The sequence below is a fragment of the Hippocampus bargibanti genome, linkage group LG01 (genome assembly GCF_051943395.1).
Source record: "Hippocampus bargibanti isolate YZ-2025 linkage group LG01, ASM5194339v1, whole genome shotgun sequence".
NCBI classification, from domain to species: Eukaryota; Metazoa; Chordata; class Actinopteri; order Syngnathiformes; family Syngnathidae; genus Hippocampus; species Hippocampus bargibanti.
This window is the reverse complement of record NC_142734.1, coordinates 22,450,566-22,587,695: the sequence shown is the minus strand read 5'-3', so window position 1 is coordinate 22,587,695 and position 137,130 is coordinate 22,450,566. Positions and strand designations below refer to the sequence as shown.

Genomic DNA, 137,130 nt, shown 5'->3' with positions numbered 1-137,130 from the left:
GAGAGATCAGTAGCTCAAAGATACCGAGCACTGGACCAAAGGCTCAAACAAGATCCCAGACTGGCCCCTTACCTACTCAACTGAGCGCACACACACACACACACACACACACACACACACACACACACACACACACACACACACACACACGCACACACACACACACAAACTCACGCACACACACACACGCAAACTCACACAAACCACACACACACACACAAAACACGCACACACGTACATACGCACACGCATACACGCAAACACGTGATTTCTAACAAAATGTGAGAGTATATTAGAAAAAATAACTGATAATACTAACAATGAATATGAATAGTTTTACGTTCCTCATAATTGGTAAAAAAAAAATCCATCCAAACAATCAGAATGAAAGTCAACTTGCCGGGTCCATACGCAAAGTTAACTGCTAGCTAGCCTGCACACTGCTCATTAACTTGCACACTTGATTTCTGCTGTCTCTCACATAGTATATTGATCCTAACGTGAGCATGGGGCTTGTCAAAGTGTCACTGATATTAAACTTTTTGATCTATGATATTGTTTCATTGCAAATTAAAATCACGGTAGAACTTTTTCTCCCCACAAAGGCGAATCCTCCATTTTTTTACTCGTCAGGCTTATTTAAAATAGGGTGTTTACCTGTTCCGACATCAACGGCTACCTAAGGTCAGTATTATCCAATCAAAATTGTGCTTTTAGCCAACCTAGGTCAGTATCATCGAATCAAAATTGCGCTTTCCACCAACTGCCACCCAAACAGGAAAAATGAACAGCGAAAAAGCGAGAATACAGTGATACCTCGGTTTACGAACCCCATGGCTTATGAACCTTTCGGTTTACGAACATTAAACTTATGAAAATTTTACATTAACAATAATAATTCATTTAATTTCAAGTGCCTTTCAGAACACCCAAGGACACCTTACAATAAAAACAAAGCACACAACAATAAAACCATAAGTAAAATGATAAATAATAAAATAGATGATTGAACTACACCATGAATGCAAATTTAAACAGATGGGTTTTGAGGTGGGATTTGAAAATAGGGAGGGAGTCAATATTACGGATGTTGGGTGGAAGTGAATTCCAGAGTTTGGGAGCAGAGCTCTGCATCCGATCATGGTGAGACGGGCAGACGGCACATAGAGGTGAAGGGAGGATGAGGATCTGAAGAACCGAGAGGGAACGGAGATTTGAAGCAGGTCAGACAGATATGGAGGGGCAAGGTTATGGATGGCTTTGAATGTAAACAGAAGTATTTTGAATTTGATCCAATGTTTAACAGGGAGCCAGTGGAGCTGATGGAGGACAGGGGTGATGTGGTGGGGGGTTTAGTTTTAGTTTAGCTGAAGAATTTTGGACTAGTTGGCGTTTATCTCTTATCGCTTCGGTGTCAATTTCTGATTGACACCAAAGAGAAGTGAGTTACAATAATCGATGCGGGAGGTGACGAGACTGTGGAAAATGACAGCAGTGGAGTGAGGGGTGAGAGAGGGACGGAGAGGATTGAGGCATACAAACAATTTTTTGGGATATGCGACAATGAGTGATGTATCGTTCGTGAACAAGCCCCTAACAGGAAAATGGCAGCCGACTTGTTGTCCTCTATTCCCTGCCCCTGTCATCGGTTAAAGCCACGTGATTGGTCAAGAACGCAGTGGGGGGGGGGGGGGTTTACAGAGAAAGAGAGAGGACGTTCTCCAAAAAGAAAATGGCAGCCGACTTGTTTTTGTCCTCCATTCCCCGCCCCCAGTCTTCGGTCAAGCCACATGATTGGTCAAGAACGCAGCAGTGAGTGAGGGGGGGGGGGGGGGTTACAGACGGCGAGAGAGAGAGGCCGTTCTCCAAAAAGAAAATGGCAGCCGACATGTTTTTTTCCTCTGTTCCCCGCCCCCAGTCTTTGGTTAAAGCCACATGATTGGTCAAGAACGCAGCAGTGAGGGGGGGTGGGGGGTTAAACATTAAAGAGACAGGCAGATGACAGAGAGAGAGTGAGAAGGTGGATAGAAAACAGTGACATTTGGACTTGTTTCAACTTTGCAAAGGCAGAGTGTAGACTGCAAGGTTAAAATATCCCATCAATCAGGCTCCACAAATAACCCGCACAAGCCATCTGTTCACTTGATGCAAAAAGCTATCAACCCAGCTAAACAGAACACAATTGATGATGAAGTAGGTCAAATAATCGCAGAGAAAGCACCTACAAGGATTCATTCCTCAAGATGCTGGAAGAAGTATACGTTCCTCATCAAGTGTTTACTGATGAAACCGGCCACTCCATTCCATCAAGCTATCAACGACCATCACAAAGGTCTATAAAACTACTTTATTATAAAGTACAGTTTATTTCTTTCATTACAATACCATAGCACATATATTATACATAAAATAGGGTGTATTTTGTGTCGTTTGCTGAGAAAATTATAAAGTAGCAAATTATGTTTTATGGGGACCTGGGAACAGATTATTCTCATCTTAATGGTTTCCTATGGAAAATTATTTTTTGGGATACACACTTTTCACCTTACACACTGTCTGGGAACCAATTAAGTTCGTAAGCCAATGTATCACTGCATGTTGTATTTAGTTTTATCGGTGAGGAAGATGCAATTATCAAAAGAGCCAGATGTGGCTCGCCAGCCATAGCTTCCTTAGTTAATGAATGACAAACTCCACTCTAGTGATGATAACTTTCCCACAGGTTGTCATGGAAATCTTTGGATTGGATTTGTTTCGCTTTTATTAGTCTCGCAGTGGAAAAATTGACATTCATGTAATCAAAATGTCAAGGCAGTTGTACCCCCACTGTGTAATATCAGCATATTTCCATTTTCGTACCGCTTATTCCTCATCAGGGTCACGGGGGGCGCTGGAGCCTATCCCAGCCGTTTTCAGGCACTCGGCGGGGGACACCCTGAACAGGTTGCCAGCCATCGCAGCGTACACAAAGACCAATAACTAGTCACTCTCACACTCACACCTACGGACAATTTGAAGTGTTCAATCAGCCTGCCATCCATGTTTTTTTTGAATGTGGGAGGAAACCAGAGCACCCGGAAAACCCCACGCAGGCCCAGGGAGAACATGCAAACTCCACTGGGTCTTGAACTCACGACCTCTGCAATGTGAATCCACCGTGCTAACCACTCGACGACCGGGCCGCCCATCACTACATTTCATCAGAATCAGAATCATCTTTATTGCCAAGTATGTAGAACACAAGGAATTTGTCTCCGGTAGAATACGCTGCACTAGTTTCATCAAAAAATCATGAAAAATGGAGGCACTACTAGTAATAATCAATTTCATAATACATTTCATTTCTAAGCGCCTTTCAAAACTCTCAAAGTCACTTTACAGTCACAGGATAAAGTTTTTCTGTGGGTGAACAGCAGCAGCCACACCTGCCTGCGTTCACTCAACCCAAAAGTAACTCGAATAAATAGAAAACTAGCTAGCTAGCAAATAGATAGCAAATAATTAGATACCCAGATAGCCAACAGCTAGCCAGATAGACAGCTTACAGCCAGCCAGCTTGACAGCTAACAGGTAACACACAGCTAACAGCTCGCACACAGCTAACAGTTAGCTAATGGATAGCTAATAAATAGCTAATAGATAGCCAGTAGGGGGGAACCATGCTAATCTTCTCTGTATCGTTCCAATTTTAGTTGGGGGGAACCATGCTAATCTTCTCTGTATCACACACGGAGCGCCACAATGAGTGATGTGTCCTTTGCGAACGAGCCCATTCTCCTAACGAGAAAATGCTGTTTTTGTCCCCATTTCCCCGCCCCCAGTCTTCGGTTAAAGCCATGTGATTGGTCAAGAACGGAGCAGTGAGGGGGTGTGGTTTTAAAGACAGAGAGAGTCTGTTACCCAAAAAAAGAAAATGGCAGCCGACTGTTTTTGTACTCAATTCCCCGCCCCCAGTCTTCGGTTAAAGCCACGTGATTGGTCAAGAACGCAGCATTGAAGAGGTGGGGTTTACAGACAGAGAGAGATGCCATTCTCTAAAAAAAGAAAATGGCAGCCGACTTTTTTTTGGTCCTCTATTCCCCGACCCCAGTCTTCGGTTAAAGCCACGTGAGAAAATGGATAGGAAACTGTGAAATTTGGACTCGTTTCAACTTTGATAGTTCAAAAGTAGAGTGTAGACTGCAAGTTTAAAATATCCCATCAATCAGGCTCCACAAATAACCCGCACAAGCCATCTGTACACTTGATATAAAAAGCCAGCTTAACTGAACACAATTGATGAGGGACAAGGTAAAATTATCACAGAAAAAGCACCTACAATGGATCTTTCCTCAAGATGGTGAAAGAAGCCTATGTTCCTCATCAAGTGTTTAATATTGATGAAACCAGCCACTCCATTCCAACAAGCCATCTATGACCATCACAGTTTACAGTACAGTTTATTTCTTTAATTATAATACCAAAGCACATTTATGATACATAAAATAAGGTATCTTTTGTGTAGTCTTAAGGCTTAGAAAATTAGAAAGTAGAAAATTATGTTTTATGGGGACCTGGGAACGAATTATTCTCATTTTAATGGTTTCCTGGAAATTATTTTTTGAAATACAGTGAGACCTCAACTTCCGACCACCTTATATTATTATATTGTGTTCAGCCTCAGTTCAAATGTGGTGCGTTACTATGAATAAATGAAGAAACTACCAGCCGTACATGTCTACTTTGCTCTGTTTATGTCATCCAAGACTTGGGGTGCGTTTAGGTTCGAGGATAGCGCACGACTTCTTATGACTCTAGGCTGTTTGGAAAGCATTGTCTAACTCAGACGTTGGCAACCCGCGGCTCCGGAGCCGCATGTGGCTCTTTCACCCCCCTGCTGCGGCTCTGTCAGGGCACTCGAGGCTTGAAGGCAGGACTCGAGTGACGAAGGAAGGTGGGGCGGTTTTGGATCCGAAATACACGGCGAGACAGATTTCCAAGAAAAGGTCTTTACTGAGACACGCATGCAAAATAACAAACAGTGGGAAGGTAAGTGAAGACAACTGACAAGGACCGACGTGACGGCGAGGTAGTCCCGAGGGTAGCTTCCAGAAATTCTCCGACGGAGACGGTAAGGTGCGATTGGCATTTATAGTCAGAAGGCACAGTCAGTAAATTCCAAACAGGTGCGAGAGCCCTGGTGAGTAATGATGGGAGGGGCCGTCTCCAGGGAGCAGCGTAGGAGGTGACGGGAGGGGCGGGGCGCGCCCAGGACGGCGACGAGATGTGACAGGCTCCCTGTCACATCTCGTGACAGGGAGTATTTAAAATGAGTATTTAATTCAATGTATATTATTTTAGTTCGTTCGTTTTTAAAATGTAATTCTAAATTTGAAGATTATGGTGATTATAAATAATACAAAATAAAACGTATTCAATTTTTTTGTCACTCGTAATATACGTCACAACCATCGACAGTGGACGTATATCCGGTCACAACCGCCAAATTGCGCACGATTTCTTGAATTTTTCGAACCCCAGGTAGGCCAACTATGGATAAATCTAAGAAAAGAAAAGTGTCTGAAGAAAACAACGTTTAATGATACGTGGGCAGATTTGTTTACCTTCACTGCTGACGAGATGGGTTTACCGGTATGCTTAATATGTAATGAGAAGTTAGCAAACAACAAAAAGTCAAATGTCGCAAGACATTTCCAGAACAAACACACAGCCATTGCTCAAAAATATCCGGATGGAGATGAGAGAAAAAGAGCAGTTTCGGAACTGATGCGGAAGGCTGATCAGAGCAAAAATCATTTTATGAAGTGGATGAAATCTACAAATTCAGCTACATATCCTAGTTTTGTGGCCACTCAGGAAATAGTCAGGCACGAGAAGCCATCAAATAGACATTGAGTATTATATTTGAAAGTAATCTTCAACCCAACGTCTTTTTTTCAGTTTAAAATGTTTTTGTTGCGTGCAGAAATGTAATTTCGCTTCTCTGTAACAGTTCATTGATTCGTAAATGCAACACACTATAGTTTGTTTATGCATATATAAAGGTAAAAAACTGATGAAAAGATGCAGTGTTGTCTTCATTTTAAATGTCAAAAGGATTTTGTGGCTCCCAAGGTTTTCTTTTCTGTGGGAAATGGGTCCAAATGGCTCTTTGAGTCGTAAAGGTTTACGACCCCTGGTCTTACTGAATGAGCAGGGACAAACACTTTCCAACGCTTTTGTCTTGCTACACCTGTCAAGATGCGATAGAAGTGATTGTGATTGGCTAAAGGGTAGAGTCATGTGTCATGGTAAGCCAATCAGAGCTAGTGTTTTCACACACACCGGAACATCGTGTCAATGGTCACGCTAAATTGTCCCGTGCAAGTTGATAGCTGGGGCGGGGCCGCCGCTCGCGACACTTCAATTTCATTTCATTTCAACGAGTCACTGTCACCTCACCAGTGACATGATTACGACGTAAGTGAATCGCTGTATCTTGTGCTGGCAAATCCAACAGTTTGCTTTGCACGAGGTCATTCTTAGACGCGATCGCGTAAGTTTGTTGCTTTCCGGGTTCCGATCGCGAGCGTGCCATTTTATTCGCCCCGCCCGCCTTCTTTATCGCGTTTTATTGCCGCGTCCGTGGAATCATCGGACTCGCGCCTTTTGTTGTAATAAAATCTCTGCCAGCACCGACGGGACTAGAAGTGAATGCAGATGACATCGATGAGTTTGTTGCTGACCATAATGAGGTCATCAACACAGAGAATTTTATTTGCCTTCAAGAAGATAAGCAGAAGCAGGCCATTCAGCAGTTGATGTGCAGGCTTTTATTGAACAGTTCCATCCAGAAAAGGCTATGATAATCATCAACATGATGAATGATAATGTGATGCCTCAGTTTCATATAACCTTACAAGTCAGAAAGCAACAGGTGTCAATTAAGAGCCATCAAAAATGTAAATAAAGTGACTTTATTATACAGTGCAGTGTATTTCTTTCATTACAATACAATAGCACATTTATTATCCAGATAAGGTAGGTTGTGTATAGTTCTAACCCTTTACTGCCTGAATTATTTTCTACTTCTGTTCAGTTTTTATGGTCACTGATCGATATAATAACATACTAGTAGCTTCTTTTTTTATTATTTTCCAATAATGTAGAAAATTTGATAATGTGCCTAATTTGGCACAAGTGTCATGAAAGACCTGTATTGGGTCGGTGCCTTTTTTGGAACATATGTCAAAAGCAACTTCAAAGACTAGACTTTTACCCATATGACAGCTTTTTATTAAAATAAAAAATACATAAAATATTTACATAAAATACACACATAATTTACATAAAATATTTAAATAAAATGTTTACATCAAAATACATAGTTCCTTTACATATCAAGAAAACTAGCTAATAACCATGGAATAATGCAAAGCAGTTCTTGTGATGATTCAAACAAAGATTTACATTGCATTTTTTTTGCAGTAAATATTAGTTTTCACCGAGCTTGTGCCATCCTTGCACCTGTTGTAGTTCTTTGCAACATATGGAACATGAGCTATGTTGTCAAAGTGAATACTGTATCATCGGCGGGAAAAGAACCTCAATGTCTTTTAGCTGCGGTTCAGCTGAACAATCGATTGAGCGTCACTGTGCCACAACACCAGATTTTTCTTGTTGCCAAATGTTTGAGTAAGGGGATAGATGTAAACCAATTATCAAAATACAATCGATGATTCTTTCCTGGTTGGATGTTTTGAGCCAAATGGAGCACAACATTTGAGCTCACTTTCAAATCGGGAACCTTGGAGTCACTGACTGGATCTATCGTTCCTGTATATCAGGGGTCTCAAACACAACTTACCCGGGGGCCGCTGGAGGCAGAGTCTGGGTGAGGCTGGGCCGCATCAGGATTTCCACAAGAAAATCACAGATAAAACATTCCAATGTTCTCAAAATCTTTATTTTTAACACACATAAAAATGAATTAAATGAATAAATGGAAAAATGAATAAAAAATAAATTAACCAGTAATAAATAAATAAAATAATTATAATGATCATAAGGCAGATACAGACGACTGAAAAAAACACGGGAAAACTAATTATTTTAATAAAGTTTCAAATGTCTGTATTCACAGTTCTTTAACCTTTGACTTTCTTAACAAAAAGAAAATATTGAACATGAACTAAACATGGCTTCTCTTGCCTACTTGTTCAGCTCCACACACAAGTTTCATTTATATCAATCATGCGGGCCGCAAAATATTCTTTTGGGGGCGGCATTTGGGCCGCGAGTTTCAGACCCCTGCTGTATGGAATGCATACATGTACCCATCATAACCTGCCAGCACAAACAACTTGAATCCCCAGTTAATTTGTTCATTTGGTAGACACTGCTTGAGTGTAACTCTACCTTCATAGAGTACAATTTGTTCATCAATTGACAAACACTGTGATTTGGGTAATTCTTGAAACTTTTATCATTGGCCTTACTTTGTGCAAGGGATCATAATTTGGGCTTCCCCAAGTTCCTTGTTTTGTGTTGTCTGCTATATGCAAGTTCCTTTTTTATAATTTCGAAGCGATCCCTTGACATACAGTACATTCTGCAGCATAATCAGTTAGTGGTGACAGCTTTCAAGCCCAATGCATCCAAGTGTTTGGTCATTTTGAGATTGAGAAACAATATATCAATCCCAGCCACTTCTCAAGCTCTTCTTTGGCGAGACACAGGGGCTTATTGATATAATTTTGCATTGCATAGAAGTTCGACTGTTCAACAATAATATCCATTATTTTTTCATCGAAAATATTTGAATGGTGATAGAAGTTCATCAATGCATCAGTCACGACTGTGTCCGATGCCAAAATGTCTTCATCAACATGGTCATCTATTTCGTTCTCATCAGGATCTGGAAAGATACACAGTACATGGGTATTTTAGAAGGCACAGCAACATTCAAAAAAAGAAAAAAACTATACCGACCATTTGATGTCAATGCTCTGATCTTACCGTGAAATGGGCATCTCTTTCCTTGCATTACATCACAAACAGAACTTCAGTCCTTTCAGATGCTTTATCTTCCAGTCCAGTACTGTATTTGAGAATGTGAAATGCACATCCGGTAGTGGGGACTATTTTGTCCACTAGGTGGCAACAAAACCTTACATGGCATAAATGCAAATGCAACCTATTACGTTCTTCAAAACAATCATTTCTACATTTTCTGATTACAAATTCTTTCTCTCAGATGATTTTAGTTGACATGCCAATCTAATGTCCTGAAGGCCTTCAGAAGTAATTCTGCTGTCTTTGATTTGCCCCAAATAAAATATAGACTTTTGGATTTCCCCGTCATTTTTTTTCACAGAAAAGTGTTGTATGTTGTATGTTTCACGGTCTTTTGGAAATAGGAACTGTCAAATTTGTACCAGACATTATGATGAAAATGTTTAAGTTTTCTAATTTCTGTTTAGGAGATACCAAAAAAAAAAAAAACATATGAACCTCCGTTTCAATAATCAGATTGAGAATGCAAAGCTATGAGGTACAGCTATTAGTGGAAAATGCACCATTCACTTATAATTATTCGCATCGGGTACCAAGTCAGGATCAACAATATCATCATGAAAATAGCGTTAGCACGCCGAATGTTCCAAATTCACTACTTATTTTTAATATTTCTTGGTAAATAAACAAGTTAGCGTTAGTTTATGCATTTCAGTATCAAGGTGTTTACCTTCTGATTAGCTCATAAAATCGTCACAACATATACTTACGTGATATTTGATCCATGACGAAAAATAGAAGGAGCTTTGAAGATGGAGGAGCACACGTTGTGTTGCGCAGGAAGGAGATGATGTCACTGACGCTCTTAAAGGCAAAGCTGCAAATAACCTGTTTTAAAGGGACATGTAACTTGTGCTGCATCAGTTCCAATCGGCACTTGAACTGCTACCTTTCATTTTTTCGATCTATAAGCATTTATCTTTTGTGTACCGAATTTGGCACAATCGTCCGTGAAGGGTTAAGGCTTATTTAGTTGATTGAAGGGGCGCGAAGGCTGAGTCCATGACAGGGAGAAAAAAAGTTTTATGGAAACCCAGGAACGGATTATTACCATTTTATTGGTTTCTTATGGGAACATTTTTTTGAGATACACACTTTTCGCCTTACACACTCTGTCTGGGGACCAATTAAGTTCGTAAGTTGAGGTCTCACTGTGCACACTTTTCGCCTTACACACTCTGTCTGGGAACCAATCAAGTTCGTAAACCGAGGTATCACTGTAGAATTTTATCTACCAAATACCACCAATGCCTTTCGTTATCACTAGCCATTAAGAGATTTTCCATCTGGCAAACATCGCAGAGATACTGACTTTAGCACGGTAAAGTATAGGGACACCGAAGGCTATTTGTCAAAGACGAGAGGCTCGATGGGAAATACAGTAAAGTCTCTGTCATGATCTGGTTGGCGACCAACGGGGGGCCCTGTCGGCCCCGCCTACACCTGCACAGGTGCTGGTCGTCCCGATCAGATTGGCGACCAGCGGGTAGCGACGTCAGCCCTGCCGGCAGCCTCGCAGGTGCTGGTCGTTATAATCAATAACACTTTCAAGGACACCTGGCACGATCATCCGGTGCCGATTCATTGTTCGTTTGCTGCTTGGTTGCAGCATGCATTGTGTACGTGTTTGTTTAACCTTGGCGGACTTTTACACTTGGTTTTCTTTTGCTACTTTGTATTTTTTCCATTCAGATCATTTTGATGTTTTACATTTTGTTCCTGCTGACTTTATTTTAATACAATTTGTCAAACAACCTCCTGCTCCCTCCTGCCTGCTTTTTGGGATCCGAACCCGCCATCACCACCTCGCAAACCCTGACAGAATGAATCGGCCTACCATCGGATCCCGCAGGTACATCGGACCCGTCTCATTTCTACGCTGTGCCTGGCAATGCTACGTCCACGTTCGCGCAAGCCTCGTCGAGTTTGAATTTCGTCACTCGACGAGCCGCAACGTCCACGTAAACGTCCGGCCGAGACCTCCTTCCAGGTGGCCGTCCAGGGTGAAACTGGGTGACTGGCATTGCACGCCCACGTCCAGCCACGCTGTCGTTGTGCATGACGAATTGAGTCTCATCCACTACGAGCCGTGCAACGTCCGCGTCAACGTCAGTCCGAGACCCCACTCACCGCTGGATCCCGGAGCGGCTCTGGACTGGTCTCGTTCCCCCGGAGCCGGGCAGTTCACGCCCACGTCGGCGTCCGGCCGAGACCTGGTCCCATACGGCCGTACGGGGTGCCATTCTGCGCCTGGCAGTTCGACGTCCACACAGAGCCATGCGCCGTCGCGTGAACGTGCGAGAGGGATCGCACTCACGCCCACGACGATCCGTGCCGCGTCTTCGTCCACCCCAGGCCGAGTCCCGTTCCCATCAGGCCGCCGCCCGTCGTATGCTGGAGAGGCAGTGGTTGCCCTCTCCACCGACCGTTCCCTGGCGAGTGGACCTTTTGGGAGACTGTTGGGACTTCTGGAAGCAGCCCCTTGAAGGGGGGGTACTGTCATGATCTGGTTGGCGACCAACGGGGGGCGCTGTCGGCCCCGCCTACACCTGCACAGGTGCTGGTCGTCCCGATCAGATTGGTGACCAGCGGGTAGCGACGTCAGCCCTGCCGGCAGCCTCGCAGGTGCTGGTCGTTGCCCGTCGTATGCTGGAGAGGCAGCGGTTGCCCTCTCCACCGACCGTTCCCTGGCGAGTGGACCTTTTGGGAGACTGTTGGGACTTCTGGAAGCAGCCCCTTGAAGGGGGGGTACTGTCATGATCTGGTTGGCGACCAACGGGGGGCGCTGTCGGCCCCGCCTACACCTGCACAGGTGCTGGTCGTCCCGATCAGATTGGCGACCAGCGGGTAGCGACGTCAGCCCTGCCGGCAGCCTCGCAGGTGCTGGTCGTTATAATCAATAACACTTAAAAGGACAGCTGGCACGATCATCCGGTGCCGATTCATTGTTTGTTTGCTGCTTGGTTGCAGCATGCATTGTGTACGTGTTTGTTTAACCTTGGCGGACTTTTACACTTGGTTTTCTTTTGCTACTTTGTATTTTTTCCATTCAGATCATTTTGATGTTTTACATTTTGTTCCTGCTGACTTTATTTTAATACAATTTGTCAAACAACCTCCTGCTCCCTCCTGCCTGCTTTTTGGGATCCGAACCCGCCATCACCACCTCGCAAACCCTGACAGAATGAATCGGCCTACCATCGGATCCCGCAGGTACATCGTACCCGTCTCATTTCCACCCTGTGCCTGGCAATGCTACGTCCACGTTCGCGCAAGCCTCGTCGAGTTTGAATTTCGTCACTCGACGAGCCGCAACGTCCACGTAAACGTCCGGCCGAGACCTCCTTCCAGGTGGCCGTCCAGGGTGAAACTGGGTGACTGGCATTGCACGCCCACGTCCAGCCACGCTGTCGTCGTGCATGACGAATTGAGTCTCATCCACGACGAGCCGTGCAACGTCCGCGTCAACGTCAGTCCGAGACCCCACTCACCGCTGGATCCCGGAGCGGCTCTGGACTGGTCTCGTTCCCCCGGAGCCGGGCAGTTCACGCCCACGTCGGTGTCCGGCCGAGACCTGGTCCCATACGGCCGTACGGGGTGCCATTCTGCGCCTGGCAGTTCGACGTCCACGCAGAGCCATGCGCCGTCGCGTGAACGTGCGAGAGGGATCGCACTCACGCCCACGACGATCCGTGCCGCGTCTTCGTCCACCCCAGGCCGAGTCCCGTTCCCATCAGGCCGCCGCCCGTCGTATGCTGGAGAGGCAGCGATTGCCCTCTCCACCGACCGTTCCCTGACGAGTGGACCTTTTGGGAGACTGTTGGGACTTCTGGAAGCAGCCCCTTGAAGGGGGGGTACTGTCATGATCTGGTTGGCGACCAACGGGGGGCGCTGTCGGCCCGGCCTACACCTGCACAGGTGCTGGTCGTCCTGATCAGATTGGCGACCAGCGGGTAGCGACGTCAGCCCTGCCGGCAGCCTCGCAGGTGCTGGTCGTTATAATCAATAACACTTAAAAGGACACCTGGCACGATCATCCGGTGCTGATTCATTGTTTGTTTGCTGCTTGGTTGCAGCATGCATTGTGTACGTGTTTGTTTAACCTTGGCGGACTTTTACACTTGGTTTTCTTTTGCTACTTTGTATTTTTTCCATTCAGATCATTTTGATGTTTTACATTTTGTTCCTGCTGACTTTATTTTAATACAATTTGTCAAACAACCTCCTGCTCCCTCCTGCCTGCTTTTTGGGATCCGAACCCGCCATCACCACCTCGCAAACCCTGACAGTCTCGTTATATCGATATATTTTCGGACTCCCTTGAATATCGATATAACGAGACTATCGATATATCCGACCCTGTTTGCATGTAATTTTCTCCGTGCGTGCATAGAAATAGTATCGATATAACTGGGACTATCGATATATCCGACATCGATATAACGAGACTTTACTGTATATGCAAATTAATTTACGGAAAACGGGTCCTGGTTGGCTGTCCTCGACATTACTGCGCTGTTTTGAACGCTCAAAGTGATGGATTGGGTTTAATAATAATAATAATAATCATCATAATCATCATCATCATAATAATCATAATAATAATAATAATAATATGTAATACGGGCGGCCCGGTACTCGAGTGGTTAGCACACTGGCTTCACAGTGCAGAGGTCTCCGGTTCGCGTCCCGGTCCGGCCTCCCTGTGTGGAGTTTGCATGTTCTCCCCGGACCCGCGTGGGTTTTCTCCGGGTCCTCCGGTTTCCTCCCACACTCCAAAAACATGCATGGCAGGCAGATTGACCACTCCTTCTGTAATACATTTCATTTATACGCGCCTAGCTGTCTATCTATTAGCTATCTATTGGTTATCTATTATGTAGCTAGCTTTCTGTCTATTTAAGTTACATTAAAGTCTCGTTATATCGATATTCAAGGGAGTCCGAAAAAATATCGATATAACCGGGACTATCGATATATCCGACCCTGTTTGCATGTAATTTTCTCTGTGCGTGCATAGAAATAGTATCGATATAACCGGGACTATCGATATATCCGATATCGATATAACGAGACTTTACTGTAATCTTAACAACCATAATAATATAATAATAATCAAAATACATTTCATTTCTAAGCGCCTTTCAACTCTCTCAAGGTCACTTTACAGTTACAGTATCAGTTATCCTGTGGGTGGGCGATCGGATATATCGATAGTCCCGGTTATATCGATACTATTTCTATGCACGCACGGAGAAAATTACATGCAAACAGGGTCGGATATATCGATAGTCCCGGTTATATCGATATTTTTTCGGACTCCCTTGAATATCGATATAACGAGACTTTACTGTATTAATATTACTACCTGTCTGGCAATCTAGCTAGCTACCTAGCTGGTTATCAATTTGCTATCTATTAGCTATCTGGCTCGCTAGCTATCTAGCTGGCTATCTATTAGTTATACGGCTAGCTGGCTACCTAGCTCGCTGTGTATTTATTAGATAGGCTATATATTAGCTAACTAGCAGTGACGTGCGGTGAGGTTCATGGCTGGTGAGGCACTGACGTCATCATAGTCAGATTTACAAACATATGAACTCTACAGAGTAGTTTATTCACCATTTGATTGGCAACAGTTAATGTATTTTGTTTAAAATTTCATGTCAGCATTCTTTATATATACAAACTGTAGCATAGAAAAAAATAATTAAAAAAACGTTTTTATCGTGTTACCTTTACTTGTAAATGAGGTCCATGCGCCGCTCCTTCTGAAGAAAGGCATCGATAACTTCTTTGTAGAAGCCTTCCTTATCTTTCTTCAGTTTTAAAAGTCTCTCTGTCTCAACGGAGATCACTGCCTGTGAAGAAAGTCGTCCTTGATCGGACCTGTTCCGACTGTATGTTTTCAGTCTTTTCAGTGCTGAGAATGACAATCTCGTCTACTTCTACAACAACAAATGGGGCTGCACCGAGGTCCTTTTTAATGTCATTTCTAATGACATCACCAACTGCTTCAATTAAATTGTTCTGTATTCTGTTTCACAGGCCAGAATATATAGTGGATGTCCCAAAATGACTCGCTAGCCTGTCATCTTTCTCAGCGAAAGCATGTAATAGCAGTGACGTGCGGTGAGGTTCATGGCTGGTGAGGCACTGACGTCATCATAGTCAGATTTACAAACATATGAACTCTACAGAGTAGTTTATTCACCATTTGATTGGTAAGTTAACGTATTTTGTTTAAAATTTCATGTCAGCATTCTTTATATATACAAACTGTAGAATTGAAAAAAATAATTTAAAAAACGTTTTTATCGTGTTACCTTTACTTGTAAATGAATGAATACTTGCAAACTTTTTAGCTCCGGTGTTGGTCTTCCTTTAATTATTACCTCCTGCTTCGATTGAAAGTCCAGTTTAGAAAATTCTTTGAATTTAGATATGTAATCCTCCATTCTGAAAGTGAGGCCAAGCAACACGAAAAAATGATTGCAGGGTTGCACTTTACTCGCTAACTGTTTACTGTAGCTTTCTGTCTCTAATTCTATTATTCTGCAGACGTGGAGTAAGAAGTATCTCTGGAATCACAAGAGCCCCCTGTCATGAGGCGGGAGAACTGTTTGCCTCACCTACACACAGTGATTTGATAAAAATAAAACAAAATAAACAATGTAGTACAGTGTTTATAATGTACAATGACTCTACATTATATACACCAACTAAACTGTAGAAATTTAGTTCATATACTAAACATGTTTGAACGCTTTAATAGCGATATGCAGAAGGACAGCAATGCGGTCTCACTGCAGAGCAAGCCAGCACAGTAAGCATAGTGATTGCGCAATCCATGGTGAGGCTCAGCCGGCTGCTGCCTCACCGCTCGTCTCTACTTAGTATTTGAACGGTAAATGTGAAAATTCAGCGATTTTGAAAAAAATCCTAAAACGGTGAGGTTAAATGGACAAGAAATTTAAAGTACAAATCACTAAATACATATAACTGTTTAATTTATTTTTTCATTTGATATTTCCATGACAGCTTTCCATGATGACAGGTGAGGCACTGCCTCACCTGCCTCCCCTGACTGCACGTCACTGTGTAATAGTTCAACATAGTTGTCACGATTAGCAGAGCCTTTCCTTTCGTCATTTCCACGAAATGCCAGCTGTTGTTTGGCAAGGAAGCAGGTGGCATTGATGAGTTCTTTTAAAATCTCCCGCTTCTCCTTTACCTTAGCATTGTGGATGCTGATGTTGAGTCTTCGCTCATGTTCGATGAGGCTCCGTTGTAAATTTTTTAGATCGCAATATCCCATTTGAGTCCAGACATTGTCACAAGTTGAGAACAGAAGGCAGGAAAAGCAGAAAAGGCGCTTTCTTGCTGGACATCCACACAGCCAGCCTTTTCGTGTATACCAGTCCGCCTGAAAAGAGCGAGTATTGTGTCCCGTTGTCTGAAGCAAACCCTTTAGCTGCGGTGTTGGTCTTCCTTTAATTATTACCTCCTGCTTCGATTGAAAGTCCAGTTTAGAAAATTCTTTCAATTGAGAGATGTAATCCTCTATTCTGAAAGTGAGGCCAAGCAACACGGAAAAATGACTGCAGGGTTGCACATTACTTGCTAACTGTTTACTGTAGCTTTCTGTCTCTAATTCTATTATTCTGCAGACGTGGAGTAAGAAGTATCTCTGGAATCACAAGCGCCCCCTGCCTGTCATGAGGCGGGAGAACTGTGTGCCTCACCTACGCACAGCGTTTGGATAAAAATAAAACAAAATAAACACTGTAGTGCAGTGTTTATAATGTACAATGACTCTACATTATATACACCAGCTAAACTGTAGAAATTTAGTTCATATACTAAACGTGTTTGAACGCTTTAATAGCGATATGCAGAAGGACAGCAATGCGGTCTCACTGCAGAGCAAGCCAGCACAGTAAGCATAGTGATTGCGCAATCCATGGTGAGGATCAGCCGGCTGGTGCCTCACTGCTCGTCTCCACTTAGTATTTGAACGGTAAATGTGAAAATTCAACGATTTTGAAAAAAATCCTAAAACGGTGAAGTTAAATGGACAAGAACTTTAAAGTACAAATCACTCAATACATATAACTGTTTAATTTATTTTTTCATTTGATATTTCCATGACAGCTTTCCATGATGACAGGTGAGGCACTGCCTCCCCTGCCTCCACTGACTGCACGTCACTGCTAACTAGCTTTCTGTCTATTTGGGTTACTTCTGGGTTGAGTGAACACTAGCATGTGTGGCTGCCGCTGCCTACGCGCAGAAAAAAAAAATATCCTGTGACTGTAAAGTGATCTTCAGAGTTTTGAAAGGCGAACGCTGGCGCGCGTGGGTGCCGCTTCTCACCCGCAGAAATTATCTGTGACTGTAAAGCGACCTTGAAATTTTGAAAGGTGCTTATAAATTAAAGTTATTATTATCTCATCTCATCTCATTTTCCGTACCGCTTATTCCTCATTAGGGTCGCGGGGGTTGCTGGAGCCTATCTCAGCTGTCTTCGGGCACGAGGCGGGGGACACCCTGAATTGGTTGCCAGCCAATCGCAGGGCACACAAAGACGTACAACAGTCACACTCACACTCACACCTAGGGACAATTTGGAGTGGTCATCTGTCTGCCATGCATGTTTTTGGAGTGTGGGAGGAAACCGGAGGACCCGGAGAAAACCCACGCGGGTCAGGGGAGAACATGCAAACTCCACACAGGGAGGTCGGACCGGGACACAAACCGGCAACCTCTGCACTGTGAAGCCGGTGTGCTAACCACTCGACTACCGGGCCGCCCAGTTATTACTATTATTATGATTATTATTATTATTATTATTATTATTATTATTATTATTATTATTATTATTATTATTATTATTATTATTATTATTATTATTATTATTATTATTATTTTATTTTGAAGGTGGCCAACGCGACTGGCTGGCGACAGACTACCGTAATGCACAGTGTTGGCTTGACCGCAGTCATTGAAACGCCCCTGAAAATGATGGCGTCAGAAGCACTTCAGTGTCGGTTTTGAACGACGGAGCAGTTACCAACGATTTCAGACGAAATATTTGATGTCGTTTCTCGGGTACATTTTTTTCTGCCGACTTCTTATTGGTGAAATATTAGTTCTAAATCCGCTGGACCACCATGCGCGCATTCCTCGTCTGTGTGTGGATGAGTATGGTGGCAACGCGTCAATTTACCGAGGACGAGATGGACGTTGTCAGGTAGGCGCTTATAAATGAAATGTATTATTATTATTATTAACAGACGTGCACCGAACCTTGGGTTATTGATCGATCACATTCGTTTCCTTTTGTTGAAAATCTGTCATTGAAGTTGTACGTCACCAAACGACGTGAATTTTTGCACCGCCATTGGCGCGAGCGACGTTCTCCGTATGTTGTTATCCCGAAAACTTAGTTTTCAATCATTTGCCGATCCACACATGGCGATCATTAATCAGCATTTAGTACATTAAGATAGAAGTCATTGATTGGTGGACCTCAGTCGGGTATTAATTCCCATGTCAACTAAATTGCCATTCCAGCTGAATTTGAGTGAATTCCGAGTCGAGTGATTATTAGCTAACTCTTAGCTAGCTAGCTAGCTTTCTATCTATTTGAGTTACTTCTGGGTCGAAGGATTATTAGCTAACTCTTAGCTAGCTAGCCTTCTATCTATTTGAGTTACTTCCGGGTTATGTGATTATTGACCAACTCTTAGCTAGCTAGCTAGCTTTCTATCTATTTGAGTTACTTCTGGGTTGAAGGATTAATATCTAACTCTTAGCTAGTGTTAGGTTAAAATATCACAGCCTAATATTAGCATTTTATGGTTATCTTTAAAATTGTAAATATTAAGCACGGAATTAAATATTTACCTTATTGCACAACGTTGTAACCTAACAATTGGCATGTTCGCTGTGAGAGAGATCACCAAAGAAGCCGGCAAGTTACTCACAGATGATTTATTTCTAACAATTTGATCTAATGCAGAATTCTGGGTCTCAGCTCCCTGACACAGAAAATATTCGTGTGCCCCAAATCAGTAAGAGAGACAAAAGACAAAGACTGAGACTGAGCAGCCCAGATTTAAAGGTGTCCCACATGCATATTCAAATTTGGCTCAAACAAAGAAATCAGCAGTTGATTGGATCCCTCTCCTCTGATGTCGTCATCCTTTTGGTGGGGTGTTGTGGAGACGGCTCCAGTTGCCTTTGCCAAGATAGCGTTGGTTTATGTTGTATCCCTTCACCTCCTTCCTTCAGCCTTGGTCAGGTCGTAACTTTTCCTCTCCCTTGGGTGATACGAATCAACTTGGAGACGTCTCGAGTTGCTCTTTTATCTTTTCTTGGGTGATGAGGACCAGCTGACCCCTTGACATCCTGGTTCCTGAACAGACACAACTCCACAAACAAACATGCAAACCTTCCATGCCCGCCGGCACATCCTCCTGTTGAAAGCAAAGCACTATAAATGCTGAATAACTCAATTGTTTTACCGCTTATCCTACACAGTGCCTAACAGTAAATGTATTACTTCCTTCATTGCAGACCAGCCGACCCCTTAACCCCCTGGTAGCTAAACAACCACAACTTCAAACATGCAACCATTCCACATCTGTTCCTTCACCCATCCACTGAAAACAAAGCACCATTGATACTGATTAACTCACTATTTTAATGTTCATCATACAATGTTAAAGAATGGCTGACTAAATGTATTTATTTCCTTCACTAGCTATCCTTCTATCTATTTGAGTTACTTCTGGGTTGAGTGATTATTAGCTAACTCTTGTCTAGCTAGCTAGCTTTCTATCTATTTGACTTACTTCTGGGTTGAGTGATTATTAGCCAACTCTTAGCTAGGTAGATAGCAACGCGACTGGCTGGCGACAGACTACTGTAATGCACAGTGTTGGTTTGACCGCAGTCATTGAAATGCCCCTGAAAATGAAGGCGTCAGAAGCACTTCCTTGTCGGTTTTGAACGACGGAGCAGTTACCAACGGTTTCAGACGAAATATTTGATGTCGTTTCTCGGGTACATTTGTTTCTGCCGACTTCTTATTGATGAATAATTTGTTATAAAATCGCTGGACCGCCATGCGCGCATTCCTCGTCTGTGTGTGGATGAGTATGGTGGCAACTCGTCAAGTGTAAGTCTGTGTAAGCTCTCAGTCGTACAGGAGTGGTCCATCGATGAGAAGGTTTCTTCAGCCGTCAAAAAAAGTACAGATGACGGCTGAAGAAACCTTCTCATCGGTAGGCGCTTATAAATGAAATGTCAGCTGTCTTCGTGCACGAGGCGGGGGACACCCCGAATTGGTTGCCAGCCAATCGCAGGGCACACAAAGACATACAACAGTCACTCTCACACTCACACCTAGGGACAATTTGGAGTGGTCAATCTGCCTGCCATGCATGTTTTTGGAGTGTAGGAGGAAACCGGAGGACCCGGAGAAAACCCACCCGGGTCCGGGGAAAACATGCAAACTCCACACAGGGAGGCCGGACCAGGACGCGAACCGGCGACCTCTGCACTGTGAAGCCGGTGTGCTAACCACTCGACTACCGGGCCGCCCTATTATTATTATTATTATTATTATTATTATTATTATTAGTATTATTATTATTATTAGTACGTCTGTGTAAGCTCTCAGTCGTACAGGAGTGGTCCATTGATGAGCCTATAACTCTTGGCTAGCTCGCTAGCTTTCTATCTATTTGAGTTACTTCTGGGTTGAGTGATTATTAGCCAACTCTTAGCTCGCTAGATAGCTTTCTATCTATTTGAGTTAGTCAAAGTCAAAGTCAGCTTTATTGTCAAATATGCTAATATGCATGACATACAGCACAGATGAAATTAATGTCCTCTCGGACCCAGCGTGCAAGACATGCAAGGCACTTATAACGTGGCTAAAAAAGACATACAATTGACAACAGACAATACATGTAATTTCTGTATGTAAAGTGAGGTAGTGTCGTATGGAAAGTGAGGTAGTGACGTATGTAAAGTGAGGTAGTGACATATGTAAAGTGAGGAAGTGACGTACATAAAGTGACGTAATGTCGTAATTGCAAAAACAAACAACTAGAAAGGGTTGAAGTGAGGTCTTGTCTAATGAGAAATAACAAAAAATAGAGTTCAGGATGATCGTACAGCATGTAGCGTGTACTCAGAGTTCGGTGAGTGTGGCAGTGGGAAGGGGCAGGCCGGGCAGGGCTGGGAGGGAGTTGAGTCTCCGGACTGCCTGGTGGCAGAAACTGTCCTTGAGCCTGCTGGTCTTGGCTCGGAGACTCCGCAGTCTCCGACCCGATGGCAGCAGGCTGAAGAGGCTGTGGGAGGGGTGGGTGGGATCGCCAGCGATCCGGATGGCTCTGCGGGTGAGGCGGGTGTTGTAGATGTCCTGAAGGGGGGGGAGAGAGACACCGATGATCTTCTCAAGTTACTTCTGGGTTGAGGGATTATTAGGGCTAGCTAGCTATCTAAGTAGCTATCTATTAGCTAGCTAGCTGGCTGGCTATCTAGCTAGGTATCTGTTGGCTATCGATTGACTAGCTAGTTAGTTTTCTATCTATTTGAGTTACTTCCGGGTTGAGTGAATGCTGGTGCGTGTAGCTGCCGCTGCTCACCTGCAGAAAAACTTATCCTGTGACTGTAAAGTGACCTTGAGAGTTTTGAAAGGTTCTTAGAAATCAAAATTCTTCTTCTTATTATTATTATTATTATTATTATTAAATTTGCAGTCCACAGCAGCAATTTGAAAGGGCTATCTCTCAGCTATTTATTAGCTATCCATTAGCTAGCTGGTGGCTGTCTTGCTGACTGGCTGTTACCTGTCTAGCTGTTTGCTATCTCGCTGTTGGCTGGCTGGCTATTAGCTGTCTAGCTGTTGGCTATCAGAATCAGAAAAACCTTTAATCGTCCCACAATGGTCAAATTTGCAGTCCACAGCAGCAATTTAAAAGGGCTATGTGTTAGTTATTTATTAGCTATCCATTTGCTATCTAACTAGCTTTCTATCTATATAAATGTGATAACGTATTTCTTCTGTGGGTGCCGATAAAGCGCTGGCCAGACCTCTGGCCATTTTTTTTCCCATCCACATGAGAGCAGCATTTGCCTTTTTTCCATGTTAGCACTTTCTTCCAGCTTATAAACCAGTACAATATAAACTAATATGGATGTATTCGGCCCGGTAGTCACGTGGTTAGCACACCGGCTTCACAGTGCAGAGGTTGCCAGCTCGCGTCCCGGTCCGCCCTCCCTGTGTGGAGTTTGCCTGTTCTCTCCGGGCCCACGTGGGTTTTCTCCAGGTCCTTTGGTTTCCTCCCACATTCCAAAAACATGCATGGCAGGCAGATTGAAGACTTCAAATTGTCCCATGGTGTGAGTGTGAGAGTGACTGTTTGTCCTTCTGTGCCCTGCGATTGGCTGGCAACCAATTCAGGGTGTTCCCCGCCTCGTGTCCGAAGACAGCTGGGATTGGCTCCAGCACCCCCCGCGACCCTAATGAGGAATAAGCGACACGGAAAATGGATGGATTGATGTATTGTATTGTATTTTGGTCAGCCGTCCACATTTCAAGCTCATAGAACTCCAGACCCATATTATTTAGGAATTAACTATTTTTGTTCTGATGAAAGAAGAGAGTCTTAAGGATTCTAAATATTAATAAATAACCTAGCTGGCTATCGATTTGCTATATTAGCTGTCTAGCTAGCTTGCTGGCTGTCTATAAGGCAGCTAGCTATCTAGCTGGCTATCCATTAGCTATCTGGCTATATGGCTGGCTATCTAGCTATATGGCTGTCTATTAGCTAGCTAGCTTTCTATCTACTTGAGTTAGTTCCAGGTTGAGTGAATGCTGGAGCGTGTAGCTGCCGCTGCTCACCCACATAAAAATTGATCCTGTGACTGTTAATTGACCTCTTTTGAGTTTTTAAAGGTGCTTGGAAATTAAACGTTATTATTATTATTATTATTATTATTATTATTATTATTATTATTATTATTATTATTATTATTATTATTATTAAAGGTTTCCCGACCCCTGGTAAGTACATTGCAAACATGTTTGGTGTAGACTTAAGAAGAGTCACGTGGATGTGCACTTGAATCCCTTCCAGACAACGAATCCAAAGTATGTTCTACCATGCCTACGACAGTTACTTGGACAACGCTTTCCCCTACGACGAGCTTCGTCCTCTGACCTGTGACGGTCACGACACATGGGGCAGGTGAGATTCGAGCTTTCCTTCCAAGCGGTACTTATTTCAAATCCAGTGATACCTTGGCTTACGAACTTCATTGGTTCCCAGACAGTGTGTAAGGTGAAAAGTGTACTTCCCCAAAATTAATTTCCCATAGGAAACCATTAAAATGAGAATAATCCGTTCCCAGTTCCCCATAAAACATAATTTTCCACGTTCTAATTTTCTAAGCCTTAAAACTACACAAAATATACCTTATTTTATGTATAATAAATGTGCTATAGTATTATAACTAAATAAATAAACTGTACTGTATAATAAAATGGTTTTATTGACCTTTGTGATGGTCGTTGATGGATTGATGGAATGGAGTGGCCGGTTTCATCAGCATCAAACACTTGATAAGGAACGTAGCCTTCTTCTTCCACCATCTTGAGGCATGATCGCTCGTACGTGCTTTCTCAGCGATAATTTGACCTAGTTCCTCATCAATTGTGTTCTGTTTAGCTGAGTTGATAGCTTTGTGCATCAAGTGTACAGATGGCTTGTGCGGGTTATTTGTGCAGCCTGATTGATGGGATATTATAACCTTGCAGTCGAGAGGTTATTTTCTACAAAATAAGCTCTGTGGCCATCTGCCTGTCTCTTTATTGTTTAAACACCCCACCCCCCTCACTGCTGCGTTCTTGACCAATTACGTGGCTTTCACCGAAGACTGGGGGCGGGGATTAGAGGACAAAAAAAAGTCAGCTGCCATTTTCTTGTTAGAACGGGCTAGTTCGCGAACGACACATCACTCGTTGTGGCCCTCCGTGTGTCATGATCTGGTTGGCGACCAGCGGGGGGCGCTGTCGGCCCCGCCTACACCTGCACAGGTGCTGGTCGTCCCGATCAGATTGGCGACCAGCGGGTAGCGACGTCAGCCCTGCCTGCAGCCTCGCAGGTGCTGGTCGTTTAATCATTGACACTTAAAAGGACACCCGGCACGACCATCCGGTGCCGGTTCATTGTTTGTTTGCTGCTTGTTTGCTGCATGCATTGTGTACGTGTTAGTTTAACCTTGGCGGACTTTTACTTTTGGTCTTCTTTTGCTACTTTGTATTTTTTCCATTCAGATGATTTTGATGTTTTACATTTTGTTCCTGCTGACTTTATTTTAATACAATTTGTCAAACAACCTCCTGCTCCCTCCTGCCTGCTTTTTGGGATCCGCACCCGCCATCACCACCTCGCAAAACGTGACACCGTGTGTATCCCAAAAAAATAGTTCGTATAATTTTCATAAATTTAACGTTCGTAGAAATGGAAAGTTCGTAAGCCAAGGGGTTCGCAAACCGAGGTATCCTCATCTCCCTCTTCTCGTCATTTTTTCCTTCAGTTTCTCGCTGACGCTCATCGACACGCTTGATACCTTGCTGGTGAGATTGGAAATGGCGTTCGCGTCGGGAGGAATCCCGCCACTGCGTTTGTTGACATCTGACATGTGTGTCAAGGTGCTGGGAAACCAAACGGAGTTTCAGCGGGTGGCGTCACTTCTCCAGGACACGGTTGACTTTGACACTGACATCAACGCCTCCGTCTTTGAGACCAACATCCGAGGTTTGTACAAGGCTGCGTTTACAGATACAGTAGCTAGCTAAACGTCTGTTTTAGCTCTCAGTCATACAGGAGTGTTCCATTTATGAGAATGTTTCTTCAGCCGTCATCTGTACTTCTTTGAAGGTGTCGGACGTTTCGCTTCTTATCCAAAAGGCTTCGTCGAAGTAGCTAGCTAAATCGCTAGATGGCCAGATAGATAATAAGATAACCAGCTAATGGATTTTTAAGACGTCTTGAATGAGGTCAACTGAAGATGCAAATGTAGCGCTTTGACAATTGAAGCTGGAACAGTGTTAACTTGGAAAAATGTGAAATGCTGCCCCTTCGTGGAAGGGAAAAACATAGCCAGAAGTCTGAGCAGCGCTTTATCGGCACCCCCAGCTATTAGCTATCTATTCGCTAGGTATTAGCTATCTATTTGCTAGGTATTAGCTATCTATTCGCTAGCTATTAGCTATGTATTCACTAGGTATTAGCTATCGATTCACTAGCGAGCTAACTTGCTATCTATTTGAGTTACTTGCGGGTTGAGTGAACGCTGGCACGTGTGGCTGCCGCTTCTCACCCACAGAAAAAAAGGTTATCCTGTGACTGTAAAGTGATCTTGAGAGTTTTGAAAGGCGCTTAAAAATCAAATGTATTATTATTATTATTCACTTCACTTCATCCCATGGCCTAGAAGGCCGTAGGGGTGCCATGATGGACGTCTAGGCAGTCAGAGATCTCCAGCGCTCTCGGTCTTCGTGGGTAGCGCGGTCGTTATTTTTCCGGGCCTCGGCCGATCCGGCAGCTATTATTATTATCCAATCCTATAATCATGGTGCCACATGAAGCCGTCCGTTCTTTTTGCACTTGCTTGTCGCAAAATGGACATGTTGCGTTGACGTCCTGACGCTCTCGAGTGTAATAATAATACAGTAAAGTCTCGTTATATCGATATCGGATATATCGATAGTCCCGGTTATATCGATACTATTTCTATGCACGCACGGAGTAAATTACATGCAAACAGGGTCGGATATATCGATAGTCCCGGTTATATCGATATTTTTTCGGACTCCCTTGAATATCGATATAACGAGACTTTACTGTAATACATTTCATTTAGTTAATATAGTTAATACATAGATAATAGATAGCCAGAGAGCCAACAGCTACCCAGCTAGACACCTAATAGCTAGCCAGCTAGCTAATGGAGAGCTAATAAATAGCTACTAGATAGCCAAATAGCCAACAGCTAGACAGGTTACAGCCAGTCAGCTAGACAGATAATAGTCACATAGCTTGCTAATGGATAGAAAATAATTAGCTAAAAATAATAACACAAGCACCAGCGTTCAATCAACCCAAAAGTAACTCGAAAGGATAGAAAACTAGCTAGCTAATAGAAAGTTAATATATAGCTAGCGAGCTAATAGATTGCTAATAGATAGCCAGCTAGCCACCTAATTTATAGCTAATAGATATCTAGCTAGCCGGATACATAGCTAATAGATAGCCAGCCAGCTAATAGATAGCCAGCCCATCAGCTAATAGATAGCTAATAGCTAGCTAGCCAGCCGGAGAGATAATCAATAGATAACCAGCTAGCTAGCCAGATAGCCAATAAATAGCTAAAAGATAGCAACCCAACTAGCTGGCCAGCCAATAGATAACCTTCATTAGTCTTGCAGTGGATAAATGTCCATTTCACACTAGCAAAGTGATGAAAGGAAGAGGAAGGTAAAGGAAGAAGTAGAAAACAAAATACAGTGATACATCAGCTCATGAACTTAATTGGTTCCCAGAAAGTGTGTGTAAGGCAGAAAATGTGTATTCCAAACAGTAATTTCCCATAGGAAACCATTAAAAGGAGAATAATCTGTTCCCAGGTCCCCATAAAACGTCATTTTCTACTAAATAAACAAAAAAAATATCTGTTTCAAATTGCTTTCATGGTCTACTTCAACCAGGTATTTTATTATTTATCATTTTATTTATGGTTTTATTGTTTTTTTATTGTAAAGTGCCCTTCAGTTTTCCGAAAGGCGCTTGGAAATTAAATGTATTATTATTATAAATAAACCTTACAACTACACAAAATATACCTTATTTTATGTATAATAAATGTCACAAAATCAAATGGAGGAAAAAAATATAATCCATGACACAATTCAAAAACTATATCGAGCTCCAAGTGTCCCAGTAGCGACTGTTACTAGTGCAGTTAAAGTACTTTCTGAGTAAGGTTGAATTAGGTAGACGCAACTACGTCACCGGCAGGAAAAATGGCGGAACGGACAACTTTTTTACGTATATCGAGCATTAAATTACACCATTTTGCATGGTTTGTAATTCCGTGTTCTGCATATCAGAATTTCGGTTGTAAGGAATCGATCTTTGCGATCATTTCGCGGTAAAAAAATGTATATATACGATTTTTTTTTTCCGGATTAATGAATTTCCGTTTGACAGAATTTGTTATGAGAGAAGACTTATGACAGTCTAGCTAGCTATCAAGTAGCTACCTAGCTATTGTTAGGTTAGAATATTAGAAGCTAATATTAGCGTTAAGAGTTACATTTAATCTTAACAATTTTGAACGGAATTGAATATTTACCTTATTGCACAACGTTGTAACCTAACAATTGGCGCGTTCGTTGTGAGAGGGATGACCAAAAAGCCGGCAAGCTACTCACAGATAATTTATTCCTAACAATTTGATCTAATACAGAAAATCAGTAAGAGAGACAAAAGACAGAGACTGAGACTGAGGAGCCCAGATTTAAAGGTGTACCACATGCATATTCAAATTCAGCCCACACAAACAAATCAAGCCCCCCATTTGGTCCTTCCTGTGATCTAGTTCACATCTCTGTTCCCAAGGTATTTCCCGACCTCCAGGCGGGGTGGAAGCGAGATCAAAAGTTGCGTCCTGCCGAGTCAGTGTTTGGTCACTTCCTTTCATCTCCGTTGTCCAGCGTTTGGCCATGTTGTGATATTGCAACGGCTGCAGGCAGACACACTAGAAACTTCAATAATAGCGTGTTCCCTTGCTTGTCTTTTCACTTCAAATTGTACGGATGGGTGGACTGCTATTATGTGGTTGTGTGGGTTATTTGTGGAGCCTGATTGATAGGATATTTTAACCTTGCAGTCTACATTGCCTTTGAACTATTAATAAACTTGAAATGTGTCCAAATTTCACTGTATTTTCTATGCATTTTATCACCTTCGCGTTCTCACTTTAGTTTTTTCTTTGCAGTGCTATCAGGTTCTGTCGTCTCCCCTTCCTGTTTCATGTGCTACCCACAGTGTGCTTCTGTTTCTCTAACCTCTCCTCCTTCGCCTTACTGCTGTGTGTGTCTGTAATTCTCCCTCCTCTACCACTGATCTTGACCAATCTCTTGCGGCTTCAACCGAAGACTGGGGGGGAATAGAGGACAAAAAGAATGTCGGATGCCGTTTCCACCCCATTGTTAGGAGCCGGAAGTGCCTCGTTCACTTCAGAGATCCCGCTCCAAGAACCAGCTCGTTCGCGAATGACACATCACTAATTGTGGCGCTCCGTGTGTTTCCTGAAAATTAGTTGGTATTCCAAGATTATATTCTCGCGAATTTAACGTTCGCAAAGTTGGTCAACTAAAGTGCTCGTAAGCCGAGGTATCACTGTACTCTCTGCTTTCCTACCCGAGTAGCAACGGCCGCTGGGAGGTGCTAACGGGGATCCGTCAACATGTTTTTGTCATTGTACAACCCTCAGTTGTCGGGGGTCTGCTGTCTGCCCACCTGCTCTCGGGGCGAGCCGGTATGGAGCTGGAGCCCGGATGGCCGTGTTCTGGACCGCTCCTGCGGATGGCTGAGGATGCTGCCAAAAAACTGCTACCTGGTGCTCAACACACACACGTGCATGCGATGATGATGTTTTAAAGGACAGCCGACAGCATTTTTTTGTTTCCTTACTTTGATCAGAAAAACGTTTTATAGCATCTAAAATAGCCAAAACATGCAGGCTGATATTTTGAGTCAACGGCAAAACACAAATAAAAATGACTTAAAGTTGCCCGAAACTGCCACTAATGAGCTGAAAACTGGATACATTGAGAAAGTCCCACCCCTAGTTTGCGACGTCACGTCAGGAAACTCCTTCACAAACTGCCTTTCTCCATAATCAAAACAATGGCTTCAGAAAATTCAGATTTGGAAAAAGAGCCTTTCTTCAGAATCAGAATCATCTTTATTGGCAAGTTTGTAGAACACACAAGGAATTTGTCTCCGGTAGAACACGCTGCACGAGTATCATCATCAAAAAATTGCAAAGAGGCACTATATTTGAGGAGTTATATTTGGGTTACTGGGGTTGGGTTAAAGAGTTAATGGCTTGGGGAATAAGCTGTTTAAATGTCTGCTGGATTTGGTGCGCCTGCTTGAGGGGAGTCGCTGGAAATGGTGGTGGCAGGGTGCGGAGGTTCCAGTAGGATTTTCCGCACCCTTGTTTGGATTCTTGTTACTCATCTAGTTATGAATATGATTGAAATAGTTCTGAAGAGGAAAACATCAGTGTTTGCCATCGATTAAAGAAGTCCTTCCGTATCAATTCTCGCCGTAAGCGATGAAACTGGCGAAGGACACGACATGAAGCATATATGAAGCGCCGTTAATAAGCAATATAGCATCAACTTCCGTGATATGTGGCATATAAGGACATGAATAACAAATAATGAGCTACAAGATGTCAAAATCAATACAGATTGTTAAATGGTTGGGCATGCAAAAAGTTGTTTCAACTTTCAAGGTGGATGAAAAGGTTTCTTCAGTCGTCATCTGTACTTCTTTGAAAAGGATGTCTCTCCCAAAGTTGGCAGCAATACATCTGTGTAAGCTCTCAGTCGTACACGAGTGGTCCATCGTTCTGTACTTCTTTGAAATCAAGAAATTCAAGATGAAGAGTTACAAATTTATGTATGAATGGCCTATACAAAGGAGTTCAGAATAACAACATTGTAGTGAATCACAATTCATATAAAATCGAGAATGTAATAACGGGGTCAAGAAAAACATGCGTGTTGGATTCAAAGAAAAGACTGACTGTCGGAATGATACACGTACCAGGTTTGACTGTCCTCAAGACAGTCAAACCTACTACTGAGACATAGTCTCTCCAGCGTGTCCTGGGTTGTGCCCTGGTGTCTTCTGCCAGTGCACATGCTCGGAACGCCTCACCAGGCAGGCGTCCTGGGGGCATCCTAATCAATGCCCGAGCCACCTCATCTGGCTCGTCTCGATGTGGAGGAGAAGCGGCTCGACTTTGAGCCCCTCCCGGATGACCGAGCTTCTCACCTTATCTCTAAGGGAGAGCCTGGACACCCTACGGAGAAAGCTCATTTCGGCCGCTTGCATCCGGGATCTCGTTCTTTCGGACGCAACACAGAGCTCTTGACCATAGATGAGGGTTGGGACGTAGATTGACCGGTAGATTGAGAGCTTTGCCTTTTGGCTCAGTCCTTCACCACGAGAGATCGGTACAAAGTCCGCATCACAGCAGACGCCGCACCGATCCGCCTGTCGACTTCTCGGTCCCTTACACCCCCATTCGTGAACATGACTCACAACATACTTAAACTCCTCCACTTGAGGCAAAATCTCCTCCCCGACGCGGAGAGGGCACTACACCCTTTTCTGACTGAGAACCATTGTCTCAGATTTGGAGGTGCTTATTCACATCCCAGCCGCTTTACATTCGGCTGCGAAACGCTCAAGAGAGAGTTGGAGAGCTCCACTTGAAGGCCCCAACAGTACCACATCATCTGCGAAAAGGAGAGATGCTATACTGAGGCCACCAAAACGGAAACCTTCAATGCTTCGGCTGCGCCTAGAAATTTTGTCCATAAAGGTTATGAACAAAATCGGTGACAAAGGGCAGCCTTGGCGGTGCTCAACCCTCACTGGAAACGATTCCGATTTATTGCCGGCAATGCGAATCAGACTCTGACATTGGTCGTACAGGGACCGAACGGCCCGTATCAGGCGTTCCTGCACACCATACTCCCGAAGCACCCTCTGCAGAACTCCACGAGGGTCACAGCTTTCTCGAAGTCCACAAAGCACATGTAGACTGGTTGGGTGAATTCCCATGCACCCTCGAGACCCTGCTAAGGGTGTAGAGCTGGTCCACTGTTCCGCGGCTGGGACGAACCTTTCCAGGGAGGCTGGGGAGTGTGATCCCTCTGTAGGGATCTTTTATCCTTTTTAAAAAGGGGGACCACCACCCTGGTCTGCCAATCCAGAGGCACTCTCCCCGATGACCACGCAATGTTGCAGTGGCGTGTCAGCCAGGACAGCTCCACAACATCCAGAGCCTTTAGGAACTCCGGTCGGATCTCATCCACCCCCGGGGCCTTGCCACCGAGGAGCTTTTTAACCAGCTCGGGGGCTTCAGCCACAGAGATCGGAGAGCCCACCTCGGAGTCCCCAGACACTGCTTCCTCCAAGGAAGGCGTGTTGGTGGAGTTGAGGAGGTCTTCGAAGTACTCTGCCCACCGGTTCGACGTCTCGAGTCGGGGTCAGCAGCGCCCCATCCTCACTGTACACAGTGTTAGTGGTGCACTGCTTTCCCCTCCTGAGACACCGGATAGTCAACCAGAATTTCCTCGAAGCGGTCCGTTAGTCGGCTTCCATGGCCTCACCGAACTCTTCCCATGCCTGTGTTTTTGCCTCGGCGACCACCGAGGGTGCATTCCGCTTGGCTAATCGATACCTGTCAGCTGTCTCAGGGGTCCCACAGGCCATATAGGACTGGTAGGACTCCTCCTTCAGCTTTACGGCATCCCTTACTACTGGTGTCCACCAGCGAGTACGGGGGTTGCCGCCACAACAGGCACCAACCACCTTACGGCCACAACTCCGATTTGCCGACTCAGCAAGGGAGGTACGGAACATGGTCCATTCGGACTCAATGTCCCCCACCTCCCCCGGGACATGTGTAAAGTTCTGCCGAAGGTTTGAGTTGAAACTCTTTCTGACAGTGAATTCCGCCAGACGTTCCCAACAAACCCTCACAACACGTTTGGGTCTACTAGGTCGGACTGGCATCTTCCCCCACCAACAGAGCCTACTCACCACCAGGTGGTGATCAATTGGCAGCTCCGCCCCTCTCGTCACCCGAGTGTCTAAAACATGAGGCCGCAAATCCGATGATAAAGTCAATCATCGAACTGCGACCAAAAGTGTCCTGGTGCCACGTGCACATATGGATACCCTTATGTTTGAATAAAGTGTTTGTTATAGACAATCTGTGTCGAGCACAGAAGTCCAGTAACAAAACACCACTCCTGTTCTGATTGGGGGGGCGTTCCTCCCAATCACGCCCCTCCAGGTCTCACTGTCATTGCCCACATGAGCATTGAAATCGACCAGCAGAACAAGGGAGTCCCTAGGGGGAGTGCTCTCCAGCCCACCCCCTCAGGTCTCCAAAAAGAATGTGTACACTGAACTGCTGTTTGGTGCATATGCACAGACAACAGTCAGAACCCGTCCCCCCACCCGAAGGCGGAGGGAAGCAACCCTTTCGTCTACCGGGGTTAATCCTAACGTACAGGCGGCGAGCCGGGGGGCAATAAGTATGCCGACACCTGCTCTACGCCTCTCGCCATGGGCAACTCCAGAGTGGAAGAGAGTCCAACCCCTCTTGAGAGGGCTGGTGCCGGAACCCAGGCTGTGTGTGGAGGCAAGCCCAACTATGTCTAGTCCGAACTTTTCGACCTCGTACACCAGCTCGGCCTCCTTCCTTGTAAGAGAGGTGACATTCCATGTCCCAAGAGCTAGCTTCCGCAGTCGAGGGCCGGACCGCCAGAGTCCCCACCTTTGGCTGCCGCCCAGATCACAATGCACCCGAGCCCTCTGGCCCCTCCCATGGGTGGTGAGCCCTTGAGAAGGGGGAACCACGTTTCCTCTTCGGGCTCAGCCCGACCGGGCCCCATGGGTGTAGGCCCGGCCACCAGGCGCTCGCCAACGAGTCCCATCTCCAGGCCTGGCTCCAGAGAGGGGCCCCGGTGACCCGAGTCCGGGCAAGGGATAAATCCATTTGTGGTTTTCTTCATATGGGGTCTTCTGAGTAGTACTTTGTCTGGTCCCTCACCCAGGACCTGTTTTCCATGGGTGACCCTACCAGGTGCATAAAGCCCCACACAACCTAGCTCCTAGAATCATTGGGACACACAAACCCATCCACCACGGTAAGGTGACGACTCATGGAGAGGCTATTAGCTGTCAATTAGCTTAATGTTTATGTTGTATGTATCTATTTCCTTCAATATCTATTTTATTATTACATATATTTGCTATATATGAGCTGTTTAGCTGTCTGGCTAGCTATCCTTTAGCTATCTAGCTATCTGGCTGGCTAGGTAGCTACCAGCGACTGTATCCTGTGATTGTAAAGTGACCTTGAAGAGCTTTGATAGGTGCTTTTAAATCAAATGTATTATTACTGTTGTATCTATTAGATAGCTACCTAACTTTCTATCTGTTTGTTACTTTCGGGTTGAGTGAATGCTGACGTCTGTGGCTGCCGCTGCTCACCCACAGAAAAACTTATCCTGTGACTGTAAAGTGACCTTGAGAGTTTTGAAAGCCCCTTAGAAATGAAATGTATTATATTATTGCAGCGTTTGAGACTCCCACCGGAATGCCGTACGGTACGGTCAACCTTCTGCGAGGCGTCAGTCCCACGGAAACCTCCGTCACCTGCACCGCCGGGGTGGGAACCTTCATCCTGGAATTTGCCACCCTGAGTCGACTGACGGGCAACGCCACGTACGAGAACACCGCGCGACGAGCGCTCAGGGCTCTGTGGACGACCAGGTCTGACATCGGACTGGTAAATGTAACGCAAGCATGCACAATCGGGGACCAAACCGGAGTGATTTATATTCTTCTTCTTTTCCTGTCGGCTTTTCCCTTCAATAATAATACAAATAATAATACATTTCTGTTCTAAGCTCCTTTCAAAACTCTCAAGGTCACTTCACAGAGACAGGATAAAGTTTTTCTGTGGGTTAGTAGCGGCAGCCACATGCGCCAGCATTCACTCAACCCCTAAGTAACTTAACTAGATAGTAACCTAGCTAGCTAATGGATAGCAAATAAATAGCAAATAGATAGCCAGATAGCAAACAGCTAGACAGCTTACAGCCAGCCAGACTGACAGCTAATAGCTAGCCAGCTAGCTAATGGATAGCTGATAAATAGCTAATAGTTAGCCAGATAGCCGCCAGCTAGACAGCTTACAGCCAGCCAACTAATGGCTAACCAGCTTGCTAATGGATAGCTAATAAATAGCTAATAGACAGCTTACAGCCAGTCAGCTAATAGCTAGCTAGCTAATGGATAGAACATAAATAGCTAATAGTTAGCCAGATAGCCAACGGCTACCCAGCTAGACAGCTTACAGCCAGCCAGCTTGTCAGCTAATAGCTAGCTAGCAAATAAATAGTGAATAGCCAGATAGCTAACAGTTTACAGCCAGCCAGCTAATAGCTAGCCAGCTAGCTAATGGATAACTATAATAATACATTTTATTTCAAGCGCCTTTCAAAACACCCAAGGACACTTTACAATAAAAATAAAACAAAGCACATATCAATAAAACCATCAGTAAAATGATACATAATAAAATAGCAGATAGAACTAGACATTGAAAGCAAGTGGGTTTTGAGGTGAGCCTTGAAAATAGGGAGGGAGTCAATATTATGGATGTTGGGTGGAAGTGAATTCCAAGTGAGTTTGGGAGCAGAGCGGCTGAAAGCTCTGCATCCCATCGTGGTGAGACGGGCAGAGGGCACATAGAGGTGAAGGGAGGATGAGGATCTGAGGGACCGAGAGGGAACAGAGATTTTAGCTAGTCGTGGCAAGGGTGAGAATAGAAACCTGGGCTGCCTGTCCCAACCCGTCATGGGTCACGATCGACCGGTCACCCGCATGCATCGTTGGGGAATTGCATTTAAAAAAAAAATTATATTGGATAAAGTGATACCTCAGCTTACGAACTTAATTGGTTCCCTGAAAGTGTGTGTAAGGCGAAAAGTTAATCTTCCAAAGATTTATTTCCCATAACAAAATATTGAAATGAGAATAATCCATTCCCAGGTCCCCATAAAACATAATTTTCTCCGAAATAAGCCTTAAACGACACAAAATATACCTTATTTTATAATATTAATAATAATAATAATACATTTCATTTTAAGCGCCTTTCAAAGCTCTCAAGGACACTTTACAGTTCCAGACAAGTAGGTTCTATAATAAATAAAATACAATCACAAATAGAATAAAATAAATAAAATACAATTACAAATAGAGACAAGAGAAAGAGCCAAACAGAAAATGCGATTTTAAATAGGTGGGTTTTGAGATGGGGTTTGAAGGTGGGAAGAGAATCAATGTTACGAATTTTGGTAGGAAGTGAGTTCCAGAGTTTGGGGGCAGAGCAGCTGAAAGCCCTGTCTCCCATCGTGCTGAGAAGGGCATAGGGGGCACACAGAGGTGGAGGGAGGAAGAGGATCTGAGGGAACGAGAGGCAATAGAAATTTGAAGAAGGTCAGATAGTTATAGAGCGATGAGCAAGGTTATGGATAGCGCAAAATGTATGAAGAAGAATTTTAAAGTTTATTATATATTTGACCGGAAGCCAGTGGAGCTCTTGAAAGACGTGATGTGGTGAAAGGATGAGGTTCTGCTGATGATGCAGGCTGAAGAATTCTGGACGAGTTGAAGTTGGTGGAGAAGTTTCTGAGGGACACCAAGAAGAAGTGAATTGCAATAGTCAATCCGGAAGGTGACAAGACTAAGAACGAGGATAGCAGTGGTGGGAGCGATAAGAGACGGGCGAAGACGATTGATACTGCGTAGGTGAAAGTATGCAGATCGGGTTAAGTTATTAATATGGGATTGGAAAGATAGTGTTATGTCAAGGATGACACCTAGGCTTTTGACCTTATGGGAGGGAGAAACAGTTGAATTGTCAATTGTGGGAGAGAAACTGTTAGCTTTGCTCAAGGTGGATTTAGTACCAACGAGGAGACTTTTAGTTTTCTCCCTGTTTAGTTTGAGGACGTTATGGGTAAACCAGGATTTAATTTCAGAGAGTCACAGTGAAAGGGAAGAAGGTGGAAGAGAGGTGTCGGTTTTGCTGGAGAGATAGAGTTAGGTGTCATCCGCAAAGCAATGTAATTGTATACCGAATTTACGGAGAATATTGCCAAGGGAAAGAAGGTAGGTGATAAAGAGGAGAGTCTTGGGGCACACCAGAACATACAGGAGAGGACTGTAAAGTGAAGGAGTTAATTTGGATGAACTGAGAGTGGCCAGAGAGATAAGAGTGAAACCAGCGTAGGGGCGTGTCGGTGATCCCTGTGGAGAAAAGTCTGTCAAGGAGGATGGGATGAGAAATGGTGTCAAAAGCTGCAGTGAGGTCAAGAAGGACGAGCACGGAGAGTAAACCGGCATCAGCTGCCAAAAGATCATTCGTGACTTATGAGAGCTGATTCTGTGCGCACACACAAGCGCAGCTAATGTTCATAAATTTAACGTTCGTAAACCGAAACGTTCGTAAGCCAAGAGGTTCGTAAACCGAGGTATCACTGTATTATTATTATTATTATTATTATTATTATTATTATTATTATTATTATTATCTCTCATTTTCTGTACCGCTTATTCCTCATTAGGGCCGCGGGGGTTGCTGGAGCCTATCTCAGCTGTCTTCGGGCACGAGGCGGGGGACTCCCTGAATTGGTTGCCAGCCAATCGCAGGGTACACAAAGACATACAACAGTCACTCTCACACTGACACCTAGGGACAATTTGGAGTGGTCAATCTGCCTGCCATGCATGTTTTTTGGAGTGTGGGAGGAAACCGGAGGACCCGGCACTGTGAAGCCGGTGTGCTAACCACTCGACTACCGGGCCGCCCCTATTATTATTGTTATATTTTATATTATTACAGTAAAGTCTCGTTATATCGATATCAAATATATCGATAGTCCCGGTTATATCGATACTATTTATATGCACGCACGGAGAAAATTACATGCAAACAGGGTCGGATATATCGATAATCCCGGTTATATCGATATTTTTTCGGACTCCCTTGAATATCGATATAACGAGACTTTACTGTATATTATATTATTATATTATATATTATTATTATGATTTTTATTATTATTATTATTAATATTATCATAACCATTATTATTATCAGCATTATTATCATCATCATCATCATCATCATCCTTATTATAATATATACAGTAAAGTCTCGTTATATCGATATCGGTTATATCGATAGTACCGCTTATTACGATACTATTTTCATTTCCCTTGCACATTTCTAGTCTTTTTATGTATAATTAGTACTGTTTAGTACGATACCCGGTTATTACGATAATCCGGTTATTACGGTGCTCCTTTTCATCCCCCGCCGGCCATTTTTGTTGTTTATATCGATATATCCGTCGCGCCATTGGTCAACTTGGTCACGTGTCTTGTTACGTGAGCCGCCATTGGTCGGTGAGGGGGGATAGATACAGGGAGTTGAATGATTCTGTTATAAAGAGAAAAGAGAGCCTGAATATTTCCAGTGTTTGAGTCAATGAGTCCAGAGTAGTATTGTGATTTAGCCTGAGAGATATTGCGCTTGTAGAGAGAAAGTTGAGCAGTGTACATATCTTTGCGAACAGTGAGTCTGGTTCTCCCATAAAGTCTTTCAAGCTGGCATGTTTTCGATTTCATGGAGCGGAGATGAGCGTTGAACCAGGGTGGGTGCAGAACGAGTAAATGAAACAGAGCGGGATTTGACAGGAGCATGTTGACAATGTCGTTGAGGTCCGAGTTCTAGCGGGAAACCAGTTCGTCAGGAGAGGAGCCAGGGTCCGGAGATAATGAGGCGAACATTGAAGCAAGGGAGTCCGTCCGGGTTGATGCCTTTGATGTTGATAGTATAGGGCAGGGGTCGGGAACCTTTTTGACTAAGAGAGCCATAAAAGTAAAATATTTAGAAATGTTTTTCAGCGAGAGTCACACGCACGTGCGCGCGCATATATAAACGCTCGCGTGCGCGCGCACACACAAGCGCAGCTACTTTTCAACAAAATATCAGAATGTATTATTTAAAATAACTTTGTGATAGTACTCACCGTTAACATGGATGGTTTTCCGTTCCTCGTGTTTGGTAAAAATCCAGGCAAACGATCGGAATGAAATTCAATTTGCCGGTCCAGAGGCGAAGTTACTGCGAGCTAGCCTGCACACGGCTCATAAGCTTCCACACTTGCTATCTGCAATCTACTTCTCGCAGAAGTATGTCGATGCTAACGTTAACATGGGGCTTGTTAAAATGTCACTGACATTCGACTGTTTCATCGATGGTATTGTTTCATTGCAAATTAGAATCAGAACATTTTCTCTCCTCTAATGCTCCGGTGCATTCACGCTGAAGTGCACAAGTTGGGCTCATTTAAAGGGGCGTTTACCTATTTCAACATGACGGCCACTATCATCCAATCAACATGGCGCTTTCGGCCATTCTAGGTCAGTGTCATCCAATCAAAATTGCGCTTTCCGCCAACTGCAGCCCCAACGGGAAATGAACGACGAAAAAAAACGACAATATGCATTATAATATGTAATATTTATCGGCGAGCCATATATGGCTCGCGAGCCATAGATTCCCGACCCCTGGTATAGGGTGTTTTGGTGGTGGAGAGTGTGGTGGAAACGTTACATGTACCGAGGTAATGGTCTGTTATTGGGAGTTCAACAGCTGTGCAGTTGAAGGGAGTCAATCCAGAGTAGCATATCAGGTCAAGTGTGTGACCTTTTATGTGCGTAGGGATATCCACAAGTTGGCTGAAGCCAAGGCTAACAAGTGAAGAAGTGAAGTCAATGGTGAGCGGAATAGTTGGATTGTCTGTGTCTGTTGAAGTCTCCTAGAATAATTATATTCGGTGAGAGAGAGTGGAGATTGGTCAGAATAGTAGCAAATGTGTTTAAAAAGTCACAGTTTCTGTTTATGTATAATAAATGTGCCTTGAGCGTTTTGAAAGGCACTTAGAAATCAAATGTATTATTATTATTATTATTATTTTCTTATTCTTTTTTTTAAAATACAGTAAAGTCTCGTTATATCGATATTCAAGGGAGTCCGAAAAAATATCGATATAACCGGGACTATCGATATAACCGACCATGTTTGCATGTAATTTTCTCCGTGCGTGCATAGAAATAGTATCGATATAACCGGGACTATCGATATATCCGATATCGATATAACGAGACTTTACTGTAAATAGTTCGTATGCCAAGGTAAAATGTTCATAAATTTAACGTTCGTAAACCGAAACGTTCGTAAGCCAAGAGGTTCGTAAACCGAGGTATCACTGTATTATTATTATTATTATTATTATTATTATTATTATTATTATTATTATTATTATCTCTCATTTTCTGTACCGCTTATTCCTCATTAGGGCCGCGGGGGTTGCTGGAGCCTATCTCAGCTGTCTTCGGGCACGAGGCGGGGGACTCCCTGAATTGGTTGCCAGCCAATCGCAGGGTACACAAAGACATACAACAGTCACTCTCACACTGACACCTAGGGACAATTTGGAGTGGTCAATCTGCCTGCCATGCATGTTTTTTGGAGTGTGGGAGGAAACCGGAGGACCCGGCACTGTGAAGCCGGTGTGCTAACCACTCGACTACCGGGCCGCCCCTATTATTATTGTTATATTTTATATTATTACAGTAAAGTCTCGTTATATCGATATCAAATATATCGATAGTCCCGGTTATATCGATACTATTTATATGCACGCACGGAGAAAATTACATGCAAACAGGGTCGGATATATCGATAATCCCGGTTATATCGATATTTTTTCGGACTCCCTTGAATATCGATATAACGAGACTTTACTGTATATTATATTATTATATTATATATTATTATTATGATTTTTATTATTATTATTATTATTATTATTATCATAACCATTATTATTATCAGCATTATTATCATCATCATCATCATCATCATCCTTATTATAATATATACAGTAAAGTCTCGTTATATCGATATCGGTTATATCGATAGTACCGCTTATTACGATACTATTTTCATTTCCCTTGCACATTTCTAGTCTTTTTATGTATAATTAGTACTGTTTAGTACGATACCCGGTTATTACGATAATCCGGTTATTACGGTGCTCCTTTTCATCCCCCGCCGGCCATTTTTGTTGTTTATATCGATATATCCGTCGCGCCATTGGTCAACTTGGTCACGTGTCTTGTTACGTGAGCCGCCATTGGTCGCGCCATTGGTCGACTTGGTCACATGAGCTGCCATCGGTCGCGCTATTGGTCGACTTGGCCGTGTGACTTTGTCACGTGACACGCCATCGGTCGCGCCATTGGTCAACTTGGTCACGTGTCTTGGTTACGTGTCACGCCATCAGTCGCGCCATTGGTCGACTTGGTCAGGTGACTTGGTTACGTGCCCAGCACCCGTGTAGCAGTGCCATTTTCATTTTCAGACGCTAGCTCGTGTGTAGCAGACGAGATTGAAGTGTTTGTGTTAAAAGGTAAAAATGGGAAGCAGAAGAAGATTGATGACTTTTTTAAATTGTATACATAATACAGTAAGATGTAAGCGTTGCAGTTTCCCTGTTGTGTTATGTACATGCCCACTGTACTGTATATGAATGCAATCGTTTTTTGCAATGTTTCTTGTTTTGTCTGCTGAAGCGCGATGATTTTGAAAATTATTAACATTCCATACTGTGTATTAAAGGATAGCCGATGTCACTTTTTATTCAAATGCAAATAAAAATGACTTCACGCCAAGACGTCTTGCATTGCTTGTGAATCCAAACAATGGCTTCAGATTCGGATAATATACTTTCTTGTTACACATCCAGTTATGAATATGTTTCAAATACACTGTAGTTCTGAAGATTAAAGCATACATGTTTACAATCATTAAAGAATTATATGTGCCATTTTGAGGCAACATTGGGGGAACATCTCTCACCCAAAAAAAAGGGAGCTAATGGCCAGCTCCGTTTCTTATATGGCACTTGGCTGCCCTCTTTTGGCGGCTTTTGTTTAATGCAGTTCGGCGCAGGATCGGATATATCGATAGTCCCGGTTATATCGATATTTTTTCGGACTCCCTTGAATATCGATATAACGAGACTTTACTGTATATTATTATTATATTATAAACTCGGGGGTTGGCAACTTTCAGCTGTGGAGCCACATTTCAAAGTCAAAGTCAAAGTCAGCTTTATTGTCAAATATGCTAATATGCATGACATACAGCACAGATGAAATTAATGTCCTCTCGGACCCAGCGTGCAAGACATGCAAGGCACTTATAACGTGGCTAAAAAAGACATACAATTGACAACAGACAATACATGTAATTTCTGTATGTAAAGTGAGGTAGTGTCGTATGGAAAGTGAGGTAGTGACGTATGTAAAGTGAGGTAGTGACATATGTAAAGTGAGGAAGTGATGTACATAAAGTGACGTAATGTCGTAATTGCAAAACAAACAACTAGAAAGGGTTGAAGTGAGGTCTTGTCTAATGAGAAATAACAAAAAAAATAGAGTTCAGGATGATCGTACAGCATGTAGCGTGTACTCAGAGTTCGGTGAGTGTGGCAGTGGGAAGGGGCAGGCTGGGCAGGGCTGGGAGGGAGTTGAGTCTCCGGACTGCCTGGTGGCAGAAACTGTCCTTGAGCCTGCTGGTTTTGGCTCGGAGACTCCGCAGTCTCCGACCCGATGGCAGCAGGCTGAAGAGGCTGTGGGAGGGGTGGGTGGGATCGCCAGCGATCCGGATGGCTCTGCGGGTGAGGCGGGTGTTGTAGATGTCCTGAAGGGGGGGGAGAGAGACACCGATGATCTTCTCAGCTGTCCTCACGATGCGCTGCAGAGTCTTACGGCAGGACACGGTGCAGGCGCCGTACCACACAGTGATACAGCTGGTCAGGATGCTCTCTATGGTACCGCGGTAGAAGGAGGTCGTGATGGGGGTCGGGGCTCCAACTCTTTTGAGCTTGCGGAGGAAGTACAGGCGCTGGTGGGCTCTCTTGGCCATTGATGCCGTGTTGTGGCTCCAGGACAGGTCATCGGATATGTGCACTCCCAGGAACTTGGTGCTGCTCACTCTCTCCACTGCAGCACCGTCGATGGTTAGTGGAGCATGCTGGGGGCGCACTCTCCTGAAGTCCACAACAATCTCCTTCGTCTTCTCCACATTCAGACGGAGATTGTTGTCCTTGCACCACGTGGCCAGGCGGCTGACCTCGTCCCTGTAGGCTGTCTCCTCGTCGTTGTTGATGAGGCCCACCACAGTCGTGTCATCCGCAAACTTTATGAAGAGGTTGGAGCTGGGTGATGATGGTGAGCAGTCGTGCGTGAGCAGAGTGAAGAGGAGGGGGCTCAGCACACACCCCTGGGGGGCCCCTGTGTTCAGCGTGATGGTGCTGGAAGTGTTGTCGCCAACTCTGACTGCCTGTGGTCTCCCCGTCAGGAAGTCCAGCAGCCAGTTGCACAGGGAGGTGCTGATCCCCAGTTTGCTCAGTTTATTGGTAAGCTGTTGGGGGATGATTGTGTTGAATGCTGAGCTGAAGTCGATGAACAGCATTCTGACGTAGGAGTCTCTGGTCTCCAGGTGGGTGAGCGCTGTGTGGAGAGCAGTGGAGATGGCATCATCGGTCGAGCGGTTGGGCCGATATGCAAATTGGAAGGGGTCATGGGTGGGGGGAGGGCAGCCTTGATGTGGTTCATAACTAGCCGCTCGAAGCACTTCATGAGGATGGGAGTGAGTGCGACCGGGCGGTAGTCATTGTGGCAGGTGGGGGACGACTTCTTCGGGACCGGGATAATGGTGGTGGCTTTGAGGCACGTGGGCACAACAGCCTGGCTCAGGGAGGTGTTGAAGATGTCCGTGAAGACATCTGTGAGCTCCACAGCGCAGTCTCTCAGAACACGGCCAGGAATGCCGTCGGGACCCGGGGCTTTTCGTGCGTTGGTCCCTCTGAGGGATCGCCTCACGCTGTCCTGGGACAGTGTCAGCACCTGTTCGCCGGGAGGTGGTGGGGTCTTCTGTGCTGGAGTGCTGTTGTCTGCCTCGAAGCGGGCGAAGAAGTCGTTCAGCTGGTTCAGCAGAGTGGTGGAGTTCTCGCAGGTCTGTGGAGTGGGCTTGTAGTCTGTGATGGTCTGTATCCCACGCCACAGGTTCCTGGTGTCACTGCTGTCTTTGAAGTGGTTGGCGATCCTCCTGGAGTGCTGTCTCTTGGCCATCCTGATGCCACGTGACAGGTTGGCCCTGGCTGTCCTCAGGCCCAGCTCATCGCCAGCTTTGTAGGCAGCGTTCCGAGCCCTGAGGAGCCTGTGGACTTCACCCGTCAGCCATGGCTTTTGGTTGGCCAGGATGGTGACAGATCTGGTGACAGTCACGTCATCCATGCACTTCCTCATGTAGGAGGTAACAGAGTCTGTGTACTCTTGGAGGTCGGTGTTGTTGTTGTAGGTGGCCGCTTGTCTGAACATGTTCCAGTCTGTGTTGGAGAAGCAGTCTTTGAGTGCCTCTGACGACCCATCAGGCCACACCCTTATCTGCTTCTTGACTGGTTTCATGACTTTGACAAGAGGCCTATATGCGGGCATTAACATGATAGTGGAGTGGTCCGAAGCTCCTAGGTGGGGGAGGGGGTAGGCTTTGTAGGCTCCTTTGTGTGTGGTGAAAACATTGTCCAGAATGTATTTGGATCTCTGGCGCCGCCCAGTGGCTCTCTGGAGCTTTTTTTTTAATGTTTGAAAACTGAAAAAGATGGCGAGGGAACTACTTTATATGTACATATTTCATAGGATTTGGGTAGGAGAAAAATATGACACAGACATTGGCCACATTTTTGAATGTTTTCAAAATATTTCCAATACATATCAACGCCATTCACAAATGTATTTGGGAATGTAAAATATGACATTGAGCGCCATTCTCGAATTAGTTCGGGTTTTGTTGTTTCTTGCTTGGGTGCACTTGGCCTGACCTCTGACAATGTGTGTGTCTATATATACAGTGATACCTCAGCTTACGAACTTAATTGGTACCCAAAAAGTGTAAGGCGAGAAGTTTGTCTGCCAAACATTTATTTCCCATAAGAAACAATTAAAATGAGAATAATCCATTCCTAACTCCCCATAAAACATAATTTTCTACTAAATAAACTCTAAAACTACACAAAAATATACCTTATTTTATGTATAATAGATGTGCTATGGTATTGTAACTAAAGACATAAACTGTACTACAGTAAAGTCTCGTTATATCGATACTCAAGGGAGTCCGAAAAAAATATCGATATAACAGGGACTATCGATATATCCGACCCTGTTTGCATGTAATTTTCTCCGTGCGTGCATAGAAATAGTATCGATATAACCGAGACTATCGATATATCCGATATCGATATAACGAGACTTTACTGTATATAATAAAGTGGTGTCATCCTTGATAGCACACTATCTTTTCACTCCCACATAAATAACATAACCCGGTCTGCATATTTTCACCTCCGCAATATCAATCGTCTCCGTCCCTCTCTCACCCCTCACACCACTGCTATCCTCGTCCACAGTCTCGTCACCTCCCGTATCGATTATTGTAATTCACTTCTTTTCGGGGTCAATCAAAAATGTCTCCATAAACTCCAACTAGTCCAAAATTCCTCAGCCCGGATCATCACAAAAACCCCCTCATTTCACCACATCACTCCTGTCCTCCAACAGCTCCACTGGCTCCCTGTTAAACTCCGTATTGAATTCAAGATACTTCTGTTTACATTTAAAGCCATCCATAACCTTGCCCCCCCCTATCTGTCTGACCTAATTCAAATCTCCGTTCCTACTCGGGCCCTCAGATCCTCTTCCTCCCTCCACCTCTACACGCCCTCTGCCCGTCTCACAACGATGGGGTGCAGAGCTTTCAGCCGCTCCGCTCCTAAAGTCTGGAACTCACTTCCACCCAACATCCGCAACATTGACTCCCTTCCTACTTTCAAATCTCACCTGAAAACCCACCTCTTTAAACTTGCTTACATGGTCTAATTTATTATGCTGTTTTATTATGTATTGCTTTATGCATGATTTTACTGTTTTGTGTGTTGTCTTTGTTGTAAAGTGTCCTTGAGTGTTCAGAAAGGCGCTTGTAAATTAAATGTATTATTATTATTATTATTATTATTGACCTTTGGGATGGTCGTCGATTGCTTCATGGAATGGAGTGGCCATCTTGAGGGATGATTCCTTGTAAGCTTTGGCAGCTTTATCGTCAGAACTGGCTGCCTGACCATGACGAATGACACTATGAATCCCTGTATCCCCCACTATGAATCCCTGAATCCCCGCTTAAAGTTCTCGAACCATTCGTGGCTGCAAATTTCCCCATTGTGGGACGAATAAAGGTTTTCTGAATTTCTGATTCTGATAGCCTTGATATCATCAATGGAAGACGAACTTCCAGGTTGCCTCTTGACGATATCCGAGTGAAGTTGCCGTGCTTTCTCTGCAATAATTTGACCTAGTTCCTCATCAATTGTGTTCTGTTTAGCTGGGTTGATAGCTTTTTGCATCGTGTACAGATGGCTTGTGCGGGTTATTTGTGGAGCCTCATTGATGGGATACCCCCCATGAGTCGTCACCTTACCGTGGTGGAGGGGTTTGTGTGTCCCAATGATCCAAAGAACAAGGTTGTCTGGGGCTTTACGCCCCTGGTAGGGTCACCCATGGCAAACAGGTCCTGGGTGAGGGACCAGACAAAGTACGACTCAGAAGACCCTGTATGATGAGAAAGACAAATGGACCTGGTTTTCCCTTGCCCGGACGCGGGTCACCGGGGCCCCTCTCTGGAGCCAGGCCTGGAGATGGGGCTCGTTGGCGAGCGCCTGGTGGGCGGGCCTACACCCATAGGGCCCGGTCGGGCTCAGCCCGAAGAGGAAATGTGGGTCCCCCTTCTCAAGGACTCACCACCCATGGGAGGGGCGAGAGGGGTCGGGTGCATTGTGAGCTGGGCAGCAGTCAAAGGCGGGGACCCTGGCGGTCCGGCCCTCGACTGCAGAAGCTAGCTCTTGGGATGTGGAATGTCACCTCTCTTACAGGGAAGCAGGAGCCTGAGCTGGTGCACGAGGTCGAAAAGTTCCGACTAGACATAGTTGGGCTTGCCTCCACACACAGCCTGGGTTCCGGTACCAGCCCTCTCGAAAGGGGTTGGACTCTCTTCCACTCTGGAGTTGCCCACGGTGAGAGGTGTAGAGCAGGTGTCAGCATACTTATTGCCCCCCGACTCGCCGCCTGTACGTTGGGATTCACCCCGGTAGATGAAAGGGTTGCTTCCCTCCGCCTTCGGGTGGGGGGACGGGTTCTGACTGTTGCACCAAACAGCAGTTCAGTGTACCCATCGTTTTTGGAGACCTTAGGGGGTGTGCTGGAGAGCGCTCCTGGGGACTCCCTTGTTCTGCTGGGCGATTTCAATGCTCATGTGGGCAATGACAGTGGGACCTGGAAGGTCGTGATTGGGAGGAATGGCCCCCCCGATCAGAACAGGAGTGGTGTCTTGTTATTAGACTTCTGTGCTCAACACGGATTGTCTACAACAAACACTTTATTCAAACATAAGGGTATCCATATGTGCACGTGGCACCAGGACACCCTTGGTCGCACTTCGATGATTGACTTTATAGTTGTATCATCGGATTTGCGGCCTCATGTTTTGGACACTCGAGTGAAGAGAGGGGCGGAGCTGTCAATTGATCACCACCTGGTGGTGAGTAGGCTCCGTTGGTGGGGGAAGATGCCAGTCTGACCTGGAAGACACAAACGTGTTGTGAGGGTTTGTTGGGAACATCTGGCTGAATCCCCTGTCAGAAGGAGTTTCAACTCCCACCTCCGGCAGAACTATACACATGTCCCGGGGGAGGTGGGGGACATTGAGTCCGAATGGGCCATGTTCCGTACCTCCCTTGCTGAGGCGGGAAATCAGAGTTGTGGCCGTAAGGTGGTTGGTGCCTGTCGTGGCGGCAACCCCCGTACTCGCTGGTGGACACCAGTAGTAAGGGATGCCGTAAAGCTGAAGAAGGAGTCCTACCGGGCCTATATAGCCTGTGGGACTCCTGAGACAGCTGACAGGTATCGATTAGCCAAGCGGAATGCAGACTCGGTGGTCGCCGAGGCAAAAACACGGGCATGGGAAGAGTTCGGTGAGGCCATGGAAGCCGACTTCCGGACCGCTTCAAGGAAATTCTGGTCCACCATCCGGCGTCTCAGAAGGTGAAAGCAGTTCACCACTAACACTGTGTACAGTGAGAGTGGGGCACTGCTGACCTCGACTCGAGACGTCGTGAACCGGTGGGCAGAGTACTTCGAAGACATCCTCAACTCCACCAACACGCCTTCCTTGGAGGAAGCAGTGTCTGGGGACTCCGAGGTGGGCTCTCCGATCCTTGTGACTGAAGTCACTGAGGTGGTTAAAAAGCTCCTCGGTGGCACGGCCCCGGGGGTGGATGAGATCCGACCGGAGTTCCTAGAGGCTCTGGATGTTGTGGGGCTGTCCTGGCTGACACGCCTCTGCATCATTGCGTGGTCATCGGGGAGAGTGCCTCTGGATTGGCAGACCGGGGTGGTGGTCCCCCTTTTTAAAAAGGGGGACCGGAGGGTGTGTTCCAACTACAGAGGGATCACACTCCTCAGCCTCCCTGGAAAGGTCTATTCAGGGGTCCAAGAGGGGCGGGTCTGTCGGAAAGTTGAGCCTCAGATTGAGGAGAAACAGTGTGGTTTTCGTCCCGGCCGCGGAACAGTCGACCAGCTCTACACCCTCGAGGGTGCATGGGAATTCGCCCAACCAGTCTATATGTGCTTTGTGGACTTGGAGAAAGCATTTGACCGTGTCCCTCGTGGAGTTCTGTGGGGGGTGCTTCGGGAATATGGGGTACAGGAGCGCCTGATACAGGCCGTTCGGTCCCTATACGACCAATGTCAGAGTCTGGTTCGCATTGCCGGCAATAAGTCGGAATCGTTTCCAGTGAGGGTTGGGCTCCGCCAAGGCTGCCCTTTGTCACCGATTCTGTTCATAACCTTTATGGACAGGATTTCTAGGCGCAGCCGAAGCGTCCGTGTTGTTGGCCTCAGTATAGCATCACTGCTTTTTGCAGATGATGTTGTACTGTTGGGGCCTTCAAGTGGAGCTCTCCAACTCTCGCTTGAGCGTTTCGCAGCCGAATGTGAGGCGGTTGGGATGAGAATCAGCACCTCCAAATCTGAGACAATGGTTCTCAGTCGGAAAAGGGTGCAGTGGCCTCTCCGCGTCGGGGAGGAGATTTTGCCTCAAGTGGAGGAGTTTAAGTATCTGGGTGTCTTATTCACAAATGAGGGTGTAAGGGAGCGAGAGGTCGACAGGCGGATCGGTGCGGCGTCTGCTGTGATGCGGACTTTGTACCGATCTGTCGAGGTGAAGAAGGAGCTGAGCCACAAAGCAAAGCTCTCAATCTACCGGTCGACCTATGTCCCAACCCTCCTTATCTATGGTCACGAGCTTGTGTGTCCGAAAGTACGAGATCCCGGATGCAAGCGGCCGAAATGAGCTTTCTCCGTCGGGTGTCCGGGCTCTCCCTTAGAGATAAGGTGAGAAGCTCGGTCATTCGGGAGGGGCTCAAAGTCGAGCCGCTTCTCCTCCACATCGAGAGGAGCCAGATGATGTGGCTCGGGCATCTGATTAGGATGCCCCCGGGACGCCTCCCTCGTGAGGTGTTCCGAGCATGGCCCACTGGCAGGGGACCCCGGGGACGACCCAGAACACGCTGGAGAGACTATGTTTCCCAGCTGGCATGGGAACGCCTCGGGATCCGCCAGGACGAGCTAGAAGAAGTGGCTGGGGAGAGGGAAGTCTGGGCTTCCCTACTGAAGCTACTGCCCCCGCGACCCGACCCCAGATAAGCGGCAGAAGATGGATGGATGGATTGTTGGGATATTTTAACCTTGCATTCTAGAGGTTATTTTCGACTAAATAAGCTATGCGCTGACGCTCCTTAGTTGATTCAAATGTCACCAAAAAATTGATTGCCATTGTGCCAAAGGTCAATCAAACTAAGATATCTGACTCGCGTTGAAAATATCTTGACAGGCCATTGTTGAGGCGGTCGCATTTTTGAAACAAGTTTGCCTTTGAACGCAGATTACCATGAGCTGTCATTTATTGGAAAGATGATTGATAATAATAATAATAATAACTCATATAGAAAAGCTAGATAGCTAATAGATAGCCAAATAGATAGCTAATAGATAGACAGCTAGCCAGGTTGCGGTATAACTAATAGATAGCCAACTAGATAGCTAGTGAGCCAGCCAGATAGCAAATAGATAGCTAGCTAGGTAGTGAGCTAGATAGCCAGTAGATATTTAATAGACAGCTAGCTAGGTAGCTGTATATCAAAATAGATAACCAGCTAGATACGTAGCGAGCCAGCCAGGTAGGTAGTTAGCTAGATAGCCAGCCAGGTAGTAATCATAATAATCACAATAATAATAATAAAACTTTTGTTTTGTCCTCTATTCCCCTCCCCCAGTCTTCGGTTAAAGCCACGTGATTGATCAAGAACGCAGCAGTGAGGGGGCGGGGGTTACAGACAGAAAGAGAGTGAGGCCGTTCTCCAAAAAGAAAATGGCAGCCGACTTGTTTTTGTCCTCTATTCCCCGTCCGCAGTCTTCGGTTAAAGCCACATGGTTGGTCAGGAACGCAGCAGGGAGGGGAGGTGGTTTAAACATTAAAGAGACAGGCAGACGACAGAGAGAGAGTGAGAAAATGGATTTCAACTTTGATAGTTGAAAGGCAGAGTGTAGACTGCAAGGTTAAATTCTTCCATCAATCAGCCTCCACAAATAACCCGCGCAAGCATCATCTGTACAATTTGAAGAGAACATACAAGCAAGGGAACCAGGTATTAATGAAGTTTCTCGTGTGTCTTGCCTGCATCTGTTGCTGTTACAATATCACAACTTCTAAGATGTACAACCCAGAGCTCCTTGAGACAAAAAGCTATCAACCCAGTTAAACAGAACACAATTGATGAAGAACTCGGTCAAATTATCGCAGAGAAAGCACCTACAAGGGATCAGTCCTCAACATGGTGAAAGAAGAAGGCTACGTTCCTCATCAAGTGTTTAATGCTGATGAAACCAGCCACGCCATTCCATCAAGCCATCAACGACCATCACAAAGGTCAATAAAACCACTTTATTATATAGTACAGTTTATTTCTTTCATTACAATGCTCTAGCACATTTAGTATACATAAATAAGGTATATTTTGTGTTGTTTTAAGGCTTTTTTTAGTAGTAAATTATGTTTTCTGGGGATCTTTCCTATCGGAAATACGTTTTTGGGATACACACTTTTCGCCTTATACACTCTGTCTGGGAACAAATTAAGTTTGTAAGCCAAGGTATCACTGTACTTATAATAATAATATATTATGCGCCCATAATTTTGTCTGGGTTGTCATTGTGGGCTTGCAGGTGGGCAACCACATTGACGTGGTCACACAAAAATGGGTGGCTCAGGACGCGGGTATCGGCGCCGGCGTGGACTCCTACTTTGAGTATCTGGCCAAGGGAGCCATCTTGCTGCAGGATGAGGAGTTGCTGCACATGTTTGACGGTGAGCAACGCCATCGCCCGCCCGCCCGGCCAGCGAGTGATGAGCTGCTGTCGCTTTGCCTTTCCAGCCTACCATCGGGCCCTGGAGAACTATACGCGCTTTGACGACTGGTACTTGTGGGTCCAGATGCACAAAGGGACGGTGTCCATGCCCGTTTTCCAGTCCCTCGAAGCCTTTTGGCCCGGCCTGCAGGTAGCCAAGAACCGAGAACCTCCTCCCCTCTGGGATGTCCCGACGGGACTTTCAAGCGCTTGGTCTTGATTCCAGACTCTTCTCGGCAACCTGGACGGCGCCGTCAGAACGTTTCACAACTATTACTCGGTGTGGAGGCAGTTTGGAGGTCTGCCGGAGTTCTACAGCATCTCTCAGGGCTACACCGTGGACAAGAGGGAGGGATACCCACTCAGACCTGGTTTGCTTATTTCAACAATTTCCTTTCGTCTGTGTCTTCAACTGTGTCTTTGCCATCATCATCAGCTTTCTTCTTTTGTGTACTTGAATATATGAATATACCAGTGACGTGCGGTGAGGTTCATGGCTGGTGAGGCATTGACGTCATCACAGTCAGATTTACAAACATGAACTCTACAGAGTATCTTATTTACCATTTGATTGGCCACAGTTAACGTGTTTTGTTTAAAATGGTATGTCAGCATTCTTGATATAAACTGTATCATAGAATAAAAAGAAAAAAAAACGTTATTATCGTGTTACCTTTACTTATAAATGAAGTCCATGTGCTGCTCCTTCTGAAGAAAGGCATCGATACCTTCTTTGTAGAAGCCTTCCTTATCTTTCTTCAGTTTTAAAAGTCTCTCTATTTCTTTCATTTTAAATATGTAATCCTCCATTCTGTAAATAAGGCCAAGCAACACGAAAAAATGAGTGGATGGTTGCACTTAACTTGATAACTCTTTATTGTAGCTTGCCGTCACTAATTCTATTATTCTGCAGCCGAGGAGGCGCAAGAAGAATCTCTAATCACCAGCGTCCCCTGTCATGAGGCAGGAGAACTGTCTGCCTCACCTATGCACACAGTTTTGATAAAAAATAAAATAAACACTGTAGTACAGTGTTTATAATGTAAAGTGACTCTACATTATATACACCAGCTAAACTGTAGAAATTTAGTTCATATACTAAGTGTCACCTCAGCATACTGAGTCAGTGCAATTTGGAAGCTCTTTTGCGGGGGCTTTAAAATACTGTAGTCCAAAATTGCTTGCTCTAAGGGTTTAATTAACACTTTAGTTGAAATTGACTGATGAAAAAGATTGATTTAAAAAATGCTGTGTTATAATTTCAATCGTGTAATTCATTGCCAAAACGCATTGATTTTCTCCCTTTGTTATTGCCGACTATTATCCTTGCTGTCATTGCCTTTTTATCGAGCATCTTCATCTTTATTAAGCTCATCAAATTGCGAATTGCCACAAGGGGACACGAGCCAGAGTCTTATTGTTCCGGTCCCAAGCCCGGATAAATACAGAGGGTTGTGTCAGGAAGGGCATCCAATGTAAAAGCTTGGCCAAAACAAACATGCGAATCAAACCTCTGAAGATGGAGGACTGATTCGCTGTGGCGACCCCTGACGGGAAAAGCCGAAAGGAAAAGAATAAGAAGATAATAAAAGTTTTTGAACACTTTAATAGCGATATGCAGAGGGGCAGCAATGCGGTCTCACTGCAGAGCAAACCAGCACAGTTAGCATAGTCATTGCGCAATCCATGGTGAGGCTCAGCCGGCTGCTGCCTCACCGCTCGTCTCTACTTAGTATTTGAACGATAAATGTGAAAATTCAGCAATTTTGAAAATAAATCCAACAATGGTGAAGTTAAATGGAAAAGAACTTGAAAGTAAAAATCACGAAATAAATATAACTGTTTAATTTATTTTTTTTCATTTGATATTTCCATGAAAGGTGAGGCACGGCCTCACCTGCCTCCCCTGACTGCACGTCACTGGAATATACCTATCTATTTGCTATCTATTAGCTCGCTACCTAGCTGGATAGCTATTTGCTATCTGTTAGCTAGCTAGCCAGCTTTCTATCTATTTGAGTTACTTCCGGGTTGAGTAAATGCTCGCGCGTGTGGCTGCCGCTGCTCACCCGCAGAAAAAATGATTTTGTGACTATAAAGTGAATTAATTGTTTTAAAATTAAATGTTCTAAAATTAAATTTATTATTATTATATACAGTGATACCTCGGCTTACGAACGCTTTAGCTCACCAACTTTTCGCCTTAAGAACATTAAATTCATGAGAATGTAATCTTGGCATACGAACTAGTTCTTGGCGGACAAACCAAACCACACGGATCGCCACGGTGGCTGGCGGACTAGTTTTTGGCGGATGAACACCAAACCACACAGTCCAACAGCGCCACGGTGGCTGTCGGACTAGTTTTTGGGGGATGAACACCAAACCACACGGTCCAACAGCCCCATGGTGGCTAGCGGACTAGTTTTCGGCGGATGAACACCAAACCACATCGTGGAACAGTGCCACGGTGGCTAGCGGACTAGTTTTAGAGTCACCCTCCTCCTTTGACGGCAGATGTGGTTTGTTATCAAGTGGACTTTTGCAATTATGGGATCGAAAAAGACCCCATCACAGGCTCGTATTCAGCCGAAGAGGACACAAAAAGGGATATAAATGTTTGGCAGACAAACTTTTCGCCTTACACACACTTTTTGGGAACCAATTAAGTTTGTAAGCTGAGGTATCACTTAATACATACACACACATTGTCAGAGGTCTGGCCAAGCGCACCCAAGCAAGAAAACCTAAACCCGAACTAATTTGGGAATGGCGCTAGACGTCATATTTTTGATTCCCGAATACATTTGTGAAAGGCAGTGAATGAGTTAATATGTATTGGAAATATATTGAAAGCATTCTAAAATGTTAAATCCTATGAAATATGTACATATAAAGTCGCCATCTTTTTCCATTTTCAAACATTTTTTGAAAAAGCTCCAGAGAGCCACTGGGCGGCGCCATAGATTCAAATGTGGCTCCAGAGCCCCAAGTTGCCAACCCCCTAGTTTATATAATAATAATAATAATAATAATAATGGTTATGATAATAATAATAATAATACAGTGATACCTCGGTTTACGAACCTCTTGGCATACGAACGTTTCGGTTTATGAACATTAAATTTATGAAAATTTTACCTTGGCATACGAACTATTTTTCGGCATATACAATGAGTGATGTGTCGTTCACGAACGAGCCCGTTCTCGTAAAAGAAAATGGCAGCTGGCTTGTTTTGGTTCTCTATTCCCCGCCCCCAGTCGTCTGTTAAAGCCACGTGATTGGTCAAGACCACAGCAATGAGGGGAGGTGGTTTAAAGGACAACCGACGTCATTTTTTTGTTTCCTAACTGACATCAGAAAAACGTTTTATAGCATCTAAAATACCCAAAACACGCAGTATATTTTTAGTCAAATGCACAACACCAATAAAAATGACTTAAAATGTCTAAAAAGTACTTCAATAAGAAACCGGACGTGGCCAGTTTCAGGAGGCCCCCATGTTTGTGGTGTCACGGCAAGACGTCTTGCCTTGCTCAAGACTCAAAACAATGGCTTCAGATTCGGAGAATATGCTTTCTTGTTAACTCATCCAGTTATGAATTTGATTCAAATAGTTCTGAACAAGAAAGCATACATGTTTTCAATCGATTAAAGAATTGATTCCGTGTCATTTTGAGGCATCAGGGATGGGAAATGTCGCACCCAAAAAAGGCAGAAAATGGCGACAAAGCCGTGTAAGGAATTAATCTACCCGTTTACACAGGCTGATTAATTCCTTATATGGAGCTTTGTCGCCCTCTTCTGCCTCTTTTTGGTCCTACATGACGTTTTCAGACCAAAGTACAGCAAAATGCATTGACGTGATGGAAGGACTGCTACAATGTGTCCTTTTTTCGGTCAGGGGCGTTCCTTCAGTGACATAGGGTGAGGACTCGTCACCAACTCAAAAACAAGACTTCCGGAATACTCAGCGCGAGTCTTAAAACGTAAAATATAGCTATATGCGGTGGAATCTTTGTAAAATACGCTCAGTATAAGTCATTTGAAGCCATTTTGCAAATTATGGACACAACTTGTCCGGAGACATAGGTTGTCCTTTAAACATTAAAGGGACCGGTAGACGACAGAGAGTGACAAAATAGATAGAAAACAGTGAAATTTGGACTCGTTTCAACTTTGATAGTTCAAAGGCAGAGTGTAGACTGCAAGGTTGAAATTCCCGTCAATCAGGCTCCACAAATAACTCGCACTAGCCATCATTTCAATTTGAAATGAAAAGACAAACAAGGGAACCAGATATTAATGATGTTTCTAGTGTGCCTGCTTGCATCTGTTGCAATATCACAACTTCCAAGATGTACAACCCAGAGATCCTTGAGGCACTTTATGCAAAAAAACTATCCATTCCATCAAGCCATCAATGACCATGACAAAGGTAAATAAAACAACTTTATTATATAGTGCAGTTTATTTCTTTAATTATAATACCATAGCACATTTATTATACATAAAATAAGGTATATTTTGTGTAGTTTTAAAGCTTAGAAAATTAGAAAGTAGAAAAGTATGTTTTATATGCCCTGGGAACGGATTATTCTCATTTTAATCGTTTCCTATGGGAAATAAAATTTTGGGATACACACTTTTCGCCTTAGGCACTCTGGAAACCAATTAAGTTCGTAAGCTAAGGTATCACTGTAATACATTTGATTTCTAAGCGCCTTTCAAAACTCAGGGTCACTTTACAGTCACAGGTTCATTTTTTTTCTGTGGCTGAGCAGCAACAGCCACACGCGCCAGCATTCACTCCACCTACAACAAATCAAATAAATAAAAAGCTAGCTAGCTAGCTATTAGATGGCTTATAGATAGCCAGCTAGCTAGCTAATAGATAGCCAGCTAACTAGCTTGTCAGCCAATAGATAGCCTGCCAGCCAACTAGCTAGCTAATAGATATCCAATAGATAGCTAGCTAGCTGCCAGCTAGCTAATAGATAGCCAGCTAGCTAGCTAGACAGCCAATAGATACCTAGCCAATAATGATAAAAATACATTTTTATTTCAAGCGCCTTTCAAAGCTCTCAAGGACCCTTTACAGTAGACCTCTTCAAAATTGATCTTTTTCTTCAAACATACGGAAACTGATATTATTCCCATTATCCAAGGTCTAAATTAGCTACATATACCAGTTATTGTGATCTTGGACCTTGGCTATGCCTGCCTCAAGAGCCATGTAATTTTATTGTTGACATTTTTCAAAAACGCTGCAAAATTTGGGATATTATGTTCTTATTTTCATTGTAGCTTTCCAGAGGTTGATGCTATAGCATTGAAAGTGGTACCAAATGAAGGCTAATAAAATTTTCTTGAATATGGTGGTAAGCAATGTAGCCACAAGGGGGCACAAGCCAGTGTCTTATTGTGCCGGTCCTAAGCCCGGATAAATACAGAGGGTTGTGTCAGGAAGGGCAATCGACGTAAGTTTTTGCCAAAACAAATATGCGAATCAAACCTATGAATCCCATACCGGATCGGTCGAGGCCCAGGTTAACAACGGCCGCCATTGGTACTGTTGACCAGACAACAGCAAGGAAGGTGAGACTCAACTTTACAGGCTGGCAAGACAGAGACAAAGATGGTAAGGATCTGCAGCAGGTTCGGGTGATTAAGGATAAAGATGGCAATGTATTAACAGGTGCCAGTAGTGTGATGGCAAGATGGAAAGAGTACTTTGAAGAATTGATGAATGAGGAAAATGAGAAGGAACAAAGAGTAGAAGACGTGACTGTTGTGGACCAAGACGTAGCAAGCATTTGCAAGGATGAAGTGAGGAGGGCGCTGAAGAGGATGAAGGGGGGAAAGGCACTCGGGCCTGATGATTTACCAATCGAGGTATGGAAGTGTCTTGGAGAGGTGGCGGTGATGTTCCTGACTGGGTTATTCAACAAGATCTTAGATGGTGAACAGATGCCTGAAGAATGGAGACAAAGTGTACTCATGCCCATTTTTTAGAACAAAGGAGATGTGTAGAGTTGTACTAACTACAGAGGAATAAAGTTGATGAGCCATACAATGAAACTATGGGAAAGAGTAGTTGAAGCTGGACTAAGAGCAGAAGTGAACATTTGTGAGCAGCAGTATGGCTTCATTCCAAAAAAAGAGTACGACAGATGCAGTGTTTGCTTTAAGAATGCTGATAGAGAAGTACAGAGAAGTTCAGAAGGAATTGCATTGTGTCTTTGTAGATCTGGAGAAAGCGTACGACAGGGTGCCCAGAGAAGAGCTGTGGCATTGCATGAGGACAGATGCACACAGATTTTCATTTTTTAACTGCAATTACAGCCAGAAACTCCTCTCATATTTCGAAAATTAAACATTCCATTATTTCCTTATTATTTGTCATAGAATAATAATCTATACATCATTTGAAAGCTATTTAAATGCACTGCAAGCCATTCTACTCGCCACGTGGGTTCGCTTCCTTTATCTGGTCTCCGTGTACATGGCGCCACAAGCTAATGCTAACGTGTGTATACAAACGCTAGCGGACCATGTAAACTAACTCAAATTAAAATATCCAGAGTCGCCCCTGTTCATTTTGGGTGATTTTAATCGAACGCATCTCAACCGTGAACTTCCCAAATATAAGCAGCATATTGCCTGCTTCACCAGAGAAGAAAACATTCTAGATCACTGTTACACAGCACTTAAAGGGGCATATCGATCGGTTGCGCATGCAGCATTGGGTCTTTTTGACCACTAATTAATACACTTAATTCCCACATACAGACAGAAACTCAAATGTGTAAAACCACTAGTCAAGACTGTGAAGAAATGGACAGATGAAGCAAAGTTTGCTCTACAAGAATGCTTAGACTGCACTGATTCGAGTGTCTTTGAAACTTCAACGGGCACATTGAATTACACGAATCTTCAACAGATCCCTGGAGCAGTGTGAAGTCCCATCTTGCTTCAAACAGTCTACCATCGTCCCAGTTCCAAAGAAACCAGCACCATTCTAACTCATACGAGCGGACAGAAATGAAGGCAGCGGTAAGCAGAAAGGAGGGGGGATTGCGGTGTTTGTGAATGAAAAATGGTGCAACCCTGGGCACATTACGGTCAAGTAAAAACTCTGCACTCGCGACATCGAGCTGCTAGCCGTTAGCCTCCGGCCGCATTACCTGCCACGGGAATTCTCACACGTCATAGCCGTGACGACGTACATTCCCCCTACGGCAAATGGCGGCGCTGCCTCCGATGCCCTCATGACTGTTGTAAACAAGCTGCAAACCCAGTCCCCCAACGCCTTGTTCATCATCTCAGGGGACTTAAATCACGTTTCCCTGAAATCCTCCCTCCCAACATTCACACAGTATGTAACTTGTGCCACCAGAGACAATAACATATTGGACCTATTGTATTCAAATGCCAAGGATGCATACAAACCCTCCCCCCTCCCCCCTCTCGGAAGAGCAGACCACAATATGGTTTATCTCCAGCCTGTGTACAAACCCCTTGTCCAGAGGCAACCAGCTGTGACCCGCACGGTCAGAAGATGGTCCACAGAAGCTGAAGAAGCTCTGCGGGACTGTTTTGACTCAACCAGGTGGGAGCTCTTCACTGAGGTTCATGGGGAGGACATTGACTCACTCACCAACACCATCACAGACTACATGAACATTTGTGAACAAAACACCGTACCCACCAGGACTGTGTGGTGTTTTTCCAACAACAAACCATGGATTAATCCCGACATAAAAGTCCTCCTGAAGGAAAAGAAAAGGGCTTTTGTGTTGGGCAACAGAGAGGAACTGAAGGCCGGGCAGATCCAACTGAGGAGGACGATAAGAGAGGGGAAGAAGGCCTGCAGGATGAAAATGGAGGAGCAGCTGCAAGCCAGCAATGTCGCCGGTGTCTGGAAGGGACTGAAAAACATCTCAGGCCACCAAAGCCCAGTGACATTGAACGAAAAAGAGAAGGATTGGGCAGATGAACTCAACTGCTTTTTCAATCGGTTTGACAAGACGCCTGCCGCCCCCGGCCCACCATCAACTTCACCTGTAGCTGCACCTGCACCAACTCTCACTGTGGCCTTACCCTCCCTGCCCTCTCTCACGACCAGCTTCCCGCAACCAACAACTGCCCTCCCAACCGTTGCCACACCCTCAGCCACCACTCTGCCTCCTGGTTCCTGCCTGTCTGTCACAGCTGCGCAGGTGAGGAACCAACTGAGGAGGATGCAGGTGAGGAAGGCAGCAGGTCCGGATGACATCAGTTCCCGACTCCTCAAGACCTGCTCCGACCAGCTGTGTGTCATTGTCCAGCACTTGTTCAACCTAAGCCTGAAGCTGGGCAGAGTTCCACAGCTGTGGAAAACGTCATGCCTGGTCCCAGTGCCCAAGATAGCCAACCCAAAGGAGCTCAACAGCTACAGACCGGTGGCGCTGACGTCTCACCTGATGAAGACGCTGGACAGACTTGTCCTCGCCCACCTGCGACCGCTTGCAAGCTCATCGCTGGACTCGCTACAGTTTGCCTACCATCCCTGCATCGGTGTGGAGGATGCCATCATCTACGTCCTCCATACGGCGTTGCTGCACCTGGAGAATGCTGGGAGCACGGTGAGGATCACATTCTTCGATTTCTCCAGTGCCTTCAACACCATCCAGCCAAGTCTACTGGGGGACAAGCTGCAGCATGCCGGAGTCGACCATCACCTCACATCTAGGATTACAGATTACCTCACAAACAGGCCACAGTACATGAGGGTAAAGAACTGTGAGTCGGACAGGCTTCTCTGCAGCACTGGAGCGCCGCAGGGGTGAGTCCTGGCTCCATTCCTGTTCACCCTCTACACCTCGGACTTCAACTACAACACCCCAACCTGCCACATTCAGAAGTTCTCTGACGACTCAGCTATTGTCGGCCTCATTACAGAAGGAGACGATAGGGAGTACAGGGGACTGACAAAGGACTTTGTGGACTGGTGCCAGCAGAATCACCTCTAGATCAAAAGAGGACAGAGACTTCTGCCTCCTCACCTGCACCATTGAACATCCAGGGTTCGGACTCAGGGTGACCTCCTACAAACTGAGTGTTACTCTTTTGGAGTTCAGGGACAGGGTCCTACTCCGAAAGGTCTTTTGGAGTTCAGGGGTTACTCCGAAAGACTTTCTATGACTCTATGGTGGCTACAGCCATCCACTATGGCATTGTCTGCTGGTCAGGCAGCATCACCACCCGGGACAGGAAAAGACTGGCGCGCCTTGTCAAGAGGGCCAGTTCTGTCCTGGGCTGCTCGCTGGACTCTCTGGAGGAGGTGGGCAACAGACGGACGCTAGCTAAACTAAAAGCTATGATGGACAGCCCCCCCCGCCCACCCTGACAGCACTGGGTAGCTCCTTTAGCCAAAGACTATTACACCCGCGCTGCAAGAAGGAGAGGTACCGCCGCTCGTTCCTACCGACTGCTGTCAGGCTTCGCAATTCTCAATGATCACATGTGAAAAAAAAACTGGACACTTGTATATATGGGTTGATGCAAAATATCAATATGCCTTTCTTGAAAATTTTACTTGCACGATGTACAGTTTTTTTATTAAAACGGTTTTGCACATTTACATTTGCACAGTATACAGTTGACATTTTTATTTTGTTATGCTTAGAATATCTTGTTTTCTTACCTGGAGGAGGAGGATGTGACATCAGGAGAAATCCATCACCACAGCTGCCCCTCACACTATCCAACTGCCTCGTGTCAGCCGTCGAGACCTTCAACTTCCTGGGAATCACAGTCTCCCAGGACATGAAGTGGGAGGTCAACACCAATTCCATCCCCAGAAGGGCCCAACAGAGGATGTACTGAGGCTGCTAAAGAGGCATGGCCTGCCACAGGAGGTGCTACAGGTCTGTCATCGAATCCATCCTGTGTTCTTCCATCACCGTTTGGTTCGAGCCCGCCACAAAAATGGACAAAACCCAACTTCAACGGACAGTTAGGACGGCGGAAAAAATCTTTGGCACCACCCTACCCACTCTCTAGGATTTACACACTGAAGATTCCAAACAAGGGCGCAGAAAAAGCCTACTTGACCCTCCGCACCCTGCCTACCACCTTTTCCCTTAGGCAGTCACTACCGATCCATGCGCACCAAATCCAGCTTGTTCCCCCAAGCCATTAACTCTTTAAACAGTAACCCAAATAGAACTGTATAGTGCCTCTTTGCAATTTTTTGATGATGATACTAGTGCAGCGTGTTCTACAAACACACAAACACAACTGTTCGGTTTAAATTCTTGTTTCTTTCCTGGTTCGGTGTTCAAAGAAGTTCAGTGATAAAAATATCAGTAACGACGATAGATGGTGAACAAAAAACTACTTTATTCTAGTGAGACAGAAAAAGCACACTCTCGTCTAGGTAGGAGCGAAGACATGAGCACACGGGCAAAGATAGGAAAACAAAGAGAGCGAGCTCCCGCTCTGACAAGTTTTTGAATGTCCACAGCAGCGATCTGTTGTCCAATCAGCTACGGACAATCAGAATCAGAATACCTTTATTCGTCCCGCAATGGGGAAATTTGCAGTCCACAGCAGCAATTGAAGAGGGATGGGGTTGGGGTGGGAGTGAAAGGATAGAAAACAAGATATTCTAAGCATAACAAAATAAAAATGTCAACTGTATACTGTGCAAATGTAGATGTGCAAAAACCGTTCTATAAACAAGACTGTACATAGTGCAGAATCAAAAAATGCATTTAGATATATTGCAACAACCCATATTTACAAGTGTCCAGTTTTTTTTTTTTTTTTTTTTTTTTTTTTTTTTTTTTTCACATGTGATCATTGGGAATTGTGAAGCCTGACAGCAGTCGGTAGGAACGAGCGGCGGTACCTCTCCTTCTTGCAGCGCGGGTGTAATAGTCTCTGGCTAAAGGAGCTACCCAGAGCTGTCAGGATGGGCAGGAGGGAGTGGGAGGGGCTGTCCGTCATAGCTTTTAGTTTAGCTAGCGTCCGTCTGTTGCCCACCTCCTTTAGAGAGTCCAGCGAGCAGCCCACGACAGAACTGGCCCGCTTGACAAAGCGCTCCAGTCTTTTTCTGTCCCGGGTGGTGATGCTGCCTGACCAGCAGACAATGCCATAGTGGATGGCTGATGCCACCACAGAGTCATAGAAAGTCTTTAGGAGTGACCCCTGAACTCCAAAAGACCTCAGTTTCCTGAGGAGGAAGAGGCGACTCTGTCCCTTTTTGATTAGGGCATCCGTGTTTGTTGTCCAGTCCAGTTTATTGTTGAGAGTAACACCCAGGTACTTGTAGGAGGTCACCCTCTCAATGTCCGAACCCTGGATGTTCAATGGTGCAGGTGACGATTGTTTCCTGCAGAAATCCACCACCAGCTCCTTGGTTTTGCCGGTGTTGATCTGGAGGTGATTCTGCTGGCACCAGTCCACAAAGTCCTTTGTCAGTCCCCTGTACTCCCTATCGTCTCCCTCTGTAATGAGGCCGACAATAGCTGAGTCGTCAGAGAACTTCTGAAGGTGGCAGGTTGGGGTGTTGTAGTTGAAGTCCGAGGTGTAGAGGGTGAAGAGGAATGGAGCCAGGACTGTTCCCTGCGGCGCTCCGGTGCTGCAGAGAAGCCTGCCCGACTCACAGTTCTTTACTCTCACGTACTGTGGCCTGTTTGTGAGGTAATCTGTAATCCAGGATGTGAGGTGATGGTCGACTCCGGCATGCTGCAGCTTGTCCCCCAGTAGACTTGGCTGGATGGTGTTGAAGGCACTGGAGAAATCGAAGAATGTGATCCTCACCGTGCTCCCAGCATTCTCCAGGTGCAGCAACGCCGTATGGAGGAGGTAGATGATGGCATCCTCCACACCGATGCTGGGCTGGTAGGCAAACTGCAGCGGGTCCAGCGATGAGCTTGCCAGCGGTCGCAGGTGGGCGAGGACGAGTCTCTCCAGCGTCTTAATCAGGTGAGACGTCAGCGCCACCGGTCTGTAGCTGTTGAGCTCTTTGGGGTTGGCAATCTTGGGCACCGGGACCAGGCATGACATTTTCCACAGCTGTGGAACTCTGCCCAGCTTCATGCTCAGGTTGAACAAGTGCTGGACAATGTCACACAGCTGGTCGGAGCAGGTCTTGAGGAGTCGGGAACTGATGTCATCCGGACCTGCTGCCTTCCTCACCTGCATCCTCCTCAGTTGGTTCCTCTCCTGCGCAGTTGTGACAGACAGGCAGGAACCAGGAGGCAGAGTGGCGGCTGAGGGTGTGGCAACGGTTGGGAAGGCAGATGTTGTTTGTGGAAAGCTGGTCGTGAGAGGGGCAGGGAGGGTAAGGCCACAGTGAGAGTTGGTGCAGGTGCAGCTACAGGTGAAGTTGACGGTGGGCCGGGGGCGGCTGGCGTCTTGTCAAACCGATTGAAAAAGCGGTTGAGTTCATCTGCCCAGTCCTTGTCTTTTTCGTTCAATGTCACTGGGCTTTTGTGGCCTGAGATGTTTTTCAGGCCCTTCCAGACACCAGCGACATTGCTGGCTTGCAGCTGCTCCTCCATTTTCATCCTGTAGGCCTTCTTCCCCTCTCTGATCTTCCTCCTCAGTTGGATCTGCACGGCCTTCAGTTCCTCTCTGTTGCCCGACACAAAAGCCATTTTCTTCTCCTTCAGGAGGACTTTTATGTCGGGATTAATCCATGGTTTGTTGTTGGCAAAACACCGCACAGTCCTGGTGGGTACGGTGTTTTGTTCACAAAAGTTAATGTAGTCTGTGATGGTGTTGGTGAGTGAGTCAATGTCTTCCCCATGAATCTCAGTAAAGAGCTCCCACCTGGTTGAATCAAAACAGTCCCGCAGAGCTTCTTCAGCTTCTGTGGACCATCTTTTGATCGTGCGGGTCACAGCTGGTTGCCTCTGCACAAGGGGTTTGTACACAGGCTGGAGATAAACCATATTGTGGTCTGCTCTTCCGAGAGGGGGGAGGGGGGAGGGTTTGTATGCATCCTTGGCGTTTGAATAAAATAGGTCCAATATGTTATTGTCTCTGGTGGCACAAGTTACATACTGTGTGAATGTTGGGAGGGAGAATTTCAGGGAAATGTGATTGAAGTCCCCTGAGATGATAAACAAGGCGTTGGGGGACTGGGTTTGCAGCTTGTTTACAACAGATATGAGGGCATCGGAGGCAGCGCCGCCATTTGCCGTAGGGGGAATGTACGTCGTCACGGCTATGACGTGTGAGAATTCCCGTGGCAGGTAATGCGGCCGGAGGCTAACGGCTAGCAGCTCGATGTCCCGAGTGCAAAGTTTTTCCTTCACCGTGATGTGCCCAGGATTGCACCATTTGTCATTCACAAATACAGCAATCCCCCGTCCTTTCTGCTTACCGCTGCCTTCATTTCTGTCCGCTCGTACGAGTTGGAAGCCCTCCAACTCTGCGTGGGCGTCCGGAGTGATTGCCGAAAGCCATGTCTCCGTGACGAGTAGCAAGCTGGCTTCCCGGTACTCCCTCTGATGTCGCGTTAGCGCCGCCAGCTCATCCATTTTATTTGGGAGCGATCTCACGTTCCCCATGATGACGGACGGGAGAACGTGTCGGTATTTCCTCGTTCTTTTGCGGCGATCTTTCCCGGCCCGACATCCTCGTTTCCTCCTCTTCAGTTCATCGGGGATGTCTGGTGCGGCGGCCGCTAGTCCGCTATTAGCCCGCCACGCTAGTAGCTGGTCTCGACTGTAAACAATGGGATTCCGCGTGCGCGTGGATTCCCCGTTCACAGGAGCGATGAAAAAGTAAAAAATAACGGCGATGAGCAAAAGAAAAGATGCCCATCTCCTCTCCGTAGGTTTATGGAACGAGATTAGGCAAAACAAAAACGGAAAAGTAAAGAAGTGAAAAAGTAGACAAGAAAGGGAAAGAGCTGCTGTGGAGGCAGCCACACAGGGGGGCGCCATCTTGAATAAAAACAACTCAGTGTTGGGAGGGTCTTAGATTGAAGTTGGAGCCGTTGCTTCTTTGCAAAGACTGTTGAACTAATAAGATTGATAATGCTATTAGACTGAAATTAAACGTGCAATAATCATAATGTGTACTAAGCTAAACATGAAATAACCTAATATGTTTACTAATGTGCATAAAACACTCTATCATTCCCTCCTGTTGTACATTTAAACATCAGTTCATACATTTCCAAAAGTTTTCATGCATGCACATCATACTAACTGCACAGGGAACCATTCTTTATTCTTGCTTTACTCATCTAATCTAATCTATCTAACATTATCTAATATTATCTAACTAATCTAACTAACACCATGGAGAAGGCGAAAAACCTCTATCACAACTTTGCTGCTGTGATATGTAACCTCTCCATTTTTGAGGGTTTTTAAATTTTAATGAGGAAAACTCCTTCTCGGCTCTCCGTTTCTTTTTTTGCTTTTGTTTGTTGGAGCAACCACACTCTGGCCATGGTGTACTATTCCTAGCTACAACACAGGGTCCCCTTCACGCATTTGTTGATACAAAACCTTTGCGTAATTCACCTGAGAATTAGTTATCATATTCATTAGCATTGCTCTTAAGCATGGAATAATACAACCAATGACTAAGAAAATAAGTACAATCACAATTGCGAATGGGATAAACACTCTGAGCAAAGTCCGATACCAAGAGCCCCCAAAGAGCCCGTCAAAGATCCACGGGTGATCAGTCCGTCGATCCTTGGCCATGGCGTCTCTGAGATTCCTGACAACAGACAAAGCATCAGTCATGTTTATGGAATTCGCTTCTTCGGGTATGTACGTACAACAAGTGTCACCCACCATAGCACAGACGGCCCCTTGTGGGGCCGTCAAAAGGTCCAAAGCCATTCTATTTTGCAGCACCATTTGTCTAATTGCTGCAATTTCAGTGTTTTGCATTTCATCTACTTCCAAACTGGCATTTACAAACACTTGAAACCTGTAGTCAATTGTTTCAATTCGTAGCATGTTTTTAGCCACTCCAATTTGTGGAAAAAGAGCTAACATTACCTTACTTCCCGTGCTATGGTGTTTGAATTGTTCTGGAACATCAGTTCCCCAGATCGAATCATGGGGCTTAAACGACACTCTTCTTTTCACATGATGGTGCGCTGGACGACTGGTAACGATGAAAGTATTGTCAGTTACAGTAACAGGTGCGCACATGCCGTAGGCTCTCGGAGGAATAAAAGAATATACTTTCCAACCACATAACCACCAAAGATGTGAAGATACGGGTAAGATGGTGACATTGGTATTTAACGGTAGCACATATAAACATCTATCCTCATCTATAAAACCTAAATTTTGACCTGTACCGTATATTGCAACGCATACTGGTAATCGCAATCCGCTCTCGGTCAAAACCTGATTTTCAGTTTCCAAAATTGTATCTAAACTTGGAACAATCTCTCCTCTCGAAGCATTGCGAAGAACTGGAAAATGTTGATCAGGTTTATGCGAAGATATTAACATATATGCAGCTCGAGCCATTTTATCTCGAAATACCTTTGAATGCACTCTCTGTTGCATCACCGAATGTGGCATTTTGGAACAAACGAAGCAATTACGTTTCCTATTTTGTTTAGCAATTAGTGTAGCATAACGATACCACATGTTTGATAACAATGGATTACAGTTGTGTTTTTCTCCTGCAAACGGTTGATGTAATGCGTCCATGACACCTGAATTTTGGGCTTTTTTGTCAGGTGTTTCCATCCAGGCTGTGAGTTTGATGTGTGGTTTGCGCTGGAAAGGCGATGTTACGACTGGTGATGTCACAGATGACATCATGCATATAGTTACGGGAAAACCAATGTGATGTTCACGAAAATCAGGACAGAGTCTCAAGTCCATGCATCCTGCAACCTTGTGGGTTACGATAACGAGTTGGATATCTGTCATTGTGCCAGTTCCAGTTCCTAACCAGTTCCCTCGAGTTATCTTTCTGACAATTTGTTTTGCTTCTTGGGCACAGCTATTTTGAACCCATTTTGTTTTGGGCTCAGAATGGACCACAACCGAATCCCAACCAGTGGTCCAAACCTTCCCTGACTTGATACGAGCGTACCAAGAACCATGAGGATAATCAATTTGTCGTGCTTCGTTCATGAGAATGTTAAGGGGAAATGAGATGATTCCTGCATCTTGTAGTGGCAAGCAGGCTACAGGATGTGCCATGCTAGGGCACTTTTCTGAATTTGTTGGATGTATTAGTGGAATTTCCCAGGCTGATGGAATGGGAGGTTCTACGTGTGTCATTTGGATTGCCTTCACGAATTCGTACAGCAAGATGATGTGGACCAAACCCATGGCTATTGAGTAGTTTGGCTCCGTCTCTCTTCCACCTGCTCAGGATCTGGTTGGTGAGCGATCTTGCAGTGGCTTTGATGCACCCAGGTGGTTCTTTCGACGATCTTGATCAGCACGGTGAATGGCCCCTCCGACTTTGGTGCAGACCTTGATCAGCGCCTTGCCACCGGGGCACAACAGCCTCTGTTCCTGTGGAGGGAACACAGGACTGCGGCAGTACACGTGCTGTGGACCTCTTTTTTGTTGTAAAATTTTTACACGATTTAGCCAACAAAACGCTTGGATCTGATTCATTCTTTTGCCCAAAGTTCACCTTCCAATAATGGGAGGAAGAATGATCTTCCATTGCAATATCTCAAAAGGCGTTAAGCCATTATTAGAGGGCATTATTTTCATATATACAGTAAAGTCTCGTTATATCGATATCGGATATATCGATAGTCCCGGTTATATCGATACTATTTCTATGCACGCACGGAGAAAATTACATGCAAACAGGGTCGGATATATCGATAGTCCCGGTTATATCGATATTTTTTCGGACTCCCTTGAATATCGATATAACGAGACTTTACTGTATATAATTTAATCAGAAATAGACGTTCAGGCCATAATTTGACTGTTGCCTCCATCGTTTTTCTGAGTCGATTTTTTATCGTACCATTCGTTCTTTCAACTAATCTTGCACTCTGTGGATGATGTGCACAGTGGTTCTTTAATTTAATACCTAAATGTTCAGAAATTTTGGTTATTACGTCATTAACAGAATGTTAATGACCATTATCACTCCAAATTATTCTTGGTATGCCATGTTCTGGAATAATATGTTTGCATAACGCTTTTGCAACGGATAATGTATCGGATTTCTTTGAAGGCACAATTTCCCCCATCTGGTGAATGAATCAATTAACACCAAACAGTATTTATAAGAATTACTTGTGCTTAGTTCAATGAAATCCATGTGGACCACTTCAAAGGGGTGTGACCCCTGTGGAAATGTTCCTCTTTTTGGTCGCATGTTACCTTGTGGATTGTGTTTACAGCAAATCAAACAACTCCGACAAAAGTTTTTTTTTTTGCGTATGAGTTGAAACCTCTGCTTAAATGGAATACTTTCCCTGCTATAAACACCATGCCTGCTGTTGATACATGTGAACTACCATGGCTCAATCGAGCCACCATAGGAAACATGTTTCTCGGTAAACATGGTTTGTTGTCTATTTTATACAGCTCATCAATGAGCTTGGCACCATCGGCAAGCCACAAATCTTTTTCGGATTTTGTAGCTAACGCTTGCATGTCCTTCAAAACTTGTGTAGGCACTAATTCACGCATTTCTTGATTTACCAAATTGAAAGTAGTCTGAGCAGCCTTCTTGGCGGCTGCATCTGCTCTAATTCTGAGCTAATTCTGTCTTTAGCCCTCGTGTGCGCTGCACATTTGCATACAGCTACACTTTTTGGAAGGAGGATAGCTTTCAATAAGCCTCTCAATAAATCTGCATGTTCAACAGATTTTCTGTTCGATGTAGTCATTCCTCTGCGGTTCCACTGAGCTGCAAAGCAGTGAAGTGTGGAAAACGCATTTTGACTGTCTGTAAAAATGGTCACTGTTTTTCCTTCCGCCCATTTACACGCTTCAAGCAATGCAACAATTTCTGCTGTTTGTGTTGAATACGTTTTTGGTAATGAACCATCAGCAATACTTTCAGTGTGGATGCTGCCAGATAAAGGTATGTCATCCAAATCAGGTTGTAGAAATGTCATCATCTTTTTTCTTTAGAGTTCAACTTCTTTTTGGAAAACTAATTTATCCAAAGAAGCTTTGTTACCTGTATTCGCTAAATATTGGAACAAAACTATTGACACAGTCTTGTTCTCATCTTCAGTCGGTGAAGCAATTAAGATGTCGTCAATGTATAATAGAATTTGAGAAGTCACCGAATTTTTTAAGGTCAGCAATACATGAAGACATTTCTTGTGAGCAAAAATTTGGTGTAACGACTGAGTGTCCCCAGTAGGGGACGTGTGTTCCAATCTATTCTCATCCTGACCCACATCTGGTCTACATAAAGCAGTAAGGGAGAGGGAGAGTGAATGTGGGGGAAAAAAGAGGGCAGCCTTCTCGAGGAAGTGGTGGAGTGGACCCCGCACGAAGATCCTCCCCACCCCTTTGACCTCTGACTCCCAAGCTCAAATTCCCCATTCCACAGCTCGCCCCGCCTACTGCATCGGTTAATTCTCTGTCTCAGCAAAGGCGATTTTAAGTTTGTCCTTCTAAGGCAGGAGGTACTTCTTCAGCGGCCATCTTTGAAGACATAGCTTTTTCATTCTTTCCAATCTGCTTGAATTGCTCAACATATATGGAATCCTCATCATGTCAGAAAATAATACAGTTGGGGTGTCAGAAAAACACACTGAAAGCGTCCTGTCACTGTCTTTACATGTATCCCATTTTTTGTTATTATGTTGAATTTCCTACTCCGGTGGATTTTTTATAATGTCCGGATGTTCTCACAAACCAATCTTTGTTGGGTTGTCACCTCCTCATACGTCATATTTGTTCCCGTCAATGTTTTCCCAGAATAACACCCTTTCACCAGATTCCAATGACGTCCCAAGCATCTCCTGAGAACCTTCAACGTTTCTTGTCCATTCGACTCATAAGAAGCACACAATTCCTCAAAATTCTCAGTCCAACTTTCCGCATTCTCAACAAAAATCACCTAATCCTTTGCATGCTTCAGCGACATCACTGTCGCACCAAGATGGTTTAGTCCTGTATGCTTGAAGAATTAGCCACTTGAACAAGTGGAAAAGCTTCACAATCACTTTCATTATTCATTTTAATTTCATTCAATTCTTCAAGCGGATACAACAGACATTTGGAGTCATCACAGGGGGGGCCACCCGCCCCACAGGGGTTGAACAGTAGAAGGAGGAGGAGGGGGGGGGGGGTCTGAGGCGCTCGCCTAGGGACAGCCCACAGCCCCTCCTCATGGTCTCCTATGGGGGTGCTCTGCAGTTTGGATCAATGACTGCATCCGATCTGCCATCTTTTTTAATTCGTTTCACTTCCAATTCATGCTCTCTGATTCTTGCTTCTGCCATCCAGGTCTCACAAGCAAGGATCTCGGCCCGAATCTTCCCAAGAGACTTGTTAACCGCGGATGCCTCCTGTAATTTTAATCGAAACATGATCTCTCTCGAAGATTGAACTTGCAAAGCACCAGAAAATTCACCATGTTCCATCCACTTCTTGCAATAAAGTTCGCTTCCTGGAATTTTTTTAGACATGAATTCGACGTCCCGATGAATTGGAGTCTTTTTAGAAAAAATAGCACCCATTTTCAATTTTCCAACAAACAAATTCCTTCAGTGACTATCACTCAGAAAAGAGGCACACTCCGTGATGTTGATTCGAACCCAAGAACAAAGAGCGTGATTCGCGCCAATTCTCAGTCACGATGCGCGTTCACGCACACACAAGGAATGCATTTACGCACGCACACACACACACACACACACACACACACACACACACACACACACACACACACACACACACACACACACTGACAGCTCAAATGACTTCGCCCCCACCCTTTTTTTTCTTTGTAAGACAAAGGAACCTATCTGTGTCACTATTCTAGCATAGAACAAACTATTTTAAATGCATTAATTTTTCAGATAACCCCGTACTTTAGCAGCTGCTCTTTAAAATAACATATAACGTCTGCATCAGAATTAAAACCTTTTGTTTTTTTCAACCGGAAGCAGCCCTCACACAAACTGAGTTCCAGATTATCACCACCTTGTGATCGATTTCTTTCGCTGGAAAACTTCCGAATCATAAGTCGGCGTCCATCCATCCATCCATCTTCTGCCGCTTATCTGGGGTCGGGTCGCGGGGGGCAGCAGCTTCAGTAGGGAAGCCCAGACTTCCCTCTCCCCAGCCACTTCTTCCAGCTCGTCCTGGCGGATCCCGAGGCGTTCCCATGCCAGCTGGGAGACATAGTCTCTCCAGCGTGTTCTGGGTCGTCCCCGGGGTCTCCTGCCAGTGGGGCATGCCCGGAACACCTCGCGAGGGAGACGTCCAGGGGGCATCCTAATCAGATGCCCGAGCCACCTCATCTGGCTCCTCTCGATGTGGAGGAGAAGCGGCTCGACTTTGAGCCCCTCCCGGATGACCGAGCTTCTCACCTTATCTCTAAGGGAGAGCCCGGACACCCGACGGAGAAAGCTCATTTCGGCCGCTTGCATCCGGGATCTCGTTCTTTCGGACACAACCCATAGCTCGTGACCATAGATGAGGGTTGGGACGTAGATCGACCGGTAGATTGAGAGCTTTGCTTTTTGGCTCAGCTCCTTCTTCACCACGATAGATCGGTACGAAGTCCACATCACGGCAGACGCCGCACCAATCCGCCTGTCGACCTCTCGATCCCTTTCACCCTCACTCGTGAACAAGACACCCAGATACTTAAACTCCTCCACTTGAGGCAAAATCTCCTCCCCGACCATCCCAGCCGCTTCACATTCGGCTGCGAAACGCTCCAGCGAGAGTTGGAGAGCTCCACTTGAAGGCCCCAACAGTACAACATCATCTGCAAAAAGCAGAGATGCTATACTGAGGCTACCAAAACGGAAACCTTCAACGCTTCGGCTGCGCCTAGAAATTCTGTCCATAAAGGTTATGAACAGAATCGGTGACAAAGGGCAGCCTTGGCGGAGCCCAACCCTCACTGGAAACGATTCCGACTTACTGCCGGCAATGCGAACCAGACTCTGACATCGGTCATATAGGGACCGAACGGCCCGTATCAGCCGCTCCTGTACCCCATACTCCCGAAGTACCCTCCACAGAACTCCACGAGGGACACGGTCAAACGCTTTCTCCAAGTCCACAAAACACATGTAGTGTAGTGTAGTGGTTGGGCGAATTCCCATGCGCCCTCGAGGACCCTGCTAAGGGTGTAGAGCTGGTCCACTGTTCCGCGGCTGGGACGAAAACCACACTGTTCCTCCTCAATCTGAGGCTCGACTTTCCGACGGACCCGCCCCTCTAGGACCCCTGAATAGACGTTTCCAGGGAGGCTGAGGAGTGTGATCCCTCTGTAGTTGGAACACACCCTCCGGTCCCCCTTTTTAAAAAGGGGGACCACCACCCCGGTCTGCCAATCCAGAGGCACTCTCCCCGATGACCACGCAATGTTGCAGAGGCGTGTCAGCCAGGACAGCCCCACAACATCCAGAGCCTTTAGGAACTCCGGTCGGATCTCATCCACCCCCGGGGCCTTGCCACCGAGGAGCTTTTTAACCACCTCGGTGACTTCAGTCACAAGGATCGGAGGGCCCACCTCGGAGTCCCCAGACACTGCTTCCTCCAAGGAAGGCATGTTGGTGGAGTTGAGGAGGTCTTCGATGTACTCTGCCCACCGGTTCACGACGTCCCGAGTCGAAGTCAGCAGCGCCCCACCCTCACTGTACACAGTGTTAGTGGTGCACTGCTTTCCCCTCCCGAGACGCCGGATGGTGGACAAGAATTTCCTCGAAGCGGTCCGGAAGTCGGCTTCCATGGCCTCACCGAACTCTTCCCATGCCCGTGTTTTTGCCTCGGCGACCACAGAGGCTGCATTCCGCTTGGCTAGTCGATACGTGTCAGCTGTCTCAGGAGTCCCACAGGCTATATAAGCCCGGTAGGACTCCTTCTTCAGCTTTACGGCATCCCTTACTACTGGTGTCCACCAGCGAGTACGGGGATTGCCTCCACGACAGGCACCAACCACCTTACGGCCGCAACTCTGATTTGCCGCCTCAGCAAGGGAGGTACGGAACATGGTCCATTCGGACTCAATGTCCCCCACCTCCCCCGGGACATGTGTATAGTTCTGCCGGAGGTGGGAGTTGAAACTCCTTCTGACAGGGGATTCTGCCAGACGTTCCCAACAAACCCTCACAACACGTTTGGGTCTGACTGGCATCTTCCCCCTCCAACGGAGCCTACTCACCACCAGGTGGTGATCAGTTGACAGCTCCGCCCCTCTCTTCACTCGAGTGTCCAAAACATGAGGCCGCAAATCCGATGATACAACTATAAAGTCAATCATCGAAGTGCGAACAAGGGTGTCCTGGTGCCACGTGCACATATGGATACCCTTATGTTTGAATAAAGTGTTTGTTGTAGACAATCCGTGTTGAGCACAGAAGTCTAATAACAAGACACCACTCCTGTTCTGATCGGGGGGGCCATTCCTCCCAATCACGACCTTCCAGGTCCCACTGTCATTGCCCACATGAGCATTGAAATCGCCCAGCAGAACAAGGGAGTCCCCAGGGGGAGCGCTCTCCAGCACACCCCCTAAGGTCTCCAAAAAGGATGGGTACACTGAACTGCTGTTTGGTGCATATGCACAGACAACAGTCAGAACCCGTCCCCCCACCTGAAGGCGGAGGGAAGCAACCCTTTCGTCTACTGGGGTGAATCCCAATGTACAGGCGGCGAGTCGGGGGGCAATAAGTATGCCGACACCTGCTCTACGCCTCTCACCGTGGGCAACTCCAGAGTGGAAGAGAGTCCAACCCCTCTCGAGAGGGCTGGTACCGGAACCCAGGCTGTGTGTGGAGGCAAGCCCAACTATGTCTAGTCGGAACTTTTCAACCTCGTGCACCAGCTCAGGCTCCTTCCCTGTAAGAGAGGTGACATTCCACGTCCCCAGAGCTAGCTTCTGCAGTCGAGGGTCGGACCGCCAGGGTCCCCGCCTTTGGCTGCTGCCCAGCTCACATTGCACTCGACCCCTCTGACCCCTCCCATGGGTGGTGAGCCCTTGAGAAGGGGGACCCACGTTTCCTCTTTGGGCTGAGCCCGACCGGCATCCATGGGTGTAGGCCCGGCCACCAGGCGCTCGCCAACAAGCCCCATCTCCAGGCCTGGCTCCAGAGAGAGGCCCCGGTGACCCGCGTCCGGGCAAGGGAAAACTAGATCCATTTGTCTTTCTCATCATACGGGGTCTTCTGAGTCGTACTTTGGCTGGTCCCTCACCCAGGACCTGTTTGCCATGGGTGACCCTACCAGGGGCATGAAGCCCCAGACAACCTAGCTCCTAGGATCATTGGGACACACAAACCCCTCCACCACGGTAAGGTGACGCATAAGTCGGCGTGTAGAACAAAAACCAGACGTCTAGTCCATAAAAGCACTAGAATGTCGCGTACACAAGTCCTTTTGTGCACCACCGGTCCCGTCTTCTTATTGGGCTCACCTTAGTCCAAAGAAAACCGCGTTACACCGGTATGTACATGGGTTAAATGAATAAGATACCTCTGGCCAGGAGGAGTCTCACAATACATTCAAATAATGGCTGCTAGCTAGCGTGTTACTCACCTAGTGAACTTTTGAACACTGCCGTGTAGTCTTCCAGCCAGACGGTCGGGAGCCCCACAGCCACCAGAAAGAAGTGATATTCTTCCCGTCTCTCGTGAGGACTCACAAGCAGGCTTCAGCGAAGAGCGAAAAAATCTTCGTTTCTTCCGTAGGTTGGCGCCAGCCAAGGAGCAGGTTCGCGGCGCGTCTCCCGTTGATTTTTTAAACGGGCAGAACCACCGGGAGCTTTTTGAGCTTTCCCGTCTCTCGTTAACCGGGGCGCACAGGTGGAACTCTTCAAACGCCCAGGGCTGGTGTGACTGGGCACGGATTTCGGCGCCAATTAATGTTCGGTTCTAATTCTTGTTTCTTTCCTGGTTCGGTGTTCAAAGAAGTTCAGTGATAAAAATATCAGTAACGACAATAGATGGTGAACAAAAAACTACTTTATTCTAGTGAGACAGAAAAAGCACACTCTCGTCTAGGTAGGAGCGAAGACACGAGCACACGGACAAAGATAGGAAAACAAAGAGAGCGAGCTCCCGCTCTGACAAGTTTTTGAATGTCCACAGCAGCGATCTGTTGTCCAATCAGCTACGGACAACTCAGTGTTGGGAGGGTCTTAGATTGAAGTTGGAGCCGTTGCTTCTTTGCAACGACTATTGAACTAATAAGATTGATAATGCTATTAGACTGAAATTAAACGTGCAATAATCATAATGTGTACTAAGCTAAACATGAAATAACCTAATATGTTTACTAATGTGCATAAAACACTCTATCAACAACAAATTCCTTGTGTGTTCTATATACTTTGCAATAGAGGTGATTCTGATGAATATGCTATTAGAAAATGTGGGATGAATTATTATTGAAAAATATTGTTACATCCCTAGATCATCCAATCAAAATGGAGTTTCCTTCAACCAGCGTCAGTATCATCCAATCAAAATGGCGCTTTTCGCCAACACAAGCCCAAACAGGAAATGAACAGCGAAAAAGCCAGAATACATATTTACTTTTATCTGTTCTGAAAAAGTTGATCAGCGGAAATTTGTCATCCCTGAAAGTAAGCAAATGAAGTTACAGTGATACCTTGGCTTACGAGCGCTTAGGCTAACGAAGTTTTCACCTTACGAATGTTAAATTCGCCAGAATATCATCTTGGCATACGAACTAGTTTTTGGGAAACACACGGAGCGCCACAATGAGTGATGTGTCGTACAGGCCGTTTGTTGGAGCTCCTGAAATTGCAGCCAGCTTTTTTTCCTCTATTCCCCGCCCCGAGTCTTCGGTTAAACCTGCACGTCATTGGTCAAGATCCATGGTAGAGGAGGGAGGGTACACACGCAGCAGGACACGCAGCAGTGAATGGGGTTAGGGGTTACAGAAACACCCACACACACACGAAAGGTAGATGAAAGAGCTTGAAACAAAAAACCGTAGTGAAAAGAAAACAAAAAACAAAAGTAAAATGGCGAGAAAACAATGAAATATGGACTCGTTTCAACTTTATTGATATTAAAATCTCCCATCAATCAGACTCCACAAATAACCCGCACAAGCCAGCTATATAATTTGAAGAGAACATACAAGCAAGGGAACCCGCTATAGTGCCACTTAGCAGTTTTTTTTTATGATACTAGTGCAGCGTGTTCTACCAGAAACAAATTCCTTGTGTGTTCTACATACTTGCCAATAAAGATGATTCTGATTCTGATTTATGAAGTTTCTGCATGCATCTGTTTCTGCAGTTTCTGCAGCTTTCCATTCCATCAAGGCATCAACGACTATCACAAAGGTCAATAAAACAATTATATTATCTTCTTTTCCTTTCGGCTTTTCCCATCAAGGGGACCACACCGCACCACAGCAAATCAGTGTCCTCCATCTTTAGAGGTTTGATCTGCATGTTTGTTTTGGCCAAGCTTTTACGTCGGATGCCCTTCCTGACACAACACTCTGTATTTATCCGGGCTTGGGACCGGCACAAGAAGACTTATGTCCCTTTGTGGCTACAGAACAAGCAACTGACTCAGTCAAAGGCTCCCAAACACAAAATGGTCATCGGCACAGCAACATTCAAAAAAGCAAAAACTATACTCACCTTTCAGCTCTAATGGTAATCATTACTATACGGTATGCCTATTTTGCTTGATGCAGTGTTTATTTGCATGTGTTTATTATACAGTACAGTTTATTTCTGTAATTACAATACCATAGCACATTTATTATACAGAGAATAAGATAGATTTTGTGAAGTTTTAAGGGTTTTATGGGGACCTTGGAACGGATTATTCTCATTTTAATTGTTTCCTATGTGAAATTAATGTTTGGAATACACACTATTCGCCTGACACACACTTCTGGGACCCAATTAAGTTCGTAAACTGAGTTATCACTGTATTGCAACTGTTGCAGAGTTAGTGGAGAGCGCCATGTACCTGTTCAAGGCGACGGGCGACCACACGTACCTCCAGCTGGGCCTGGACGCGGTGGAGTCCGTCGAGCGGATCGCCAAGACGCCATGCGGCTACGCTAGTGTGAGTGCCTCTTTGGAGGCAATACAGGTGGCATGACAGTACGGGCCCAAGCTTAATAATAATAATAATAATAATAATTATTATTATTATTATTATTATTATTATAATAAATCATTTGATTTCTAAGCGCCTTTCAAAACTCGGTCAAGGTCACTTGACAGTCACAGGATATAGTTTTTCTGTGGGTGAGCAGCATCAGCCATATGCGCCAGCGTTCATTCAATCCCAAAGTAACTCAAATAGATAGAAAGCTAGCTAGCTACTGGATAGCTCATGAATAGCTAATAGATTGCCAGATAACCAACAGCCAGCCAGCTAGACAGCTAATAGCTAGCTAGCTAGTTAATGGATAGCTAATAAATAGGTAATAGATAGCCAGATAGCCAACAGCTAGACAGCCTACAGCCACCCAACTAGACAGCTATTAGCTAGCCAGCTCGCTAATGGATAGCTAATAGATAGCCAACAGCTAGACAGCTTACAACCAGCCAACTAGACAGCTAATAGCTACCCAGCTAGCTAATGGATAGCTAATAAATAGTTAATAGATAGCCAGATCGCCAACAGCTAGCCAGCTAACAGCCAGTGAGCTAGACAGCTAACAGCTGCATAGCTAGGTAAAGGACAACAAATAAATAGCAATTAGCGTATTGTTGCTTTCTTTCAGGTAAAAGACCTACGAGACCATCAGCTGGACAACAGGATGGAGTCCTTCTTCCTGGCAGAGACCATCAAATACCTGTACTTACTCTTTGACCCCGCCCACTTCCTGCACGGCGGAGGCTCTGAGTCCTGGCTGGAGGGCGGCGAGGACGGCAGCTGCGTGCTAAGCTCGGGGGGCTACGTCTTCAACACGGAGGCCCACCCGCTGGACCCCGCCGCGCTCTACTGCTGCAGCCATCACGGCCGCGAGCAACGGGAGCTCCGCCACATCCTCGTCCGTCCGGCGCAGAAACATGGCAGCCGCTCAAACGGTTCTTTGGAGAAACCGCCTCTGAAAGCACACCAGCGCAAGATGGCCCCCCGCCTGTCCTGTCCCGTTCAACCTTTCAGCGCTCGACTGGCCGTGTCAGGACAAGTTTTCACCGATGACATCTGACCTTGCGTGTTATGTGACCGACTGGCTCAGGAGGTGTGAAATCAATAAAGACTGTTCCATTTTTTTAATTTCGGACCTGTCACATCATCTTTGTTTACTGATCATCACTAAGAGGGGGCAGCACTCACCAGGAGAATCTGTAAAGATAATAATAATAATAATTGTAATAATGATTTCTAAGCGCCTTTGAAAACTCTCAAGGTCACTTTACAGTCACTGGATCAGTTTTTCTTTGGGTGAGCAGCGGCAGCCACACGCGCCAGCGTTCACTCAACCCCTAAGTAACTCAGATAGTAAGCCAGCTTGCGAGCTGCTAGATAGCTAATAAGTAGCTATATAGCTGATATGGTTCTCAAATAGCTAGCTATCTAGATAGGTCATAGATTAGTCCCACAAGGGGGAAATTTGCATTATTAGCTAGGTAGCTAGCTAGCTCCAACCCAATCCAAAAATACTCTCTCACAATCAAGAAAGTCAAAGTCTTGCCTGGGGAAAAAGTTTGCTATCATACTACATTTCATTTATTAGCGCCTTTTAAAACAAGGTCACTTTACAGTCAGAAGAAGTTTTTCTGTGGGTGAGCAGCGGCAGCCACACGCACCAGCGTTCACTCAAATAGATAGAAAGCTAACTCGCTAGCTAATAGACAGCTTATAGATAGCTAGCTAGCCAGGTAATAGATAGCTAATAGATCGCTAATAGTTAGCTAGCTAGCTGGATAGATAGCTAGTAGATAACCAGCTCGATAGCTAACAGATAGCCAGCAAACAAGTTAGCTAATAGATATCTAATAGATAGCTAGCTAACTGGATAGATACCTAATAGATAGCTAATAGACAGCCAGATAGCTAATGTAAGCTGAAACTGCAGAAACAAAATATTTCTGACTCCAGATAGAAGGAAGCATCTATCCATCCATTTGCGAATTCACTCACAAGGGTCAGGACCGTCCTGGAGCAGGCTAGGCGGGGAACACCTTGAACTGCTTGTTGGCCAATTGACTTCAGAAGCATTGTGAGTCACAATGAAGGCAAGGTCACAATGTGTGACCTTGCCTTCATTTTGTCTTCTCATTTTCCACCGCTTCCCATTTCTCTTGGCTCAGATTCGCCTTTATTAGTCTCGCAGTAAAGACATTGACATTTCACAGCAGCAAAGTGATGAAAGGAAAGGAAAGAAGTAGAAAAACAAAATACTGGAGCAGCTGTAAAGGCAGCTACTCTCGTTGCGCCACCTTGAAGTCAGACCACAACAAAAAACAAATAATATGAGTACGAATAATACAGTGTGGCAATACAAAGACGCAGTCATTCAATCTTAAGCGCTTGCTGTACCCTCTTTGTGACATGAATCAGTTCTAGATGAAAGAAGAGAGGATCTAGACCTCCTTTTCACCAGTGGATCATGGACATCATGATGAAACGTGCACGTCTGATACAAGCTAAATGTTGAAAGCAAACATGAAGCTGTAGCATCCATTGACCAAAAGATACTGTCTCACATCTCCTGTCCCACGTCAATCCCCTTCAATTCCAAGCCGCAACAGTTCCACAAACGCATCAGTACTTTACGCTGACGCTCCTTAGTCACCAAAAATGGATTGCCATTGTATCCATTAGCTCGCTAGCTGTCTAGCTGACTGGCTGTAAGCTGCCTAGCTGTTGGATATCTGGCTATCTATTTGCTATTTATGAGCTATCCATTGGCTATTTAGCTGTTAGCTGTGTAGCTGACTGGCTGTAAGCTCTCTAGCTGTTTGCTGTCTGGCTATCTATTAGCCATTTATTTGTTATTAGTTAGCTAGCTGTCTAGCTGACTGGCTGTAAGCTGTCTAGCTTGCTAGCTGTTGGCTATCTATTACCTATGTATTTGCTATCCATTAGCTAGCTAGCTGTCTGAGCCTATTCCCAGTATCAGCATCAACTCTTGCAAAGACATCTGACTTCGTACAACATGTCTCTGGCGATACTCTGTTCTTCCTCTTCGATATGTGACAGTTCAACCAGAGGATGCCACTTGTCTTTGGTCAGAGCTGAGCAGGTTTGAACTGTGGGACCGTTTAGCGGCTTTGGACTGTTGGAGCACTCCTTAAAGGGCATGACCTCAGTAACTTCCTCAAGTGAGCCTGGTGGGTGTAAAGTGATCGTTCGTTCCTTGTTCATGGCTCTTGAGGGTGTTAGAAGTGAGATGGTAAAATCAGCAGGAAGCCAGGTGTTGAACAGAATAAGTTATTTTAATCTTGTAGACAGCAGGGACATTAACATTTGTGAGCAGCAGTATGGCTTCATGCCAAAAAAGAGTACGACAGATGTAGTGTTTGCTTTAAGAATGCTTATAGAGAAGTACAGAGAAGGTCAGAAGGAATTGCATTGTGTCTTTGTAGATCTGGAGAAAGCGTATGACAGGGTGCCCAGAGAAGAGCTGTGGTATTGCATGAGGAAGTCTGGAGTGACGGAAAAGTATGTCAGAGCGGTACAAGACATGTATCATGACTGTAAGACAGTTGTGAGGTGTGCTGTCGGCATGACTGAGGAATTCAAGGTGGAGGTGGGACTCCACCAGGGGTCAGCTCTGAGCCCCTTCTTGTTTGCTATGGTGATGGACAGGCTGACAGACGATGTTAGACAAGAATCTCCTTGCACCATGATATTTTCAGATGACATTGTGATCTGTAGCGAGAACGGGGAAGAGTTGGCGGAGAAACTAGAGATGTGGAGATATGCCCTGGAAAGGAGAGGAATGAATATCAGTCGCAGCAAGACGGAATATATGTGTGTGAATGAGAGGGATCCAAGTGCAAGAGTGATAAAGAAGGTGGAGGATTTTAAGTACTTGGGGTCAACTGTACAGAGCAATGGAGAGTGTGGAAAAGAGGTGAAGAAGCGTGTCCAGTCATGCTGGAGCGGCTGGAGAAAAATGTCAGGTGTGATGTGTGATAGAAGGGTTTCAACCAGGATGAAAGGAAAAGTGTATAAAACCGTGTTCAGACCAGCCATGATGTTTGGACTGGAGACAGTGCCACTGAAGAAAAGACAGGAAGCGGAGCTGGAGGTAGCAGAGCTGAAGATGTTGAGGTTTTCTTTGGGAGTGACCAGGTTGGATAGGATCAGGAATGAGTACATTAGAGGGACAACTCATATTAGAGGCTTTGGAGAGAAAGTCAGAGAGGCCAGACTGAGATGGTTTGGACATGTCCAGAGGAGAGAGAGTGACTATATCGGGATAAGGATGCTGAGTCTTGAACTGCCAGGCAGGAGACCGAGAGGAAGACCGAAGAGGAGGTTTATGGATGTCAAATTGGACATGAAGCTAGCTGGTGTGAGAGAAGAGGATGCACAAAACCGGGATAGATGGAGGACATTGATTCGCTGTGGCGACCCCTGAGGAGAAAAGCTGAAAGGAAAAGAAGAAGAAGAAGACAGCAGGGACATTGTGAGGTCGGTTTAGGAGGGCTAGAGAGAGGGAGATAGACGTGTTGGGAGAGCTTTATATAAGACGGACAGGATGTGACGTCATGTAAAGGTGGGCAGGATATGACGTGTTAGGAAGTCCAAGAAAAACAAAACGATGCTAAAAGATGTTACTGGTTCAACTGAATTGATTTGTACTGGAGGATTGTCATTGGCATTGATCACTGGAAGCCTCACTCCAGTGACCTTACCCCGTTTCCCGGTGCCTTTCTTTGCAGACAGCCCACAGCTCTATGTCCTTCCTGACCACAAATGAAACAGTGAGGGCAGCTCTTAATGTTCTTTCGCACACAGGCCTGAAACCTGGCCCTAGTCTCATTCGTTGGTCTGGGGTTGCGTCGAGGATCGAGTCAAGGATGGACATGGGTCTACCTGATTCGCCGATTCTGTCGGTTTCACAACCTGGGCAAAGTGTTTGGTCAGTGCGCTCACTTGTGCAGTCAGCTCGAGAATGGCAGCACGGTTAGCCTGTAATTCAGAGTTAACTTTGGTCTGTTTAATCTGGTCAGTTTGATTAATTTGAGCAGCATGTACATTCACAGGTCGAATTTTAGTCACAGTACCCTATCAGCCTCCTCACTTGTGGACTTTGTAATCTGTTCTAACAGAACATCATCACTAACCTGTAAATCGGTAAGGAATGGTTTGAGATCACATCTGACATGATAATTATTCTCACTTAGCCCTTGATAGAGTGTGTACAGAAATGTACCTCGGACAAGTTTTTGATCGTAATCAAAATCTGCACCTGGTTGTTGTGACTCAAAAATAACTCTCTGTTTCAAACCCATGAGTCTATACAAAAACTGCTGTGGAGACTCCCTGTCTTGCTGCTTCGTGGCACTGAGCTCTTGGAAGACCTCAGAGCTGTTCTTGTGTCTGATATGGGATCGTAAAAACTTTAAACTGTGACATTGTAAAACTATATTTATTACTTAGCATGTCTCTGAAATTACCAGGTTTAGTTATCTTAAACACAGTGCGGATAACCTCGGGACTCACTAAACCTTTCTTGTAGTCCCTCATCCATTTGTTTACACAGGCTACGGTATGACATTTCAGACCTGACGTCATAAATCTGACCACCATAAATTTTGAACTCCCCACGTGGAAACAGAGCAGCTACATCTGTGTACCTCACCACCTGCTCACCCATATCAGAAGATAAGCCGGCATGTCCAGGAGGAGCACCACCTGAACTGTTGGCGGTGATCCTGAATGGCGATGGAGTGGCGACGTTTTTTATTATTATTATTATTATTAATAATAATAATAATAATAATATCCCTATATCTAATAGCTAGTCAGCTAGATAGCTATCCAGTGAGCCAGACAGCAAATAGCTAGCTAGCTGGCTAAGCATTCAGCGTTCACTCAACCCGGAAGTAACTCAAATAGATAGAAAGCGAGTTAGCGCGCTAATAATAATAATACAGTAAAGTCTCGTTATATCGATATCGGTTATATCGATAGTCCCGCTTATTACGATACTATTTCTATGCACGCACGGAGAAAATTACATGTGCGCGGGGTCGGATATATCGATAGTCCCGGTTATATCGATATTTTTCGGACTCCCTAGAATATCGATATAATAATCAGAATCAGAATCATCTTTATTGCCAAGTATGTAGAACACACAAGGAATTTGTTTCCGGTAGAACACGCACTAGTATCGTTGTCAAAAAAAACTGCTAAGTGGCACTATACAGTTCCATTTTGGCTACTGTTGAAAGAGTTCAAAGAGTTAATGGCTTGGGGGAAGAAGCTGTTTAAATGTCTGCTGGATTTGGTGCGCATGGATCGGTAGCGCCTGCCTGAGGGGAGTAGCTGGAAAAGGTGGTGAGCAGGGTGCGGAGGGTCCAGTAGGATTTTCCGCGCCCTAGTTTGGATTCTTGCAGTGTGCAAGTCCTCGAGAGTGGGTAGGGCGGTGCCAATGATTTTTTCCGCCGTCCTAACTGTCCGTTGAAGTCGGATTTTGTCCATTTTTGTGGCGGCCCCGAACCAAACGGTGATGGAAGAACACAGGATGGATTCGATGACAGCCGTGTAGAAATGTTGCAGCACCTCCTGTGGCAGGCCATGCTTCTTTAGCAGCCTCAGGAAGTACATTCTCTGTTGGGCCTTTTTCAGGATAGAGTTGGTGTTGACCTCCCACTTCATGTCCTGGGAGACTGTGATTCCCAGGAACTTGAAGGTCTCAACGGTTGACACCGGGCAGTTGGATAGTGTGAGGGGTAGCTGTGGTGATGGATGTTTCCTGAAGTCCACCATCATCTCAACTGTCTTGAGCGTGTTCAGCTCCAGGTTGTGACGGCTGCACCAGAGCTCCAGCTGCTCCACTTGTTGTCGGTACGCAGACTCGTCGCCGTCTTTGATGAGACCGATGACCGTGGTGTCGTCTGCGAACTTTATGAATTTGACAGCTGGGTGCGTTGAGGTGCAGTCGTTCGTGTAGAGAGAGAAGAGCAATGGAGAGAGGACGCATCCCTGCGGGGCTCCAGTGCTCGTGGTTCGTGTTGTGGATGATATATTTCCCAGTCTGACCTGTTGTGTCCGTCCTGTCAGGAAGCTGAGGGTCCACTGGCAGATCGTGGGGGACACACCAAGCTGGAGAAGTTTGGGGATGAGGAGTTCTGGGATGATGGTATTGAACGCAGAGCTGTAGTCCACAAACAGGATCCTTGCGTAGGTTCCTGTGTTGTCAAGGTGGTCGAGGATGTGATGCAGTCCAATGTTGACTGCATCCTCCACAGACCAGTTTGCCCGGTAGGCAAACTGAAGAGGATCTAGCAGAGGTCCGGTGATGTTCTTTAGGTGGTTCAGCACGAGGCGTTCAAATGACTTCATGACCACAGACGTCAGAGCAACAGGTCTATAGTCGTTCAATCCCGAGAGTGCTGGTTTCTTTGGAACTGGGACGATAGTAGACTGTTTGAAGCAGGATGGGACTTCACACTGCTCCAGGGATCTGTTGAAGATTTGTGTGAAGACCGGAGCCAGCTGGTCAGCGCAGACTCTCAGGCAGGAGGGGGACACTCTGTCAGGTCCTGCAGCTTTCTTGATCTTTTGCTGCTTGAAGAGCCGTCTAACGAGACTTTACTGTAATTATAAAAATATTAAATTTCATTTATAAGTGCCTTTCAAAACTCTCAAGGAGCTAGCAAGATACCTAGCTGTAGCTAATAGCTGTAGCCTAGATGTAGCTAATAGATAGCTAGCCAGACAGCTAATATATAGCAAATAGATAGCAAATATAGGCCAGCAGAAAAGACAGACAAAACTGGGTTCCGCCTCGACCGCTCGGTCTGATGCCATTCTTATCGCCGATTACTTTCCGACAACTAGCAGATGAACGTGAAGGACCAGAACATATTTTGGGTCTGGGATCTGTGGGCTGAGCAGGCCTCAAGTGAAAGTCGTTCCTGAGTCGGGGTCCGCTGATACAGATGTTTGCTGAAATGTTTGACATGGTCTCTAAGGAGGTGTTGGCTTCCACGGCCATGACATCATCGTCTTCATCAGGCTTGCACCACCGCTGGATGTGAACGCCCAGTTGCACACTTTACAAGCCAGGCCAGTTCTCAACACAGGCAGCATCAGGGAAAATTGTTATTTTTTGGAACTACAGTGAAACCTCGGCTTACGAATGCTTTAGCTAACCAACTTCCGAACGCGGGGAAGGGGTTACAGAAACACACACAAAAACAAAAGTGGGGGGAAAAGTGAAATTTTGAGAAAATGGATAGAAAACATTGAAATTTGGACTTGTTTCAACTTAACTTAATAGTTCAAAGGCAGAGTGTAAACTGCAAGGTTAAAATCTCATCAATCGGGCTCCGCAAATAACCAGCACAAGCCATCTGTACAATTTGAAGAGAACATACAAGCAAAGGAACCAGCTATTAATGACGTTTCTAGTGTGTCTGCCTGCATCTGTTGCTGTTGCAATTTCACAACATCTAAGATGTACAACCCAGAGCTCCTTGAGACACGTTATGCAAAAAGCTATCTATTCCATCAAACCATCAACGACCATCACAAAGGTCAATAAAACGACTATTATACATTACAGTTCATTTCTTTAATTACAATACCATAGAACAGTTTTTATACATAGAATAAGGTATAACGTGTGTAGTTTTAAGGCTTATTTAGTTGAAAATTATGTTTTATGGGGACCTGGGAGCGGATTATTCTCATTTTAATGGTCTCCTATAGGAAATTAATGTTTGGAATACACATTCGCAAGAATATAATGCATCAAGCCATTAACAACCGTCACAATGGTAAGTACAGTTTATTTCTTTAATTACAATACCATACCACTTTTATTATACATATATAATAATATATTTCATTTATAAGCACATTTCAAAACTCTCAAGGTCACTTTACACAGAATAATTATTTTCTGTGGGTAATTAGCTTGCTAGTAGCTAGCTAACAGCTGGCCAGCTAGGTACCTAGCGTGCTCGATAGCTAATAGATAGCCAGCTAGATAGCTAATAGTCAGCAAAGCAAATAGATAGCTATCTAGGTAGCCAGCTAATTAGCTAAATAGGTAGTACATAGCTGAATCGATGAAAAGGTTTCTTCAGCCAGCATCTGTACTTTTTTGAAGGTGTCGGACGTTTCGCTTCTTATCCAAGAAAGCAAACTAAAGTCTTACTGGTAGTTTAGGCCCTATATATATATATATATCCCTACTGTCCAGCCATGGCGGTGCTCTGCTATGATGGGTCCCTGCTCTCAGGTCGGTAGGAGCAGACGACTACCCACTGCAGCTGCTCCACTGATAGTTCCTGTCATTCTGACTGGCCTGATTGCCGCATTTCGACCGGTATCAGCTCATCAGTATTACTAATCCTATGTTGCCTCAGCAGGCTATTGTATGAACGATCCAAATTGAACCTCACCCCACCAAACCGGTTTAATGAAGGATTTAGTTGTTTCATGAAAATCGCTTCTTTGACTCCCCTTTCAAACCATATATGTTTTTTTCGCTAAGATTTTAACCTCATTGTCGTCAAATGAGTGGTTGCTAGCTTTTAAGTGCATATGTACTGCCGATTGAGGCCCACTAGTATTATCCCTGCGATGTTGATAAAGTATTTTTTTGAGAATTTGTTTAGTCTCTCCAATGTACTGCTCTTTACAATTTTCATTCTTACAATGTTTCGAATAAACTACATTACTTTGTTTTTTATTTGGCAGCCTACCTTTTGGATGCACTAATTTTTGCCTTAAAGTGTTTATCGGTTTGAAATAAGTAGGAATTTTGTGTTGCCAAAGGACTCTTTGTAATTTTTCAGAAACTCCTGCAATGTAAGGTACTGCTACTCCTCTCCTTTTTGTATCTTCAGAATTTTTGGTTTCATTCCATATTTTTTCTTTCTGACATTTGTTAAATGACCACTGAGGGTACCCACAGTTTGTGAGAGCTCTCTTGATATGTTTTGACTCCTTTTCTCTACCTTCAACGTTTGTTGGTATTAGTTTAGCCCTATGCTGGAGGGTTCTGACAACTCCTAGTTTGTGTTGTAAAGGGTGGTTAGAATCGAAAAGAGAGTATTGGTCAGTGTGCGTAGCCTTCCTAAAGACTTCTGTTTTTAGCACTCTGTCCTCTTTTATAATTACTTTACAATCCAAAAAGGGTAGTCGGTTCTCTTTAATGTCCTCACGAGTAAATTTAATGTTGATGTCTACCGAGTTGAGGTGATCTGTGAAGGATAGAATTTCCTGTTTTTTAATTATGACATAAGTATCGTCCACATATCTAAACCATGTCTGGACAGTAGGGATATATATAGTGCCTAAACTACCAGTAAGACTTTAGTTTGCTGACGAAGTTTCTTGGATAAGAAGCGGAACGTCCGACACCTTCAAAAAAGTACAGATGATGGCTGAAGAAACCTTTTCATCGATGGACCACTCCTGCATGATTGAGAGATTACACAGACGTAGTTACATAGCCAGATAAATAAAAAGATGTGAAGAGAGGAAATCAAATCCTTAACTTCAGTTTGCTGTTGACGAAATCCAAAGAGTTAATCTTGAAAGTTTTTGGTAGAATTTGCAGCTCAACCTCAGTCTGCTCTTCAAGCAGTTATTTGTGAATAATCTGAAAGGTGATAAGGAATAATGTGTGTAGTTTTAAGGCTTATTTAGTTGAAAATTATGTTTTAAGGGGACCTGGGTACGGATTATTCTCATTTTAATGGTTTCCTATGGGAAATTAATGTTTGGAATACACACTTTTTGCCTTACACACTTTCTGGGAACCAATTAAATTTGTAAGCCAAGGTATAACTGTATTTCACAATTTGAGCAGAACACAACACACAGAGCACATCATAATGAAATGCATTATTATTATTATTATTATTATTATTATTATTATTATTATTATTATTATTATTATTATTATTATAACACGCGCGATTAAATCGTTACAATCATCTTTGCAACTAGTCAATGGCAACGAATTTGCAAGGGCGGGACTCGCACATCACAGCATAGTCTTCTCATGATGCGTGTGTGTGTGTGTGTGTGTGTGTGTGTGTGTGTGCGTGTGTGTGTGTGTGTGTGTGTGTGTGTGTTTTCATCATTTTCACATTGTGACTAAAGGGGAATTCCATCCGAGGTTAGCACGGTTGTTGCACACACAGAAAGGCACAGGCGCTCTGGTGACGTACGCATCCAATAAACGACTGCACATGTGGTGTGTGTGTCGGTTGGCGACTCCACCCTGCAGCTGAGGAACATTTAAAAAATCCTCGATGGGATTCAGTCATTCAATATAGATAGAAAGCTAGCTAGCTAGCTAATGGATAGCAAATAAATAGAAAATAGACAGCTTACAGCCAGTCAGTTAGACAGCTAGCCAGCTAGCTAATTGATTGATAATAAATAGCTAATAGATCGCCAGATAGTCGACAACCAGCCAGTAAATAACTAGCTAGGCATTCAGCGTTCACTCAACCCGGATGTAACTCAAATAGATAGAAAGCGAACCAGCTAGCTAATCGACATACAGTGGGGCCTTGGTTTACGAACTTAATTTGTTCCCAGACAGAGTGTGTAAGGCGAAAATTGTGTATCCCAAAAATTAATTTCCCATAGGAAACCATTAAAACGAGAATAATCCATTCCCAGGTCTCCATACAATATAATCTTCAACTAAATAAGCCTTAAAACTACACACAACATACCTTATTATGTGTATAATAAATGTGCTATTGTTTTGTAATGAAAGAAATACACTGCACTATATAATAAAGTCACTTTATTTAAATTTGGGATGGTCGTTGATGGCTTGATGGAAGGTGTCGGAGGTCAGACGGAATTGCTGTTTGGAAAGAGAGTCACATTCCATAAGGACTGTAATTAAAGAAATAAACTGTACTATAAAATAAAGTCGTTTTATTTACCTTTGATGGTCGTTGATGGCTTGAAGGAATGGCGGTCGGAGGTCAGAGGGAATTGCTGTTTGGAAAGAGAGTCACATTCCATAAGGGCTGTAATTAAAGAAATAAACTACAGTGAGACCTCAACTTACAAACACCTTATCTTACAAACTTTTCAAAGTCAAAAGTCAAAGTCAGCTTTATTGTCAAATATGCTAATATGCATGACATACGAACGACTGCACCTCAACGCACCCAGCTGTCAAATTCATAAAGTTCGCAGACGACACCACGGTCATCGGTCTGATCAAAGACGGCGACGAGTCTGCGTACCGACAACAAGTGGAGCAGCTGGAGCTCTGGTGCAGCCGTCACAACCTGGAGCTGAACACGCTCAAGACAGTTGAGATGATGGTGGACTTCAGGAAACATCCATCACCACAGCTACCCCTCACACTATCCAACTGCCCGGTGTCAACCGTTGAGACCTTCAAGTTCCTGGGAATCACAGTCTCCCAGGACATGAAGTGGGAGGTCAACACCAACTCTATCCTGAAAAAGGCCCAACAGAGAATGTACTTCCTGAGGCTGCTAAAGAAGCATGGTCTGCCACAGGAGGTGCTGCAACATTTCTACACGGCTGTCATCGAATCCATCCTGTGTTCTTCCATCACCGTTTGGTTCGGGGCCGCCACGAAAATGGACATAATCCGACTTCAACGGACAGTTAGGACGGCGGAAAAAATCATTGGCACCGCCCTACCCACTCTCGAGGACTTGTACACTGCAAGAATCCAAACTAGGGCATGGAAAATCCTACTGGAACCTCCGCACCCTGCCCACCACCTTTTCCAGCTACTCCCCTCAGGCAGGCGCTACCGATCCATGCGCACCAAATCCAGCAGACATTTAAACAGCTTCGGCGTCATTAGTCACTTGAAAGCATCTAGTAAATAAAGCTTTTGTGTAAAGCTTCTTAAAGCTTGTGATCACTTGCTGGTCCATGGGCTGCAGGAAAGGGGTTGTTTTGGGAGGGAGGAATTTCACCTTGATGAAATTAAGATCATCCTGAAGTTCCTCCTCCAAATTTGGTGGATGCGCTGGGGCATTGTCATGGAGAAGAAGACACTTGACAGAGAGTCCTTTCTCCTCAAGATATTTTCTCACTGAAGGAGCGAAAACGTCATGCATCTAGTCCATAAACAGGAGAAGAGTAACCCAAGCTTTGGTGTTGGACTACCACATTACAGGAAGCTTGGATTTAACCACCTGGTTTCTCTTGAAGGCCCTTGGGGTTTCTGAATGAGAAACCAACATTGGTTTTATCTTACAGTCACCACTGACATTAGCACAAAACAGGAGGGTTATCCTATCTTTCATTGGTTTATGCCCAGGCACAGACTTCTCTTCCTGTGTTATGAAAGTCCGGTTAGGTATCTTTTTCCAGAAAAGTCCGGTCTCATCTGCATTAAATACCTACTAAGGAACGTAGCCTTCTTCATTCACCAGTTCGAGAAATGATGCTTCAGCAGCTTTATGGTCAGAACTGGCTGCTTCACCATGACGAGTAAAGCAGTGAATCCCGGTGCGGCGCTTAAAGTTCTCCAACCATCCGTTGCTGGCTTTAAAATCCTCAATAAGCGGCGAACTTCCAGGTTGCCTCGGAGTGAATTAGCCGTGCTTGCTCGCAGATAATTGCTTTACTCACGCTGTCGCCGGATAGCTGCTTTTCGTTAATCCAAATTAATAGAAGTTTTTCAACTTCTTCGATTGCCCGAGACCGTTGCTTTGACAGCACGGAAACACCTTTAGCAACAAATGCACGTTTGATGGCTTCTCTTTTGCGGAGGATGGTAGCAATGGTTGACGTAGCATATCCGTACTGGGCCGATAAATCACACAAACGCACACCTCGTTCGTGTTTTTCAATTATCTCCTTCTTCTCATTGACTGTAATTTTGTTTTGTGTCTTCTTCGGCTGAACACGAGCCTGTGGTGGGGTCTCTTTCGGTCCCATAACAGCAAAATTATCTGTTAAATACTCCTTGGAGGCGATCAACGAGTGTATTCAGAGAAAAGGGGTGTGGAATGGTGGGCCGGCTGGGGCGCTGTTCGGTCGTGTGCTTTGGTGTTCTTCTGCCGAAGATTACTCCGACAGCAGTGGTGGGTGTGTATCCCGAAAAGTAGTGCTTAATCTAAGGTTTAATTTTCATAAATTTAACGTTTGTAAACCGAAAAGTTCGTACGGTAAGGTGTTCGTAAACCGAGGCCCCACTGTATAGCTTATAGCTAGTCAGCTAGATAGCTATCAGTGAGCCAAACAGCGAATAGCTAGCTAGATAGCCATCCAGACAGACAAACAACAGATAGCTAAAAGATAATAAATAGCAAATAGATAGCAAATAGACAGCAAATAGCTAGCTAGCAAGGCATTCTGCGTTCATTCAACCCGGAAGTAACTCAAAGAGATAGAGAGTGAGCCAGCTAGCTTATCGCCATATAGCTAATAGCTAGTCAGCTGGATAGCTATCCAGTGAGCCAGACAGCTAATAGCTAGCTCGCGAGATAGCCAGACAGACAGACAACAGATATCTAATAGATAATAAGTAATCTCAAAGTCAGCTTAATTGTCGAATACGCCTGACATACAGCACAGATGAGATTACTATCCTCTAATAAATAGCAAATATATAGCAAATAGCTAACTAGCTCAACCCGCAAGTAAGTCAAATAGATAGAAAGCGAGTTAGCTAGCTAATAAATAGCTGGCTAGATAGTTAGCCAGCTCGATAGCTATATAGCTCATAGACAGCTAGGTAGACAGCTAATAAATAGCAAATAGCTCGCTAGGCATTCAGCATTCACTCAACCTGGAAGTAACTCAAATAGATAGAAAGCGTGTGAGCTAGCTAATAGATAGCTAGCTAGATAACTAGCCAGCTAGATACCTATATAGCAAGCGAGATAGCTAGCCATCCAGCTAGACAGCTAATACAAATTTCCCCATTGTAGGACGATTGAATCCTTTCAGATTGTGGATACATAGCAAATAGATAGAAAATATAGGCCAGGAGAGAAGGCTTTGCAGGCCTTGACAGCCTGCCACCGATGTAATCATTGGAATACAGGATGCTGCATTGCTGTGAGTCATCACAGTGACTTAAAACACAACAAAAAAAGCTTTTACTGTCACGTGCTAATGTTGCTAATTGCTAGAGGTGCTACACTCTCAACTCAATTGGACTTCAAAACGTTAGTATTATTATTATTATTATTATTATTATTATTATTATTATTATTATTATTATTATTAACGTAATTAAATAAATACACAGAATTGAGTAGCATATTTCCATCTTTATACATAACAATGACACATTACAGTAAAGTCTCGTTATATCGAAATTCTCGGGAGTCGGAAAAAATATTGATATAACCGGACTATCGATATATCCGATCCTGCGGCATATAAATTTTCTCCTTGCGTTCATAGAAATAGTATCGTAATAAGCAGTACTATCGATATAACCGATATCGATATAACGAGACTTTACTGTGATATGTCATTGTTATGTATAAAGATGGAAATATGCTACTCAATTCTGTGTATTTATTTAATTAGTGATATTCAGTGTATCAGCTAACTAGCTTTCTAGCTAGCTATCTATTAGCTATATAGCAACTAGGTGACACAGCTATATCTGTCTATTAACTGGCTATTAGCTAGCGAGCTAGCTTTTCTCTCTATTTGAGTTATTCCGGGTTGCTGGCTCTCTATTATTTCTCCACGGCTGTCATCGTGTGCTCTTCCTGTGTTCTTCCATCACCGTTTGGTTTGGGGCCACCACAAAAACGGAGAAAATCCGACTTCAACGGACGGTTTGGACGGCGGAAAAAATCATTGGAACCGCTCTACCCACTCTCGAGGACTTGCACACTGCAAGAATCCAAACTAGGGCGCGGAAAATCATACTGGACCCTCCGCACCCTGCCCACCACCTTTTCCAGCTACTCTCCTCAGGCAGGCGCGACCGATCCATGCGCACCAAATCCAGCAGACATCTAAACAGCTTCTTCCCCCAAGCCATTAACTCTTTGAACAGTAGCCCAAATGGAACTGTATAGTGCCTCTTTGCAATTTTTTGATGATGATACTAGTGCAGCGTGTTCGACCGAAAACAAATTCCTTGTGTTTTCTACATACTTGGCAATAAAGATTATTCTGATTCTGATTCTGATTAGCTATCCACTAGCTGGCTAGCTAGCTTTCTGTCTATTTAGCTTTCTATTAGTGATATACTGTAGCTATCTAGGTGGCTAGCTATCGAGCTTGCTATGTATTAGATATCTACTTGCTGGCTGGCTAGCTTTCTATGTAACTTTCTATTAGCGATATACTGCAGCTATCTAGGTGGCTAGCTATCTAGCTTGCTATACATTAGCTATCTACTAGCCGGCTAGCTAGTTTTCTATCTTTTTAGCTTTCTATTAGCGATATACCCCACCCCTACCCCATCCCTTTTCAATTGCTGCTGTGGACTGCAAATTTCCCCATTGTGGGACGAATAAAGGTATTCTGATTCTGATATCTATGTGGATAGCTATCTAACTTACTATCTGTTGGCTATCAATTAGCTATCGACTAGCTAATAGATTATCATTATTATTATTATTATTATTATTATTATTATTATTATTATTATTATTATTATTATTATTATTAAAGATTTGTCAAAATAGTTTTTTGGGTGCAAAATGTGCATGAGATGTTGAGTTGATGCAAGAGGGAGGAGGAAGAGGAGGATGCAAAAAGTGCCTGTGGGAAGGACCCTCACCCTTAAAAAATGCTGTGAGGGCCATCAAGTCCCATATCTGCACCTTGAACAGGACAGAGACCCACAAAAACACCCCTGGTCGGATCCTCCCTGGACACTCCCAGGACTCCGTTTCCCAACATGCAAGCACAGCTCACGTTCCTGTTCCAGAAGAACGGTCAGAGAGGGCACGGTTCCAAGGGTTCAGGTGGTCCTCTGTGGACTCGGTTGCTGCTGCTGAGCGCGGTGCTCGGTCCCGGAGTCTGGAGCCTCCTCAGCGACGAGGAAGAACTGCTGGTGGAGCTCCACAACTACTACAGAGGACAAGTGTCCCCCAGTGCCTCCGCCATGCTGCCCCTGGTAAGCAGAAGCAATACTGGCTGGCTATCAATTAGCTATCTATTAGCTATCTAACTATCTATTAAGCTAGCTATCTATTTAGCTATCTATTAGCTATCTGTCTGGGTATCTATTAAGCTATCTATCTAGCTATCTATTTGCTGTCTATTAGCTATCTAGCTGGCTAGTTATTTATCTACCCAGCTATTTTCTGTTTATTAGCTATCTAACTAACTAGCTGGCTATCTAGCGAGTTCTCTATTTGCTGTCTATTAGCTATCTAAGTAACTAGATGGTTATATAGCTAGCTACATATTTTCTGTGTATTAGCTATCTAACGAACCAGCTGGCTATCTAGCTAGCTAGCTATTTGCTGTCTATTAGCTATCTAACTAACTAGCTGGCTATCTATCCAGTGAGCTGTCTATTTTCTGTCTATTAGCGATCTAACTAGCTAGCTATCTAGCTACAGCTATTTGCTGTCTATTAGCTATATAACTGGCTAGCTATCTAGCTAGCTATTTTCTGTCTTAACTATCCAACTAACTAGCTGGCTATCTAGCTACAGCTATTTGCTGTATATTAGCTATGTGACTAACTAACTGCATATCTAGATAGCTGTCTATTAGCTATCTATCAAACTAGCTATCTATGAGCTATCTATCTGGCTAGGTATCTATTAAATAGCTATTAGCTAGCTAGCTAGCTGTCGATATATTTGAGTTATTCCGGGTTGAGTGAACACTGGCGGGTGTGGCTTCCGCTGCTCACCCACAGAAAAAAAAAATGATTCTGTGACTGTAAAGTGACCTTGAGAGTTTTGAAAGTCGCTTAGAAATCAAATGTATTATTATTATTATTATTATTATTATTATTATTATTATTAAGTTATGCTGGTAGCTCTATTTATTTAGTTTAACTTTAGTTCGCTGACAAAGCTTTTCGGATGAGGGGCGAAATGTCCGACACCTTTTGGATTGGATTGGATTTGCCTTTATTAGTCTCGCAGTGGAGAAATTTACACTTCACAGCAGCAAAGTTATGAAAGGAATGAAAGTAGAAAAACAAAATACATGAGCTGCTGGAAAGGCAGCCACTCTCGCGGCGCCGTCTTGAAGTCAAAAGAACAAAAAGCCAAGTATTTGTTATTTAGTTTATTTGTGTAGTGGTCCTCACTCCTGATCTGGAGCTACCCGGACCTCACAAAGTCATTCAAATAGGAATGTGTGTGTGTGTGTGTGTATGTGTGTGTGTGTGTGTGTGTGTGTGTGTGTGTGTGTGTGTGTGTGTGTGTGCGTGCGTGCGTGTGTGCGTGTGTGCGTGTGTGTGTGTGTGTGCGTGTGTGTGTGTGTGTGTGTGTGTGTGTGTGTGTGTGTGTGTGTGTAAGGGTGTGTGTGTGTGTCCCAACACTAAATCAGTCCAGATGCGGAGAACCTGTAAGTAAAATGGAAAAATATGCAGCCCTGATTATTGACTAAAACTTTTTGTTAGCGTGTCGCAAACAATCAAGAACACAAATGCTCGCACACACACATGCACACATCCTGTTGTTTGTGTCCATGCTTGTGCATTGTCCACTGTGGTGCTCTTCTTTTCACCTTGGCTGCCTTTTTTATGCCTTTTTTATTGTTGGCGATAGTAAGACTAATGTTATTTATTTTTTTCATGGATGGATGTGGTTTTGCTGTGCAAGATGGTAGTTTGATTTACTCCCTGTGTATTTTTTGGTATCATGAGAGAGGATCTTTTTTTCCCGACGTCGTTGGACAGATTAAAAGGGAGGGGAGAGACATGTGGAAAAAGAACAATCGGGAACAATAACAGCTAAACAACAGTGTAAAAGTCCCGCCCCCAGTTCGTGACGTCACGCCAAGACGTCTTGCATTGCTTGTGAATCAAAACAATGGCTTCAGATTCGGAGAATATGCTTTCTTGTTACACATCCAGTTATGAATATGATTCAAATAGTTCTGAAGAGGAAAGAATACATGTTTGCAATCGATTAAAGAATTTATTTGTGCCATTTTGAGGCAACATTGGTGGAAAATCTCTCACCAGACAAAAGAGGCACAAAATGGCGATCTCCTGTGGCCACCTCCGTTTGCACAGGCTGATAAATTCCTTATATTGCGCTTGGACGCCCTCTTCTGGCCTTCTGGTGGCTTTTGGGTGCAACACAAGGTCCCCAGACAACACAAGTACAGCGAAATACATTGACGTGATGGAAGGATCGCTACAAAGCGTCTTTTTTACGGTCAAGGGTGGTCCTTTAGTGACGTCACGTACGGACTCGTCACCAACTCAAAACTAAGACTTCCTGAATATTCAGCGTGAGTCTTAAAACGTAAAATATAGCTATATGCGGTGGAATCTTTGTAAAATACGCTCAGTAGAAGTCATTTGAAGACATTTTAACAAATTATGGACACGACTTGTCCGGAGACGTTGGTTGTCCTTTAAAACCTTTCTCATTCTGATGACTCCGGTTTGAACATCATGAATGTGAAAGTTGAAATTAAGAAATACTGTAAAGTGATACCTTGGCCTACTTGGCTTTTTGTTCTTTTGACTTCAAGACGGCGCCGCGAGAGTGGCTGCCTTTCCAGCAGCTCCTGTGTTTTGCTTTTCTACTTTCATTTCTTTCATAACTTTGCTGCTGTGAAATGTAAATTTCTCCACTGCGAGACTATTAAAGGCAAATCCAATCCAATCCAATCCAAACTTAATTGGTTCCCAGAAAGTGCGTGTAAGCCGAAAAGTGTGTATCTCAAACATTATTTTCCTGTAGGAAACCATTAAAATGAGTTTCCAGGTCCCCATAATCAGAATCAGAATCAGAATCAGAATCATCTTTATTGCCAAGTATGTAGAACACACAAGGAATTTGTTTCCGGTAGAACACGCTGCACTAGTATCGTTGTCAAAAAAACTGCTAAGTGGCACTATACAGTTCCATTTTGGCTACTGTTGAAAGAGTTCAAAGAGTTAATGGCTTGGGGGAAGAAGCTGTTTAAATGTCTGCTGGATTTGGTGCGCATGGATCGGTAGCGCCTGCCTGAGGGGAGTAGCTGGAAAAGGTGGTGGGCAGGGTGCGGAGGGTCCAGTAGGATTTTCCGCATCAAACATCATTTTCTACTTTATAATTTTCTAAGCCTTAAAACTACACAAAATATACTTCATTTTACGTATAATAAATGTACTATAGTATTGTAATTAAAGAAATAAACTGTACTGTCTAATAAAGTCGATTTATTTTCCTTTGTGATGGTTGTTGATGGCTTGATGGAATTGAGTGGGCGGTTTCATCGGCATTAAACACTTGATGAGGAACGTAGCCTTCTTCCACCATCTTGAGGAATGATCCCTTGTAAGCTTTGGCAGTTTTATTGTCAAAACTGGCTGCCTCACCATGACGAATGACTATGAATCCCTGTACGACGCTTAAAGTTCTCGAACCATCCGTGGCTAGCCTTGAAATCATCAATGGATGACGAACTTCCAGGTTGCCTCTTGACGATATACGAGTGAAGTTGCCGTGCTTTCTCTGCGTTCATTTTACCTAGTTCCTCGTCAATTGTGTTCGGTTTAGCTGGGTTAATAGCTTTTTGCATCAAGTGTCTCAAGGAGCCCTGGGTTTTACATCTTGGAAATTGTGATATTGCAACAGCAACAGCTGCAGCAAGACACACTAAAAACTTCATTAATAGCTGGTTCCCTTGCTTGTCCTTTCTCTTCAAATTGTACAGATGGCTTGTGCGGGTTATTTGTGGAACCTGATTGATGATATTTTAACCTTGCAGTCTACACTCTGCCTTTGAACTATCAATAAAGTCAAAACGAGTCCAACTTTCACTGTTTTCTATCCATCTTCTCACTCCCTCTCTGTCATCTGCCTATCTATTTAATTTGCAGCTTTGTGTTTCTGTAACCCTCTCTCTCACTGCTGCGTTCTTGACCAATCACGTGTGGCTTTAACCAAAAACTGGGTGCGGGTAATAGAGGACAAAAAAAGTCGGCTGCCATGTCCTTGTTATGAGAACGGGCTCATCTTCATCTGTGCTACCTCCACCTCTGCTTCCTTTCTTTTCTTCAGCGGTACTGCCTCCATGTGGTGGGGGTTCACGTATCCTTGGAAGGGCTCCGCATGGCAGCAACCCACGACACGGCATTACGATATTTTTCTCCTTGGTCGTCGAGTAAGTGGTCATCCTAGGTGTATGATGAAGAGGAGGACTGGAGAACAAACTGGCCTTTTCACGTAGTTCCCACAGGTCTTTTGCCCCGGGCTGATAACAAACCCGTTACCGCCAGGTACTCCAACCAGCGGTCCTTCCCTGTGCAGGGTCAGGTTACATGGTTGTAAGTGCCATATTTCATGATCTCGCTGGAGCTGCAGCTGAGTAAATGACGGCCCCCTTGAAGGAATCAGTTGATATCAATGCTCCTGAGTTTTCAAGTTTAGGATTGCATGACCGTCCATTTCTTGTGTATGACTGGATTTGGTTCTTTTATGGCATCGGTTCTGGAAAGGACTTTGATCTCTGGTCTTTGGTCTATGGTCTATGGTCTTTGGGTGTTGGTCTCTGGTCTGGAAAGGTCTGCAGGTGTTGTGAAAACATAACAATGTCTTGTCTTGGTCTCTTGTCTCTGGTCTCTGGTCTTTGGTCTTTCGTCTCTGGTGTGGAAAGGTCTTTGGTCTCTGGTCTGGAAAGGTCTGCAGTCGATATGGAAAATAACGTCTGGTCTTGTCTTGTCTTATCTTGTTTTGTTCTGTATGAGTGTGAGTGACATGACATGATGAGTCTCTTTCTTCAGAAATGGGACCCGATGCTGAAGCAGGTGGCTGAAGGCTATGCCGCCAAGTGCATCTGGAACCACAACCCAGAGCTCGAGGACACTGGGGAGAACCTGTTTGCCGGCACTGGAATCTTGGACCTGAGGTTGGCGCTGGAGAAGTGGTTCCTGGGTGAGTTAGACTGCTGAAAATGTGCCTGGGACATGACAACAAATTGATCAATGATTCGTTTGAAATCAGAAATCAAGAATAATGAATGTTATTGTGGTTTACCTCCAAAAACATAACATTTTGGTTCGGATTTTAGTTTGATTTGCTTTCGGGGGCTGAAAATTATGTGGCAGGCTGGATTTGGCCCCCGGGTCTTGACTTTGACACCTGTGCTGTATGTCAATTAACATACAATAATAATAGAGTCCTAAAGTGCGGAGATCAGTGTTTGCGTAGCACTGACACTGATTTGTGTGTGTGTGTGTGTGTGTGTGTGTGTGTGTGTGTGTGTGTGTGTGTGTGTGTGTGTGTGTGTGTGTGTGTGTGTGTGTGTGTGTGTGTGTGTGTGTGTGTGTGTGTGTGCGTGTGTGTGTGTGTGTGTGTGTGTGTGTGTGTGTGTGTGTGTATTCATGCTCGTATGTGTGTGCATGTGTGTGTGTATAGAACATCTCAACTATGGCTTCCATAACAACAGCTGTGATGACGAAAAGATGTGTGGACATTACACACAGGTCAGTGATACACACGCGCACTGGTGCCACTTCTCATGGGCATCGAGCCCAATCCTTGAGCCGCAGACACGTCCGCAGATGGAACATGGGAGGCCAGATGGCAGGGGGGTACCAGCCACCTGCTGGTGCCGTTGAATGCGTCACTCTATTTGCCTGTATTGGTGGATTTGATGTATTTCAGAGACTCTCCTGGCACAAGTAGTCTGCCAGGTTTGTCGGTTGGAGGCCAAAGTTTCGAGCTGCGTGGTGTTGATGTTGGCTCGTTTGAGGAGGTCCCTGGTGTAGTCCTTGAGGCGTCGCTTTTGCCCCTCTGCAGAGCGCTTTGCGTCTTTCACTGTCCATCGAGGACTTGGCGGGGCAGGCGGTGATCGGGCATGCAGATGGTGTGTCCATTCCACCGAAGGTGTTTCTTTGCAACTGCCGCTTCCATGTAGATGGAATTTACGCGCTGAAAGATATCTGAGTGGGGAACTCGGTCTTCCCAGGACAGGCCAAGGATCTTCTGCAGGCTCCGGATGTGGAAGGCCTCAAGGGTAGTAATGTGCCGGCGGTATGTGGTCCATGTTTCTGCCCCGTAGAGGAGAGTGGACAGACATACTGCGCTGTATACGGCAATCTTGGTTCCAATTCTCAGGTTTCGGTTCATAAAGACTCTGCTGCGTAAACAACCAAACGATGATGAGGCTTTATTCATACATTTGTGTACTTCAATGTCAAGGGAGCAATTGGAGGACAAAGAGGAGCCAAGGTAGGTAAAATGATCCATTATATTTAGTGAAATGCCATTGATGTGAAGGTGTGGGAGTTAGAGACACAGGTTGGAACATGAGCTCTGTTTTTGTCACGTCACTTGAGGCTTGAGGGCAGGGCTCGAGTGACGAAAAGAAAGCGGGGAGTGTGGATCCAAAATACACGGCGAGACAGATACTCGTTAACAAAAGTCTTTACTGAGGCACGCAAGAAAAAAATGACAGCGGGATGAGGTGAGTGAGAGAGATCGGTGACAGCTGATCTGACGGCACGGAAGTAATAGGGTGGCTTTCAGAATACTCCGACGGGGACTGTATTGTGCGATCGGTAGATATTGTCAGATTGGCACAATCAAGGGAATGACAATCAGCTGTGGGAACCCAGGTGCTTGATGATGGGAGCCGCATGGAACATCCAGGGGGGGGGGGGGGCTAAGGAGCTGGTTTCCACTGGCTTGAGGAGGGAAACGTGGAAAACGGGGTGGATCCTCATGGTCGGTGGCAGCCGGAGCCTCACTGAGACCGGGCTGAGGATGGCCTCGATGGGGAAGGGACCCGTGAAGCGTGGGCCCAGTTTGGCTGAAGACCCTGCCAGCCGAAGGTCCCTCGTGGACAGCCACACCTCCTGCCCGACCTGGTAGTTGGGTGCCTGTCTCCGATGACGGTCCGCCACCCTCTGGTTCCGGGATGTGGTGCGTGTCAGGGCGCCCCTGGTCTCCTTCCAGACTCGGTGAGCCCGTCTGAGGTGATGTTCAATAGACGGGACCTCCACCTGGCCCTCCTGTGTGGGAAACAAGGGCGGCTGATAGCCACAGGCGGACATAAATGAGGACCGACCTGTGGCTGCGGAGACCAGGGAGTTGTGGGCGTACTCCACCCAGGGTAGGTGCCGGGCCCACGACGCCGGGTTGTGGAGGCACACGCACCGGAGGGCCGCCTCCAGGTCCTGGTTCTTCCTCTCCGTCTGTCCGTTGGTCTGGGGATGGTATCCAGACGACAGGCTCGCCGACGCCCCTAGGGACCGACAGAAACGTTTCCACACCTTGGACACGAACTGCGGTCCCCGGTCCGACACGATGTCCGTCGGAATCCCGTGGAGACGGACGACGTGGTTAACCAGGAGTTGAGCCGTCTCAATGGCGGACACCAACCTGGTTAACGGGACGAAGTGGGCCGACTTGGAGAATCGGTCCACAACGGTGAGGACGACCGTCTTGCCACAGGAGGGGGGGAAGCCTGTCACGAAGTCGACGGAGATGTGGGACCAGGGTCTGGACGGTACCGGTAGCGGCTGGAGGAGTCCTGCCGGGGGCTGATGGGAGGCTTTCCCACAGGCACAGGTCATGCAGGCCTTCACGAAGAGGGTGATGTCCCTCCGGAACCCCGGCCACCAGAACGTTTGGGCGATGAGTTGGATCGTCCTGTTGACCCCCGGGTGACAAGCTATCTTGGAGGTGTGCCCCCAGACGAGCACCTCCGTGCGAAGAGGGGGGGGGGGACAAACAGGCGATCCTTAGGACAGCCCCTGGGGATGGGGGTCGTCCCCTGGGCTGCTGAACTTTTCTCTCAACCTCTCACCTCAGGGCACCCAGGATGCGTTGGGCCGGCAAGATGTTGGTGGTGGTTTCCTCCCTTTCTGCCGGCTCATGGATGCGGGATAGGGCATCGGGCTTGGTGTTCTGTGACCCTCGGGCCTGTCTAGAGTTTATTCTCTTGGCCGACCGGATGGCCGCCAGGTTTTTATGGTCCGTGTAGACGGTGAAGGGGTGTTTCGCTCCCTCAAGCCAGTGTCTCCATTCCTGAAGGGCCAGGACGACCGCCAGCAGTTCCCGGTTGCCGACGTCATAGTTGGCCTCGGCGGGGCTGAGCCGGCGGGAGAAGAAGGCGCATGGGCGTAGCTTCTGGTCCATGGGAGAGCGCTGGTACAGGACGGCCCCTACTCCGGACTCGGATCGTCAACCTCGACCGTGAACGGGAGATCCGGGTCGGGATGACGCAGAACAGGGGGGTTGGTGAAGGCCAGACGGAGGCGGTCGAATGCCCCCTCAGCGTCGGGCGTCCACCTGAAGGGAATCTTGGAGGACGTGAGGTTAGTGAGGGGGAGTGCCTTCTGACTATACCCTCGAATGAAGCGGCGGTAGAAGTTGGCAAACCCCAAAAACCGCTGGAGCTGTTTGCGCGTCTTCGGGATCGGCCATTCCACCACCGCTTTCGTCTTAGTGGGGTCGGCCCTGAGCTGCCCCTGCTCCACGACGAACCCTAGGAAGGACAGAGAGCGGACATGGAACTCGCACTTCTCTGCCTTCACATAGAGCCGGTTTTGCAGGAGCCGCGCCAGGACCCGTCGGACGTGTTGCCAGTGCTCCTCTGAAGAACGAGAAAAAATAAGAATATCATCCAGATAAACGAAAACAAAAACATTGAGGAAGTCCCTGAGCACATTATTGACCAAGTTCTGGAAGACGGCGGGCGCGTTCGTGAGTCCGAACGGCATCACCAGATATTCAAAATGACCTAACGGTGTTTTAAATGCAGTTTTCCATTCATCCCCCTCCCGGATGCGGACCAAGTGGTACGCACTGCGGAGGTCTAATTTAGAAAAAATGGTTGCGAACTGAAGGGGCGTGAAGGCTGAGCGGGTATTTGTTTCGGATGGTGATGTCGTTCAGACTCCGGTAGTCGACACACGGATGCAGGGTTCCGTCCTTTTTGTCAATAAAGAAGAACCCTGCGCCCAACGGAGACCGTGATGGCCGGATGAGTCCCGCCGCAAGGGATGAGTCTATGTAAGTGCTCAGGGCTTCCCGTTCAGGTTGTGAAATGTGAAAAAGTCTGGAGTCCGGTAATGGAGCCCTTGGCTGCAAGTCGATGGCACAGTCATATCGGCGGTGGGGTGGCAGGGATTGGGCGTTGTCTTTGCTGAACACCTCCCGCAGGTCATGGTAGCATTGTGGCACGCCCTTGAGGCAGATGGCCTCGGGCGGGCCAACGCGGGAGGGGTCTTGCCCTGCCGTAGCCGACCGCAGGCAGTTGGCGTAGCAGTAGGAGCTCCAGCCCTGAATGGTGGGACCCTCCCAGGAGATGGATGGGTCGTGGGTATTGAGCCAGGGGAGACCCAATACCAACGGCGCATTCCGGGAGGGCATAACTAGAAATTGGCGGTGCTCGACGTGGTTCCCCGCTACCCAGAATTTTAGCGGGGCAGTGAGGTGGGTGACTCGGGCTAACAGTCTGCCGTACAGGTCGACGATCTCCTTAGGGGGGTGGAGATCGATCAGCTGGCAGCCCAACGAGTCCGCCAGCTGGCGGTCAATGATGCACCCGTCGGCCCCCGAGTCCACTAGGGCCCGCACGGTTTGGGAGCTGGACGGGCCGATTAATTCGCTGTCCAGCTCCAACCGCGTAACGGGGGTCGTGGCTTTGACCTCCAGAGGTCGCTGTGGTCGCCGTTTCGACGGGGACTTGCGTGGACCTTAGGTCTTTGGCTGGGGGCCTTGGGTGCGACAAGCCCCGGGGATAGTCGTTCCCTCCCCCTATGATCATGGGTTCGGGGGATTCCTCCAGGCGCCGCACGCGCTCGCTGCCGGGTGTGGGAGATCTGGACCGGCTTCGGGGCCGTCGGCCGCGCTGCTCCCTCTGTCGCTCCCGAAGGCGGTGATCCAGGTCGATGACTATGGCGACGAAGGTGGTGCCCGCGTCGTGGGTAGCCAACTCGTCCTTGAGATCGGTGTTCAATCCGCGACGAAACACCCCCCTCAACGCTCGGTCGCCGTAGCCGCTACCAGCGGCCCGGATGCGGAAGTCGACGGAGTATTCCGCAGCTGAACGGGCCCCTTGGACGCAGTCCAGTAGTCTCCCCTCAGCTTCGGACTCCATCACCGGATGATGGAAAACCCGGCGTAACTCGGCGACGAAGTCCGGGTACGAGGTGCACAGCTCCGGTCGGGACTCTCGGATGGCCAGCACCCACGTCTCGGCTTCTCCCGTGAGCAGGCTGGTGATGAAGGCTACCTTCGCCTCATCGCTAACGCAGGCGTATGGATGTTGCTCAAACACGAGCGTGCACTGCATTAAAAACTGAGCGCAGCGCCCGGTTTTGCCTGCGTAGCGTGAGGGGAGAGGTAGTTGAAGAGCGTGCCTACTCACGGGCGGGGAAGACTTGGCCGTGAGAGCGGAAATGCGTGCCTCAGCCGCCTCGAAGCGTTGAGCCAGCATGGTGGTAATTTGGCTGACTTCCGCGATGACTCGGGCCAGCTGGCTCGAACGCTCCGCTTGCACGGTCAGGGCGGCAAGGAATCTGTCTTCGCTGGCGGGATCCATAGGTGGTCTGAGTATTATGTCACGTCACTTGAGGCTTGAGTGCAGGGCTCGAGTGACGAAAGGAAAGCGGGGAGTGTGGATCCAAGATACACGGCGAGACAGATACTCGTGAACAAAAGTCTTTACTGAGGCACGCATGAAAAAATGACAGCAGGATGAGGTGAGTGAGAGAGATCGGTGACAGCTGATCTGACGGCACAGAAGTAACAGGGTGGCTTTCAGAATACTCCGACGGGGACTGTATTGCGCGATCGGTAGATATAGTCAGAAGGCACAATCAAGGGAATGACAATCAGCTGTGGGAACCCAGGTGCTTGATGATGGGAAGGGCCGTCTCCAGGGAGCAGCGGAGGAGGTGACAGGAGGGGCGGGGCGCGCCCAGGACGGCGACGAGATGTGACAGTTTTTTATGTTGATCAGGAGACCAAAAGACTGGTACAAGCTAGAAATGATGTTGAGAGCATGCTGCATAGATTCTGAGCTGTGAGCCAGTACAGCACAGTCATCAGCATACTGCAGCTGATGACTGTCATCAGCATACTGAAGTTCGCAAATGTGGCCGATATTCTTCTTTGTGTGGGCCTGGATCCGTCTGATGTTGAAGAGGTTTCCATTGAGGCGGTACTCCACCCAGATGCCATCTTCATGTCCGATGCCTTTGTGAAATAGGCACATGACGGCAGAAAGGAGGATATTAAAGAGCACTGGAGCCAAAACACAGCCCTGCTTCACCCCAGCGTTCACCCCGAAGAGCTCTGCCTGGAGCTCTCCGAAGAGTACTCTGGCTTGCATCCCGTCATGCAGCTGCTGGAGGATACAAAGAAACTTGGGTGGTACTCCATGTTTGGAGAGGTGTTTCCATCGCAACTCACGATTGACGGTGTCAAATGCCTTGTTGAGATCTATGAAGGCTATGTTCCAGGCGATGTTCTCTGCTCTTCTCCATAAGCTGCCTTAGTACAAAAATCATGTCTGTGGTAGATCTTGTCTTCTGGAAACCACACTGCGTTTCTGGAAGCACAGACTCTGAGAGATGCTTGACCGGCCGACTGGGCATTATTTTGGCCAAAAATTTCCCTGCGGTGGAGAGGAGAGAGATTCCTCGGCTATTCCCACAGGCTGTTTTGTCCCCTTTCTTTTTGTAGATTACAATGATGTTGACATCCTTCCAGTCTTGTGGGAGCTTCCCATGTTCCCAGATGTTATGTATAAGGAGGTGCAGACGGCGCGTGAGGAGATAACCTCTGTGTTTGTAAATTTCCGCAGGGATGCCATCAGGTCCAGCACTTTTGTTGTTCTTAAGGCTCATGATGGCTTGCCTGGTCTCCGAAAAAGATGGTGGGGTGTCGAGGCTCGTGATTGGCGGCAGGTCTGGAAGATTGTCCAGAATTTTTGAGTTGACGGGGTTGGTGGTGTTGAGAAGAGTCTCGACATGGTTTGCCCAGCGAACAAGGATCTCATGGCGGTCCTTAAGGAGCACAGAGCCATCAGCAGATCGCACTGGAGCAAGTTTTTGCTTTCGAGGGCAATACAGTTCTTGGATGGCATTGTAGAAACCCTGGGTGTTCTTATAGTCTGCCAGATATTGGATCTCATGTGCCTTCTGCAACCACCAGGTGTGCTCCATGACACGGAGGGCCCGCTGGGTTGCTGCCCTTGCTTCGGTAAAGACTGCTTTCCGGCCGGGTGTGAGATGTGGGACAGGACAGGAGAGCTTTTCGGGCCTCATGTTTTGCTTTTAGAATGGACTGTATTTCATCTGAGTTTGAATCGAACCAATCCTAGTGTCTTCTCCTTGACTGTCCAAGCACTTCTGAGGCTGTGCTGTAAATAGCCTGACGCAGAGCTTGCCAGTCGACCAGGTCCTCTGGGATCTTGTCGAGTTTTTCGGCATGGAGAGGTTGAAGGTTGGCTTTGATGGTGGTGTTGGTCAGTGCTGTGCAGCAGAGCTTTCCATTGGGAGCTGTCCTTGGACGACGGGGATCTATCCATATAAGGAGTTTAGATCTGACTATATGGTGGTCAGTCCAACAATCAGCTCCACGCATGGCATGGGTGTATCACATCCTGTATGTCCTTCTGACGGACAATAACATAGTCCAGGAGGTGCCAATATTTGGAGCGGGGGTGCTGCCAAGTGGTCTTGAACCGGTCTTTCATTTGGAAGATCGTGTTAGTAATGACCAGGTGATGCTCTGCACAGAGGGAGAGGAGCCAAAGGCCATTGGTGTTCATCTTTCCCACTCAATGCTGGCCAATAACTTTATTCCACACAAGGTGTTCCATGCCCACCCTAGCATTGAAATCTCCCATGATGTGGAGCTTATCCGTGGCCGGAGTTTTCTGCAGGATGGTGTCCAGAGCTCTGTTGAACTCATCCTTGACAATGTGGTTAGTATCCAGAGTTGGTGCGTAAGCACTGATGACTGTAGCGAAGCGTCCCTTTGCCAAGGGAATGCGCCAGGTCATCAGCCTTTGATTGATGCCAATAGGGGATTCCGGAATGCATTGCAGCAGTTGGGACTTCACAGCAAAGACAACTCCATGGATACGGCGGTTGCCTTCGGGGACCCCTTTCCCGAAGAAGGTATACCCTGCACTAACCTCTGTCAGGGAGTCTTCTCCATGTAGTCTAGTCTCGTTGAGGGCTGCAATGTCAATGTTGTATCTTGCTCCTGGGCTACAAGTGCTGTCCTCCGGTCGGGCCTCTCAGCGGTTTGAGCCAGGTCCAACAGCGTGCGGACATTCCACGAAGCAATGCAATGTTTCGTCGAAGGTTTTGTGTGATTCATTTTTTGAAGTTTCGACCGCAGAGGGGATGCTCCAACGATTGCGGTTTACCGTCCGGAGTGTGGAGTGCAGACAATTTTTAGACCACTTTTTCTAGGTCCTTCCCCATCACAGGGGTGAGCAGTGTGGAGCGGCTCAGACACAATGGAAGCTGCCGAGGAGATGCCTTGCTCCATCCCGCACAATCAACGACCATCACTCCATTGCCGCCTGTGTGCATGTTTTGGCTAGGCACTTCCAGCCACATCCTTGGCCTGTGCCCATTGCCATTCCACATCGCCACAGGACTTTGGGTTTTCATGGGAGGAGGGGGGGATTGGGGCAAGAAGCTTGCCTCGACCTGTTCGGCTTGGGTGACCCTGCCAGGAGTGCAAGACTCCGGCCGACATAGCTCTCTGGGTCATCGAGACGCGCAAAGTGCCTCACCACGATAAGGTGGTGCCAGTTGAGGCACGGCACACACACACACACACACACACACACACACACACACACACACACACACACACACACACACACACACACACACACACACACACACGCACACACACACACACACACACACACACACACACACACACACACACACACACACACACACACACACACACACACACACACACACACACACACACACACACACACACACACACACACGCGCGCACACACACACACACACACACACACACACACACACACACACATTCCTGTTTGAATGAATGACTGTGAGGTCCGGGTAACTCTAGACCAGGTGTGAGGACCCCTACACACAGGTCAGTGATATACACAGACACACGTTCCTGTTTGAATGACTTTGTGAGGTCCAGGTAACTCCATATCAGGAGTGGGTACCACTACACAGAGGTCAGTGATACATACACACACACATAGACACACACACACACACGTTCCTGTTCGAATGTGTTGGATTAACTGCTAATTGTTGTTCTTTCTGGTTCATTGCTTCTACGGGTGTTGATGGAAGAGGATGGTTTCATTATCAGGGAGCCAGGTGTAGAACAAAAAGTTGGTTTAATCTTGAAGAGAGCGGAGACATCGCGGGTTCGGCGAAGGAGTAAGCATGGCGAGAGAGAGAGAGAGAGAGAGAGAGAGAGAGAGAGAGAGAGAGAGAGAGAGAGAGAGAGAGAGAGAGAGAGAGAGAGAGACTGCAGGAGTATTTATGCGGCGCACAGTGTGTGACGCGATAGGATGTGACCTAGAATGCGACATCATGTAAAGGAATACGACATCATGTAAAGAAAGGCAGGATATGACGTATCAGGAAGTCCAAAATGTAAACCAAGATTACACAGCGATGTTTAGAGATATTTGTACGGCGAATTACCCCAACATCTCCCCCCTGACGAACATATTTAACATTGTGGAGGTGAACAGAAAGAAGAAAGAAAAAAAGAAAATCACAAAATAGAACAATCACAATGGAAACAATTTCAAATTAAATCATGTCATGGCTACAACAGTCAAATCTTCATGGCATCCTGGATGGTGATCACCAGGACGAGGAGGAGGAACGAAAATGTTTGTAGCATTTGTCGCAAGCAGGCCCCAGGGTGTGGTACGGATGAGCTGGTGACTGGGAAAAGGTGTGTGATCTGTCGACGCGGCTCCAGTAACGTGCATCGGGAACCTTCTTTACGAACGGTGTCCTTGCGAATCCAGGTGAAGCTTGTAGCTGCTAAGACGGCTAACAGCTCCGCAACCGGTCCATCCCACATCGGCGTGGCCCATGTCATCTTCTTCAGACCGCAGCTCCATCCTGTGGAGAGCAAAAGAAGACTTGTGCCAGGTCACATGTCGAAAGGATGGTGTCATTCTACACATCACACTTTCTTGGTGTTTCTTTCCCTATCAAAGCTATCTCATCGTTTAGGCTCTGCAATGCATTTTCTCACAGAAATGGCAGTAAGTTATTGTTAGATGTTAGTTGGTTAGTATGTTAGTGGTTAGTGAGTCTGCATTTCTGGAGGGCACCACTTTCTTGGGGAATGACGTTGCAGCCAACATCACTCATCACCAAAAGTGAAAATTTTGGCCATGATGATCTGAGCTATCGTCACTCCCCCTTGTTGAGACATGAAAAGTCTCCATTTCCCAAGTGGGAACGTGTTTGCGTGGAACACGATCCGTCTTTGACATTGCACAGATTATCAATTTGTATAAAACCATTTGTCAATCATTGGTCCAAAATTTTGGAGGCCAAATTTTGGCATGTCGGCACATTGCTTGGGTGGAGGACAGCCTTTCACAATTCCTGAGCACAAGTTGACATGGTCGGCAACATTATGGCAATCTGCGTAGATGGTCATCATACTCGCCTTTTGTCATTCAGTTGGAGGGCACGAGTTGACAGTCAGTATCGCTTCTGCATAGGACATCCAACGCAACCCAGCTTCATCTCCGGCCATCCTGGCATAGACTCCCCAGGAGCTCTCCTGAAGAATCTCCTTCTCCCAATTCTGAAAGAAGCTGGTTAGCGTGGAAACCCCTATACAAGATATCTGATTCCGCCTGAATCTCTGACTGACATCGGTGCCCACTCAACTCATTTGCCAATTTCAATCTTATCGGTGAGAAATTCCTTTAATGTGCACTGCAGTGAATTCATAATAATAATAATGGTAATTCGTAATCAAATCAATCTTGACAGGTTATCCTGCACTTTTAGTCATAACTATAAACTACTTTTGAACTGTCAAATGTCATCACTGTACGCAAAGGTAGCAGAAGATAAATTAGCATCTGCAGCTGTCTTAATAAACGTTGGATTTCCTTCATCGCATCTACAAGGTTGAATATTTTTCATACGATCAAGCCTAATTGTAACAATCCGTTGCTCGCTACATGGTTGGATGAGAAATATATGCAAATAAATGCATAAATAAATGAATAAATGCCAAACACTATACTTTTGGAAATCAAAACTATTCTCAATAGGGGCTTTGTCATCGATCCCAAATCAGTTGGGTGTGCGAACTCTAGTTGTGCAGGTGCATCGCACCAGCCGTTGCGGCCTCTCCTTTGTTGGATCTCCTGTGTCAATTGAAGCAGAGATTAAATGTTGTTTCCAAAGACACCAAGAATCAAAATGCAGTCCTGATTCAGCAGCGTCTGCGCCGAAAAATCACAGGATGGGTGGATGCAAGTGGCTTGTGCATCTCACAGTTCATTAATTCGTCCTGCAAATTGAACAATTTCTCAACCACCATATCCCAGCTGATTGCGAATTGTTGTGGTTCACCACATCATCTGCATAAAAGCATAATGAAAAAAAGGTTAGTCATCATATTTTTCAAATCAATCTTGTCCTCTTCAAAATAATTTATCCACTTAGAAACTAATAAAGGTGAATCCGATCAAATTCAATTTGTTATCATATATATGAATAAAATCATCTGTTCTTTGTCTTCAGGGGAATGACAATTGTCAGGTCAAAACGAGTGTAATAATCATGTCACAATCATTATTTCAATAAATCCATGAACTTCTCCTTGTGAAAAGTCCAATGATACCAACTGGTGAATCTCTTTTAAGTAATTAATCACCAGCGAATTTAGTTACATTTACCTTGCCAATTTCCATCCAATTCAAGATAAATGTTCCATTTCCAAATTTAGCCTAATTCACTGACTATTTTATGTAATTAACCTATTCGCGAATGAATCAATTTTCCGATCTCAGAATGCGGCTGTGAATTCACCCCCACCCCCCTCTTACGGGCAGAGAAGAGAGGAGGAAGGAGTGGGCTGTCCGCTTTCTCTGCTGGCAGACCACCCCCTTTGTCTTATCGAACGCGTACATAAACAACAATACACGAAAGCACACAATGCAACATAAAAAGACGACAGACAAAGAACACGAAAGGGGAGACAAAAAGACACACACAAAGATGGCTCCCCCAAACGCCCCTCAGTCGACCACCCTCTGTCCCCTAGAAACCCCGTGGCACTGCATCGCTAGCAAAGCTGACCACGCGCTCATGTTGGTGAATGCATTAATGTTACGGTAATCCACGATCTATTGCAGCTGTAATTAAACAAAAAAGGAGCACATAATCCCCTGGGTCAAAATTAATAAATTTTCCAATTTTTCAATGTTTTTTTCCCAGTCCTCGCACTCGAATTTCCAGAACCTCATCCCTTCTGAAGAATCCCCTTCTGGAACTTTCCCGGTCTAACAATACGGCTGCCGGAGGCGAGGAAGCAGACACTATCTCGACCCGAAATGGTGTTAATCAGTCACGTACGAACACTTCGTACATAGGCTCGAATGAGGATGCTCCGCCTTGACCCGATCGAAATTCGGATTACAAGCCTGAGTTACGCAGATTAACCGTAAACAGAATTACTTTTGGCCGAAAGAATCCCACAATACATTCACTCAACATAGCTGCATGCTAGCGGCACTCACCCGTGAAGCATTCCTGAGAGACGCACACCAGAAGGGAGGGGCTGCCCACTCGAACACGCTCAAAAAACACAGGGCCCACACCACCCCCCTCCCGAAGCCATCAGCTAGGACCCGGAGTTTTTTCGCCACCAAATGTTGGATTAACTGCTAATTGTTGTTCTTTCTGGTTCATTGCTACGGGTGTTGATGGAAGAGGATGGTTTCATCATCAGGGAGCCAAGTGTAGAACAGAAAGTTAGTTTAATCTTGAAGAGAGTGGAGACATCGCGGGGTCGGCGAAGGAGGAAGCATGGCGAGAGAGAGAGAGAGAGAGAGAGAGAGAGAGAGAGAGAGAGAGAGAGAGAGAGAGACTGCGGGGAGTATTTATGCGGCGCACAGTGTATGATGCGATAGGATGTGACGTAATGTAAATGCGACACCATGTAAAGAAAGGCAAGATATGACGTATCAAGATGTCCAAATGTAAACAAAGATTACAGAGCGATGTTTAGAGATGTTTGTATGGCGAATTACCCCAACAGAATGACTTTGTGAGGTCCGGGTAACTCCAGATAAGGAGTGAGGACCACTACACATAGGTCAGTATACAAACGCACGCACACACTCATATACGACTTGGAATTGAAGCGGATTTATGTGGGACAGGAGATGTGAGACAATCTCTCTTCGTCAATGGATGCTACAGCTGCGTGTTTGTTTTCAACATTTAACTTGTGGTCGACGTGCACATTCCACCATGATGTCCCATATCCACTGGTGAAGAGATGCTTTGATCCTCTCCTCTTTCACCTGGAACTGCCTTGTGTAACAAAGAGGGTACAGAAAGTGCTTAAGAATGAATGACTCTCTGTGTCTCTGTGTTGTCATGTTATTTGTTATGTAGTTTTTGTAGTTTTCACATTGACTTGTGTTGCCGCATTGTTGGACAGTGTGAGTATGGAACTGTGCGACTTTGCGTTGATTTTGCAGATGGTGTGGTCCGATACTCACAGGGTGGGCTGTGCCGCCCACCTGTGTGACAACATGGAGGGCCTGGCATGGGAGAAGATCTCTTTCCTGGTGTGCAACTACTACCCAGCGTCAGTGCTAACTTCTCTAGATTCCTCCAGCTAATGCTAATGCTATAAACAGCACCAAATTACTTTTTCAACATTACTCTCGCTAAGACGATTGCTAATAATGGTGATCTGGCTGGCTATCTAGCTGGCTACCTAGCTGCCTATCTATTAGGTAGCTGGCTAGCTCTGTAGCTGACTATCTATTACTGTAAAAGTATCCTAGAGAGTTTTGAAAGGCGCTCAGAACTTAAATGTATTATTATTATTATTATTATTATTATTATTATTATTATTATTAGTTATTTATTGGTTATTTATTAGTTTGCTAATCTGGCCAGCTATATAGCTGGATACCTTGCTACATATCTCTTTGATATCTATTTGCTAACTAGCTATTTAGCATGCTACCTAACTAGCTATCTATTTGCTATCTATTAGCTATTTATCTAGCTAGCTAGCTGTTAGTTATGTATTAGCTAGCTGGCTCGCTTTCTATCTATTTGAGTTATTTAGACGCTAAAGATGGAGGACACTGATTTGCTGTGGCGACCCCTTGAAGGGAAAAGCTGAAAGGAAAAGAAGAAGAAGACGCTAATGGGAACTAACACGAAATATTCAAGTCAAGTGAGTGAAGAACGCTGTTTGTATAGCACTGCCACTGATTTGCGTGTGTGTGTGTGTGTGTGTGTGTGTGTGTGTGTGTGTGTGTGTGTGTGTGTGTGTGTGTGTGTGTGTGTGTGTGTGTGTGTGTGTGTGTGTGTGTGTGTGCGCAGAGGAAACTTTGAAGACGAGCGGCCTTATGTGGAAGGAGACTCTTGCTCCCGATGTCCAGAAAAACTTCAAAAATGTGAAAATAACCTCTGTGGTATGACAAGACCAAGTGTTGCTAACTGCTAACACACGCACGCAGACTTTGTAGACGTATCCAGAATTCAACTCACACATTTCCTGATACATGTTCCTTTCATTATCTGACCACATGAACACATTGACTGGCAGACACATTGACTGGCAGACAATGTGCAAAAAAAGTTTCCACTCCAGTGTCAGGGTTTTTGTCATTGTCACTCGAATTCCAGGACCCACAGAATATTGAGTTTTAGGACGACATTTAATGCAGCGTAAGAAACCTTAGACTCACTTCTTTGAACAGAAAAAAAGAGATGAAAATGTTTCTTCAGCCGTCTGCTGGATCTCTTTCAAGGTGACCTTTTGCTTCTCGTCCGAGAAGCTTCCTCAGCAAACCCAAATTTGCTGGTAGCTCTGGCCCTATACAGTGAGACCTCAACTTACAAACACCTTATCTTACGAACTTTTCGTCTTACGAATGTCAAATTTATGAACTTCAATCTTATAATAAGCACTATTTTCATAATACACACCCACCACGGCTGGTGGAGTAATCTTCGGCGGAAGAACACCAAACTACACGACCTTCGGATCTGGCGGAGTGATCTTCGGCGGAAGCACACGACCGAACAGCGTTCCAGTCGGCGCTACTTTCCACACCCGCTCTCATTGAATGCACACGTCGGTCGCCTACTTGGAGCTTTTTTGCTAATAATTTTACTATGATGGGACCGAAAAAAACCACCACAGGCTCATGTTCAGCCCAAGAAGACACAAAATAAAATCACCGTCGCTGAGAAGGAGATAATTGAAAAAGAGGTTTTCAATCAGAAAAAAATGATGAGTCTCCAAAGAAAAAAGAAGAGAAGCCACTCCAGAGGTTAAATTACCAACAGTCCTTACGGAAGGTGACTCTCCTTCCATAAGCCATCAACGACTATCAAAAAGGTAAATAAAACTTTATTTTACAGCATGGTTTATTTCTTTAATTACAGTCCACATGTAATGTGCCTCTCTTTCCAAACAGCAATTACCTTTGACCTTCGACCTCCAACGCCATTCCATCAAGCCATCAATGACCATCACGAATGTAAATAAAGTGACTTTATGATACAATGCAGTGTATTTCTTTCATTACAATACAAAAGCACATTTATTATACATAGAATAAGGTATGTTGTGTGTAGTTTTAAGGCTTATTTAGTTGAAATGTATATTTTATGGAAACCCGGGAACTGATTATTCCCATTTTAATGGTATCCTATGGGAATTTTTTTGGGAGATACACACTTTTCGCCTTACACACTCTGTCTGGGAACCAATTAAGGTCGTAAGTTGAGGTCTGACTGTATATATATATATATATATATACAGTAAAGTCTCGTTATATCGATATCGGATATATCGATAGTCCCGGTTATATCGATACTATTTCTATGCACGCACGGAGAAAATTACATGCAAACAGGGTCGGATATATCGATAGTCCCGGTTATATCGATATTGTTTCGGACTCCCTTGAATATCGATATAACGAGACTTTACTGTATATATAGCTCATGTATTTTGTTTTTCTACTTTCATTCCTTTCATCACTTTGCTGCTGTGAAATGTACATTTCTCCACTGTGAGACTAATAAAGGCAAATCCAATCCAATCCAATCCAATCCAATCCAATCTGCGATTGGCTGGCAACCAATTCAGGGTGTCCCCCGCCTCGTGCCCGAAGACAGCTGAGATAGGCTCCAGCAACCCCCGCGACCCTAATGAGGAATAAGCGGTACGGAAAATCAGATGATATATATATATATATATATATATATATATATATATATATATATATATATATATATATATATATATATATATATATATATATATATATATATATCCGTGCAAAACTCCTCACCATGCACGGAGGGTTCCATCCCAAGTCCAGCACCCTGAGACTGTACACAAGCCGTAAGGAAGGACTAGTGAGTGTGAGAGCCACTGTCCAGGATGAAACATCCAAGCTCCATGAATACATCAAAGAGAAGGCTCCAACGGATGATGTACTCAGAGAATGTCTCAGTCAATGGGGAACAGAGGATGAGGTGCTGGAAGAGGGACAATCATGGGAGGAATAGCCCCTACACGGGATGTACCACCGAACCATAGCAGAAGTGGCTGATCTCAAGAAGTCCTATCAGTGGCTAGAGAGGGCTGGCCTAAAGGACAGCACAGAGGCACTCTTCCTGGCTGCCCAAGAGCAGGCCCTGAACACCAAAGCCATAGAGGCAGGGATATACCACACCAGACAAGACCCAAGGTGTAGGTTGTGCAAAGAGGCACCTGAGACAATCCAACACGTAACTGCAGGGTGTAAGATGCTGGCAGGGAAAGCCTACATGGAGCGCCATAACCAGGTGGCTGGCATAGTCTACCGAAACATCTGTGCGGAGTATGGACTGGAAACCCCAAGGTCAAAATGGGAAACACCTCCCAAGGTGGTGGAGAATGACCGAGCAAAAATCCTGTGGGACTTCCAGATACAGACTGACAAGATGGTAATGGCCAACCAACCAGATATCGTGGTCATAGATAAAGGGGAAAGGAAAGCCGTTGTTGTGGATGTAGCGGTCCCGAGTGATGAAAGAAGGAACATGAGAAAATCGAGAAATACCAAGGGCTCAGAGAGGAGCTGGAGAGAGCCTGGAAGGTAAAGGTGACAGTCGTGCCTGTGGTGGTCGGAGCACTTGGGGCAGTGACCCCCAAACTCGACGAGTGGTTGCAACAGATCCCGGGAACAACATCGGATATCTCGGTCCAGAAAAGCGCAGTGCTGGGAACAGCACGGATACTGCGCAGAACCCTCAAGCTTCCTGGCCTCTGGTAGAGGACCCGAGCTGAAATGGGGACAGACACCACCCATGGTGGGTGAGACGAGGAGAGAGAGAGAGAGATTTATATATATATATATATATATATATATATATATATATATATATATATATATATATATATATATATATATATATATATATATATATACAGTAAAGTCTCGTTATATCGATATTCAAGGGAGTCCGAAAAAATATCGATATAACCGGGACTATCGATATATCCGACCCTGTGTTTGCATGTAATTTTCTCCGTGCGTGCATAGAAATAGTATCGATATAACCGGGACTATCGATATATCCGATATCGATATAACGAGACTTTACTGTATATATATATATATATATATATATATATATATATATAAATCTCGTTATATCGATATTCAAGGGAGTCCGAAAAATTATCGATATAACCGGGACTATCGATATATCCGATATCGATATAACGAGACTTTACTGTATATATATATATATATATATATATATATATATATATATATATATATATATATATATATATATATATATATATATATATATATACCTTCACTCAATCGCCATGGTGGTGGTGTGAGGTTTAATTTGAATCGTGCTTACAACAGACTTCTTAGATCGTTACCATGTAGGCTTAATCATGCTGATGATACCAGGGCGAATGGGACAATCAGGGCCACTCATAGACCATAAGCAGTCAGGACAAAAGAAGTAATCAGTGTAGCCTCAGGGAATAGTCCTCTTCTCCCGCCAACCTTAGAGCAGGGACCTATCAAAGCGGAGGTCTGGCACCGCCGCCTCTGGACAGTAGAGATATTTATATTGGGCCAGAACTACCAGCGAATTTTAGTTCGCTGACGAAGCTTCTCGGATGAGAAGCGAAACGTCTTGAAAGAAGTACAGATGACGGCTGAAGAAACCTTTTCATCGATGGACCACCCCTGTACCACTCAGATCTTACACAGAAGAAAAAAAGGGTTAATTCTGAAATGATATGGGACTGGAGTTATATGAGCTTGAAATAAATAAGTGAAGCTGTACAGATGCAGACAAATGCTGCCTTCTTGTGGAAGGGAAAAACATTGCCAGAGGCTTGACCAGCGGTTTATCGGGACCCTCGCAAGGAAAAACAAAACCTGAACAGGGATCGGCGTTCCACGTCATACTTTTAATTACTGAATAAATTCGGGAATGGCAGTGAATAGGTTAAGTACAACTTGATTGGATTATATTGCACAATGAATAATGCCACGGCATTACACACTATTATCTGATTATCTGATCTGATTATCTGATATCTGATTATTATCATTATCTGATTAGAAAGCAGATTATGGTGCCTACGGTAGCACATTTTTAACTGTGGTAAATTCAATATTACAGTATTTGACCATTATGTGTAGCATTTCAAAAAGACACGGTTACTTCATACAGTGATACCTCAGTTTACGAACTTAATTGTTTCCCAGAAAGTGTGTGTACGGCAAAATGTGTTTCTTCCAAACATTAATTGCCCATGGGAAACCATTAAAAATGAGAATAATCCGTTCCCAGCTCCCCATAAAACACAATTTTCTGCTAAATAAGCCTTAAAACCACACAAAATATACCTTATTTTTTGTATAATAAATGTGCTATTGTATTGTAATTCAAGAAATACGCTGGCCTGTATATAATCACCTTTGTGATGGTCGTTGATGTCCTTGCCTCTTGATGATATTCTTGTGAAGTTGCCGTGCTTTCTGGGCGATAATAACCTCACTCACACTGTACCCTGCTAACTGCTTTTCGTTCATCCAAATCAACAGAAGTTTTTCAACCTCCTCTATTGCCTGAGACCGTTGCTTAGACCACACAGAAACACCCTTAGACACACGTGGCAATGGTCGACTTAGCGTCCTGGTACTGGGACGCTAAGTCACACAAACTGCGAGACTAATAAAGGCAAATCAAATCCAATCCAATACAAACGCATACCTCCTTGGTGTTTTTTTTTTTTGTGGGGTCTTTTTCAGTCTCATAATAGCAAAAATACTCCACTCGATAATAAACCATGTCTGCACTCAAAGGAATGTGGAATGGAAAACTAGTCCGCTAGCCAATTGGACCAATTGGTTTGGTGTCCATCCGCCAAAAACTAGTCTGCCAGCCACTGTGGCGCTCCGTGTGGTTTTATTCGTCTGCTGAAAACTAGTTTGTCTGCCAAGACTATATGCTTGCGAATTTAATGTTTATAATGCAAAAAGTTCGTGAGCTAAAGCGTTCGTAAGCCGAGGTATCACTGTATTTATAATGATAATATATTTTTATTTCTGTAATATTTATCTGATGATGTTGGAAACTTGCTTGGTGAAATGTGTCAGCGATGTCATCTTTCGTCACTGAAAACAAAATGACAGTGAAAGCCAATAACATGTTAATTTGGTGGCTGCTTTGTAGTTCCCGACATGGACGACAACGAGGGTGAGGGTGGAGAGGAGGAAGAAGAGGAACAGCCTATGTTTCTTCTTCCTCCCACAAAGGTGGAGTCATGCCACGAAGGAGATGTCACCACCAGAACCAGCAGAACTAGTAAGAACCCCCGTCTGACTCTGACCCTCACCTTTCTCATGAACACCTTGAAGCAGTCCTTCGTACCTTTGTAGTCACATTTCGACTCCATGACTGTCAAGCGCTTGACTTTGGAGTCAGCCAATCAGAATCAGAAAGCCTTTAATAGTCCCACAATGGGGAAATTTGCGTCTCTAGCTGGTCCAGAATGCTGCTGCTGGCCTCTTGACTGCTACTTGTAAGAGGGAGCATGCAACTCCTACTCTGGCATTGCTTCACTGGCTCTGTAACTATCCCTGGTCATTGGTGACGCCTCATAATTGATGTCCAAAAAAACTAAAATACTACATTTAAAACAACAATCGACATGACTACAATATGGTCAACAAGACATACAATAAATGAGTAAATGAATAACGTACTGTGTGCACCTTGTGATAATAATAATAATAATAATAATAATAATAATAATAATACCCGCAAGTAACTCAAATAAAAAAGAGTTTTATTATATAGTACATTTTATTTATTTCATTACAATACAATAGCACATTTAACAGTGTCTGAAAGTCATGACAAAAAGTTAGCGGACACCCGGGCAGACAACCCTGAAAAGTTGCCTGCCCGGCCATAAAGTTGCCTGCCCCGTTTTTCACAACTTGAAACAGAATAAGACGACTAATTGCAAAAAAAAAAACATTGTTGTGAAGTATAACAGATTTTTTTTAATTAAGGAAGTACCTACCGAAAATGCTCCCTTGCTGAAGATTTTGTTGCAGTTGTTGTTTATCGTCATGGTGCACAATGCAATTGTTGCATTGTCTGCTCAAAGCCACGTGCAATCCTCTTTCTAAGCGGCTTTCAAGACTCTCAAGTACACTTTACAGTCACGGTATAGTCCGAAGCACGAAACAGGCTTCTGATTGGCTGCCGTGCCGAGTATACAAATTGCCAAACGAACGCTCGTTTTTGCATACTCAGCACGGCAGCCAATCAGAAGCCTGTTTTGTGCTTCGGACTACACCATGACTGTAAAGTGTACTTGACAGTTTTGAAAGCCGCTCAGAAAGAGGAGTCCATGTGGCTTGTAGTGGTTTGCTTGTAGCGGTTTGCTTGTAGCGGTTTGCTTGTAGCTTTTGTTTTATTGAATAAAACAAACGTTTGATTTGAAAAAAAAATATTGAAGAAGTTGTCGGCCACCTGGGTCGAGACGTTTTGAAAGTTGTACGGCTGATGTAAAAGTTGTATGCCCTGGGCGTCCGGGCAGACATTATTTCAAACACTGTATTTATTATACATAAATTAAGGTATATTTTGTGTAGTTTTAATGCTTATTTCATAGAAAATGATGTTTTATGGGGATCTGGAAACGGATTATTCTCATTTTAATGGTTTCTTATGTGAAATTAATGTTTGGAATACACACTTTTCACTGGACACACTTTCTAGGAACCAATTAAGTTCATAAGATGAGGTCTCACTGTAATAATCATAATAGTCAAAATCGTAAATAATTTTGAATATAAAAATGGACAATTTCCAAAATCTCTATGTAAACCAAAAGTAGCCAAATCGTAATAACGTTGAATAGACTGTCGTTCTCTCACGCAATTTCTCTCGTTTTGTCTCTTGCGGTTTCCCTTCGCACATCGAAACAAGGAATCGGTACTGATCCATGACAAAATATTCCAAATGAAGTATTGAGGAGGATATTGTAGAAAACAAAACAGACATGAAGGTTCACATAGAAACATTAATCACCTTTACAAAAGGACAGTTTCTACCAAAAGCTGTCAGGAGACTCAACTCCCTCCCAGCCCTGCCCCCCCTGCCCCTTCCCACTGCCACATTCACCCAACTCTGAGTACACGCTACATGCTGTACTATCATCCTGAACTCTATTTTTTCTGCAAGACCTAACTTCAACCTTTTTTTGTTTTTGCATTACTACACTATGTCACTTTACATACAACACTAGCTCACTTTACATTCACATATTACATGTATTGTCTGTTGTCAATTGTCTATCTTTTTTAACCACAATTTAAGTGCCTTGCACGCGTGGACAGTCGTTTCATATGTGCTGTATGTCATGCATATTACAATATTTGACAATAAAGCTGGCTTTGACTTTGATAAGCCCAAATAAATGATGCTTTTGTTGTCATGGCAACTAATGACTTGGTGCCTGCTATACATTTTAGAGTTCTTTTCTAGATCTTATTTGTATTTAAATCTTGAAATGGCCTGGCTCCTCCTTACCTCTTGGAGCTCATCCACCTCTACACACCTTTTGAATGGTACTCGTCAGAGGGAGCACATAGCATAACTCCTACTCTGTCAACCCTTCACTGGCTCCTGAATCTGAAATAGTAATATTTACTATGAAACTCTAAAATGTATCAGGAGTTCTGATACATTTTAGAGTTCTTGTCAAGGTCCTAATTTGTTTTCAAATCTTTAAATGGCCTCACTCCTCCTTACCTCCTCAAGCTCATCCACCCCTACACACCTTTTGACGTGTACTCGTAAGAGGGAGCACATTCTGTAACTCCTACTCTGGCAACCCTTCACTGGCTCCTGATACATTTTACCGTTCTTTTCAAGATCTTCTTGTTTGTCTTCAAATCTTGAAATGGCCTCTCCAAGCTCATCCATCCATACAGACCTTCCTGACACCTAGAAGTACCAAGAACTAATCGGAGGGTCCGAGAGGATGGAGACTTTTCCGTTTCTCTGGAATGAGCTGCCACTGAAAATTCACCACTTCGGCGCCGACCACGTCTTTCTCTTGATCGTCTTGATCAGGACCTCGTCTCTTGGTCTTATCCTCTCCTGTGAAGTGAGCAAAGAGGACTGCGGCAGTACATATGTGGAATGTACTCCTGTACCTGTATCTGATTCATTTTCTTCCCAGAGCTCACCTTCCCACAATGGGAAGATGAATGGTCTCAGACAGAAATATTGCATGGCAGACCATTGGTCTGCCATGCAATATTTCGAATGGTGTTAAGCCGTTATTAGTGGGTGTTATTCTCATATATAATTTCACCAAAAACAGACATTCCGGTCATGGTTTTCCTGTTGTTTCCATAGTTTTTCTGAGTCTATTTTTAATTGTCTCATTCGTTCGTTCAACTATTCCTGTGCGTCCATATGCGCAGTGGTTTTTTTAGTGTAATACCTAAGTGCTTGGAAATTTGGGTAATTACATCGTTAACGAAATGCGGCCCATTATCACTCCAAATTATTCTCGGTATAACGTGTTCTGGAATAATGTTTGCATAATGCTTTCGCTACTGTTAATGCATCAGAGTTTTTGGAAGGCACAATCTCTACCCATTTGGTAAACGAATCAATTAGCACTAAACAATATTTATAAGAAACACTTGTGCTTAGTTCGATGAAATTCATATGGATCACTTCAAAGGGGTGTGACCCCTGTGGAATTTTTCCTCTTTTTGGTCGTATGTTACTTTGTGGGTTGTGTTTACAGCATATTAAACAACTTCAACAAAAGGTTTTGCATATAAGTTGAAACCTTTGCCTAAATGGAATGTCTTTCCTGCTATAAACACCATCCCACGTGTTGATACATGTAACCTACCATGACTTAAACGAGCAACCATAGGGAACATGTTTCTCGGTTAACATGGCTTATCGTCGATTTTATACAGCCCGTCAACAAGTTTAGCACCATCGGCCAACCACAGATCTTTTTCAGATTTCGTGGCGAACGCTTGCATATCTTTTAAAACTTATGTGGGTATCAGTTCATGCGACTCTAAACTCATATGATTGAGAGTGGTAAGAGCAGCCTTCTTTTCGGCGGCATCTGCTCTAGCGTTGCCTAAACTAATCCTGTCTTTAGCCTTCGTGTGGGCTGCACATTTGCATACAGCCACGTTCTCTGGAAGGAACAACCCTCTTAATGAATCAGCATGTTCAACCGGCTTCCCTGTCGATGTAGTCATCCCTCTACGCTGCCATTGCGCTGCAAAGCAGTAAAGTGTGGAAAACGCATATTGGCTGTCTGTAAATATTGTCACTGTCTCTCCTTTTTCCCATTTGCATGCTTCAGTCAATGCAACAATTTCTGCCGCTTGTGCTGAATAAGTGGTTGGTAATGAACCGTCAGCTATAGTTTTGATGTCTGTCACAACGGCATAACCCACCCGGTTACCCCCTGCATCCGACTTAGATGCAGAGCCGTCAACGTACAGGTGGATACTGCTGTGTCTTTCAAGTCCGGTCGTGGCTTGCAGTTCTCGTTTATTCTGTCAACGCATGAATGTGGTTCTCCGTCAACAGGTACAAGTGTCGACGGGTTAATGCTCTTGCACCTCTCAACTGTGTGGTTGTTCCAGCAGGGTGTCATGACAGACAGGTGTCGTGCTGGTGACAAGAAAGTCATTTTCGTCCCTGTAATCAGTAAGTCAACTGAATGTGGGACCATCAGAGTTGTGGAATTAAAAAGTACATGTTCAGCTGACGACTGAACTGGTAACGCTGCAGCACACCCCGCTCTAACACACGCTGGAAGCGCTGCAGCTACCGGATCATATCTTTTATAATAAAATGCAACTGGTCTCAGTTTTTCTCCATGTTTTTTGTAGTAGGACAGAAGTCATGTATTTGTCTTTGCAGTCGACTGTTTGATAAAAGGTTTGTCATAGTCAGGGAGAGCCAAAACTCTTGTGTTAGCTATCAGATCTTTCAATTCTGTGAAGGCTTTGTCGCCTTCTTCAGTCCACTGAATAGAGTCTTTCAGTGACATTTTGTGTTGGTATATGAGTTTCAATAAGGGTTGGGTGATTTGTGCATAATGCGGAATCCAAGTCCTGCAGTAATTGCATAGTCCTAGAAATGTCATAATCTGTTTCTTTGTCTTTGGCCTAGGGACCTGCAAAATTGCCTGTTTCCTTTTTGTCGTTAGTCCTCGTCCCTGCCCTGACAAAAGATGTCCTAGGAATACAACTTCTTTTTGGCAAAACTGTAACTTTTCCAAAGACGCTTTGTTACCCGTACTCTCTAGATATTGGAACAAAGCGATTGATACAGTCTTGTTTTTGTCTTCAGTCGGTGAGGCAATATAAGATGTCGTCAACGTACAAAAGAATTTGAGAAGTCTCAGGATGTTTAAAGTCAGTGAAAAGTCCTGTGAAAAGTCCTGTGAAAAGAATTTTGGGGTAATGACTGATTCCCCCCAGCAGGAGACATGAGTGCTCCACTTTTCTCCTTTTGGAAAAGCACATCTGATCTTCCACGACAAGCTGCGAAGGGTGGAGGGAAGGGGGAGTAGAGAGAGAAGCCGCAAGGGGAGAAGGGATCTGTGCATAAATCCCCCTCTAACCCCTGACCCCCAGGCTCAATGTCCCCACAGCACAACCTGCCCCCGATTGCAAGGCCACGTGGTACTTCTTTGTCTTTGCAAGCGGAGGAGTCTCATCCTCAGCGTCCATCTTTGAAGACATAGCTGCAATCATAGCTTTCTCATTTTTTTCTAACCATTTCTCGCAAGCAGAAAGTTCTGCTCGAATTTTTTTCCACAGATCTGCCATCTGCAAATGATCCTTTAATTTTTAAGCGTAGCCAGGTTTCCTTCAAAGATTCAACATTCAGAGCGCAATCCATAATTTTGCATCGACCTTTCACAATAAATCTCAGTGTCAGGAAATTTTGTAATCATATATTCAGTATTGTAAGGCAGCCCCCACCTGATTTATTGCTCCTCCAAGCTGCTGGGCAGGCAGAAACACACTCACACACATGTACACGCATACACACACATACATGCACACACACACACACACAGGCGCACGCGCAGCTCAAGCTCCAAGAGGTCCAGTGACCCAGGCCCCCTGCTCTTTTGGCTAGTCGTAAAAATCAACCCCCTCCTGTTCTGCCCTTTGTCTGCCTGAGGCTAGTTATCAGACTTATTTGTCTGTTTTATGAGCATACAAGAGAAGAATAAAAAAAAATACATTCTTCGCTTTGACTAATCCACAGCTGCGGCTGCTTTTTTATGCTAATTAGAAATCATATCCTAATCAGTCTTGGGCTGAATGCAATGCAATGCAAACCAACTCTCTAGCTCCTTGATTCAAAAAAAATCAAAGGCTCCCCGGAATAACTATTCGTCCTCCATGACAATTAGAACTCGAGTTCCTCCTTGAACTTAACTTATTATAAACAGTCACAGGTGTCTCTGAGAATTTTCAATCAGTTGGACAAAAAAAAAATTCTGGCCAGGAAATCTTTATGCATATTTCAATCAATCTATCGTATGCTTAAATCTATCCATCCATCCATTTTCCGTTCCGCTTATTCCTCATTAGGGCCGCGGGGGGTGCTGGAGCCTATCTCTGCTGTCTTCGGGCACAAGGCGGGGGACACCCTGAATTGGTTGCCAGCCAATCGCAGGGCACACAAATACGTACAACAGTCACTCTCACATTCACACCTAGGGACAATTTGGAGTGGTCAATCTGCCTGCCATGAGTGGAGTGAGGGAGGAAACCGGAGGACCCGGAGAAAAACCCACGCGGTTCCCTGGGAGAACATGCAAACTCCACACAGGGAGGCCGGACCGGGACACGAACCGGCGACCTCTGCACTGTGAAGCCGCTGGGACTACCGGGCCGCCCTGCTTAAATCTATTATATATATATATATATATATATATATATATATATATATATATATATATATATATATATATATATATATATATATATATATATATATATATATATATATAAGTTCTTGTGTTCCTTCCTGACAATCCTGACAAATCTCCACTGTGAGACTAATAAAGGCAAATCCAATCCAATCCAATCATATATATATATATATATATATATATATATATATATATATATATATATATATATATATATATATATATATATATATATGCGGGGAAAATATATATATATATATATATATATATGCGGGGAAAATATATATATATATATATATATATATATATATATATATATATATATATATATATATATATATATATATATATATATATATATATATATATATATATATATATATATATATATATAAGAATGAATGACTCTCTGTGTCTTTGTTTTGTCATGTTGTCTTTGTGTTGTCATATTATTTATTTAGTTTTTGTTGTTGTTCTTTTGACTTCAAGACGGCGCCACGAGAGTGGCTGCCTTTCCAGCAGCTCATGTATTTCTTTTTTCTACTTTCATTCCTTTCATCACTTTGCTGCTGTGAAATGTAAATTTCTCCACTGTGAGACTAATAAAGGCAAATCCAATCCAATCCAATCCAATCCAATCATATATATATATATATATATATATATATATATATATATATATATATATATATATATATATATATATATATATATATATATATATATATATATATATATGCGGGGAAAAAATCCCCCCCTCTTTCTTCTCCAGACTGCGTCTGACAGGCAGGTTTCTGCTCCACTGTTAGGTGAGATTTGTGTTGGTCTAAATCAGGGGTCCCCAAACTTTTTCCTGTGAGGGCCACATAACTTTTCCGGTGTCAGTTTGTAACAGAAAAAGTGTGACGATCGTAGGGGAGCTTAAAAAAAATAGTTTTCCAGAAAGCCACACATAACCAAAACCACTTTCCAGGTTCTTTACAGAAAAAAGTCAGGAAACAAATAATAACACTATTAATGAAATAAATAATAACTAAATAACCTTTTCTGAGTTATTCACAGAAAATAAATCAGGAAATAAATAACACTATTTATGAAATAAATAATAACTAAATAACTCTCTGGGTTCTTCATTGAAAAAAGCCATGGAACATTAACTTTCTGTTGTGCCATGCAAAATCTTAACAGATAAAAGTTTAGCTCAGTTGTCAGAGCAGAATCTCTCTGACACATATAAGCAGTTTCTTAAAGTTCTTGTGTTCCTTCCTGACAATCCTTTTGTACTGCACTGCAGGTTAAATACACTGCATTCTGAATCAATTTTTCTCTTACCTAACCTTTTCGCCATTATTCCGTTCACTCTTTGACAGGGAGGTTTAAAGAGAAAACGGGTCTGGGACCAAAATAGAGCTCACACTTTTTCAGCATACGAGCTACTTAGAAAAACAACCAAGTCAAAATGATCTACCCACGACAAAAATGCAAAACATAATTATTTTCAAATGTTTTAAGGATTCTTTGTATGTACAATGTATGTTGATGTACCTTGCATAACCGAATAAGCCAATATTGCACAACACACATAATAACTACATATACATAACTTGAGAGTTTTGAAAGGCGCTTAGAAATTAAAGTTATTATTAATAACTAACTATTAACATTTTTTGTAATTACCTGAGTTTACTTTGATGACTTGCACTGAATTGAATCAGCCAGGGAGGCATAGTCCGTACAGTAGCTGCTGACAGCCAGCCTCAAGCACATTTCCAAATGTTCATCAGTCATGGTGGAACGGTATTTGGACTTCATGATCTTCATGTAGGAAAAGGCTGACTCACATAAATAAGTGGAGCCGAATAATGCAGTCAAGGAGGTAGCACATTTCCTCATGTTGGGGTACTTTGTGAGTAAGTTACAGAACTGTCCATGAGCCCTGGACTTCAGCAGTGAGAACACTCACAATCTCAGATGTCTTTCCACATTTGCTGGGTTAAATCCTCAGCCGTGGCTTCACAGCGCCGTGGAACTGTATGTCTTGACAGTTGCAGAGCTTTGATTGAAGATAATATCTCTGCCTTATTTTTTAAATTCTCTGAACAAGGAGTCAGCTGATTCAACGAATGCTTCTTTTACCATTCTTCCTTCTTGGAAGGACTTATTTTTAACGATGACGTGACTCACGGGGAACGATGCTTCGGTGGCGGCTTTCACTTTTGAAGTATGTTGAGTGAAAAATGACTGCTGTCCGGACAACTGGGATTTTAGTTCATCCACAGTTCTCTTTCTCAGCTGGCTTTTCGGCGGGAAGTCAATGTCGTATTTTCCATAAACAGTCCGAAAATGCCACTCCACATTTTCCCATTCCGTATGAAAGTAATATGTTTTGCCCCCTTACTTGATCCAGGTTTCTCACTCATTTTGATCACCATATGTTTTAGCAAGGGCTTAAAATCTGAGGCAATTCGCTGACTAGCTTGTAAATTTTGCTGCGTTTAGCGCCGTTGTTTATGCATGCACGGCGACCTAAAGGTAAAAATTCAGTTGTCATCTGAATGGTTGCCCTGTATGTCAATCAAGTGACGGGACGTTTGATAGGCTGACAAATGTCACGCTGCGATCGACCAGTACTACCTCTGCGATCGACCGTTAGATCGCACCCCTGAAATAGAGCGACAAACTGAGCGCACCTGAATGTGCCACCGGACTCCCCTCCACTTCCTCATGCGTCACTTTCTTGTGTCGCGTCGCATTGTGACCGACTCCCTTAGCGTTCTATTGTGAGCAGGCGTGTTTGTATTGTTTAATCACGATTATAACATACATTGATTACATTGATTAAAATAGGAACAGATAATGATCGAAAACCGACCTATGACTTGTAAAATGATTTTGTATTTTTCTGGAGGCCAAATAGGAATAAAATCTGATAGCATCTCTGGTATTGTTTAGGGGCCAAATGTGCCGACGGGTCGGATACGGCCCGCGGGCCGTAGTTTGGTGACCACTGGTCTAAATATTCAATCAGCAGGAAGCAAGGTGATGTATAAAAAGAATATTTATTTATCAGGCAGCTAGAGAATGTTCTTGACGGGAGAGGGAAGACAGTCAAAGAGAGAGAGAAGAGCAAGAGGGAGAGTGCGTCTCAAGCAGAGATAGACAACAGGAGTGATGTCGCTTTGGAAAGGACCTATCATCTGCTAGATACAATCATGAATATTTATATTAGACTGAAACATGATAGCTTAAGGTTTTAACTGAGCTAAGTACATGTGTACTAAACTAGCATATACAAATAGCTAAACTACATACATATATAGACTAATCGAAACGAATAAGTACAAATAAAATAACATGGGATGTTTTTAGGATGAGCATATAACTAGTTGTAACACATACGAAAATTTTTGTCGTAACGTAGTATTCTCTCCAGTTGTACATATCTTGATAGAGCATATACAGTAAAGTCTCGTTATATCGATATTCAAGGGAGTCCGAAAAAATATCGATATGACCGGGACTATCGATATATCCGACCCTGTTTGCATGTAATTTTCTCCGTGCGTGCATAGAAATAGTATCGATATAACCGGGACTATCGATATATCCGATATCGATATAACGAGACTTTACTGTATTTTATGAAATGTTTATTTTTCTGTACAAACCAATACAGGTTACGTATACGAGCGTTAAACATACAGTGATACCTCAGCTTACGAACTTAATTGTTTCCCAGAAAGTGTGTGTAAGGCCAAAAGTTTGTCTTCTGAATATTTATTTCCCATAAGAAATCATTAAAGATGAGAAGAATCTGTTCCCTTGTTCCTATAAAATATAAATTTCTACTAAATGTAGAAAATGCCTTAAAATGTAGCCACAAGGGGGCACAAGCCATTGTCTTATTGTGCCGGTCCCAAGCCTGGATAAATACAGAGGGTTGTGTCAGGAAGGGCATCCGACGTAAAAAAAATTGCCAAAACAAATATACGAATCAAACCTCTGAATCGCATACCGGATCGGTCGAGGCCCGGGTTAACAACGGCCGCCATTGGTACTGTTGACCTTCAGGGTGCCAGTGGAAAATGGACTACTGTTGGTCGAAGAAGGAGAGGAGGTGTGCCTGGAGGAAAAGAGAGAAATGGAATGCCAAGAGTATAGAACTAAGAGTAGGAACTTTGAATGTAGGAACAATGACAGGTAAAGGTACAGAGCTGGTTGACATGATGCAGAGAAGGAAGGTAGACATACTGTGTGTCCAGGAGACCAGGTGGAAAGGGAGCAAGGCTAGAAGCTTAGGGTCAGGGTTTAATTTGTTCTATCATGGTGAAGACAGAAAGAGAAATGGAGTTGGGGTTATCTTAAAAGAGGAGTTTGTTAGGAATGTCTTAGAAGTAAAAAGAGTATCAGATAGAATGATGAGTTTGAAGCTAGAAAATGAAGGTGTGATGTTCAATGTTGTTTGTGGGTATGCCCCACAAGTAGGATGTGATGGAGAAATTTTGGTTGGACTTTGATGAAGTCATACAGGACATCCTGAGAAGTGAGAGGGTTGTAATTGGTGGAGACTTAACTGGACATGTTGGCGCAGGAAACAAAGATGATGAGGAGGTAATGGGCAGGTTTGGACTCCAGATGAGGAACGCTGAAGGACAAATGGTGGTTGACTTTGCTAAGAGAATGGAAATGGCTATTGTGAATACTTTCTTTCAGAAGAGACCTATAAGAGTGGAGGGAGAAGTAAACAGGTAGACTACATTTTGTGTCAACGGCGCCATCTAAAGGAAATCAGTGACTGCAAAGTAGTGGTTGGTGAGAGTGTAGCCAGACAGCATAGGTTGGTGATGTGTAGGATGACGCTGGTAGTGAGGAAGATGAAGAAACCAAAGGCTGAAGTGAGGACAAAATGGTGGAAGTTGAAAAGGGACGAGTGTTGCATGACATTTAGGAAGGAGGTAAGACAAGCACTGGGTGGGCAAGAGGTCCTTCCAGATGACTGGCAAACTACAGCAAACATAATCAGAGACACAGGTCGGAAAGTACTTGGTGTATCGAGTGGGAGAAAGGTAGATAAGGAGACTTGGTGGTGGATTGGGGAGGTGCAGGTGAGATACAGAGAAAGAGGTTAGCAAAGAAGAAGTGGGACATTGAGAGGACGGACGAGAGTAGACAGCAGTACAAGGAGATGCAGCGCACGGTTAAAGTAAAGGTGGCAAAGGCCAAACTAGACGCCTATGGTGACTTGTATGCTCGGCTGGACAGCAAGGGAGGCGAGACTGATCTTTACAGGCTGGCGAGACAGAGAGACAAAGATGGTAAGGACCTGCAGCAGGTTCGGGTGATTAAGGTGAACAGATGCCTGAAGAATGGAGACAAAGTGTACTCATGCCCATTTTTTAGAACAAAGGAGATGTGTAGAGTTGTACTAACTACAGAGGAATAAAGTTGATGAGCCATACAATGAAACTCTGGGAAAGAGTAATTGAAGCTAGACTAGGAGCAGAAGTGAACATTTGTGAGCAGCAGAATGGCTTCATGCCAAAAAAGAGTACAACAGATGCAGTGTTTGCTTTAAAAATGCTGACAGAGAGGTACAGAGAAGGTCAGAAGGAATTGCATTGTGTCTTTGTAGATCTGGAGAAAGCGTATGACAGGGTGCCCAGAGAAGAGCTATGGCATTGCATGAGGAAGTGTGGAGTGACGGAAAAGTATTTCAGAGGAGTGCTGCAAGACATGTATCAACTGTCCAGAGCAATGGAGAGTGTGGAAAAGAGGTGAAGAAGCATGTCCAGGCAGGCTGGAGCGGCTAGAGAAAAATGTCAGGTGTGATGTGTGATAGAAGGGTTTCAGCTAGGATGAAAGGAAAAGTGTATAAAACAGTGGTGAGACCAGCCATGATGTTTGGACTGGAGACAGTGCCACTGAAGAAAAGACAGGAAGCAGAGCTGGATGTAGAGGTTTTCTTTGGGAAGGACCAGGTTGGATAGGATCAGGAATGAGTACATTAGAGGGACAACTCATATTAGAGGCTTTGGAGAGAAAGTCAGAGAGGCCAGACTGAGATGGTTTGGACATGTCCAGAGGAGAGAGAGTGACTATATCGGGAAAAGGATGCTGAGCCTTGAACTGCCAGGCAGGAGACCGAGAGGAAGACCGAAGAGGAGGTTTATGGATGTGGTCAAAGAAGACATGAAGGTAGCTGGTGTGAGAGAAGAGGATGCACAAAACCGTGATATATAGATCACATTGATTCGCTGTGGCGACCCCTGAGGGGAAAAGCCGAAAGGAAAAGAAGACTAAATAAGCCTTAAAATTACACAAATAGACCTTATTTTATATATAATAAATGTGCTATTGTATCGTAATGAAAGAAATAAACTCTACTGTATAATCAAGTCCTTAATCGACCTTTGTGATGGTTGTTGATGTCGTTGCCTCTTGATGATATGCGAGTAAAGTGGCCGTGCTTTCTACGTGATAAGACCCTATCTCACACAGTCCCCTGCTAGCTGTTCATTCAAATCTACAGAAGTTTTACAACCTCTTCTATTGCTTGAGACCGTTGCTTAGACCAGTGTTTTTCAACCTTTTTTGAAGGAGGACATGTTTTTGCGTTGGAATTTTTTTGCGGCACATCACGAACCATCTCGCAGGAAAGAGGCAGTCATCGACATGTTCCCACACGGACTAATATAAAATTACCCTCCCAGTCTTTTCAGCACAGACAGAGGACAATGACATAATATTGGCAGAAAATGATTAAAAATGTTTGTAAAATTTTAAATTTCAAAAAGAGGCATTGGATAGTTTCTCACGGCACACCTGACGATCGCTCACGGCACACTAGTGTGCTGCGGCATAGTGAAAATCACTGGTTTAGACAACACACGCTTGATAACTTCCTTGTTCTTAAGGATCGTAGCAATGGTCGACTTAGCGTACTGGTACTGGGACGCTAAGTCACACAAACGCACACTTCTCCTTCTTCTGCCCGAACGTCATTTCCTTTTGTGTTCTCTTTGGCTGAATACTAGCCTGTGGTAGGGTATTTTTCAATCTCATAATTGCAAAAGTACTCCACTCGATAATCAATAATAGTCTGCCACCCACCGTAGCGCAATTCGACCGTGTGGTTTGGTGTTCTTCCGCCGAAAACTCGTCCGCCAGCCATTGTGGCGCTCTGTGTGTTTCCCGAAAACTAGTTTGTATGCCAAGATTATACTCTGGCAAATTTAATGTTAATTTAATGTCCATTCCATACAAAATATGGCACTGAAGCATACGGATCTTACGGATGACCCTCCGGAACGTATCTCGTTCGTAAATTGGTGAGCATCTGTATTGACCCCCAATCTTCATCCTGATAACAAGACTTTCGAACCTCAATTCCTGTCAGGTGAGGAAGAGGAGGAGACGGAGGAGACGACAGAGGAGACTGAGGATGCTGGTGTTGTTTCTCTGACAACAACAGAGCAACACATGACATCCACTCCGACCCAGCGGAAAGCAGCCATGAGGAAAGAGGAAGATCGGAAAGGAGGACAAGAAGAAACAAGAAGGCGAGCCGTCGGGTGGCCAATCATCCAAATATCTCACCCAGAGCTGACGAGTGACGCTTCCTCGTCATTCTCGTCATCAGCGGAAACAGCATTTCTGCTCATGCTTTTTCCTTTAATCTCCATCTTCTTCATCATCAGTGTGGTGCCGTTGTGAGGATGTGACAGCACACCACACAAAAAGAAAAAAATATACTACAATGATACCTCAGTTTACGAACGTAATTGGTTCCCAGAAAGTGTGTGTAAGGCGGAAAGTGGGTCTTCCAAACATTTATTTCCCATAAGAAACCATTAAAATGAAAATAATCCATTCCCATGTCCCCATAAAACATAATTTTCTATGAAATAACTACACAAAATATACTTTATTTTATGTCTAATAAATGTGCTATGGTATTGTAATTAAAGAAATAAACTGTACTGGATAATCAAGTGGTTTTATTGACCTTTGTGATGGTAGTTGATGGCTTGATGGATTATATTCTTGCGAATTTAATCTTCGTAAGGCGAAAAGTGTGTCTTCCAAATATTTATTTCCCATAAGAAACCATTAAAATGAGAATAATCCGTTCCTATGTCCCCATAAAACAGGAGTCCCCAAACCTTTTCCTGTGAGGGCCACATAACTTTTTCCTTCTGTGATGGGGGGCCGGTGTCAGTTTGTAACAGAAAAAGTGTGACGATCGTAGTGGAGCTTAAAAAATTGTTTTCCAGAAAGCCACAAATAACCAAATAACCCTTCCCAGGTTCTTTACAGAAAAAAGGCAGGAAACAAATAACACTATTAATGAAATAAATAATAACTGAATAACCTTCTCTGAGTTCTTCACAGAAAAAAATCAGGAACTAAATAACACTATTTATGAAAGAAATAATAACTAAATAACTCTCTGGGTTCTTCATAGAAAAACAGGAAATAAATAACACTATTTATGAAATAAACAACAACTAAATAACTCTCTCTGTGTTCTTCATAGAAAAAAAAAGCCATGGAACATTAACTTTCTGTTGTGCCATGCACAATCTTAACAGATAAAAGTTCAGGTCAGTTGTCAGAGCAGAATCTCTCTGACACATATGAGCAGTCTCTTAAAGTTCTTGTGTTACTTCCTTATAATCCTTTTGTAGGTTCCAGTGGGCTTGTAGACCTGCTTGCAGCTCTCTCTCATCAACTTCCCTGTGAAAACCACAAAGGAAGCAGGTTGAGAAAGTGAACTAAGTGATACAGCACCTACAAAGCACAATACATTTCACGACAAGTATGGCTGTAAAGATGGATTTTATCCCAGTAGATTTTATTATGATTATATTTGTTCATGCTCAGAATGACTCATTCAAGTCAGAAAAGTGAGTTTACCTATGTATGTTCATCAGTGTGAACTGTGGGCCCACATCTGGTTGGTGAGAAGTTGAATATCAGGTTCCATTCTAGTTACAGCCAGTCTCAAGCACTGATGCAAATGTTCATCTGTGAATCTTGATATAATCGGAGTTTTCAGCAGTTTCATGCCAGAAAAGGTTTTGTCGCAGATATACGTGCTGCCAAAAATCGTGGACATTTTTATTGCGTGTTTTTTGATGTTTGCATGTGTCATTTGGGAGGGCGGCTTAGAAGTCAATGAGACTGTTGGGCTTGAATGCGTCTTTCAGAACATCACAGTTCTGTAACTCAGGTCCAACTTCTCCATGGTTTGGTACATTTGGTCAAAAATATCCTCTGCCGTTGTAGTCCCTTTGAGACTTTAGAGGGCTGCCAGCTCCTCCCATATCTCAAAGTGTGTGCTAACTCCACAAATAAATATGAGCAGTTGCGAAGTGTGTTGCACGTCCATGCTCTCATCCAGTGCTAATGAAAAAAAGTCAAATGCTGTCGACTTCTGCTGCAGCTTGGCATATACATTACTCCCAATTTCTTCACCGCGTCTGGTGATTGTACTCGCCGACAGACTTACGACATTAAATGCATCTTTCTTCTCGGGACACACCTCCTCCGTGACAGCATCCATACATTTCTTAACAAACTCTCCCTCCGTGAAAGGCTTACCGCTGCTTACTATCAGTTTAGCAACCCGAAAGCTGGCCCGAAAGGATGCCTTGTTTAGCTGAGCTTGGCGTACAAATGTATTCTGCTGAAATAGGAGTCCACTTTTTAGCTTTGAGAGTTGTCTGCTCGTATTTTGCCTTGCAAGCTATCGTACTCGTCTTTGTCACGGGATTCATAGTGTCGGTGAAGATTGTATTCTTTCAATACCGCCACCGCCTCTTGACAGATGAGACAAACTGCCTTTTCTTTGCATTGAACAAAAAAAATAATCGTTTGTCCACTGCAGGTTAAATACCCTGCATTCTGAATCATTTTTTCTCTTCCCTAACATTTTTGCCATTATTCCGTTCTCTCTTTGACAGGAAGTTTTACAAGAGAAAACGGGTTCGGGAACAAATTGAGCGCCAAACTGAGCGCACCTGAATGTACCACCGGACTCCCCTGCACTTCCTCATACGTCACTGTCTTTTGTCGCGTCGCATTGTGACCGACTCCTTTAGCGTTCTATTGTGAGCAGGCATGTTTGTATTGTTCAATCACGATCATAAACAACATGCATTGATTACATTGATTAAAATAGGAACAGCTAAGGATCAAAAACCGACGTTTGACTTGTGAAATGATGTTTTTTCTGGAGGCCTAATTTGAAAAAAATCTGATAGCATCTCTGGGATTGTTCAGGGGGCCAAATGTGCTGACGGGACGGATACGGCCCGCGGGCCATAGTTTGGTGACCACTGCCTTAACCCTTAACCCCTAAACTATCGCCCCTAACCTAAACCGATCCACCGCTGAAAAGGACGCTGTGGTCCTGTTCTCTTTCATTAGAACTGCTTCATGTCACAAAGAGGGTACAGCAAGTGCTGAAGAATGAATGACTCTCCGTCTTTGTGTTGTCATATTTATTTAGTTTTTGTCGGGGTAGGGTAGTAATAGGGTTCAGGTCGCACTAGATAATGAGTCGTGGGGTAAGGCATGCAAGTATACAAGACATTTGCCCCAGGTCTCCAGGGCTGGTGGATGACCCAAGTGTTCATATGTGAATATCTCTCTGGGTCTTAGAGTACGAGTAGACCTTCTTGCCAGCGATTCCATTCCACTTTGTGACTCGGTGTCCGATACCACCAACTCCGCCGGCGCTCCTGCATCACCTCATTATCATCCATTACAGGTTGTTCCGGTCTTCCCTCAGCAGGCAGGGTGTCAGCTGGTGTTGGTTTTGGTAATGATGCTGGTACGACCAATGGAAAAGCTTCCTCTAGCTGCTGCCCATCCTTTGGTTCCGTAGTTTGTGCCTGGGGGTGGAATTCTGATGCTACAGCTCTGAAATTGTGCGGTTCAGGTTGAGACGCCTGATGACTGACTGTCTTCCTTGTATACACAGGTAACCATCGGAGATTGTATGAACATCCCTCCTCTTCATCTGAATATCCAGACTCCTGCCCAACTGCTTCCCTGCTATAAGCCTGTCTGTCTAGCTGTGTTTTCAGTTTATTTTTCACCCTACGGGGCTGTTTAACTGGCAGTTCATTGACAGACAGCAGGAGATTACGGTGCAACACACAGGTAGTTTTGTCTCCGTTCTCTGCCTGAACCTTGTACACTGGTCCACCTCCCACTCTTTCAATGACCCTGTGGACTCTTTCCTCC

General features: G+C 44.8%; 3 protein-coding genes across 5 annotated transcripts in view; all 3 read left to right on the top strand.

Moving 5' to 3' along the window:
- Window positions 1-4,723, top strand: part of drc7 (dynein regulatory complex subunit 7) — a 75,602-nt gene extending 70,879 nt beyond the window's left edge. The window contains exon 17 of one of the 2 annotated variants that reach the window (XM_089004026.1): window positions 1-4,723. This exon is cut by the window's left edge and continues 4 nt beyond it. In XM_089004026.1, the coding sequence (XP_088860152.1) occupies window positions 1-84 (84 nt within the window). In that variant the 3' untranslated portion in view covers window positions 85-4,723. The other variant, XM_089004018.1, reaches the window with a different exon arrangement.
- Window positions 4,724-18,049: 13,326 nt separating this feature from the next.
- Window positions 18,050-78,091, top strand: edem2 (ER degradation enhancing alpha-mannosidase like protein 2). Its single transcript, XM_089004005.1, has 11 exons — window positions 18,050-18,307; window positions 23,214-23,324; window positions 24,676-24,715; window positions 24,791-24,896; window positions 28,639-28,764; window positions 33,542-33,753; window positions 50,511-50,652; window positions 50,720-50,844; window positions 50,920-51,064; window positions 76,803-76,924; window positions 77,592-78,091. The coding sequence occupies exons 1-11, from the start codon at window positions 18,228-18,230 to the stop codon at window positions 78,021-78,023; spliced, it is 1,641 nt and encodes a 546-aa protein (XP_088860131.1). The 5' UTR covers window positions 18,050-18,227; the 3' UTR covers window positions 78,024-78,091.
- Window positions 78,092-93,765: 15,674 nt separating this feature from the next.
- Window positions 93,766-133,864, top strand: LOC148903511 (peptidase inhibitor 16-like). Of its 2 annotated transcripts, XM_089003977.1 has the most exons (7): window positions 93,767-94,076; window positions 98,871-99,021; window positions 99,505-99,572; window positions 112,829-112,938; window positions 113,691-113,782; window positions 119,085-119,216; window positions 133,274-133,864. In XM_089003977.1, the coding sequence occupies exons 1-7, from the start codon at window positions 93,858-93,860 to the stop codon at window positions 133,588-133,590; spliced, it is 1,089 nt and encodes a 362-aa protein (XP_088860103.1). In that variant the 5' UTR covers window positions 93,767-93,857; the 3' UTR covers window positions 133,591-133,864. The 2 variants fall into 2 exon arrangements, 1 of the variants encoding a protein (XP_088860103.1); XR_016115935.1 differs by lacking the exons at window positions 113,691-113,782; window positions 133,274-133,864 and having other exon boundaries at window positions 93,766-94,076; window positions 112,829-113,541; window positions 119,085-119,221.
- The last annotated feature ends 3,266 nt before the right edge of the window (window positions 133,865-137,130 follow it).

Excerpts from the sequence above, each read along its gene's own strand:
- LOC148903511 (XM_089003977.1), top strand. The coding sequence starts at position 93,858 with ATGCAAGCACAGCTCACGTTCCTGTTCCAGAAGAACGGTCAGAGAGGG. Across the intron at positions 99,022-99,504 it reads GCTGGAGAAGTGGTTCCTGG|AACATCTCAACTATGGCTTC; the intron begins GTGAGTTAGACT and ends GTGTGTGTATAG. Across the intron at positions 113,783-119,084 it reads ATGTGAAAATAACCTCTGTG|TTCCCGACATGGACGACAAC; the intron begins GTATGACAAGAC and ends GCTGCTTTGTAG.
- edem2 (XM_089004005.1), top strand. The coding sequence starts at position 18,228 with ATGCGCGCATTCCTCGTCTGTGTGTGGATGAGTATGGTGGCAACGCGT. Across the intron at positions 23,325-24,675 it reads GGTCACGACACATGGGGCAG|TTTCTCGCTGACGCTCATCG; the intron begins GTGAGATTCGAG and ends TTTTTCCTTCAG. Across the intron at positions 28,765-33,541 it reads TGCCAAAAAACTGCTACCTG|CGTTTGAGACTCCCACCGGA; the intron begins GTGCTCAACACA and ends ATATTATTGCAG.